General features: G+C 48.1%; 4 protein-coding genes and 2 long non-coding RNA genes across 10 annotated transcripts; 3 read left to right on the top strand and 3 right to left on the bottom strand.

Annotated features, from left to right (window-relative positions):
• Nucleotides 1–23,114: 23,114 nt before the first annotated feature.
• LOC142087856 (uncharacterized) lies at nt 23,115–33,124 on the bottom strand. The gene is made up of 4 exons (XR_012675644.1): nt 32,613–33,124; nt 30,695–30,813; nt 29,600–29,713; nt 23,115–23,200 (listed from the first exon to the last, which is right to left on the bottom strand). It is a non-coding gene; the product is annotated as an uncharacterized LOC142087856 (long non-coding RNA).
• Nucleotides 33,125–64,557: 31,433 nt separating this feature from the next.
• On the top strand, nt 64,558–71,122 carry LOC142087853 (endothelin receptor type B-like). Its single transcript, XM_075162568.1, has 7 exons — nt 64,558–65,022; nt 66,751–66,863; nt 67,356–67,560; nt 68,264–68,413; nt 69,188–69,321; nt 69,969–70,077; nt 70,973–71,122. The coding sequence occupies exons 1-7, from the start codon at nt 64,573–64,575 to the stop codon at nt 71,120–71,122; spliced, it is 1,311 nt and encodes a 436-aa protein (XP_075018669.1). The 5' UTR covers nt 64,558–64,572.
• Nucleotides 65,331–85,635, bottom strand: LOC142087852 (DNA-directed RNA polymerases I and III subunit RPAC2-like). 2 transcript variants are annotated; one of them, XR_012675642.1, is made up of 9 exons: nt 85,530–85,635; nt 80,494–80,591; nt 78,741–78,817; nt 77,599–77,681; nt 73,790–74,305; nt 72,720–73,692; nt 72,098–72,292; nt 71,249–71,341; nt 65,331–69,461 (listed from the first exon to the last, which is right to left on the bottom strand). XR_012675642.1 is itself a non-coding variant. In XM_075162567.1 (5 exons), exons 1-5 carry the CDS (start codon nt 85,566–85,568, stop codon nt 77,202–77,204), a joined length of 345 nt encoding a protein of 114 aa, XP_075018668.1. In that variant the 5' UTR covers nt 85,569–85,635; the 3' UTR covers nt 77,059–77,201. The 2 variants fall into 2 exon arrangements, 1 of the variants encoding a protein (XP_075018668.1); XM_075162567.1 differs by lacking the exons at nt 65,331–69,461; nt 71,249–71,341; nt 72,098–72,292; nt 72,720–73,692; nt 73,790–74,305 and adding an exon at nt 77,059–77,249.
• Nucleotides 85,636–85,649: 14 nt separating this feature from the next.
• On the top strand, nt 85,650–106,362 carry VAMP7 (vesicle associated membrane protein 7). Of its 3 annotated transcripts, none has more exons than XM_075162564.1 (8): nt 85,650–85,743; nt 92,980–93,138; nt 96,376–96,433; nt 97,059–97,196; nt 102,060–102,150; nt 102,783–102,850; nt 105,295–105,387; nt 106,081–106,362. In XM_075162564.1, the coding sequence occupies exons 2-8, from the start codon at nt 92,993–92,995 to the stop codon at nt 106,147–106,149; spliced, it is 663 nt and encodes a 220-aa protein (XP_075018665.1). In that variant the 5' UTR covers nt 85,650–85,743; nt 92,980–92,992; the 3' UTR covers nt 106,150–106,362. The 3 variants fall into 3 exon arrangements, with proteins under 3 accessions (XP_075018665.1, XP_075018666.1, XP_075018667.1); XM_075162565.1 differs by having other exon boundaries at nt 85,662–85,743; nt 92,965–93,138; XM_075162566.1 differs by lacking the exon at nt 85,650–85,743 and adding an exon at nt 92,150–92,702.
• A 2,034-nt stretch (nt 106,363–108,396) lies between these two features.
• On the top strand, nt 108,397–114,507 carry LOC142087855 (uncharacterized). Its single transcript, XR_012675643.1, has 3 exons — nt 108,397–109,444; nt 110,157–114,286; nt 114,379–114,507. It is a non-coding gene; the product is annotated as an uncharacterized LOC142087855 (long non-coding RNA).
• On the bottom strand, nt 110,429–136,498 carry LOC142087848 (SLAIN motif-containing protein-like). Of its 2 annotated transcripts, XM_075162556.1 has the most exons (9): nt 136,383–136,496; nt 132,889–133,616; nt 123,371–123,507; nt 120,570–120,719; nt 116,427–116,567; nt 114,146–114,463; nt 113,801–113,938; nt 113,349–113,667; nt 110,429–111,574 (listed from the first exon to the last, which is right to left on the bottom strand). In XM_075162556.1, the coding sequence occupies exons 2-9, from the start codon at nt 133,596–133,598 to the stop codon at nt 111,508–111,510; spliced, it is 1,980 nt and encodes a 659-aa protein (XP_075018657.1). In that variant the 5' UTR covers nt 133,599–133,616; nt 136,383–136,496; the 3' UTR covers nt 110,429–111,507. The 2 variants fall into 2 exon arrangements, with proteins under 2 accessions (XP_075018657.1, XP_075018658.1); XM_075162557.1 differs by lacking the exon at nt 120,570–120,719 and having other exon boundaries at nt 136,383–136,498.
• Between the last annotated feature and the right edge of the window lie 4,313 nt (nt 136,499–140,811).

Here is a 140,811-nt window from a genome sequence, read left to right as displayed (position 1 = left end):
GAGGCATGGGAGGCAAAGAGAGGAGGGGATGGAGAAATCAGGGGGAGGCAGGCAGAATAAACCCATTTATTTCCAAACAACCCCAGATAAGACTGACTGAGGTTCAGAGCAGCTCTGGGCTCAGCTGGCATCACAACATCACTGGAGATGTTTTAAAAGTCACTTTCCATGTACTATAAAATATACATATAGTGCAGCTCCCCCACCTTACTTGGCACCACTTTACAACCTGTACAACAACTCCTGCTTCTCCTCCAACCTCTGCCTCGCTTCCCGGTGGGATTTCTTTATTTGCAGGTTTGGAAGCAGGTCCCATCACCTGGGCAGCCCAAGCATCAGTCAGCGCCTGTGCTAAAAGGTGAGCAGAGTGGTGACAACCTCCAGAACCGGTACAGGCTAAGAGAGGTTTTTATAAGCCCCCCCACCGGGACTTGTCAGAAGAGCTCGACACTTGTCCGTTCATCTGCAGAGACAGCTGTCCGTCTGCAGCAGGCTGGCGTCTCAACGGAGGGCTGCATCCCGCTGGTGTCTCTCAGTCTGTCCTATGCGGGTGGGCAGAAGAAGACTGATTCAGTAAAAAGGCCCATGTGGGTGACCACGATTTATTCTAACACGTGCTTTAATTTATAAACCATCCCACTGGTTTTCTGATACCCGTGCGTGACAAGGAGCAACCAACCTCTGAGTCAGATCCGCCTCTGCAACCACCAGCGCAGCGTTTGCTGCAGGTTGCACAGATCGACGCTGCATTTATATGCTTTGTTCACTACTAATTGCTACTTAGTGAAGAATTTAATGAGACAGTGTCATCCACTTGTGTTAAAATCACCAAAGTGTGAGGAAGGCTGCTTAGTGGCAGGTATATGTATATGTGTGTGGGGCTGAGTCGGAGTATTTGCACTTGTAGCTGAGGAAAGCCTCTGTGCACGTATGTGCATACAGGTTCGTGGTCCTCTATCCATGTGTGCTGGTGCATTGAGGGGGTGTGTGTTTGTGTGAAGATGGTTGTGTGCGTGTGTTTGTGCCTTTGAGTGCTGCTTCCCAAGCCACGGCGAGACAGGGACATGACCAGTTTCAGCTGTGCGCTGTATTTTTGTGTGTGTGCAAGTGCTGGGCTTCTGCATTGGGGAATATGTGCGTGTGTCTGTTGTGGGTATTTATGCGCGTGCAAGAGATGCGATGTACAAGGAGGCTGGTGTTTCTCACAGGGGCTGCCTCTCATTTGCTATATTACAGCTTTATCCATGAGCTCCCGGCATGGAAACCTTGCTATGACTCCAGAATGTACCAGGGAAAAAACCCCACCGACAACAATGCGTGTTTAGGATCCATTTACCAGGGGGATTTTTTTCCCCCCTTCTCTTAATCCCTCTTGAGCTGAGCGAACGTGAGCAAAAGAATAAAAAAACACACACAAAAAAGAAAGGGCGAGAGCGAGGGAGAAAGAGGATTTCCTTCAAATCTGCTCTTTCTGCCCATGATGGAGTCTCATTCCCATAATCATTTTGACAGGTGTGCAATGGTTGAAAAGTTGGGGGGTACAAGGGCGAGGCGGGGAGGGGGAGCGCCAGAAACCCGCTTTCTTGGCGCGGGCGCCCAGTGCGCCCAGCGCGCTGATTAGACATGACAAGCACACCTGCCGTCTCCGCGGCCCCGCAATTAAAGCCTCTTTGAGGTCCCAGGAAGTGACCGCATTAGAAAAGCCCCTCGCAGCCAGCTCCTTAGCATATTTCCAGTGTCATTAGCAAAGCGGCAAAGGCAAGGCACATCGGCGGAGGGCTCTGACATGACCCGTGCTCCCTTCCCACTCGGGGAGGGGATGCAAAGTGACTTTTAAAGAGGAGACTCTTTTTTTTTTTTTTTCCTTTTTTTTTTTTCCCCTTTAAATTTTATTTCCAAGCCCCTCTCACCGCTCCCTCCCTCCTGCTCTTGGAAATGTTCCATCTTCTCTGGGGTCGGCAGGGGGAAGGGAGCCAGAATTCATTAAAGACAGAAAAGGACTTTGCTAAAACTGGGCGGCTTCTGGGAGGAAAAACCAATTCTGGATTCCAGTGTGTATTCTCACTCTGCTCCCTGCTTTCTCTCCTTCCTCCTCTTTCTGCATCCTCTTCCTCTCCTCCATTGCCTTCCTGCCCCCCTTTCCTCTCCCACATTCTGCTCTTGCCGTTCCCCGCCCCGGGGTGGCCCTTGCCTGGCTGGTTGTGGCCACTGTGAGTGGTGGGGACCAGATGGTGCACAGCATGGAGACCCTGGTAGGAGCCGGCTCACCCTTGCAACACCGCATGAGGCCAGTGTCACGGGCATCCACACCAGCATCCATCCATCCACCCGCCCTCCAAGGGCAGCCCAGTCTTGCAGTTCCTCTCCAAGAAGGGAGAGGAAGGGCCAGGGCCAGACCTCCAAGAAGGTCCCCAGGGCCGGAAGCCCTTCCCCTCTGACACGGGAGAAGGGCAGGACTTTTCCTGAATATCCCATGGGTTCACATCACTGCGCAGGTCTGAAGGAGGTTTGTGAGCTTGTTGTGCCCCCAAGCCCTATTTCCACGTGAGCTGGGAGGTCCCCAGAAGGAGTTTGCCATCGGTCCTCAATGTTGATGAGACCTCTGGGGGGAGGAGGCTGCATCCCTTGAAATTCCTCAGTCTTCATCATAAGTGAAGTCCTAAACCCATCTCCGTTCTTACTCCATTCGCCCTCTCTCCTGGCACCTCCCAAGCTTGCTCTAGAGACAGGAATTCCTCGCTGGCCTTCAGACACAGCACTTTCTGCCATGCTGTGGAAGATCCTTAGGAGAAGATGCTTTCCCTTCCCTCCACAAGCCCTCTTCACTGCCCCCATCAGCCTCTGGCCTCGCTGAACACTTCCCTAAAGCAGCGCTGGCTGCAGCATCCCTCGCTTGTGTAGGCACCTGGACCTTCTCGTTGGCCAAGAAAGACCCCGATCCACCATGACCTTGCCACACTCATACTAACCCCTCTACCACTGCAGGCTGGGGCCATGCATCAGCAGCACCGGAGCTGCGAGAGCATCATATCACCCTGCAGCGCGCAGTGGGCAGGTGAGTGTGACTATTAAGTGTAACAATCCCGACAATAATAAATAATGCACACGGAGCTTTCCTGCGAAAGCATTCAGGGTCGTTAGACTCAGCTAAGAAGCCCAGGCCTTGACAGCAGAACAAAAGGGTCCCTCAGGGACCGTTGCCGATTCCTTCATGAACAGAGGGGATTAGCAAAGCCATTTTAGCAAGGTACTGATAGGTCCTTCAGCTCCGGAGTATCGGAGCACTGCGGAGACTTTAATGGATTCATGCGCGCAGGACTGCAGAGGTGGGGTAGGGGCTGCCTCCGTTTTGCACAGGCAAAATTAAATAACTTCAAGAACAGAGCCCCAGGGCCATCTCCTGGCGTGACTCAGGGCCAAAGCAGCAGCTGGTACCACTCTACCCAAGGACACGTCTTCAGCGGGTGGTACTCGCTGTGGAGCAGCATCCAAGCCAGCCCCACCTCGGCGGTCCCTAGCCTCTGGTGATTAACATCAACCCAGACGTGCCTCCTGGCAATCTCGGTGGCACCTGAGCAGGAAGACAGGGCTGCACAGTGCTGTGGCATGTCCCCAGTGCCACCAACTGCTCAGCCTGAATTAAGCACAAGGGTGTCTGGGGGGAGTTACTTTGGCAAGTGATGTGCCTGGCCCTGCCTATCATCCCCTTTGGGGCACTGCCCTGCTTCCAAATGGCACTAGTTGTCCTTCTGGGCCCGTTCCCCTCCAAGAGTGAAGGAAGACTCAGAGCAAACTGGTCCACTGGTGGGTGGGAATGAGGGGCGAGGACACTCCCTGGCCCTTGTCTGCTCTGGGGATCATAACAGGGAAGAATCAGAAAAATGGATTTGTTGAAAAGCTTCAAGTTCAAATATTCTTCCCAATTTTTTCTCAATTCCTTCCAAGTCTCTTTGAGAAATTTCAAAAATAAAATACTTCAAGCACCTCCCTTGAGGCTTTCCCTTTGCGTCATCATGGCATTGAGGACAGCAAGCACTGGCTCCAAGCCTAACAGACCCAAACTGTGCTGAGTGAAAGAAGGAGAGGAGGGAGAGCAATAGTGTGGAAAGAAACACAGCCATGAAAACCTAAAATAACGGCACCAGATGGCTGTCCCACAGTCCTGTACATCAAACCCTTTGTATCCACTTTGGGTGCAAAGGTCTGGATTACGTCCTTTATAATGCTCGTGACAACATCCATAGTATGACAACCCCACCAGCCAGCTAGTAAACCTCCTAATCCTCCATCCTTCATGGTCTCTGACTTACAGGCTGCCTGGGGAAAGTCTTCTAGGAAGGAACGGATGGGTGTTTTACAGGTACAGGGACAGGACAAGAGAGGAAGGTCCTCCTCAGAATAGATATAACTCTGCAAACACCCTATGTGATGATAGGCAATTTCTGAGAGCTTCCCCCCACCCACAGTGTGTGGATTTCAGCCTTACAACGGTATCTGATTCCCAAACCAGGCTCCTCTGAGAGCAAGTGTGAGTGGAGGCCAGCACAGCAGGTCCCCCAGGGTGGCTTCAGCTTATCTACCTCCAACGGTTAATAGTGAGGGGTCTAAATCTAAGCTGGCCAGATCCCTTCTTATCCAGGGAGAAACAGCTCCAGGGACCTTCCCAGGGAACCCCCTCAGGACGTCCCTGCAGCGACTGCTCTCTCCTTAGGTGATGCAAAAAAAGACGCAGGTTCAGTTGCTCACACACCTTTAGAGGAGAGGAGGCAAATCCCACCCTCCAGGTCCGCAGACACCCCTGGTGTATGGCCACCTCTTGTCACCAAGCTTCTGCAAGAACGCTCCCTCAGGAGCATCCCTCACGCCCGTGCGGGAGGGGGTGCAGGGGTGCTCATCGAGCAGTGCCTGCCGCGGTGCAGCCCAGCGCAAGCGGTGATGCTCCACGCTGCTGCCGTGCCTGCAGAGCACGAGGCTGGGGCAGCAGATGTGTCTGTCCTTTGCCTCCTGCTGAGTGCGGGTGGCAGAAGCGAAGGGGACAGAAAGCTGAATGGGAGTGGGAGGGGGAGCATGAGACGAGCAGAGAGTAAGGAGGAGGAACGGGAAAGAAGGAGGTGAAGGGAACAAGAGGAGGTAGAGGAGGGGCAAATACTGCAGGAGGAGTGAAGCAGAGCCTGAGGATGAGCCCTGAACCCGCTTCGTCACTCCAGGTCCCCCCAGGGGACAGGTATCCAGTCTGCGGAGCAGGCGAGTGCTGTTCCAAAGTAATGGTTAAATCAATGTGTTTACGGATGATGACACTAGAGTGACACACAGTGGAGAAGCCTCATGAAAAAATAAACAGGTAATAATCACACTGCGATGTGCACACTCCACTTCTCATTATTGCAGAAAAAAAGCCCACCAGGGTTCAACCCTTCAGGAGATTAACCATTGCCTCCCTGGATGGGACCCTGCCCAGGGGGTACCTGCTCTCGGGGGGGTCCCCAGCTCCTGCCTCCCCATCACAGCGCAGAGGGGTGCAGCAGCGCTGGCAGGCGGTGAGATCTCACTTAGCACAAGTTGAGGGATGTGACTTACGGGAAAGTGCAGGGAAGAGGCGCTCACAGCCTGGATAAGGGGGAGAAAGGCGCCAGCTCCAGAAGGGGAAGGCAGCTCCAGTAGGAGCTTGCTGGCCGCACACAAGAGGAGCTTGCACCGCTATTTCTGCACAAACCAGCTGCTGCTGTGGGCTGACCTCCACATCTCCCCCGAAGCCCATTTCTGTACCCATAGCTTCCCATGCACACGCGGGCAGGCCCTGGGGACCTGCTCCCACACAGCTCAGTGCAAGTACAGACCCTCTGAGCCAACTTCTCTCCTCAGATCCTCGCCTCTGCCTTCCTGCCACAGCTGCCCCCAAGGTCACCGGGGTCCTCTGGCCAAGTGAAACAGAAGGGGATCAACCTTTTAGATGTGTTATTTAATACACTCATTTGCAGACAATTTGAGGAGAAACATTTAATGAGCAAATGGTGAATAACACCACTTGGCTGAGTCAGCACGAGCAGTGACTCCTCTGCGAGACCCTGGAGGCAGCTGGGGAGAGCTGGTGGGTCACGCAGGGCTCTGCGAGACCTCCAACACCAGCGACAGGCTCTCTCCATAAAGCGATGGTCAATCCAGACCACCTCCTCACCCAGACCTGCCAGACCACGGCCGTCTCTGTGGCCGTGGAGAGAAGCGGGAGTGTTGACTTGAGGTTGTGAATTGATCACCCATAGCAAACAGCTTGACCTGTTGGACCGTGCTGCCTTTTGTTGGCAGTAATGGGCACCCAGAGCCTCTGGGTGTCTGGGTGACTTGTTGCTCACTTGAAGGAAGAAGATGGTCCATCCACAGCCCTCACTGCTTCTGTCATAACCCCAGTGGGGAAATTACAGCAACAAATATGTCCTATGCTCTTCTAAAATGGATTCACAGGCAAAAGGTTGCTGCCGCTGCCCTGGGCTGCTGATTCATTCAAACTTTGATTGATGTATAGAGAAAAGGTGGGAAGGGAGTACCTGTACCTGTGTGTGCCTCGGTGTCCTTCACATGCCCCTTCACTGGGGCGTGCTGGCAGAAGAGAGTGGCTTTGATTCCCTCACGGTTCACATCTCCACAACAAGAGACAGGAAAGCCCCTACAAGTAGCAAGTAAGCGTTTAATGAGTTCTGGGGAAGACTCCACCTTTCCTAAATCTGTTCCGAGAGCAGCCAAACTCTTCTTTGCTGTGCACTTTCCTTGCCTACCCTTTCTGTGTTTAAGTGACTACTTATGATATATGCCCCCCGCATGGGAGTATCTTCCATTAGTGTCAGTAGGAGGTAGGTAAAGTTGTTCCAAGTACAGGAAAAGCCCTAGAGGGATCTATGAAGTGAATTTGATACTGGAAAAAGTATTCCTGGGCAGACTGAACTAATCTCTTTCCTCTCTTGCAACAGGAAAGTTTGAAAGGAACCTCCCCTCCTTATAGGAGCAAGAGATCTCCTTCATCCCTTCCTGCTGCACATCTCCTAATCTACTTTCTAGCACCTCCATACCTCCACTGCCAGATATGTTTAGGAGTGGAAAATTGCACAGAGATGATGGAAGCTGGTGTTGCATCAGCCCTAACCTGAGCCGGAGGAGAAGCCAGCATCCAGTAGCCAGGAGAGCAATTTGCTATGACTGTGCTCCAGACTGGCCCACCACCGTTCAGAGGTGAGGTCTCTGAAAACAGCTCAACACCCTGCTGGGTTGGGAATGGCAACCCAGAAGTTATCAGAGCGGAGGAGAGGACAGAATACATGTCCATGTCACTGGGCATGTCAAAGAGCTGGCTGCAGAATTGAGGTCTATAAATCCATTTCTGGTGCGGCCAGAAGGAGCAGGAAATCACCATCACCTACTTTACAGTACACAAACAAGGGACACTTGATAAAATTATTATCAGATAGTTTAAGAAAAACAGCTGTTTTCATGCAAGCATGGAACTCGCTGCTGCAGGACCCTGGGGAGGCTAGAAGCATAAATGAGTTCAAAGATGTGGTTGGTGTTGGAGAGAAGCGGTATCACAGGGCAGAGATTGTCCATCCACTGCTCAGTCTTCCCAACATGACCACTTCATTTTTGAGTGCACGTATCCGTGAAGATGCTGGCTGTGACGGTGTTGCACCAAGGGCAATAGCCAGCTTACTCAGGGTCGCAGTTCACCCTCTGCACACTGACAAAGTGGGTATGGAGACAGGACTGGGAGGGACACCCAGCTTGGTTCAGCCTTGCTCAGCTGCAAGCAGTCATGTAACCGGTCCTGCAACCACCAGGAAAGACCACAGAGCACATCTCCACACCCACAGCAAACCCCACCTATTCTGCAGGCTTCCCGACACTGTCCCGCCCTCCAACAAGCTTAAAACTTGCATAAAATAGTTCATGTCCCCAAATCCGTGTGTTCCAGGAGGAGAGCAAGGGAAACTGAGAGCATCACAGTTACCCTGGGGCGAGACAGAAGCTGATGTTTCTTACACTGTCCCCCCACCTCCCTGCCTGCTGTGATTTCAGGATATGAGATCTTTACTGTGCCAGGGAACATTTAGATCTTAAATGTTTAGAGGAAAACACGGAATAGCCACCCAGAAGTCAAGCTATATGGTGAGAAAGGGAAAAATCCTTCCTGTCCTTAAAAAAGATCAACAGGAACTCTGAAACACGGTGTTAATTAAATGGGATGTGAAAAGGCAGCAGTCTCCCTCCCCTTAATATCCCCACGGTGCTCTTGCCTCCTTCCTTACCCGTTATTACAAGCTTTACTGCAAGGGGCTGGAGCAGAAGAGGGAGCTCCCATCCCTCCCTCCTCCATCTCCTGCCTTGGCAGGGCAGGAGCTCGGTGGGGTGGCTGGGGGAGAGGGGCAGGAGGCAGAGGGTGACAGCAGCAAGGTGACACAGGACTGAGAGGGGGAAGGGGCTTTCTCTGAGGCGCTTGGTCTGTCCAGGCATTTGTACTTCAGTCTTTGGAGAAAGAGCAGTGAGGACTCCAAGGTGGTGGGTGCTGCCTCTCAAGTGCTGTCTCCAGAGGGCCTTCAAGCACCAGATGTGTCCCCTGTCCACATAGTAGCTTTTCAAACAGGCATGTTGAGCTAGGGGAGGGCATCACACCAGCCTCAGGAGAGCCTGTCTCCTGTACAACCCATAAGGAAGGTCTGGGCAGCATGGACAGGGGCAGCGAACCATCACCTCCATTGCCTGCAGTTCCCTCTTTGCCTCCACCCAGAGAAAGCCCTGCCGTGGATGTGAGCAAGGGCAGAAATGGGCTCTGCAATTCACCCAAGCATCCCCCAGTGTCATCATCTCTGGGTGGCACTTGAGGCTGAAGGATGCCACCTCGTCCCCTGCCTGCAGCTGGGAAGCCACGTGCCCGTCTCCTTCCACTAATCTCATTTTTGAATCTGTTGGCTCTGGAACAGCTTCAAAGTGTCAGCGCTGGCCGTCTCCCGGGGAGAAGGAGCGTTTTGTAAAATGTTAGCCGTGTCCCTATTCATTACGAAGCCGTGAAAGGCCCGCAGCACAGAACAATCGCTTCGCTGCTGCGTGATGGGAACTCGGGAAGCTTCTCGGCTTGGGCGGCCGAGACAGGCAGCTTGGCCTGATCCAAGGGGCATGCAGCCCCTTCCCTCCAGCATGCACAGTGTTCTGGGCACTGCTCCCCAGCCCCTCGGCGCCTGTGGGGTGGTTCTCAGCATGGAAGGATGGATGGAGAAAGCAGCTGAGCCGCCTCTCCTCCGGCCGGCAGTGTGCGGGTGGTGAGGGAAAGGAGGGGGAACAGAGGAGGAGGTTAAACTACAGCTCCTTGTCAATAACCAATATTAGATGCAGTATAAGTTTGCTGTGCAAACTGGCAGCCCCTGCACCTAAGAAGTTCAAATGCCATCATGGTGTGCGAGGGCTTGGGATGCACCCATAGGTCCATGCAAAGGCCACACTTAAATTTCCACTTGCCAGCAAAAAAGTATATGCAGAAGCGTGCCCTCTGCTTGCTGGGCTCTGCGCTCTGCCCACGCCCCCGACAAGCACACGAGCAGGTTGGCTTCATGCAAATTCCCAAGACAGGCACGTTTTGTCCCAAATCATTGGTAGTTTCCGCTGACAGGCAGCAGAGCTGGCTGTAGTTCTCAACTGCAATAGAAAAGCATTTTGCATGAGGAATTTGGATCTTGCCCTAAATCTGCTCGGAAGAAGGCCCGGATCCGAGCACGGGGTTGCACTCCCATATGGGTGCAGTCTAGGCTGCACGGTGCCCTTGAGGACACAGACCATTGCCCACTTCCGATCTTACTGAGGGTTGATCTCGTTGCCTGAGGTTCCCTCTGCTCACTGCATGGGATCCCTTGACTCCAGCCCCACACTTAGATATGGCGGGGGAGCCCAGAAGCCAACGGAGGGGCCTATGAACCACTGAAAAGCAACTGAATTCCAACCAGAGCCTGCCCTGAAGCATCTGTGTAAGCTCCTTTTGGGAAGGATTTTGTTAATGCAGGGGGGATTACACCAACAGCTCTCTTCTGCAGCACTACTTTGTTTGGGATGTTGGACAAGCAAATCAATCAGCCTCAATCCAGCCCTGAGGAGCGGATAAATGTTTCTTGCCTTTATTGTGAAGACTGGGAAACTGAGGCACATAGGGATTTAAGTGGCTTTAAAAGAAAGAAAGAGAAAAAAAGAAGATAATCACAGAGCAGGTCAGCCACAGCGAGAGGGACTGAATGCAAACCTCCTGGGTGCCAGCCACCAGCTCGAGTGACTTTCGTCTGCCGGACGAGGCTCCCCGTTTCTGGCAGAGCTGCAGAGCGCTGCTCGACCGTGGGCTGAGCACAGGGTCCGGCTCTGCATCTCCTTGCGAGATGGGCTGAGTCACGGGCAGGCGGGCAGAGGGCTCCTGGGCAAGGACACACGGATGGGCAAGACGGACAGAGAGGAGAGCTAAACTCCAGTTCTGCCCAGGCGGGAAGGGGAAGGCGGGGGGAAGAAGACAAGGTTTTGTTGAGACAGTGGCTGGACCCCCAGGACCGAGAGCTCATCCATATTTCAAACACCAGTTAGACAAACAAAACAAGAACCAGAGAGGCAAGCAAGGAGCCCGTTTGTCATATCAAAAGGGGTTTCAGTGGTACCTTCCTTGCCCTCCTGTCCCCTTGAAGTTTGTAGCTGGGGGGGAGAAGGGACAGCTCCCTCTCCAGCCGAGTGGCTCCCTGCCATAGCTGGAGACGGCCTGTGTGTAATTAACCTCCAAGCCAATCCCCCAGTGGTGGCTGCCAGGCAGATCAAAGAACTCACACATCTTTGTCTGAAACCGGCAGCCAAGGGGAGCTGGGAGGAAAGCAGAGTAGGGGTGGGAGAGAGAGCGAGAGCGCGCGCGTGTGTGCTCCTAATTGATAAAAAGGGAAGAGCGTCTTCCTCCGAGAGATCTCAAGCCCCATCAAAATGCAGGAGAAGAAGAAGAAGGGGAAAGAAAAAAAGATTTCCTTTCCCTTACAGGAGCATGCCAAAATCCAGCTGCTTTCAACAGAAGAGGTGGTCACTGCCATGGGGGCCAGGTCAGCCCCCAGCCAGGGCTGGAAGGAGAGGGCATCACTGGTGGTGGGACTGCTACTGCTCGGCGGGCGCGAGAGCCAGGGTGCTGGCTTCCAGCTTGGCCCAGGCTGGGGAGGGTGGAGAGGCTATTCGAGGTTTGCTGTGGGGATCCTTTGCAAGGCGAGGATCTGCAGGAGCGCTCAAAAGGATGAGGTCAGCCATCTGCCTCGTCTTCGCTTGCAGCACCAGTAAAAAGAAGGGTGAAAACCAGCAGAGTTTACACATAACCTTGGGTGTTCTGGCATGGGGCTTGGGCAATTCATTTACCACCTAACTGCATGTTTTGGAGAGTGGCCCAGGCAGATGACTTGGCCACCGATGAGCTCCTGATTGGAGCTGAAACTACTGGTCTTGACAGAAGGAATCGCCAGATGTGACAGATGCCAGTGTCAGAAGATGACAGAAGAAAAACAACGTTGTGAAGGATAGCTGGATTTTACAGGTGGTTACAGGGGATTGACGTGACAATAGTTGGACTTCACAGATAACTGGAGGGGAGTATTAGGGGACCTTCTGGGTCTGACTTAGGACAGTAACCCAAACGTCTTGTTCTGACCACAGCACAGATGTCTAAGCTGCTTCTGCAGTCAGGGTGACCGGGAGGGAGCAGGTTGCCTTCCCCTGCTGGCAGAAAACCTGATGGGGCAGACTGAGCATCCTGGTGTCACCAGGCATCTTCCCTATCATTTCTAACACTGAGACTGCAGGCCAGAGGTCTTTCCTAGAGTCTCAGAGCCTCACACAGCTTCACCCATCCAACAAATTAGGTATCTGAGTCTAAGCATCCCTTTGCAACCTGTGGAGAGGGACAGCGGTGCTGCCCAAAGCTGATTCACTCACCCTGAATTTGAAGTGTGAGACAGATGGAAAAAAACACCTGCCAAAGGGACTGTTACTTTTCCGTCAATTGCAACCAAACCCTGGGCTTCCCAGGAATTGGAAGATACATCAGACTTTTCTGCACCACATCGGGTTGCTCCTGAACTGAGTCCAAAAGTTTGTGTTTGTCTGAAGCACAATTTTAATAAATAGCATATTCCTTGATCCACAGGATTCAGTGAGGTTGCTCTTTTCTTGACAAAATGCCAATGGCTACGCCCACAGCAGTGTGTAGAGATGTAGAGATGAAAATGCAGAAATCTCCATATGGCACCTCCTCAAGGGGAGGGCAGTTCTGTAGCCATGAGCATCCTTGAATAGTGCATATATTTACCCCAATAACTACTCACATTGTTATTTACACTTTGTTATTTTGCTATATGCAAAGTCTCACTTGGGAATAAAGTAACCTGATTTGGTTAATTTTTAAGTCGTATTTTTAAAAATGCACTAAATAAAAGGGTTGAAGCAAAAATTTCAATTATTTACTGTAATGCAAATTGGGGTGAGCACCACCCCAGCATCAACCTGTTTCAGGCAAGTGAAAGTCAGTTCATGAAGAAGGAGAGGCCAGATTTATCATTTTGGTCGGCTGCAGATTCCAGGACAGAAGTCTCATTGCAGAAGCCTCCCATTTTGCTTTGTTTTGCTTTTAACTCAAGAAGACACAAGTCAGAAGAGAACCTCGCTGGTGTTCAGGCAGTGTAGTATTTAGATTGTCAACACGGGCATAAGTGACTGAGAAGGGAGGAAGCGGGAGTTGTTTGTAGATATTGTGCTCTGGAAATATGCAAAGAACCTTCAAAGGGACTGCGTGACCTGATAAAAGAGCATATTAAAACTGGGCAACGTGTCAGGTTACGTGCACAATGTGTTAATCAGAAGCCTTCCACTCCTGGACTGCCACAGCCAATACTGAAGAAGGGGACGCCAACACACTTTAAAACAAAAGCAACAGTCTGAAGATTATGCAGCCTTCACCACTTGGATCCGAGAAGAAATAGAGCTTGAAACCAAAAGATGCTGCTTACAGAAATACACAAACGAGTCCTCAGCACATCCCTGCGCATGCACAGGGTTATGGGACACAGCTCAGGTACCGTGTCCCTTCCTCCAGCGCTTGGCTTTTCAGCTGGAGAAATCCACAGGTCCATTCTGCATCTTGCGGAGAGCAAAAATGCCACCGATGAAACCGCAACACGCATGGGAGATACGTGGTTTGATGGCACCCAGGAGCACGGTATTTCACAAGATCCAAACTCCCCACTTGATCTAGAAGAAAAGGCATTTCCCAGCTCAATGCTCTCCAAGGCATGGCAGCTGGGCTTGGGTGTAGTGCAGCCATCTGGTGTGATAGCCATGTCCCAGCCCAGAGAAAACCAGAAAACTAAATCCATTTCTTGGTAAAAAGAAAAGTTGTATTGCTCGTAGTTTTAGGATAGAAATAATTGGGGTAATAGAAGCAAAAAGAGGTTCCTTGGGGTTTTTATGACTCCCCAAGCGAAATCGCCATGAGAAGTCCCCATCAGGGGCTGGCTCAGTACAAGAATAATCAGATTACAAGGAGGAAAAGGCAGCCCAAGTCATGAGGTCTCAAAAAAATTGCATCTGTGCCCAGGAACATAGCGACTCCCCAAACCTATCATGTCTCAGATGGAAAGCTGAGGTTGCCCTGTGCTGATCGGGGGAGAAGAGCTGCCTTCAAAGCTCTGGGCACCACGGGATGCTTGGCTTTGCCCCCCCAGAGCTGTCCTCATTGTGCCCTGTGCCCCAGGGTGCACCCAGGAAACGCCTTGCTCAGACCATGGACCGAGATGAAGCTCATGGGTGGGACAAGGCATTCGGGATCCAGAGCCCGGTGTTCAGCCACATTTCCAGCATCTGCAGGAGCCACCAAAGGAAATGAGATGGATAATAGACATAATCAGTGGGAACTGCTTTTAGCCGTAAGATTTCCACAGGCCGTGCTTTTGCCTTCAAAAAATCTTTTTTGACCTACTCAGGTTTGGGTTAAGCTAATACTCTTGTTCCTTCGAGTCCAGAGCAGCTAATGAGGCTGTGTTCTTGCTGCTTTATTTTTCTCCGGTGTTCATCCTGCTGGTATTTCAGCCCCTATTCAGTTATATTGCAATAATCTATACCGTAAGGCTTTCCTAACCCTGAGATTCCCCCAGGCAGATTTTGTAGAGTATCCATTTAAAACGATATTAATGAAACAACTTTTACTTAATTAAAGCCAATTATTGACTAACCCATCTGCTCAGCAACGCTCACTTGCTGACCGGTATAAAATGATTGGATTTCCCATCTTACCACCTGACTCTGAGCAAGGATTTCAGATATTAGCCAGCTTTCTGAAAATCAGTGTGCTGTTAAATGGTAAACAGCCAGGCTTGTGGCGAGCCAGTAGCTCGTGGCTGTTTGGATGAATTTTTACTGGGTACTTCAGTGGCGGTACTGGGGTCAGGTAAGGGCAGGTTTTTGCAGATCCTAGAATTTAGGGCTGTAGTTTTTCTACTTTATGGTAAATTTGCAGTAACTTCATTATGAAGCTTCCTAATGAACTTCAATAGTGCTGATTTTTGGTCTGAAGACATGTCCATGGAGGACAAGAAGACCAGGAGCAAGCAGTCTGCAGGTTATTGTAGCAGGTAAGAGGTTAGGGTTTGGTTTTTGTTGGTTTGTTTGTTTCTTTGCATTTTCCAGAAATAATTTTTATGCCCTGAACTAGCAAATTCCAGGGGTTCCTTCCCATTTGCACCATGGAGTTATTTTGGCTCTTCATTTCATCTCATTTCTTCCCATGAACAAGACTCAAACTACCCAAACGTCACGTTCTATGATTCTGTGACATTTCTCGGGCTAGATTCACAAGACGCCCCTTCCCAACCAGCCTGAGCGTCACCTCCCTCGCCTAGCCTGAGGGCTCAGCACCCATCCACGCAGCCGTGTCTCACATCCCATCCCTGCCGGCTTCCAGCGCGGCTGTCAGATAAAAGAGGACCCTTGCTCCCACCATTTTGTAACGGCACCCTAAATCCTGTCATGAATCCAGCCCTTTGTTTCCCCAGCTCATGCCTGCGAAGAGATGAAAGGTGCTCCAAGAAAACAAGTTACTCCGCAAGCAGAGGAACTAATGAAGCCCAATTCCCCGCAGGTTTGCCTCTTGTAGTTGGATTCTCTGATGTCTGGAGCGGTGTGAACTCAGACTAGAAGATGTCCCACACCCAGGGCTTTCCGAGCGTCTTTCTTCTCCCAGGTGGATTCTCCAGTGTCTCATTAAGGTTGAACACATGCTGCAGGCTTGCCCTCTCTCAGGCTGGTAGTAGGGTTCTGGTGTTACATCCGATTGCTTTATTTCATCGAATCTTTTTAGACCACATTTATCAACCACAGCTAGGTGTGGTTAAAGCTGGCCAATGAGTTCAAGTGTCACTGGGTGGAAAGACAGGTGGTGGATGCACACACAAAACTGTGTGATCGCATACAATTTTTTTCTCTGGAAAACAGATTAAAAGTAAGTGTTCTATTTATAGGTGCCACAAACTTGCAAATGATTCCTGTTTCAGGCTGGCCCAAAACCAAATGGACACAAATTTTCAGCTCAGTCCATGAATATAAGACTTCCTGATCATGAACAAGCTCAAAGCGTGCTCACTCCCTCCCTCCAGCCCCACCAGGGATTGCAGCTCAAGCAGGACATAAAGAGAACAGTACCCAGAGCCCCACCTCAGCACCAGCAAGTGCAAGCGCATGTGGTAAAACACAAACATGGACTCAGGAGAGCAGAACAGATGAAGATGGTGGAGCAAAGACGTGCATGTGTCAGGGCGTTTGCACAAACCAGCTTGCGTGCACCCGGCAGATCAAAGCTGATATTCATCCAAACCCCTTCTGCCGCGGATACTGCAAAGTCAGCATGGGTCGGTCTAGCCAGGTTCACGGTGCGCAGAGACATCACTTGTTGCAGTCTCATGAGAAACCAATGCTGAATTGCAAAGCTGACTGAATCTTCTGGTGAGAAAATAAAAGTGCACACAGCTTTCAGTGGCAGTCTCCGTTGTAGTGGAGGGCTGTCTCTGTTGCTGGAGCTGAGTAACGGGGCTGATGTGTACGGTGTGCGCAGATCAGGAGAGAGCTCACTGTCACAGGCAGCGGTGGTGGGGTGTAGCCCTTCCACTGGGGAGGAAGGAATCAGTATCAAAATCAATAGCTCTTCTTCTCAGGGAGGAGAATTATCTAAGCAGGAGAAGTGGTTCCCTTGCAGCTGGTTGATTTTGGTAATCCATTATTAATGCTTGAGTTACAGGCCTGGCACTCTCAAAGGTCAGGTTGGTATAAGAGCACATCAATTGTTTCCAAACATTTCACCTGCAGCACCTTTGCCGTGGCCAGGGGAGTTAACATGGCAATTCTCGTTAGCCTTTGCCTGCGGTTTCTCTCTATCAAGGTCTCCAAGAAGCCTACTTCAATATGCCATGATAAAGTCTTGATACAAAGGCAAATATTAAGACACACCTCATCCCTTTGGGGCTGCATTTCATCTCTGACAGAGAGGAGAACCTGCTGAGCAGAATTTTGTCTTCCTTGCCACACAGAGGTGTTGGTTACTGAAGAGTCTCGAAGGGAACCAATGGCATTATAGACAGGAAACCTGAATGAAAAAACCAAGGATGCAATTAAAAGGAAGGATGCTGAATTTGGATGAGGTCGTGGTTTAGTTTGGGAGTTGTGATACTGTTTAGATCCAGGCTTAACAGTCTTGACATCTAGTACTCATGTGGCTTTGAAGCAGACGGGTGAAGCTATCTTACAACATTTACTCCCGTAAGATTTCCACCACTTTGAATGTTTATCTCCCAAGAACATCTCAAATTTTCTGAGAATAGCTGTATCGCAGCATGGAATAGCTCTGAGCCAAAATCCCAAACCCAGATCCAACTTCAGACGTGAGCCTGCAGCTCAAACCTATCTTTACTATTGGCTAGCCCCAAAGAGCCTGAGCTCTAAGAAAGGTTATCTGAAGTTTAGTTGAGAAAGAGATGATAGGACCTCAAAGAAGCTCTTGACTAATAAATAAATAAATGAAATCAGTCAATAGTCTAAGGAACTCTGTAGAGTCAAGCCTGAAGCCTCAATGGGATACTAGAGAAGTTCCTTCACTATGTTTTATGGTAGTAAAAATTTGCCCTAAGCTGTAAGACTCAGGAGAGGACAGAAAACATTTGCTTTTGTACCCACCATCACAACAAAATGTTCTCCTCCAGTCAGGCACCTTCTCCTTGGTGGGCACAGGGCAAGGCTCGCTTTAGTACTCAAGCTACATGCAAGAGAATTGCTTCGCCTGGGAAGGACACAAAAGAGAAGGTGATGACGTCTTCAAGGCGAGCAAGCGGTCCTCTGAGCCACCAGATAAATGAAGACTGCTCTCCAATGGATTTGCATTGTGTGACTGGAGTCTCCAATACCTAATTAACTAGAAGGAAGGCATTTGGGGTATTCGCAGTCCCTGCTGGGTAGATATTCAGGTCTCTCAGGAGGGCTGGGCACAGACTGTAGTCCCTTCCTCAGTAAGTTAGTTCATGAGACCTTTTTCTCTATATGGTGCTAGTTTCCATGAAACCTGTAGGAACACAGTATTGCGAGATCTGCATACTTCTGCCAAATCTGTAAATTTGGCATGTAATAACTTATTATGGTGGGGCAGACAGATGTGCTTGCACACACAGGGATGGCATCATGACACAGGCAACGTTCTCACAAAACTAGGATGAAAACTAGCACACTTCCTGCAGGAACGTTTGCAAAGATGTAAATTGCTCACTCCAAAGCACAGTTACAAAGCACGTATTTCTGTGGCTAGCCTTCAACTCAGTCAGGGTGCGTGCATATTTCTCTGGCAGGAGGACCTTCTCAGGGCATGAGGTTGAGTTCTTCATCCTGTTCCAGCTGAAAAGGGCAATGTGAAGGCCATGTCCTGGTGGAGAATTGCAGATCAAGTGGGGTTTAGCCAATTTATTTCAGAAGGGCACAGGCTGGCATCTGAGAGCCCCCTTGCACACCCCTGAAGATGCAGGAAGGTAGGGCTAAGGACAGCAGAGATGCAATAAAGGCTTGTAGCACTGCAGAGCTTCAGGACTTATTCCATCTATAGGTCAGACTGAAACTCTCTCCTGGCTTAAACTGCACCTGCCCACACCTCCTCCACAAATGTTTGCATTGTGTTTCCATCTCACTCCCTCCTTAGCCAAGGAAGGCAAAGTCTGTGCAGTACAGTGTCTTATGTTGGTATCATCAAGCTGGACATTAAGTAAAGGACAAATCAGCCAGCACTGAACTAGATTGGGCGCAGATGGTGGGCAAGGTCACCTGTGGGAGATGCTGAAGAACAGGCAAGACAGACTTTTAGCTGGATATGGTTTAGGCTTGATCCACCTTCATAACAAAGGACAAACTTTCCGAGGTCTCCATCCAGCATCATTTACCAGAATTTTATTGAGTCACTAAGTTCTCCCTCTGCAAAAGCTGTGGACAAATTCCATCTCCACCACTGTTTCACGCTTTATGCTGAAACCCTTTCCTTCACAAGTGCCTTTGCTTCAGGAAATGCTGAGTGGACTCTGCCTATGGAATCCATGTGGGATGGGGAGACAATGTGAACAGACACCAACAAAGCCTGCCTTTTCCATGGAGAAATAGAGAACATAGCTGAGAGCAAATCCCAGCAAACTATACGAGCAAGGGGGCCTGTCTCCCTTTTACCAGAGGAGCTGGTCACTTTACCAATAGCTATGCTCAGAAATATGCTTTTATCAATAGCTGAATATACTCACGCTAGCATTTAAATGACTCACATTAGTGTCTCTGTTGCCCCTGTACCATGTCATGAGGTCACCTATTGCACATGTTAATGACCCCTAGGGTGAGAGAGTGGTTTCTGGTGTCTAGCCCACGCTCCTCTTTATTCAGTCCCTGTGCATGCCCTAGGTTTTCGCCCTTGTCACTTATTTTATTCTGAATCCAAACACTGCCACACAATGCACTTGACCTTTGCCCTGGAGAGAACACACTTGGGATGAAAGAAGAATTCACTCTTTATTCCTTTCTAATTCTAGTTGTTCCTATACCACCACGGACAAATCCCCACTTACACAATAGAAATCAAGTCGTCTGTTCTCGCTAGTTCTGGGACTTTCGACAGGGGTTCCTCCTCCTGCCACAGACGGTCCAGCTTTTGCCCGTGTCCGGTTTTCACATTCTACATCTGTCCCGATTAACCCTTGTCACGACACGGCAGAAGCTGCAGAAGGGACAGGATGGGTTTTCTGCCCCTGCCACCCTGGCCGTATACGACAAGAATCTGGCAGAGGCAGGCAGCCAACCTGTGCTGCATGCGTGGCACATTTCACAGCCCAGCACATGACTCCGTGCATTTTTGGGGGTTTCCTGGGACTGTTCATCTGCCGAGAATGTGTGGCCAGTGGAGGGTGAGCTCTGGGCTGCAAACATGGTGTGAGGGACATCCCGCTTTCAAAATAGGCGCCCATCTGCACAAGGCATCCATCTAGCCAAACTGTGTGGAGACCTAAGGAGAAATGGCAGGTCCAGACTCTGCCAGCAAATGGCCATCCCATCCCATTTCCTCACCAGCCCTGAATCCTCCTGCTTTAAATTATACACCTAACTGAGGAGCCACGTTGCCTGAGGTTTCCTTTCTCGTTGGAAGTTGATTCTGTCCCTCTAAGATACGAAAAAAGGTGCTCCCATTTTTCGGAGTTTCTAGCAGGATCTCCAGGGCATCCTTCACGCTCTTGTTTGGGTCACATGCTGAAATGCAGACTGGAAAAAGGCAGTCATTTCACTGAAGCCAGCAGAGCTCCTCCAGGGTGATGCTGACCTGAGAGTGAAGGCAATGGGCTAGATGCTGCTGCTTAATTAATTAGCTTAAACACCTGAAAACCGGTCCAGGAACTGAAGCCAAGCAGAATGTTTCAAGTTGTTTTTTCAATGGAGATGGGTTCCAAACATTTGAAATATAGAGCGAGATGTGGGGGGAAAGAAAAGAGATTTTCCTCACACCCTTGTTTAGTTTTCATCAGCTTTTAAAAGTGCACAGAAACCTTCAGGTCTCCTTACTAGTGGGACCCTCCCTCCCTGATTTCATGGACAGAGCTGGATTAGACCAGCTTTCCGCAACACACCTTGCTTTCCAACTAGCAGTAATTTGTATGGAGTCCACACACTGATCCCATGAGAGACTCGTATTTACTCACTGTGTGCATCTTTGAAACCCACGGTGGGACACGAGCCTGCTCTCAGAAATCCCAGCTGTACAGATGCAGAAGGCTGAGGTCAGGCTTGGCTCATCTTTCCAAGTCCCCGGTTTACCTTCAGACATTCGTCTGCTCTAGGTCATTTTTGTATTAGTGATTCCAGTGGGTAACTGTGGACTTCACGTCTTCTTGTTACCTATTTGTGTTGATTTACCGCCTTGAAGTTGCATAAGTGGACTAAAACCTATCTGTACCAAGAGCGTCGCAAATCCTGGGTGCAGAGATGACTCCTAGATCAAAGGGCATCTACCTAAATGCATAACAAAAGGTGGCAGATGGAAGGAAACTGATTTGGAAAAAGCTCAACCCATGGAGACCGTAGTCAGTTTGGCGAGCACAGTAACAGCACAACCACTGTCACAGCTCCTGAGAAGGTGTCCAAGCAAAGAAGAGTTTGCAAGAGGACAAGGAGGGAGCTACAGAAAAGTTTATAGAGAGCTCCTCCGGTCCGCTGGGACTCACCTATCTCCACATCAGATGGAGGCATGGGTGGGAACGTCCCAAATATCAGCCCAGACCTTGGGCCATTCCACCTGCACCAAGCCAGCTGATGAAGAGACTCGTGCACTCCCTGACTGTTTAGCTGTCCATCATCTACATGGGACACCCCAAGGGAGACTCAGCTGGAGCCAAAACACTTAACCCCCTGAAAGACCAGTCCCTGTTTTCCCAGAGAACAGCCTTCTTCGGCTACAAGCATTTATTCATCCTTTCTTTTTCTTTTTTTTTTACTTCCTGTTGTGTTAACAGAGCATCTAATGTGACTAAATAGGACAACCTGCTCTCCCATCCCCATGAAAAATAAATGATGTGCTTTCTCTCGACTACCTTCCCCCCATTCTTGGCACTTTTCCCACCAGACAACTCTTGGACCTCTCCTCCCCTGGGCAGACCTCATGGAGGGGCCTGGGAACCTCCCCCAACCACACCACGGCGGTGGTGGCCGTTGGCTTGAGCCAGCGAAGCGCGGTGGAGGCAGGAGTTTGGGGGAGTCAGAGGAGGGTGGGAAGAAGGACAAAGGGGGTGTGTGTGTATGTGGGGGTGGAATCTATGTGCAGAAAGCAGCCAAGTGGCAGCTTACCCTGTTAAATATTAATAATCTCTGCTTCTGCAATTTCGGCAATGCGTCTAGGCCCACCACTGCTGAATATTTCATTAACACCACTCACTTCCAACTGCACTTCTCCCACTTTTCTTTCTCCCATAGACCCCTCTCCCATCCCTGCCCCCACTCCTTCCCCTACCATTGCCAGGGCCAGCCATGGCCATGACGTCCATCCTCTAACCCCACGTCCTTAACTCCCCAGTGGTGAGCACCAGCCCAGCCCTGCTCCGTCCACAGTCCACTCACCGTGGTGTCTGTGCGGGGAGCGAGCGGCAAGGCCGTTCGGGGGAAAGAAGATCATCAACTCCACTGGGAGAAAAATATAAGTGCGCATCAACAAGTCCCGTGCTAAATAATACATGAGGCAGGTTAGGGCAGAAATGCTGACTCTGGGCTGGGAGCTTTTTAAACCACATAGTCTATGTTTCTTCATCACTGGCTTGTTCTGTGTGAGTACTTTGGGAGTGCAATCAAACGTGCGAGGGTGAGCTTTGTTGGGCCTGAGCAATTTTCACCTCAAGCTCCTAATTGCAGCTTCCCCCTGCCTGCTTCTAGCCACCGATGGAGAAGAGCCCACGCGGCGTGCAGCGCGTTGGGTGGCTGCAACCAGCCAGGGCAGCGGCAGGAACTGGGGCTAGAGAAGGACCGTGCAGGAGATATGGGGGGCCAATCAAAGCAAGACAATGTGCTGGTGCGCTAATCCGGACTTGATGGCTCAGTGTGCAAGTTCACCCCTCTGTTCTCCCCAGACATAGGTGCCTCTTATTAACACCAGCTGCGAATCTCTGCCTCTCCCTGCTCCAAGCCCTTCTTTTCCATCCATTCTTTCCTTCTGTTCCACTCTTTCGCTTTTCTCCATTCTCAAGCCTTACTTTTTTATCCTGTCTATCATTATATTACTTTTAAAACTTAAACCAAATCAGTGATTAGAAAGTTCAGGTTGACCTTTGAACATTTCACTTCTGAACAATTACCTCCTCACTAAATTCAGGTTTAAATGTTTGTATGATCCCAATGTGATTATGAGGAGGTGGGGGAAAAAAAAACCAAGTTAATCTTGTCTATCTTGTCTATGGGTCCAGACTGTCTCTCCCCATGGCACATGCCGGCGCCTAACTCGCTGGTGGAGATTTCTTATGCTGATAGGGAGATCTGCAATAGGTATGGACTCACAGCCTCTTGCTCCAAGAGGAGATGGCCATGGTGGGATAGAATCATAGAATAGTTTGGGTTAGAAGGGACCTTTAAAGGTCATCTAGTCCAACCCCCCGGCAATGAGCAGGGACATCTTCAACTAGATCAGGTTGCTCAGAGCCCCGTCCAACCAGGATACCTCTGTCCTCGCTGAAACATCTGGATGCGAAGCATTTAAGTCTGAGCTGGTCCTCTCTCCTTCCCTGTCACCCTGGGATGTCTAGCTCGGATTTGGACGTCTTATTTTCAGATATCTCATGAGAGGTGAGATAAACCTCCCCAGGATCATTAGCCCGGGTGAAAAGAGCAAAAAGGAGCCGACAATTATTATATCTGAGGTAAGTGAAAGGCTCTCTGCCTGCCATTGCTTCTATGCGGTCTAAAATCAGGTGGAAACAAAGCTAAGTTAGCCACCGTGTTATGTGTGTTGACGTCATCGCTGATGTTATATGACAGAGTTAACTACTCACTTGGAGAAAGACACTTAGGCATTGGCTGGCGTCAGTTGTTCCTCTTCCAGCTACAGAAAGTGCAAATCCCAGGCAGGTTTTAATGGTGTTATCTGTCAAGAACAAAAAACCAAGATTTTGATCAATAGCTGAGCGAATGCCTCAAGCCAATGGTATGTTTGTTGCAAGAGAGGGTTTTCTATGCAAATCTCTTTGGGGGATCAAGATATTCCTTTTGTGTAATGTATTAAATAAAATGCGCACTAGAGAAGTCACTTGAAAATATTGAATGCGATAACTTCATCTGATTAACGTAGCATGCTTTCTTTCCCCCTTTTTATTAAAAATTCACAAGGCTTCCCATCCCTTATCTCAATTAAGCAACTTGTTTGTCAGGATTATTTGTTACGCATTTTCATAAACATTTGATGAATTATATGCAAACATCTCACTAATGTATTAACAAGACTGAGGTTTTAATTACACAACACTCAAGGAAGCGGGCTTAAGGCTCCTCCAGTGAAGTTAATTGTGCTTCCTTGTGTCTGTGCATTGCAACGGGAATTTTCCTCTGGGGGAAATCACATTACAGCCTGCAGTGGCAACACACCCGCCTAGCCTCTGCTAGCACCAGCGGGCCGAGCATCATTGAATTCAACCACTTCAAGAGCTTCGCTAGCCTTTGCTAAAAGGATGCAACTTCAGCTCAAACGTTGGTAGCGAGGAGTCGGGAGTTGGTACGGTTTTACATCTGTTCTTATTCATTATTTGTCACATGGAGATGACATTTTCAAGGGACTTCCAATACAACAGGAGAAGGGTTGTGCTTGGTTCATCCCCTTGAACTTCTCAGTTTGTGAGACAAGGAAAGTTTCAGACCATCTGCTGTCCTGGTCTGCTACGTAGTCAGTGTAGAGATTGAGGCACAACACCAAAGGTCGTTACCTTCTGCAGATGGTCAGACTTCAGCCCTAAGTCCTCCCCCTTGACTATCCGGGGAGCTGGAATATTCAGGTTGTGAGTTAGGATAACTGACAACCTGAATTGAGCTACTGTTGTGGGAGTGTTTCACAGGCAAGTCTAGCTGGCAGCTTGGGTGAAGTTCACAGCCAGGCAGGCAAGGAAAAAGTGGCTGCCCAGGTCTGACCTGCCAAGAAGTGAACAAGAGAAGCCAGGTTGTGGGACAACAGGTTGACCATTGCATCACAGTTACGTATCTTGGAGTATCCAGATCTGGTGCTGATGCTATATTGTTCCTTTCTTTGCCCCTCCGAACACCGAGATTGATTTAAGCACTGTGAATGGAAACCTGGACCTGTTCAAGTTAGCTGCTGCTTTAAAACTATGTTGAGCTCAACTGCTTTGAGCCCACTCTAACCCTGATTTTCTTCATTTTTTTGAGACTTGATGACTAGCATCTTCCACAGCTCCCCAGCGAGAGACACCCATTGTGCAGCTGTCCAGTTTACATCCATTCCGCCAAGAAGTAAAATATTGTCATCTCCAGGGTTTCTTCTATCCTACATCCGCCACCAGAATTAGGTCAATCTGCAGTTCCTGAGATGGGTCTAAGAGCTGTTCCCACCCCTGAGTTCATGGAACGTTAGAGGCATGCTGACTCCATCCTCTCCCTCAGTCCCCACTGCCTGATACAGCATCTGCTCCATGTTACTGGACAAGGAGAGGCTGAACAGTGGACTGTCCTCCTGTTACCACTGCAGCTTCATCCATCCATGGTCTTTCACACGGCAGGTCAGGGCTTGCACCAACACTTGTAAACAGCTGGATTTTCTCGTGATCTTTCTTCTGAGGCGGGATTTGTCCCTTCCTCCTGGCATAGAGAAGCAAAGTATAGGGACATCTGCATGGAGAACCTACGTTGCTGTACAACCACGGAGTCCCAGATCCCCGTAAGTCCCTCACTCCTTGGTGTTGAAAGCATCGTGGAGGTGTCCGGAGCAGTAACTCACCAGTTTTCAGATCCCAGCTCTTCAGCACAGACAAAGAGCATTTGGTTCAAGCCAAAGCGCTGTCAGAGGTTAAGGAACCCCCAGTTATTGCTCCAAACTTCGATCAGTCTGGGACAGAGTAGAAAGCCAGGCTTTTGGTCACAGTTAGTCTTCGGAAGGTTTAACAGACCTTGTGTCACGGAGCGATCACCGTGTCACCTGCTATCATAGACATCAAGCTCTTATTTTACGTTTTCCCTTATAGATGGTAACTTGAGCAAGGAGGAAGAAGGGGAGGATGCTTGGAAGGAAGGGAAGCCACGGAGCAACCCAGTTCTGAGCAATGACCGGAGGATTTCCCCTTTAGCTCCCGTCTTAGTCAAACTCTTCTTTCCTTAGCCCAGCCTTAAGAGAAACTCCTGCACAAACCTTTCCCTGCTTTGTGTCACCTCCTTTCTGTGTTTGGACAGCACTTCTTGCTTCGATGGATGTCTCTAAATAGCTCATCACTGCCTACGCTGCAGCTATTCATTACGGGTTTCGATATCTACTCAGCTCTCTGCTGGGATCTGGGCTCCTAGAAAACCTCCGCACTGAAGTTTTCCTTCTAAAAAAGCCCAAGTCAAAACTGAAACATTTTTGCAAAGTCATTTGATTTTTATTTCCACTGGGTTTAGAATATTTCACTTCCTAAAAATACTTCAGAAATCCCTGAAAGTCCACTCGGAAATTAAATATTAACTGTCGCCTAATACTTGTGTCAGCATTATTTGTTCAATACAATTTCTTTATGTTTCTGTTGGAGCGGTGCATACCTCATTACTTGTTAGTACTAATGACATGTCATGACATATTAGGATATGATAGGATGGCCAACTATATTATTTCTTCTATTTTTAACATTGTTTTAAAGCTTCTGATTTTATTTTCTGTTCTTTTCATTTTGCAAATTGGAGCATTTGCAGTGTTTGATATCCTTATTTTAGCCAGGCAAAAATTTCAGACATTTTTTCTAAATTCAGCTGCTACCCTAATTAGTAGTGAGACCTTATCTCTTTCTCTCTTTCAGAAGTATTAAAACATCAAACTGTTTCATTAGGCCAGTGAATGTTACTGCCTTTGATTAATAAAATAAAGGGAGCATGTAATGCTAATTAGAGTATTAGCCATTCATTATTGTGTCGTTTATTTTGTGACACATAACCAATAACGAGTCTTACAGGGCTTGTTCTAGACATCACTCATTTCTCCTGCAGATTTGTCACAATAGCACACGCATTCCATTCAATTACCACATTGAACCGAAGGAGCAAAATTTTACTGGCGCTTTAGACAAAATTGAAAAGAAATAAATTGTTTCAAGACTCGTATTCCGTGGACAAGGAATTTCGCTTTCTGAGCACAGCAAAGCCAAGTTTCAAAATGCCTGCATTTCCCTGCAAAAGGATATTGAGTTTTAACCGCGCCGGTGGTGATGCCACCAGTTTTGCCATCATAAAGATGCTGTCGAAAGTCCCCATCCCTCCGATGGCTGGGATCGCGAGATGGAGGGGGGCAAAATCGGTCCCTCCGTCTCCCTCGCCCCTTCCCGCTCCCTCCGCCACCCGGGCTCGTCGCTCCCTGCCGAGGGCGACAGCTTCCGTCTGGGCGCGAGCTGTATTTTTCTTTCCCACTCCCAAAGTATATCTGTGGTAGCCAGTGAATACAAATCAAGGCAGTAGCGTTAATATTCTCATTACATTTAAATCTAATGGGCTTTTTTAATATTCAGAATCAAAGGCACTTCACCACCAGTAGATTTTTTTTATACTTTTTTTTTTTAAAAAGGAGCCCTGCATCTCATTCCACTCCTCCTCTTTTTTTTTTTCTTAATTTTTTTTTTTTTTTTTAATTTTAAGCCAGGCTAAACCACCAGGGAAGGGCCGTGCCTATAAACAGATGCCACTCACAGAGGGTCTGGGAGGCCTTCACATCATTAGATGATGGTGAACTTTGAACTTGTGATTCGGAGGCTGTGTTTGTGGGAGAGGAGGAGGAGGCGGCAGCAGCAGGGATGAGGCCGGGGTGGAGGGTGGGGGGAGCTTGACGGGGCCTCTCTGGTGAATTGCTGGCCTACCCAGCACAGGAACGCTCAGGACTTCAAATCGGCTCCAGTCACTTTGAAGCTCCTCTCTCTTAATCTCTCTCTCTTTCTCTCCCTCTCTCCCCGTCTTTTTCCCCCCCTTGCATCTATGAATCATTCATGCCTTTTTTTTTTCCCCTCAGAGATTCCTTTAGGAAAAAAAAAAAAAAGAAAAAGAAGAAAAAAAAGGGAGGAAAAAAAAAATATACGCACACGCTCACACAAAGCCCTGCCTGTGTTTATGTTCTTATTGCTCTGTGTAGCTTATTATCACCAATGTTGAACAAATTACTTACATGATGTTTGCAATGTGCTGCCATCCCTCAGAGCGATGCTCGTGATGGGGCTGACTATTTTGTTTTAAATGTTAATGTACAGTGGGGCACCATCCTCAATGTAAACACACGGTGAATAGTATTTACATGGTGCACGGAAGAGAGCCTGGCCCCAGCACCGGAGCTGCCAAATGCCAGGATGAATTTGCGCAGGCCTTTGCCAAAGCCAAGGAGCCGGAGACTAGTGCATACACAGCGACCGCAGTCGGGTGGGAGAAGTGCTTTTTGCTTTATCTAGTACATAGGTGCCTGCGGGAAGGGTTTGACAGCCTTTGGGAAAGTACGGGAGTCTCAGTGCAAGCACCCAAGTGATGCAATGCCTAGTCCTGGAAATTGGATACTTTGACTTTCAGAACATACCTGTGCTTCCAAGCCAACCCAGGAAGGGGTTGCTCTCACGTTCGTGGTTGCACCCACGTTCACCCTTGGCCTTTGCTGAAGAGAATGGTTGAACCTGCCTTGCCCGTGGGAGCAGCCCCTGGCCTGGGCCACCCCAGATGCTGCTTAGATCTCATCTGGGGGAGCACCAGCATGCACGAGGCAAAACCAGGCCAGCAAGCTGACACGTGAGCAGCCTGACTTTGGGTACAAAGTGGAACAAGTGAGAATTCACCATGTCTTCACCAGGACAAGGGTCCACAAGCCCATCCCATGGGAATTGCTTCCCTCTGATAGCCGAGAGGAGCCCAGGGCTGGCTCCTGCACTGAGGCTGGTGTCAAGCAGAAAGGGACATGAGAATCAGCAAAGGCCATTTGCGGAGGGATGTTCACTGGGAGGGATGGAACCCCCACGGCTCCCACGTGAGGAAGAGCGGTCGGTAGATGGGATCAGGGGGATCCATCACCTCTGAGTAGGTGAGCAGTGGTGTTACTATAGCAGCGGGGGAGCCTTAAGGAACCAGCATCGATTTTCAGAAGGTTCCCTTGGGTCTTGACCACTCCAGCATCTGTGGATTTTATCTGCCACCTCTTGTGGTTGCAACCAACCTGTTTGTAGCAAATGGCGCTAACGCTCCCACCACAGCAAGCCTGAGCTTGGGCGTTCACAGAGCTGCAGCAGAAGCAGACCTGCTCAGCAGCGGCTGCTCACCGCCCTGAGGAATATGAACATATCGGATCTACTGGAAATAGCTTGCTTTCAGAAACCCCACCGCCTGAAGTCATCAAACTGAACGCAACTGCTCATCACCACCCTACAAGACTTGTTCAAACCCCCATATGTTGTTCACATCTCCCACACTCCCCTTCTCTGGGAAGTAGGGGCTTCACTGCATTTGGAAGGACATTCAATGAGGATACCCAGCTTTTCTTAGCTCCTGGAAGGCCTAAGTAGATTGATGTGGGATTAATGCCATTGGACAGGGATTTTAAAATGCAGGGGGCTTTGTACAACACTTGTTTCCCCTCGACACATGGACTTGGCAGCAATTAGGTCCTGATGCACTTAAGCATCCAGCTAACTTCAAGATTTCAGCCTCTGAAGCTCAGGAGGCTTTGTAGATGTATTTCTACTGATGCAATGCGTTGTGCATCCCCTATGTCTTTATTCTGTCTTTATATTTTTTTTTTTGTACATATAACCTAAAGAAGTTTAGGGCAATAAGTGTTATCAGGAAAAATGCGAGAGGCCATCCACCTCACCTTCCAGGTGTGCGTGCATAATTTTTCTCCACCTCTCTGGCTGATTTAAACCCTGAATCCCAAGTACAAGGTCCAGGCTCACCAGCCAACACAGCCCGGAGAAGCCGACACGGGGACGTAAGGGGGTGATTCATCTGGCAGCAGGTTTAATTAAACCAAAGGCAGTGCTCTCCCACACCACAAGCACGCCGGCTGGGGAACTCTGTCACGCGATGGGAAGAAGTCACGAGCAGAGAGAGGACGCGCACTTTTGGGGCAGAGACCTGTAGTGTCCCAAGCAAACCTGCTGGCACGGGACTCCCTAACTCCCTGTTGCTGGAAGCTAGAAAAACATCAGGATTGCCTCTAAATACACACTTTTCTTTTACTCTTCTCTACATAGCCGTGACCCATAGCAGGCATGGGGAGACATATACGGGGATGCACACGCCGGGGACACAGCAGGAAAGGGGACAGGCTACTTACTCTGCCTGGGGACGGGCAAGGAGAGCTTAGCTGAGCAGATGTTGGTTGGCTTCTGGACCAGGGAATAGCTCCTGTCCTGTGCAGGTGAGGCTTTGCGAAGAGACAAGGAGGCTCCTGGAGACACAGGACAGAGTCATTTTAAGTAAACTCTGAGCCTGCACTAGCTATTGGCATGTCCCCGGTCTCCCCAGTGCTGCCAGCAGCAACCTGCCTGCTGTCCCCAGCCTGTAATGCAGCATCCAGAGCTTTCCTCTGATGCCTTTCCTCTTCTCCAGCACCTTCTCAGTAGGGTGGCTGCAGGGCTGCCGGTGGTCAGCCTTCAGCTCTATGACCCCTCCGCGCTGCTGCGGTAGAGCCTGGGGCCAGGAACCCCTCTCCCCCTCTCTCCAAGGCGGAGGTACCACCTCCCAGCCTGCCAGTCCTCGGGAGAGGGCTCGAGCATCCTGTACAAATGCCCAGGGTGCAATCCTAGCTGGGAGCCCCTCGGCAGGGCTCGCAGCGGGAGAAGATGCTACACCTACATCTCACCATGTAATTCCCCAACCGAGCTGGACAGACCGCTGGGAGCAACAGCCCTCCCGCAGCCTGCAGAGCATCACTCGAGTGCTTTTAATCACAGCTTCTGAAGAGAAAGCCCTGCTCTCCCCGTGCTTGCAGGGGCGGCAGCTACCCCCAGCCCCAGCCATCTGCTCTGACCGCTGGGCATGGCGAAGGAGGGAGGGACGGCCGGACGCCTCCCGCCGAGCCGCGTTGGGCAGAGCCGGCTGCGAGTCCCCGGCAGAGCAGAGGGCACCAGCTGCAGAGCCGGCTCCAGCCGCAGACGTGCTTTAGAACCGAGGGGGTAGGGAGAACAAAAGTGCTGTTTGTCCTCGCCCCAAAAATCAATAGAAAAGGGTTTTTCCCAAGAGCCTTGAAGGAGAGGTATTCAGGTGCTGGGCCTGAATACCAGTGCCTTCAACATTAGGGAGTTATTACCTTCCCCAGCCCCTTGCCCTCCCACCCACTTTAACCTAGAAGGAAAATTTGGGACAAGGGTATCTTGGTTCCTGTTTGAGCTGGCACTAGATTAAGAAAAACTAATTTTCTTAGACCTACCTCTTTACATGAGAGCCAGGCACATACCTCCACGGCATGCCTTTTCGGGAGAAAATGTGGTACTCTGGGCGGATGCATGCTGCGTGAATCGCCCCCGCACCCTGGGAGAGAAAACTGGACTGGGGGAGAGAATACACAAGCGTTAAACACCAGACTTCGGGGGAGGCTCCTAAAACTTCCCCGTTCTCTGCACAGAGTTGATAAATACAGGCACAGCACGTGGAAAAGCATCAGATCTTCCCAGGCTATTGATTTTTGACTTTCATTCCCCCGGTGGTCACCCAACTCGTTAGCTTCGGATCAGGCAGCCTAATCTGACCTGATTCTTAGATCTTAGGCTGAGCAGTCTGAACAAAAGTCGCCTGCCCAGCCCTAAAGCACTGTCTAATGGGCCACCCGCACACCTCCGGGGACCGGAGCGTTGCTGGGAGCTCGTTAGGGTATGGGTACCTGAGGGTTTCCCGGGCTGGGGAACAGGTTCCCCCCATGCATTTGCAGCAAGGCACGAGTTTGGGTCAAGGTTAAAAACAGGCTTTAGAAATGAAGATTCCAGTTCAAGTGCAGAAGGGCCTCTGCACGCATATACTCGTTTCCAGAAGCCGAAGGCTGGTGCCGAACCCTGCTAACACCCAGCATCGTGGGGGGGACCCGGGATCTGGGACCCAGCTGGAAAGAGGAGCATGAGCAATCAGCAGGAGGCTTGTTTCCTGCCACAAACCTGCAGCGTTCAGTTGCACTTATTTTTAGGTAGAACCAGACCAGACTGGTAGATTTTTTTGGCAATTTGATCAAAAAAAAGAGAAGGAAATAAGCTGGAAGGAGCTTTGGTGTATGAAAGCAGAACAGCATTGGTTTAGACCAAGCCTAAGTTCTGCATCCCAGTTCGCTGAACTTTCGGGCAAGTAACATTCAGACCACCTGCCCTTTTTCCAGGCAATTCATTTCTACCCTTTGTGCCTCAGTTTCCCTACCCACCAAACAGAGATTGCCCCCAGGGGGGCTCCTTTTGCTTTAAGATCTTGAGAAACACTCTGTGAGGCTCTTACTGCAAGTTTTCATCAGCAAGCCATGCTCTTTGCCTGGCTCTGGGCCACCAAGTCTGTCCTGCACAGGCTCATGGACAGCACTGTGGTCTCCAGCCTTGCTCACCCCTTTGCCTTGTTGATAGCTGCTGCAGGGGCGTTTACCAGCCGGCAGCTGCTGCCAGCAAGATTGCCTGAAAATTTGGACCAGGGCTGGAAAAATGGCTTTATTGCTTAAAGTGTGCCAGAAGCAGAGAGCTGGGGGAGGCAGCAAGAGGGAAGGGCAGAGAAAGGAGGAGAGGGAAGGGCAGTCTGCTGTGGCCCAGGCAATCACGTCCCACCAAGACATTAGGGCCAGAGGGCAGAGGATCCCCCGTCCTACTTGGGCCAGACCTTTTGCCCTCAGCTGCGCTGAGCATCAGCCATCCCTGGAGAAGCCTCTTGGCACACCCATCTCAGCCCACCCCTGGCCCCCTCCCTGGGGCACGCTCTGATCCTGCATGGACATGAGGAAGGTTTTCCCTGAGTCCTGGGTTTTAAGTCTGCGTCTGTGTAACCGATGCAGGTGAGCCGGAACACTTCTGGATCATGAGAAACCTTTGTCCTCTCCCTCTATCCAGGGCTCTCTCCTTCCCTTCCCCACTAGCTTTCAATTATTTAATTTCCCCTCCCCCCCCAGCATCTGAAAGCCAAGCATCTTAAATACAAATCACCTCCAAATCATTACGTGCAGGACCTTTCGGCCCTCTTCAGAGCAATGGGCCATGAGTAATGAGCTCTGCTGAGAGTTTGCTGGATTTCACATACAACAGATGTAAAAGATGGGGCTGGAGAAGGGGGAGGAAAGGGGGAAGGAAGCCAGATCCGGCAGAGGAGATGAAATATTTGCCACTCACCTTTTCCTTCATCTGCAGCAGGCAGAGGAGGTTCAGGGTCCTCCTGCACTTCTGCGATCTGGCTACTGAGCTGGGATCAGGCAGACAAACAGGCAGGGTGCAGCTTGAAATTTAAGCCCTGAGCCCTCCAGGTCCTCAAGCATCCTTCCAGGGGTGGGGGTCCCACCCTGGACCTTGCCCCCAGCATACCATGAGCAAGCCCTCGTCTCCCAGGAGTTGTCCTCCCCTTCCTGCTGCTGCAGCAGGAGATGTTGAGGCAAAGGGTGTGGGGTTGTCCAAGATGCCAGGACCTGGGCTTGGGTCCAGCTCCCCTTGCTCTTTCCAGGTGATGCCCAGGGTGACAGAGCCTGCACAGAAACCTCGCTGCTGAGACACTGGAGACAGGGAGGAGAAATGGCCACAGGCCAGGCTGGCTCCAGTCAAAGCTCAATGCAGAGATGGACAATCCCTGAGCTCACCCAAATCGGTCAACTCCGTCCCTTGAAGGGACTCTCACAGACAGACCTGATGGCTTGGTGCCTCTCACATGTCTCCATCCCCAGTTCCTTTGGTGCAGAGCCAGGTATTTTGGGTGAAAAAAACCTGGTGGAAGAGACTCACAACATACCATCCTGCCCTCCCAGGCTGCATCTACGCCTCCCTTGTCATGCACTTTGCAGGTGGGCATTAATCCATGCAGCATGCATGCTACCACCCACAGCACCCCACAAACCTGGGGGGCAGGACGCCACATGGCTCAGGGTCCCCAAGACCAAAAGAGGTTTTGCACCCAGATCTAGGATGCTAGAGGCTCAGCTCCTGAAGATACCAAATGTGCACAGGGTGGTTTCACCTCCATGCACCAGCCTCCAGCTGCCAGGAGAGAGCAGCGTCCAGGACAGCCAACATGGACCTCCCTGCCATGAAAGCAGCTGCCTCTGCACCGTGCCCCTCAGCTCCTGGGGGCTCTCAGGACACCAGCAGCACCAGGCGGGGACCTGCTCTCCCCGTGGAGGAGGAGGAGGAGGAGTGCAGCTCTGCTGCCACCCCAGCCCCTCCGCTGCCCCTTTTAGCATCCACACCCAGAGCACACGGTTTGCTCCCTCCAAGGAGGGCCCTCCTGGCCCCTGCCGCCAGCAACCATGGCTTTCCTCCTGCTCCAGCAGCACAGAGCACCGGCAAGCTCCCACGCATAGAGCAAAACACCCTCCACCCTCTCAAGCAAGACCCCAGCCCCTGGCGCTGGCAGAGCCAGAGCTGGCCAGGGCTCACCCTCCCCTTCCTGCCTGGGGAAAGTTGGGGATGAGGGGAGGAGAAAACGAGAGCAAACCCTTTCACCGCAGACTTCAAAGTCATCGTCAGCAGGAGCCTTCGGAACAGTTTAAGTACAAAATGAATTGTTTTAATATTTAATCAGTCTATAATAGGCCCAGGGATCCCAGTGGAGACGGTTTGCAGTTGAAAAGATGTCCAAACTGAGTATCCCCCCTCCAGAAAGGACAATGGTCCTGCAGGAGCCCCTGCCCCCGAGACACATGTAAAGACAATCTCCTCTCTACCGGCTCCCCTTGATGCGGCACAGCACCTGGGACCGGCTCCCACCCACTCACCTGACGTCTGCTGTGGGCTTTGAGAGCCATAACCATAAATCCTCATCCTGGAGGATAATGATTTAATTCTCTGATGAGCTCAGAATAAATTCCAGCCCGCTCCCCTCCCACCCCGTAACACCCTTCCAGCAAAGTTGGACCCCCTTAGCCCGCCACACTCCCTCTTCTCAGAGGGTTTGTGAGTGCCCCCAACCATTCAAAGGGCAGAATCCCAAATGCTGGCATTACAGAGGCTGGGAAGAAGCCCTTTGCCCTTCTGTGAATTGGGGTTCTTGGATGTGCAGGGAATATAAGCCGGATTTGGCTCAGCTCAGCCTTTCACCTCCTGGATCAAGCTGCGGTCACTGCTGGGCTGTTACTGCAGCAAGTCCAGATCACACAAGCGGGGCTCAGCTCTGGTCCTGCTGCGTGGCCCCCAGCAGCCTCGCCTGAAGAGAGGGATGCCAAGGGACAGGCAACACTGGAAAGGTCCTTTCACCACCTGCAAGAGCATCCAGACTGCGTACTGGTCCCCCTCTCCCTTGCTGGAGTTAGAGCAACACCTTCTGGCCCCAGAGATCAGGGCTCACTGCACGGGATTGCCTTATCGCATGCAAGCCTTTTGGTAGTCCAGGAAGAGAGCATTACTGCTCCGTTTTGCAGGTCGGGAGCTAGAGGCATGGAGCCCCAAAGCAACCTCCCCGAGGCCCTTAGGCAGATCTGCGCCCCAGTCCCAAGCACACCTCGGAGATGTGCAGAGGAGTCCCCAGGGCATGAGGGACACAGGCTGCTTCTGCCACTTCAGCTGCCCCCTCTTCCCTTGGGGAAAGGGAAAAGCTTCTGTACCCACCAGGAGGCAGAAGTGATTCGCTCAGTGCCAAGTCCCTGACCCACCATCACACTCACAGATAGAGGCTCCTTCATTCCTGTCAGCACTTGAGCGCGATCCTAAAGCAGCATCCTCCCGGTAGTGGGATTCAGCCACACGCTCCAGCAAACTGAAGGTCTCGCTCCTAATTTCCTGGAAACCTCTCATTTAAATTGTCTCAGCTTGGAAAACTGAGAGTAAGAGTAAGTAATTACAGAGTAATTCTAAATATTCAGATACTTGAGAAGCATGTTGTTAAAATCTAGCATATTGAAACAAACGTTGATTAGAAACATTTCAACTTTTGTTGCAAACACAATCCAAAACGATGATATTTGAAAAGGAGGGCCTGTATAATTCCATAGATTTTACTGAAGCTGACATTCTCTCCTTTGTTGTACTCATTTGATAAATATAAAAATGATGTAAATGTGTCATATGACTTGTGTGAAATGCCAACTGATTATAGTTTATTTAAAAAAAAGTATACTTCTATGTGTAATAAAACAGAATAGATGGGGCACAGAAATCAGCCGCTGTGCAGCAGCTCTCAACATACAGCTCCAAATGCAGCAAGCTCTGCTTTTGGTAGGGGCCGCTAGATATTCACGTAAAAGCCGCTAGCGGGCTGAGGATGCGATTGAGCAACACGGTACCCGGACTAAAGCAGAGCTCTGCTCATTGCTAGAAATACAACTGCTTGGGTCTTGCAAGGACTTTGACGGTGAGAAACATGTCCCACCTACAGCAGGGTTAAGGGCTGCGCGCTGACGTCTGGCAGGGAAGTGCGGGAAAGGGTGCTGTCTTCATCCCAAGCAACTTTCAGCAGCGCATCTGCAAATGCATCCATCTCCAGCAGGATCTTCGGCTCCGTCCCTGCAGCCCTGCTGCCCAGTTGCTCAAGGCCATAGGGGGTTGCCACCGTCTCCAGCTCCCAGCAAGCCCATATAGGTGCACGGATGGGAGGAGGAAAGGAGCCTGCACTGTGACAGCTGATGGCTTCACTGCTTCTTACCTTGGCATAGGGGCAGGTTATCCCCTGCACCAGGAGCTGGGATCCCTGCAGGCACTGCCAGACAGCATAGGCAGGAGATCAGAGCAGCCACAGTGTGAGCAGCAGCAACTGGAGGGACCAGAGATGCCGATGCGGCTCCAGAGCCTGTTGCAGAGGTGACTCGCCCCCAGAAGGACAGTGCAGCACAGGCATGCCCAAGCTGCAGCAGAAAGAAACAATTCCTGCATTTTCACAGCTTTCACAAGAGGGACATCCTCACCCCGAAAAAGACCTTCTCCAGGATGGGGTCCCCCCACACCATTTGCTACTTTTTGGGGGAATCCCCGGAGTTACCCCACTGTGGGGCAGCCTGGCTTGGCCCAACCATTCAGGAGGCTGTTATGAGAAGGATCCTGGGAAAAATAAATAAGCCTAAAACCATTATCAATCAGGGTTATGCTTCCATTAGTCGCCCAGAGAATCCTCTGCCCAGAAGCAGCCTTTGCCTCACAGGGTTCAAGTTACTGCAGTAGAGCTCTCAGTAACCTGCTGGATGCAATAAATAACTCTGTGGGCCCTGCTGGTAGATCTGGGACCATTAAACATGCTGAGTTATTTTTACAGTGTTTCTTATAGGAAGGAGGAGGGGGGAAAAAAAAATAATCTAAACTCTCCTCTACCGGCAGAAGTGGAGTGGAGCAAGGTCTTTAATCACTTTCCTACCAGCACCATCTTCTGGCCAACACCAGCCCCTTGCCCTGCGGCTGGAGTGCAGGCAGCAGCCCAGGACCCTGCCAGATGCAGGCAGCTGGAGGCTCAGGCTGGAAGAGTTGTGTTGGCTGCCGGTGCTTTGGCAGCACATAGGATTGCAGACCTTCTCCCTCTGGGCTGGGGACCTGGGCATGGTCCCAGCCATCAGCACTGGTGCAAAGCAGGGCGTCCCACCATCGTTACTGCAAGCTACCGTTTGGGTTTGTAACTCAGCGGTCCAGTCGCTCCACCCTGGTAATTCTGAAGGGATTCCTGATGAAGTCAGCCGGGGTGCCCAGAAGAGATGCCCAGAAGAGATGCTCACCTCCACATGCTTGGCCAAGGAAGGTTTCCTCACCAGCGGGAGCTGAACACCGGAGCCAGGGGCAGCCCCGGCTGCAGGGACAGCCCACGGGGAGAGCGTTGCCATCCCACGGGGACCCGCTCTGCCTCTGACCCACAATGCCGCTCCCGTTGTTTGCAAACATGGCTTTCAGACCAGACAGCCCAGACTCCTGGCCCTGCAAGGTGGCTCTGCAACATCCCTAACCCTTCCCTAGACAGCCCTTCAGTCCAGAGATGGATGCTTTTATCTCGCTATCACTCCTGTTAAGGGAACAGGCTATGCCTGAGACCCATTTGGGTCCAACAGGGAGCAGTTCCTTCCCTCCTGCTGGGTGAGAGCTGCTCTTCTCCTCTCTTGGATGATTTCAGGGTGCAGCAGCCCCAGGAAAGCCCCCACATGGCCACTGAACCAGTCCCCAGGAGATGGCAGCAGCCAGCGAGAGAGCCACCCCAGCTGGAGATCATCCCTGCTCGGGGCCAGGAGACCAACCGAGAGCTGTGGGAAGACCCTGCACCCCCATCCCTGGAGCTGCGCAGCCTCTGGGAACCCTTGAGCCGAGTGTTTTGTGTTGTAGCAATTCAGAGGCCAGTGCAGCAGCTGGAAAACTCCAAAGCTGAGAGCTCAGCAGCATCATCACACAACGAACACACGAGGCTGGAGCAAGGACTTTCTCAACATCCAAAAACCTGTCCCAAAAAGCACGATTGTGCCAGGCCTCACTTCTCCCCTGCCCAGGGCAGTCAGCTGTCTCCAGTCAGGATTTCCTTCCACACGGACAGATGGGCCATTTACCAAGTCCTTGTACTTCGATATCCTGACACCACGTTTGAGGTCCACTACGCCTTTCTTAGGGTGGAAAAATAAGCATTTCATTCTGAGCTAAAATTCTCACTGGATTTTCAAACCTGGCCCTGTTAGTGTTGGACTGGAGTCTTCAGCTTTTTCCTTGGTTGGAAACACCACTGAATAAAAAGCCTGCAAATGCTGACTGTCTTCCTAGCAATGGTATGTTAATGTTCATGCCCATTTCCATCTCTTGGCAGCTCCATACAGTAGGAGGAATGATACCTTCAGGTTTTATAACTCTTGGACGTTTCCCAGGAGGTATAAGGGGTTTTTTAGAGCAGTCCTCATCATTGGGGCCAGAGGGAAAGCCCAGGAGATCTGTCCATCTGCCACAGCTCTTCCTGCTGAGGAAGGAGACCCCTGTGAAGCCGGTGCTGCTACCTGCACACCATCAGCCAGAGCCCAGGTGATGGGTGCCTCTGGAAAAGGCTGTTTCTTCCCAGTCTTTCTTGGACTCATTTGGGATAGTTTAAGGGAGCAGGAGATGAACTTCGCCAGCTGTGAGGTGGTCAAACACCGATGTGTACCAAAAGCTTTTTCTAAAGCCTTCAGGTTTAATCAAGTTGCCAACCAAACCACATTTTTGCCTTAGTTTTTGCCTTCCAGCCTCCTAACTTGGGAAAAATCACTGTGTTCTGTCTCAAGCCAAACCGATTTTCCCCTGAAGTCCACCCATTTCCTCCTTGCTTTCAGTAAGCTCTTACATCTCCCACTGTCCTGGAGAGCTGCAGGGTCAAACATTACAGTAGCTCTGAAGCAGCAACCTACCCTTCCACCCGCACACAGGGCTGCAAGCACCATGGATTTGCTGTATCGCAGCATCGCTGCCCTCCAGCCCTCTCCAGCCACAAGGGTGGCCATGGTCTGATCAAGAAGGCAGGTGGTCATTAGCATCTGTGATTAACTGTGCAATTAGCAGCTGGGTTTTTTCCCCCCATCAGCCCTGCCCCTCAGGGATGCCAAAAAGGTAGCTCCATTGGGGAAGGGCTCGCTGCTCAGATACTTTTGTGTTCCTGGGACATTGCTCAACAGTTGACAGTAAGATCTTGCCTCAGCAGACAAGAGGGCAGAGCACTGGAGGGGTGAATTCACCCACCGCTGGAGGTGGCTCTTCTCTTTGAGGAGCACTAAAGGCTGGAGATGGGCTGCCACCACACAGACTCCACAGAAGGGCAGCACTCTCCACCACAGAGGGACCTTGGTCTGAAGGGCCAGTTATAAGACCAGGACAGAAAGGACACTGACAACACCGGTGCTAAGATATGGAGCTAAGTGAGCTCTGCCCACTCAAACATGTCTCCATATGCTTGGGGTCTCACATGTGACAACTGTGGGCAGGAGGGCAAGAGCCAAGGAAGAGGCTGGTGGCAAAAACGAAGCTGCCTGACCTCATTTTTCCTCCCGAGAAGTCCCACGGTGATGAGCTGTTTCCTCACCAGATGGTCACACCCCAGATCCCTTTGCTTTAAGCCCTGGTGCCACCACAAGTCGAAAGCAGACAAGCATCACTTGAGGGCACCAGGAAGGCAACCAGCCCCTTCCTGAGCAAGCCCTAGAGCCAGGGCTTCAAGGGAACCCCAACAGGCCAAGTCCAGCCCATTTTCCCCAACCAAGGCACTGCAGTGGTCACCAGCAAGTGAGACTGCACTGTTGCTGCCCCAATACGTCATGGGGCAAGGACACCCCCTCTCCACTTCCTCCTCTCCGGTCACCACTGCCCTGGGAAAAGCCAAGAAGCACCCAGCGATCTTTTTTTGGGCTCAGGAACACAAAGTCAAGTCTCCTTTCCCTCCTACATAATTTTTCCCTTCAGGAAGTCAATTGCTGGCAAGACCAAAAATAACTACCTGAGTGAGGTGATGACCAAAGCAGTCAAGTCAGGGCCAAAACAAGCAGCAAAGGTCTCAAAATAGCTCCGGCAGCGTCCCGCTTCCTGAGGGGGAGAGAAGGGCTCCTCACACAGCCATCACTCCAGTTCCCACCACGGCAATCACAGAGCAGCTCTTTCAGCTTCATGGGAAAGGGAGAGGAGGAGTCTTCCCACGTGCTCTGCTTTGGCTTAGCGCTTGGTACTCCTGGCACGGCAGCTGGTCCCTCAGGGGCCTCATCAGTCACTGCACACCCTCCAGACCTACTGTCCTTCGGTGTGAGACTGGGTCTAGGAGGCACCATCTTCAGCCCTGTGTCCTGGCCTCACTGTCCTACCAAGGACATAGGTACAAGGGGGTCTTTGCCAGCTCCTTGGTGGCCCCTCAGCAGAGGTGCCCAAGGTGGTGCAGCTGTCCAGATGACACCAGGCAACAGCAGCAGCCAGTCTCAGCTTCTCACCATCCCCACACAGGGGACACCATGCCTGAACCAAGCAGCTCTGTCACTTTGAAGCAGCAGCCACTGGCAGGTGTAGAAGACTCCAGACTGCCTCATCCACAGAGAGGACCTAAAGACCCCCTCATTCCTCGTCCCGGCTGCCACAAGTGCTGGCAAAGTTTATAGACACATACAATAACAGGCTGGTGCCAGGGACTTTCTTCCCAGCCCTGAGAAGTGGCATGGCCTGATCTGTACAGCTGGACCATCTCCACAGCAAGGTCCATATCTAAGCTGCATGTTGAGACCTTCCTGGACCCCCACCAGCTCACAAAGCACACCTGGAAATTATTTGGATGCTGCTACTTGACCCAGGCTGAAACCACACCAAGGACCATTTCATCAAAGTAACAGGCCAAACAGTTGACTTCTAGCACCCAGGAATACTCATCAGCACCACGATTTGGTAGTATAGACACAGCCGAAGTCGGCAGTTCTGGAGCATAGAAAAGACCATGGATTCATCCCAGCATCTGAAGCATCTCTAAATTCTGAGAGGTCCGACAGCAAAGGGAGTTTGCACCCAAAAGTTTCAGTTTAGCTTTGTTTTGCCTAGAAACACAACCGCTGCAGTCCACCAGTTTGTTCATGGCAGGGGACAGGGCTGGAGCTGGCTTTTCTCTTTGGAGACTCTGGCCCCCTGCTCTGGTTTTGGTACAAAACCTGCAACGTTTCTTTCCGCACAGCCCTCTTCGGTCATGCCTGGTCCGGGTTTGGAGTCCGAGGATGAAATGAATGATGTGATTCATCTCACCTGAGGCAGACTCCAGGGCACAGGGAATGAATTCCAGTCAGGACTCAGATGTCTCCCCGTGATGAAAGTACAAGAAAAATTCTCACCGCCTAATAGAAGGGAAAAAAATGGGCACATGTTGCATATGAAACCCTGGGGATGGTGATTGTTCAGCACATTTGGGATGGCCTCTACACTCACCTCCCTGAAAGACAAAGCCAGATGGCTGCTAGGAACTCCTGCAGCCTCCTTGCTTGGCTAACACACGCTGGTTTCGTAGGACAGACAAGCAGCTTTGGACTCGTACATAGGCTGTGGTTAGTCTTTGCAGACCAGCTTTGAGAGGAGCCAGAGCCAAAGGATTTCAGCCCAGCATGGTGCCCACCAATAAGTCCTTACCAGCAGCCTCCAACCATCAGGTGGACATGGTCCTCCATCCCCTCAAGGGCAGTCATGGTAGGGAGCCCTCCAGTGAACCATCAGCTGCAAAGCTGAGGACAGGAGGACTCCACCATTTCCAGAGGATGTCCAGGCATAAAGGGCCACACCGAGAACAGAGCAGTTTCTTGTACCACAGCAGGGCTGTCACACCCCACCACAGCACCTGACACAGACCTGCACTCCCCGTGTAGCACCCCCTGATGCTACGGTATCACAGCCGTAAGTTGGAGATACAAGCATGAGGGGAAAGGCCAAGCACCCACAGCTGACTGGACACGAAAGACAGCTAAGCCCTGTCAGGACACCAAAAAAGCATCAGCAGAAACCATGCTGTCCCACACACTCCTGCCAGCGTCCTCTCCTGCCACCAGAGTACATGGGAAGGAAGCAGGGGGTATGTGGGGCGGGGACCCCACTAGCTCACGTTCAGTGCAGCGTGCCAGGACCCCTTTGTTGCCGTTGCCACCACCCCTCCACCCCAAGCAGTTGGCCCTGGGAGTCATTTTCTCATTGTTCGGTAGCAACAACATCAATAGTTTCCAGGAAGGGAGAGAGAGGAAAGGCACAAGGAGCTGTTGCACCACCTTTCAGCTGCACCCCCTGCGTGGGCTCTGTCCCAGTCCAACACACACGAACATACCATACAGACACGGGGACTTACAGCAGCCCGGGTCAGTCTGTGCCAATGACCCCATATCTCTCCATACAGACAGGCCGGATATGAGCAAACGGCGGCTTGGAAAGAAGTTAAACTCTGGGCAAATGTTCTGGAGAATAAATTCCAAAAAGTCCTTTCTTCTCTGCAGTTCATTGACACATCAAAAGAAGAGGCTCATGTACTGCAAATAAAGCTGAGATAAGCCTTGCAGACCATTGCACTTTCAAGGAGGGCTTGGGGTGGACATTATCTCACTTGAGTTCTGGCTTCTGCATTTTTCTCCCATCACATGGCCCGCTGAGATGTTTCTGCTCCTGCTTTTTCTCTCTCCACTGCCCATATTTTACCCCACAGTTTCCATGGTTGCCCAGCTGCTCCTAGAAGGAGAGCTAATGTGAACCAAGGTGTTCAACCGTCCTGCTGGAGACCATGGTCACAGTGCCATGTGCTCTCTGTCCATAGTTAGCACTCACTGACTTGTCCCAAGCCAGGATGCCATGAGAAAACCCTATAACTCCTGCAACAAAAGCCAAAAAGACACTGACTGGTCTCATATTTGGTGGCTCAGCTTTCTCACAGGCGACATAACCTTCACCCCTCAGAGGCAGGGCCAGACCCCACCGAGCAACGGCAGCTCCCAACAGCTCTGTTGGACGTGTGGGTCTCTGCACCTTGCCCACCATTTGCAATGCCCACACAGTCTGCGCTTGGCTCTCGTCACCTTGACTGTCGTCACCTTGACTGTCATGGGAAAACAGATACCAGCGATCTTTCTGACTGCAATGTGACTCCCGTGGAAGTCACCCCGCGGAACAACCGCCTCCCGCTGAAGCTGGTCCCACACAGCGGGAACAGCAGGAGGTTGTATTGATGCCCCATGAATTTCTGATTACAGATTAATTACAGAGCTGATTACAGATTGGATGATATTTGCGGGCACAGCTAACATCATGCTGGTGTCTGAGGAACCGACTGACAGTGATTCGTTTCATGGGGCGTCCGAGTTAGATAAATTACACCCCAAACAGTTGTGGCTATAGGTTTGATCCCCAAGGGCGTGAGCTGGACAACCTGAAAATCTGATGCTTGCAAACCCAGCACCCAGCCGGCCTCCTTGACTTCACCTGCCAGCACCATTTGATGTAAGAAGGGAAACTAAAGTTGATCCAGCAAAAGCAATGGGTAACACTTTTTGCTCCATTAACTGGGACAACTGGCAGCTGCCTGTTACCTTACAAGATGATCCCAGGCATCTGCAGTGGTAGCTGCTACCAGCGCCGGCGGAGAGGGCCATTGCGAGGAAGAGCAGACACTGCCCGCGCTCCTTCCCCCGTGGCTGGGGGGCAGCTCTCCAGGTCGCTGCCCTCCCTAGCCCACCTCTGACCCTCATCCAACCCTTACCTCTGGCATGAGCATCCTTACCATGGCAGACCGCAGTTTTGCCCGTTCCAGTGGCAGCCTGGTGCCAGCTCTCTCCCTAGGAGCCACACCGCTCCCACCTCGGCACTGGGGATGACGGGCAAACAGACTGCCCTGCAGCCAACACCGCTAGCTGCCACGAAGGCATCCCACCACAGAGAGACACCAAACCACCGCCCTCCTCTGTTTAATGGGAATCATCTGGAAACCATGCGGGGATTTGAGCCTGGCAATGCTGGAGATGTCTCCTTTAGCCCTGTGGGCTGCTGGCAGAAGGGGTTCCTGGGCAGGGAGGTTCTTTTTTAGATTCTCTGTGTTTCAGGGCAGAAGGTTAATTAGGTAGCAGGGTAATGAGGAGTCATTAAATCTGCCTGCATCATGCTGTTAGCATAACAAGGGCAGACCAAGAAGGTTAAAGCTGGGATTCTTGTTTTCCCATTGCCTTCAATTAACCTTTCCATGTTTTTGCAACACTCTGGGCCCCAGAGATAGGTTCTGGGTGCCTCTCAGAGGCTGTTAATTAGCAGAACACAGAAACAAACTTTTCTTTTGAGTAACTAGCATGATCATTTTGGCTTTCAGCTCAAAATAAACAGGCAGGACCCAGCTTACCCTTTGAGCAATGCCACTGTCCCATCGAAGTTTAGGAGGGTGAATTAGGCTCCTGGGGTTTATTTCAAATTGTTATTCCACTCTTGCTTTCATCTCCTCAAGTGGAAAGCGCTGGGGGCTCATCTCAGCCCTCCACCAGTGAGATCCCTTTGCTCTGCATCCTGCAGCACTGCATGCACCAGGCAGAGCTAAGGCAGCGACCCCTAAAACTGCAGGGTAGGTGGGTTGCTGGGAGGAGGGTGGTCCCACCACCTTGTTCTACACACCTGAAGGTGTTGGTCAATCAGCCTTCAAGAGGCTGTGGGGTGTCCACAGGGCAATTCAGTGCCAGTAGATTCAGAGCCCCCATTACTTAGCAAGCAGGGCTAGGATCTTAACTTAGTTACCTAAACTAGGTGATGTCAACGACAACTATATCTGTGGGATGTACATGAATGGCAGGAACATCCCTGGGAGTCACGATGTGAAAGCTCTGACTAATCCACCACCTGGGGAGGATTACTCAGTCAGTATTGACACCACCTCCACGACTGGGACGATGTGTTAGGCATACCAAACTGCACAGGATGGGGAACAAGCAGCTGGCTGCAGGATTCCGTTCCTCAATGTCGACTTTTGCCTAATCTTATGCAGAGAGCATCTCCCTCAGATCTTCAAAGACTTCATCCTGCCTCCATTGACTGGAGGCAGGCTCTTACTCTGCGGGGGGAGATCTGCTCCAGGAGAGATTAACTACTTGCCCAAGTTTGGCAGGCTGCACCCTGCCACAGGAGAAACTTTGAATGAAAAGGCTGTGAAGCATTTGGATGCACCTTCTGCATGCCAGGACATCTTCAGCACAGTGGGTTTAAGAACAAGACAGACGATTGTGGGAGGAGGCAAGGTGATGGACTAGATCCTTTCTGGGATTCCCTGTTGCAGAAGATTTCTTACATGTGAGGAAGAGCAGGTGAGGAAGACCAGAGAAGACTTATGGTGATTTACAGTGAAGGAGATAGAAAGGGGTCTGGGAAGGTCCAGGTACTTTTCTTACTGTGATAAAGCTCCCGGCTCAGTGTAGGAAGTGGTGTTTTCTCCTATAGCTTTTTATCATAGCACTAAGACACCTTTCTTCCACTTGACTTTCACTTCGTCTGCTCTCTGTTGGTGCTCTTTCCTTCCCCCATCTTTGATCTATTTACAGATGAGTGGTGAGACTCTCGAGGCATCCCGGCTCTCTGAACCAGGTCCTTCCTTCCAGAGGCTGTCAGAGCACACAGGGCTGTCTCCCCTGCTAGCAAAGAGAGTATTTTCAGGGTCCATGGTGCATTCATTGGTGGAGAGACATCTCAGCATAAAGGGACCTCCCATAATCTTATGTTAAGCAGCTAAACAGAGGGCATCAACTACTGCCCATACGCTGCTTTCCTATCTTGAATCCCAAAGGAGATCTGTGGGTAACAAGTGAGAAGAGTCCACAAGAAAAGCCTTCTCCTCATCACTCCATAGCAGGGAAGAACCACATGGCACGGCTCCTGTGTGCAGGAGCCCACAAAGCTCCCCAGAAAACATTTTAAAAGCCTAAGATGGGACCTTGGGAGCATTTTTAACATGAAGCCCTCCAAAAAACAAAGATTTCCTTTCCTTCTCTAACTCTCCTGCTCGTGGCAGTTAATGGAGCTGAGAGAGGCTTCCTGAGACAGGATGTCCCCACACACACTGTCCTTAAGTCCACCATCAGGATGGATTGGCCATGGTGGGGCCCCACACTGGGGTAGCAGTCTCCAGTCACATGCGCTGCTTGTGACCCAGCAGCTCTCCTGGGACGTGCAGCCCTCCACAGAGGGCCAGTGTCTCCTCCACACAGAGACGCTATTGAGAAGCCTCACATGAAATCAGTCAGTCCTAACACGCGTGACTGGGTTTTGTCTCCAGGCCATCCTTGATTTACAAGGCAACTCCTTTTTTCATCATTTTTTTTTCTTTCCCCAATAGTATTATTCCAGCTCCTCTCCGGCAGGATGAAAACCTTCTCTGAGCCCCTCCGTACGCCCATGTCACTTGACTCACCCTAGACTCTGGGGGCGAGTTTCACGTTGCCTCTCCCAGCACATCCCCTCCAGCATGAAGCTAGCAAGGACAAGTTGGCCACTCTGGTTGGAACAGGCACTCAAACATAATGAGTGGGACATTTAGGATGGCTACCAGGGTCACCAAAGGGACTTGGACGTTAGTGGCATTAAGTTCAGGAATGGAACTGAGGACTGCTATCTGCTGTTGGCATGAAGATGACCTTGGGGCATTCAAATGGGATGTTTACTTCTGTGGATGAATGGATTTCTAACTGACAGCTAATTTATAAAGCCAGCTTTGTGCACGTGCACTAAATGCTTTTTCCACCTCTTCTTTCAGGATTACCTTGCAGCAGCAAGGCAATTACTAATAGGGATGAGAAGGTTTGTGCCAACTCTCTTCTTTCTCAAACCGTTTTGGGGACACTAATTTCAAGTACCCCGTGCCTGGCCCAGAGAAGACTCTCACACACTATGGTGTGGAGCTGCCTACCTGTAAGACTCTCACCATCAGCTAGAGACATCCCGGTGGCATGATTCAGCCAGAGGTGTGATCCCCTCACAAGGCTCCTAATGCCTTTTCCATCCCTGATCTAATCGCCACTCTGGGGTGGCTCCATACCTGGCAGAGCAATAAAACTCAGCTGGTATCATACAAAGCCTCCTGCATATCACTGCCAGAGGTGCACCACACTGCGGACCTCTTAATAAAAGGGTCAGATCCTCTTTTGGCAGTGGGGACTTCCAGGGGCAGAGATTTCTCAATTGTCTTTGATGGCACTCATGAACCTGTTTTTCTTCTAGCAGGGTCCTTTCAAAGGTTCCAGCACATTCTGGAACAGGCCAGTTGCAAGTTAGCCACCATCCACATTAAATTCTGGTTATTCATGGCTCACCCCTGAGCTGGCTACCAAGCTGTTGAAAGTTATCCGTTATCAGCAAAGCCCAAAGTGAAGAAGGCTTACAGTTCCTGTATCTTTGGCTTTTACTCACTTTCCCCAGGGGTAACCAGAGCTCAGACTATAGGAAGAAAGTGTCCTGTACCAGATGTTAGCGGAGGTGATGCACACTTCTGTTTTCCCCTGCCTTCTCTTATTCCCAATACATTTTTCCGCTGGCTTTGAGGCATTTTTGCACTTTACCCTTTCTGACTTTATCGCTGGTAAACAGCCAACTAACACTGTCTGCAAACTGCAGCCAGGGGGGTGGTACGGGAATGCGGGGAATCACATCAGACTTGCTCCCCATAATTTTAAAGAGACTAAATTACATATTGTTTACCCAATCCATCTCCCACTGTCTTTCCTCGTTCCCATTTCCTGGAAAGGTCACCAGCACTTGAAGATGATGAAGCCTGCATTGGTGGCTCTTCAGGAAGAGGCCATTAATCTTTATATAATTATCTGCAGTTATTTCGGGAGCAATAACCCATTTGTCCAAACTTTTCTCAGAAGCTTGTTAAGCAGAGTCAGGGAATGGAAGGTAGGGGAGACTGGGAAATAGTCTAGAGAAGTTACCACCGAGCTTCTGGGTACTGTGGCTGGCGCTGCTCCTCTGCCGGCATTGCCCTGCCAAAGCCAACGAGGATTTGCACCAGCTGATCAGCCAGTCTCCAATTTCCATGCTGGCAAGATCGCAGGGGGATCTGGTGATCTCCCCAGATTCTTTGTGGGCTTTACATGAAGTGGCTGGATCTATGCCTGCACTGACAGCGTTAGGATTTACTTTAATTTAACTGACTTTTAATACCCCAGGAAGATTGTTCCTGAAGTCAAAATATTCACATCTTCCAGCTCTCAATCTGAACTACTTAAATGAAACAGATCCCCCAAAATACATGACGATAATAAACAGCATTCAGATATTAAACGAAAACCCAAATCCATTTTCATTTTCTATCAAATCAATAAAGTTACCACATAAATACTTAAAGGCTTATTTAAAGGCTTTAGCAGTTACACAGGGCAGGAGAGTTTGCTCAGCTTTATGAAGCCCTATGATATCGTCAGTTTTAAAGCCAACAATATTTAGAATTCAGTCAAAGAGCTGGTAAAGGGAAATGAATATAATATTTTCATCTCAGCTCTGCTGCCAGACATAGTAGCCTACCTTTAATTAGGCTTGTTAGCTAATAGCATCAGTGCTTCCAATGGAGGGTCGTATGAGATCTTCCCAAAACAGCTTGGGGAAAACACACCTGGTGACATATAAAATCCAGATGAAAGAATGCTGGCAAAAATAACATTTCTGTGTTAATGTACTAAACTTCACTCTCTTCCCTGTGCTTCCAAGTAAGATGTTCGCAATAAGGCAGCCAGGGCAATCTGGCAGGTGTAATTTGGCAGGACCCTCTGTGCTCACCGGCAAAACATCATTCTGTTGTTTCCTTGAGTAAGACACACGGAGCTACAGAAATGCCTCTGAATCCTGACTAATGCAAGTCATTGAGGCAGCACAGGTATTTAGTCTGAGTCTTCTGAGGTTATACAGGCACACAGGAAAAAAATTAATCCTCTAGTATACGTTACCATGTAATATCAGTTCATACATACACAGTCAGCACCATCTCCTGTTTGTCCCACACCGTGAAGCCACGTGCAGGTCCCACAGCACACCTGGCTAGCCTGGAAGAGCTCAGGAGCTGAAGCTCAAATGCTGCCTGTGCCACACTCGCATTTCCAAACTGTCCACCAGATCAGCTATGGACCGATCTATGAACAGCTAAGGGAACCGCAGTTCCACCTCTGTCCAGGAGAGCGGGGACCTCCTTGATCCGGGAGCCGTGGCAGAGCCCTGGGTGAAGAGGGGTGTTCCTCAGACGGTGCAGCACCAGCACTTTGAGGGGATACTCAGCTAAAGTCACCTCCCATTTTGACAGCAGCAATCCTACCCTTGTGGTCCTAAAGGGTGGGACTGCACCTGCAGATTGGTACTGCTTCACCAGGAGGACCCAAAATGCTCCTTTCCATCCATTTACAGCCACTTTTTTTTAAAAAAACCTACTTAAGATGTGCTAAGTCATCTGGCAGATTATTTCACTGGTCTCTTCAGCCCTACTCATGGCAAGGTCAAACCCAACAAGGGAGTAAACTTTGGGGGGCCCCCAGAGAAGATGCTGCCATGGGCTACTTTCTGAACCATTAAAACAGACCAGCCTTATGGAGGGATTTTATCCTGAAACAATCACACCCAAAATGAGCTGGAAGTTTCCCTCCACTTCCCCAGGGAGGAGAAGACCTACCCCTGCTATTTATTTTTATTGTTAGGAAACAACTATCATCATTATAGTCTGGATTTTTTTTCTGTCTTGTGCTGTTGGTTGTTGGTTGCCATCCATTGCCTAACTGAGCCTGGCACAGGCCAAAGCTGGCCTGGAGAATAGGTTTGCACAGCAGTCCCCATTCAGTTGCAGGGCTTCATTATCTGACAAGACCTGAGGATCTCCTGTTACGGGATGCCAGGGGAAATACTCTCTCCTTTGATATTGTGAGTTTTGTCTGTTCTCCAAATGGCTCAGCAAGCCATTTTAGTTGTGTTCCTCATTTTGTAAGCCCATCAAAACCACAATGACAACTCATCCAGCTGAAGAACAAGCGTCCTGAGCCCTGCTTGTTCCCTGTCTGCTATGCACACTGGGCAAAAAAGCCACTTTCCTGAGTCAGAGCAAAGACCCAGACCTCAGTCCCCCAGCTCTGCCCACCAGGCTGTTTCAAACAGGCCTTTCTCATCCTCTTGCTAGCACATTTCCTCTTCATGTAGATAACTAAATACTACGTCAAGCAGAGAGCCAGGCTCACCGCAGGAAGATGCGAGTTCAAACCCCTGGCCCAAGTTTGGCAGAGGACTTCAAGTTGGGTGCTCTGCCTTCCAGAGGAGTCCTGCATGCACAAGGCTACTGCGTTTGCTCTCCCTGCAGACCACAAATCCCAATGGGGACAAGAGGAGCATTGTCACCAGACCTGGAACACTTCCATAGAGGGTTCCAATTTTGGTAAAAACCAAGGGGCGGGGCGGGGGGGGGGTGGGGGGGTGGGATCGGAAAACCCAAGTTAACCCAAATTTTCAAAAGACTCTAACAGAAAATCCCTAGTAGATGCACTCCAGAGAGGACACTGTTCCCACATGATTTCCTATCCAGCGCTTTACTACATCCCTCCCTACAGAGCTGCAAGACAACACTGCAGGCTGGATATTTCTCAGCCCCTTGCATCTCACTGACAATGCCAAGTTGCCTTGAACACCAGTCTAATGCCTGGTAGATGCTTCCCCTCTGTCTCTGGAGAATCCTTAGGATTTGTGGGGTTTCTGGAGAAACAAGTCCTCTTTCTGTCAAGGTCAGGATCAACATCCTCCCATCACACCAGTTTCAGCAACATCTTTGGAGTACAGAGATGTCCACCGTTTCTGGGACTTCCTTAACGGTTCCCTCCACCCATGAGGAGTACAGTTATCCTGAACTCTGATGGCTTGCAATCACGGCCTTCTTCTAAGGCATCTGAAGACGACAAGAAGCTTCTACTCATTGCAAGCCCCAATTTATCAAACGTCAAGCAGAAAGTCATATACACACATGCAACCTCAGACTTGACACTAGGACATGATGGACAATCTTCAAAGAGAAGAAGCTGGCAAGCATTCCTTTCTACTTGCGACTACTGTCATGAAGCTTCCCATGCCTCAGAAGTCAGAGCTGCAAATGCCCTGTTGTCCCCAGCCCGCTTGACTTCGGGTGGCCCCAGCTGATAAGAAAGTTACGAGTAAAAAAAACATCAAGTGCAGGGTCAGCGTGGGCTCGTGGGAACAGCCGTGATCTGGCTTTGCACCGCAGAGATGCTTTCTGAAACATCCCCTCCTCCAACGGGAAGGAAGAGTCCCAGCACCCCACGGGTTTTAAACAAGCTTATTCCTCCACTCTCACATCCCGGCCAGTGGGAAGGGATGTGGCTGCAAACAAACGCATTCACACAGGCAGATGCAAGTAACTCAAATAATTACTATTTTCTAGCCCTTTGCAAAGGAGGACATCAGCAGAGTTTGGTGGGATCCAGCCTGGAGGTTTTGTGGTGTGGGGTCCACACAAGGTTACCTGTAGTTCCCCTTGGGCTGGCTGAGGTCAGGGGTGGGGACCATTGACAAAAGTATGGGGGAAGTGGGGCTTTTCATCCCACTGCTTCAAAGCTTTCCCAAGCCAATGGAGCATCTCTTCAGACTACCCATAGGAAAGGAAATGAGTAGAGGGCAGGGTAGGTGTCACCACCACCATTTGCTCTCTTTACTGTCCATTGCTACACTGGTTGTGCCAGGGGTTAAAACTGGGGGATATCAGCCTGGAGAGGGTAAAGGATATGACAAAGTTCAGAGATCAGCAGCACCAGAGAGCTTGACAAGAATGAAAACATTTGCTGCAGAAAAGCACCCCTGGAAAGACGCCAGAGCTGTGCTCCAGGACTCCAGACCTCTCTGGCAGAAGAGGCAGGGTAAAGTGAATGTGGGCAGCAAGATTTAAGGAGTACGACTAGAAGTGCAGGCACAACCTTTTTTTTTTTTTAAAATAATTACAGTGAAGATGTCCATTTAGGAGTCAGTTTCTGAGCTTTTAATGTCAGCATTCCTAGTGCCCCAGAACTAAACCCAAACCTTCCTGAAGGATCACTAAACAAAAATACACTGAGCATTTAAGTCAAATGAGAACAGGTCTCCCAAAAGCAGGAGGATTTGCCCATTTGCAACCCTAGAGAAGGGTTCCCAAAGGATTTGGTCATGCAGTCTCCTCTCCGGAATGTTTTACCTGCTGGACTGTCTCCGAGTTTTCCTATTCAGGTCCCGGAGGACAGCCACCGTACCTGACATCTGCGTGAACATCCTCTCGTTCCAGGCATCCCTGCTCCGCTGTCTGTTGCTTCCGACAGCACGCTCCCTGCATGGGGGGTAATGCAGGCTCACACCCAGGGAGATACGGGGGGGGGAAAAAGCAGGTACAGCCCCCCAGCTAATTAGCAGGATTAATTACAGTCAGGCTCAAAGCGATGTTGAGTGAATTATATTGCTTCCCATGGGCATGATAACTTTTCATCACGTTGTGTGTCAGATCAGAGCACAGGAACAGATGAGCCAAGGCCAGAGGCAGAGAGGGAGGGCAGGGTCTGCGAGAGGGCATGTGCAGGCACTGCAGCAGGGCAGGAGGGCAAAGGAAACAGGAGAGGAGACGTGGTGTGAAGGAGCTGGAACAGGCAACGAGGTGGTCACAGCGGCAAACTCCCATTCCTGCCTCAAGGTGAGCTCAGGAGGCCAACTTGGATGTAGCTTCTCCCTCTAGAGAGAGGTTCCCCCCACCCACAAAGCCCTCCTCCACATCCCTGCTCCTGGAGGTGCACCTCTACCACAGGGCACCATCCCATCATCAGGGCACCACAAAGACCAGCAGCTCCCTCAAGGACAGGCAGCCAAGGGATACCCCAGCCAGCAAGGCAGAGCCTCACCAGCCAGGGCCTGTCCCACAGTACCTGAGCAAGGCGAGCAGAGCAGGGCTGGAGAAGGCAGCCAGGTTCAACCAAGACTTGAAATCATTGGGTAAGCTCATGGTGACAAGGCACATTTTGAGGTCAAGTCAGCCCGTGGGTCAGGGTATGGCTCAACAGAGCCCACCGCTAAGCAGGGGCATAGCTAGGACTGAGCTGGAGACTCGGACTCCTATAGCTGAACTGAAATGGGCTCCGGGGCCCATGGGGGGGGTGAGGTCTCAGGTGAGGCTGCTCAGGGCCATTAAGACCAATTAGTGCCCTAAGGGTCCTGACAGCCCCTCCAGCTCAGGCCTGAACACATTTCAGGGTAAACAGCTGCGTTCATTTTGCAGGAGGGTGAATGAGTGTGTGTGTCCATGTGTTAGGGGGTGTAGGATGAACCTCTCAAATGGTTCTTCCAGCTATTCCTCTGCTGTGTGACCATACCTGTATGTTCTGATTCCTCTCGTACAATCACACACAAAAAACAGAGCACAACAGACTCTGTGGGACAGTTCCAAAGTAATTTATCTGCAGGTTAAATCCAATGATTCAGGCTTGAAGCAGAAGCGATTGTTTTTGTTTATCAGTGCTTTAAGGACTGCTGTTCCAGTGGCTTTGACTAGAAAGCCATCAACATGTTCCCACAGTTGGCAAAGCTATGAGGGATGGATGCCCTAATCTGTGCCTCTCTCCAGACCGCAAAGATATGCTGATCACACCAGTACGCTGATTTCTTGCTGTGACACAACATCATGGGACTTGGCTTTACTTTGGTGTTGCAGCTTTAAAAAGTTAAAAGTTAGCTCCCAGGCAAAGCCATGCACTGGGATGACTTACTCCAAGATGAGCAGGAGGGCTGCAAATCAAAGGCCAGGAACAAACTCCATTTTAGCTCAGAGCTCTGGAGAACTACTTCCTATAACATTCTCGAACTGGGAATGCTGGACCTAAAGTTACTGGTCAAAGACAGTCCCAGAGTGCACAAACAGCCCAAAACTTGGTTGCCATTCACTTCATCTTGGGCTGACCTCTTCCATCATAGTAGCACTCTTTTGGTTACACTCATTGACAAGATCTTTGCTATGATCTAAGAAATTAATTCTTCTTAGGTTTTACCTATTAGCCCTCTCTCTTGTGATATTCGAGTATCGTATGGACAGGAATAGGTTAGGTGGGGATAGGAAAGAGCAGAAGGCTGTTGAGGTCGATGGCCACTAGGTGATCCAAAGCCTATGCTAAGAGGAACAAAGGGATGTAAGAGGATGCGCACTGGACAGATCAAAGACATGAACCAGGTACTCAAGATACCTACACTCAGTGCAAAACTGATTTTTCCACACCTTAGCTTCTTGCATAGAAAATAAATTGTAGAAGCCATTAAAGTTTAGCTGCAGAAGTAAGTTTTCAGAGCGCATCCTTCCAGCAGCTCATTAAGTTAAAAGCAAAAGCTATGGGCTATTTCTTGTGATATGATAAGGCTGTGGTATTTCATTTCAACACAGATCTGCCTGTCTTCTCAACAAATATGATCGAAGCATTAGCAGGAGACACTGACAGACGGATGATGGTCTTTAGCAGGATCTCATCCAGATGTTCTCTCAAGGACTTGAGAGTATGTCTGATTTCCAAATGAAATCTTAGCTCCAGGCTGCAGATCAATCGACCTGGCTTAAAGGTAGCGTGAAGACAAAGTATCTGTCTCCTTCTCATCTAATATATCAACGAGGAGTCGGTGTTTTTCTGAGCTATGGCTCCTCTGAGTTTGCCATGCACGGGACTAGCCGATCTTGCCAAGCCACCTTCTGTGCTGCTTGCATGGGAATCAGTTGAGCACAAATGGCAGCAGAAAGCCAAATTAATTATACTTGACATGTCATCTTTAAAATGTAAGGGCAGTCTGTGCAAAACGGATCCCATGAAGCTGTTGCTTGCCTGCACGATGCTGCATTGCTGGTTGCTGCTGGATTGTACCGTGGCTTAATTCAGAAGTAGTTTCTTCATTCTGGTAATTTAAGTGACCCTTAACTTCAACCTTGAAACTGAACTGTTTCAAGGATGCTAGTTGACTGTACAAGGAGATTGCTGTTTTTCTGGGGGTCTCCAAAGGGGGCTGGAGCTGTTCTTTGTCTCCAGCAGAACAGAAAGGCCCATTCATCCCTCTGTCACATGCAGAAACATGACTGTCCCAGAATAGGGCTGCAGCATACCTCCCCAGTGGGGTCAGGAGGAGAGGTGCCATGCGGACTCGTGTGCTCTGGGAAGAGAGCCAAGGAAAAGCTGCAGCCCTCCAGAGAGGCCAAAGGGTTAAAGGAGGCATCAACCGAGATGCCGTGACTTCTGCCCTAGGCGGAGATGAGCTATTTGAGGTGCACATTTCCCGATCTGTCTGGGGAGCCTAAGTGTGCAGAGGGGCAGACTCACTTAGGGAACGGTGGGAGGTCACCTCCTGATGCCCTTCAAAGACACCAGCCGGTAATGAACTTGTTTGCTCCCACGCTGGCCCAGACCGAAGGCCCAGACGCAGTGTCACAGACATCCACCAGTGTATAGAAACGCACGGAGAGATGGGAGGGTGACAGATCCCTATGACGGACTCTCCAATTTGGGGTGCTTAATAGATGAAAAGAGAAGAGTCTGAATGGAGGTTTTGTTCTCCACTCTTCTGAGTGAGGAGTCGTCTCCGATAAACAAGGATATGCAGCAAATAAAGACATAACTTTTCTATGGATTATCCACAGCTCTGATGCATCAAATCTTCAAGGAATCATGGAGAAATTTAGTGGAGAAACACAGATAATTTGCTTTCACACAAAGAAGGAAGAAAGTTCCCAAACTACCAATATAGATTATCTCTACCCTATTTACAAATCTTTGACCACTGGTCAAATTCTCATTGCCATCTTTGGCCAAATCTCAAGATGAGAGGGAGTCTCATCCATTCTTGTGTCTGGATCCACTCAGAAAAAAGGCTGTAACAGGGTATACATATAACAGTATTTTATTGTGAACTTATGTTCTCCCATAAGTAGCAGAGATCCTGCACAAGTTCACTCATGGTCCCCATGAAAAGGGCTGAAAAAGGGTAGCCACAAGTTTGAAGGTGTTGGAGTCAATTATAAACCAAGGCAAATGTAGCATTTCTTCTATCATATTGCCTGGCAAATGCCAACAATAACGCTAGAAAATTTTCCCTGCCGAGAGTTGTCTCAACTGTCACGGTCTGATCTTCATTACCTCTTGAAATGAGAAGTCCTTTATTAATTTCAAGATCGGTTCCTCATTGATTTAGTTCTACTTATGCTTCAGCACTAAGTTATTTTGTTCTTTTATCAGTTGCTAAAGGAGACTTGATCAATCACTTTTGTCTTCTCACTTTACCTAGTTTAAAGACTAAGATCCATATCAAGACCAGGACAAAGTTTCTCAGAGTCACAGAAGAGATTTACTTGCACATTCCACATTAATGAGGCTTTTTTTGTCTGTGCCTCCAAGGTATCTTTGAAAAATTTCATCTTACAGGTTGGATAGGATCCCCACCTTTTGCTGTGAGGTGGTTTGTTGAGGTTGCAGTCAAGTCAGGAGTCCTCCTCGGTGTTTGGCGCAGCACGGATAGACGGAGCTGATTTGAGAACTCTCTGCAGGAAGAGTTTAGGAATTAGCGTTGATTTTATGAACTCTCTGAATCTTGACATCTAACCCCCTAATCCTTCTGCTGACAAGGCGGGAAGCAGCCACCACACATGGACATTATCGCAGCCTGGCTGGATCTTCTCCCTGGAGAACAACAAACTTGTCCCATCAATAATGTGACAAACCAAACCTGGGTTCTTACTGGTTTCTGCTCCTACATGCTCCCATCACAGGAGTGTTTGCCAGGGTTATTTCTGGGCAGACAGGCAGATACCCCTGCGCTGACCAACCAGCCAGGGCAGGCAGTGGCTGAGCTCTGCTTGCCCTCCTGTTACTGGTGATACTGGTTTGGGTTTGCTGTGCTGGTGGAAATACAATGGAAAACATGTTATCTCAGAGATGTTTGTCATTTTGAAATATTTGAACAAAACCGAGATTAAACTCACTGGGAAGAAAGAAGGATGAATGAAAGACGGCACGATCACATAAATCTCATTTCTTTAAAGAACAGACCAGAAATAACTATCATAACCTCAGTCTGATCACTTGTAGTCTGGGAATTGCCAAGGTTTGAAAGCTTGGAATTACCCCAGATGTTGGTCAAAGAAACCAGATGCTACTCCAGGATCTTAGGAAGTCACAAACCCCCCCAGGACAAAGGACGCTTGGGCAGCGTTGGGAGAAGAAGGGCACAGCCTCCTGACAGAGGGGCTCTTTTTTAGCTGAGGGAGCAGCTGAGAAAGAAATTTATAGCCATGAGACACAGAAAAGCCCATGATTTTGGAGGCAAGAGAGTAAAGTCTGAAGAGATCTCAAAACCAAAGGAAAATCAGCAGGAGAAATGTGTCTGGATTAAGAGTTAATCTATCCATCTCTTGTGTTACCTTAAGAAAAGAGTAGTCATAAGTTCTTGCAAAATCCTCACTAACAGCTTCAACTATTTTGTGTCATCAGAGTACTAAACGGTCAAAGATCTATAAAAATATATTTTAAGATATAGCAACTGAAGACCAACAGGGCTGAAAACAGCTGGAGTCCACCCTACCGTTTCCAACAGCGAGCAGCAGATATATCTGTGCTCCAAACACAGCAAACAGGTCCCGTAACGACCCTGTGTGGGCGCCTGCTCAACTCAGAAGCCAACAAGGATCACAGTAAGACACACTGGGGTCTAAACTCAGCAGCCTGGTGATTGTCCAGGAGGAAAAATATTACCTGGGGCTGCAAGGGGGTCTGCAAACCCAGGATGGATATGGGCCTCTCCTGAGTTACACTGCCCGATGCGCTGCTTCCCGGCGTGAATGCAGAGCTTGCAGCGAAGCACAGAAGTTGTCTTTCCATGGAAGCTGGTTCATCCATAAGTTTGTGAATATCTCTCCCCGTGTGCAGCTACGCAGCCAGCCCCAATCTCCCCCAGCCTCAGGGTGATGGCTTTTGCCATCGTTTCATGATGACCATCAGGTCATTCATTTGCCTCTGTGTTTTGATGAATCAAAATTATTTGTCAGTTTTTTATTTGTTGTTGTCACGTCACACAAGCTTAAGTGGTCTGTAGTCGGTCAGACCAAATGAGCACGTAGCACAGAAGTCTGTCTCCAGAAGTGGATCGCAGCAGATTTGCTGCAAAAATCCTTCTACGGGATAATCAAGGACATAGAAGTACCTTTGCATGACTTAGTTGGGTTTTGAACTTAGTAAGTTATTATAAAAAAATATATATTTTTTTAACAACTGACTGCATATGCTCCAAAGTTTAAAACTTTCAATTAAGGGGTAAGAAAAAAGATGACTAGAGTAGAAAGAAACAAACATTTTATCTGACATTTCCAATGCCAGGCATACTTAATTGGCAATTACCTTTTGGAGACTGGTAATCAAAAACATAGTAAGAAAAGAGATTAGACAAGATCATGGCTTGAAGATAAGACAATACACAAATAACATGATACAACTGAGAAAAGGTCAGAGATGGACAACAAGGGCGAGCAAGGCTGTGAGATGGCTTCCTACGTTATTCCTCCCCAGGGGCAGGACTTGGCACTTCTCTCTGTTGAACTTCATGAGGTTCCTGTCAGCCCATTTCTCCAGCCTGTTCAGGTCCCTCTGGATGGCAGCACAACTCTCCAGTGTGTCAGAGAAACGGGGTCTCGTTCCACTTGAGATGCCTTTAATTTGGGAAGGAGTCTAAACCTATTCTTTCTGTCCTTCTTTCGGGGCTAAAAGGGCAAAGGGATACCTGCATCAAAGTGAAGTTGCCTTGACTTAGTATAGTTGCACCATGCCAACAGGTTTCTGAGCCATCAAGGACCTCAGAGCAAGGTGATTTGCCATTTTTTTAAATAAACAGCCTGCCACACACCAAATAAATCTCCCATTCCTGAGAACAGCCGGGTTCACAGCATGGTGAGGAGAGAAACTTTCCTCTCCAAGCAGATGAGCCAAGGATGTTGGAGGGGTTTTGTCCATAGAGGAAGAGACAGGCTGTGCAGCAGCAGAAATTGTCCACAGCTTCACATGGTTTGGAGAAAGACAGGAGGAGCCTCATGAAGGCACTGCTTGTCATCTTCTGTTCAAAGGCAGGTGGAGAGCAGAGGGGAGTCTCTGACCCAGGACCATGTCCAGAGACCGGACTGGATGCGTGGCTGATGGGGGAGCTGGTGTGACCCTACGGCAGCACCGGCTGCGTAGGCATGAAGTGCTCTGCCCTGCACCTTGAGCAATCGGATGCTGCTTTTCAGGCAGTTCAGGATGCAGAGAAACCACAGCAAAATAAAAACAGAGCTGGCATGTGAAAAGGCACCAGTGCAACTTCTTGTAGATGGGAGCATGGTCTGAAACCTGTTCGCAGCCTGCTTCACCTAGACCAGGGCTCAGGGAGACTGCCTGAGAAAAGTGAGGCTTGTCCTTCCCCAGAAGTATAAGGACTTCTTATACCCTGTCCTCTCTGCTAGAAGGGAAACCACAGGTCCCCCCTGCCTTGCTTGCAGTACTCATCTTGCTCCTGAACATTTCCTCAAAAGCTCGAGGTGGAGCAGCTGGCTTTGATGTCTCTTTTCCCCAAAGGTGGTGGGGGCTGCAGCTTCCTTCACCAAAGCACAGCCACGGGGCTCCTCCGAGCCCGCCACTACAACATGCCGAGCAGGCACGCTGCTCTGCGGTCAGCAGCCTTCCCCCAGCGCCCTCCCTCCCCCTCGAGCTTTATTTGTTTATTATTTTCATCTCCTCCACAGAGCTGTCCTGCGTTTCTCCTGCTTCACCCTCCTCCTACATCCCTGTCCCGCGCTTCGCCCATTGGTTGCAGGGGCTGCGCTCGGGGGGAGCCCTGCGATTTTCTATATAACCAAGCACTCCATTCAGAGAGACCTCAGCAAGTCACGAGAGGGAAGAAACATTCCCCTGAGCACGAGCCCACACACAAAAGCAAACTCCAGGATCTACAACGCTGCAGTTCTCCCAGGGCCTGCAGGACATGCCCAGCTGCCCGTGCAGTGGGAAGGAGCCGTGAGAGGGAAAGAAACTGATCCCAGGAGCATCCAAAGTTCGTGGTTACGAGGAAGGTAACTTAACTCCAATGAAAAGCTCTGCTGTTCCATGCACTAATTTGCAAACAAAATGATTTCCTGCTTCGGGGTGAGTTTTTGCACGTTTTTCAGATCCCCCCACCGGCCCCCACTCTGGGGGAGGCGTTGAAGGGACCACGGTGCCTGAGCAAGGTCTAACAGGCGGGCAGGGAGAGTGTGCACAAGAAAAAATCCAGCTCACCTCTGGGGGGAAGGTCCCTCTGCTTGTGGACCAGGTTGGGTTCAGGTCAGGGAAGCAGCTGGGGATGTGGCGTTATCATCTGGCTTTCTCTCCCCTTTCCCCCCACCCATGGCATTTTTACTGCAAGAGATGCTTATCCGCAGAAAAGGTCTGCTTTGCGTTTGGCAGCGTTAGTCTGGCAGTCCTGCTGCAGGCAGGGCCGCAGGCAGCGCACCGCGGTGGGAGAGGCTGGCTTGCGACGGGGACTCCACCGGGGATGTGGTCGCCTCTCCTGGGCTCCCAGGCTAAAGGAGTCCTGAGCCCCCCAGCCCGCACGTGGCACCTTTGAGACAGGAGCAGGCTGTGCAGGGTTGTGGCAATGGTTTTCAGTCTCGTCTCCGCTCTGGGAATCGTTCTCTGATGTCCACGTCATGACTCCGGTCGTTTCAGCTGCTATTTGGACTCAGCACAGCGCAGAGGGCACTTCCACTTTCATGCGTCCAAGCTATTCGCTAACAGCAGAGCCCCAGCTGGGCAGGTGGGGTGGGGATGGCCCCTTCAGGCACCAAGTCGCTTCCCCAGATGATCAGCAACACGAATAAAGCTCAGAGGATTTGGGGTCAAGCAATGCTGGCTTTGGCTTCACATCTGCTGGGCGCTGAACAAACTTCTTGATGCTCCCATGCCTCAGTTTCCCCCACAAGTGGGAAAGTGTTGTGCTTTCAAGCACTCTGAGATGTGAGAGGCACCATGGAGGGCAAGAAGTAAATGGGCTGCTGAACAGGAGAAAACAATGCTTCTTTTTTACTAAACTGCTGGATTTTAAGGCAAGACGAGGGAGAAGTGTTTTTTCCCTTCAGTGCTCTGCAGCTGCGGTGTGGAGGGGACGGGCAGGACCCAGTGAGCTGTGTCCTGTGATACTAACTCACATGAGCTCTTCTGCCAAATACCCAGGGGCTGAACAGCCACACCGGGCTCTGTAGTCCTGCATCGGGGAGAGCAGACAGCAGCAGCCCGCTGCTGCAGAGGGCACGGGACACAACTTTCCAGGGGTGCTCTGGTACCCCTCTGTCAGCTGCTGACTCGAGGAGCCACCGTCTTTCTCCAAGCCCCCAGACAGCCCTGAGTGGCAGACATTTGTCTGTGCCATCCAAAGCTGCTCCCTGTGAGCTGCCCAGACCCTCAAGGATCCCAGCAGGAATTCTGAGACGGGTCTGCCCTCTCCTACAAGCCACAATCCTGTGGGCATAGTGGGGAGGAGAGGAGGGCATTGGTCAGGGCACCCACCCACGAGACAGCTGCGCCCGGTGTAGCCTGGGGCAGGACGGAGAGCTGAGGACCCTAGCAAGTCCCTGCACCAAGTCAGAGCAGGGATTTGTGCCCAGGTATCCAAGGAGTCAGGTTTGTGGTCCTTCAGGTTATTTATCCATTCTCTCCCTTCCTTTCTTTTCCCCCTTCCCAACATAGCTGGGTGCCCAGCACCGGAGCAGGAGTCAGAGCTGAGAATAACATCAAAACAGGTCAGAGTGAAGTCCACCCTGGCCAGGTGTCTCCAGGTGGAGCAGGATGCTTAGGTAAATATCCAGAAGAAGGTGGTGTCAGAGAAGCTTCTCTGGTCATAAAGTCCCAGATTTGCAATTAGCTGATTAGGGATGTGCTGAGACCAGGGAGGGTACCAGGACTTTCGTAGCCACCAAGGACCAAGATTGTCCCAGCGAGCAGGTGGGAACATTCCTCTCCACTCTCTGACTGGTGACAACTTTATGAGTCCTCCTTTGACCAATGCATCTCCAAAGGGTCTTTTGAAGAAGGAAGCTCCTCCTTGTCTAGGCCACTTAATAACCAGCTATTCTGGTGCGTAGCTAGTCCCTTCTCGTAGTATTTTACACTGGTTATCCAAGGTGACAAGCTGGCATCCCACCATCCCCGCCTTAGGAAATTAGCTCTGCCCATGCAGGAGGGACAATATGGGCTGAGGGCTTCCCCAGTTTTCAGATCACATACACCTGCGGGTATCCCTCAGTGATGGGATACCGACGTACCTCAGAGCAGGGCAATTCCAAGCCAGATATGGGTTCTTTCCCAACATCATATGGAGACTCTTCTCTAAATGCTTTGCAAGTCACGGAAAACTGCTCATTTTTTCAGTCAGAGGCAGGCAGTTAACTTCATAGTGCCTGTTCTGGCTCACACCCATGCGGCTTATCTGCAAGATAAGTTTGCAGAGCTGTTTGAGTCTGCACAGATAAAAGGCACAGAGAACACACAAGACTGCTAAGCACCAGGCATGAATATTCTAGCAGATAGAAGCATGCTTATAGTGAGCTGAAAAGTGACGGGATCTTTAACTTTCCTGTGGTGAAACCGTATCTAAGGTGCTGCTATTAGGATTCAAACTAGAAAAGAAACTTCTTTAAAACGAGGTTGTTTTAACAGAACTGAAAACTTAACTCTCTAGTTCATGAGGTCTAAACTGTGATTGAAGGCATTTGGTTATTTTATTGCCTATATTTGACACGTAACTGGAAATAAATTTTAGGTTTCCTCCTAACACTGCTTGTTTACTAAGGACCTGACCGAAGGACATAAGAGGGTCAGGAAGGACTAAGCCTGCTTTAGATTATCTGGCGAGAGCAGTAGGGTGAAACTGAGAAAAGGGTAGGTCTGGTCAGGCTGGTTTGTTGGGAAAGAGTCCAACTTCGTGCTGATTATGCTTGGAGTCTTCCAAACAAGCAGAAAGGCACAGGCATTTCTACAAAGCCTGGCCTGAGCCCATGACACATGAGGAATGCACAGCTGTATCTAGAGAAGCTGTGGTTGTACCTGGCGGGACCTGTGGTTGGCTTGGCCATGCCTTCCCAGAGTGGGAACAGCATGCTCCCACCATATATGCATTGCTGGTCCTGGGGTCTCCCTGGTCCTGGGCAGGGGGAACTGTGTTACAACCCCAGAGTGCCCTGGCTGAATGGTCCTGGGGAGCAGACCCCTGGGCTCAGATCCCAACTCTGCCTAGTGGAGTTGGGGTGAAGATTGAAGCCCCATCCCTAATCCCAGGCAGGCACCCCGATCCCTGCCTAACTGGCTCCCCTGGAGCAGAGCACATCCCAGGGAAGCCCGAAACGGCTCCTGTTTCTAGTCTGGGCACAGCAATTTTTCCTCCCTTCAAAGCTGTGAACTTTCATAGTTTGAGAAACGTGTTCTTCACCCACGCTAACCAGGAGACCCAAGATCTGTCCCTGCCTGTGGCACAGACAGCGCTGGGGCAGGGTGCTGACACCTTCCACTCCCTCTCTGGGCTCACTTCCCACTGGTGGCCGTACCTGGATCATCCAGAAGCCCTTTTCACAAATTCACATCATGCCAGGACAGTGCTACAGCCATCCTCAGCTTTCTCAAGTGGTTGTGAAGCAGCAGCTTGGCTGAAAGCATTGTCTGAGATTTGCAACGCAGAACCCACCCTGATGATATTTATTAGTAGTGCTGCAGCCTTGGTGAGCTTGAGAGACCTTTTACTGTGCTCAGCAGTCAAAACTGCAAACAGCAGGGAGATTTATATCCCCGAGTATTGAGTTGAATGGGCACAGTGGGTTTGGAAAGGAAGTGGTTCAATTAACGACAATAAGGATGGGGAAGGAGGGGCTCTTCTACTCGCACATAAATTGGAAAAAGATGTCAGGTATCAATACAGCATTTCTGGAAAAACCCTTGTAGTATTTTCCCATCAGCACAGCAAGACTGTGCTGAGTCTTTTCGCTGTGCCCTGAAAAATGCGTACGGCAGCCGACGGGATCTGCTGAAGAGTGGAATGTTAGTGCAGCTCCAGTTTTCCCATGCCACGAACTGGAAGAAAAGCTCCACTGGTTCTGTGGACCCCGAGATGGGGTTGGCAGAATCGCCCAGATGTGCAGGCATCAAGCGGGCAGGTGCCCCAAAACTGCTGCTTCAAACACTCAGGAACTACATGAGAAGTGTGGGGTGGGCATAAACGTCTGTGCTGGGCAGAAAAGTCAGATTTGCTGGGCGAGCACTACCAACCTCAGAAGGTGCAACAGCTGATTCAACACCTATTTGAGAAGAGGCAGGTGCCCTCATTTGCTGAAATACTGAGTAAGAGGCATAAGAGAATGGCTTGTTTTCCTTTTAGTTTGTGTTTCTGAACAGGCATGTTTAATTTTAGCGGCAAAGACTCCCACCCACAGGAGTCAGCTGCTTTGACCAGATGGGATCTAATCTGGCATTATTTCTGATCACTGTGGTGATGGACTTTCTCCAGCAATTCCTTTCATTCAGTCTCATCTTGTTCCTCCTTCCTCTGCTAACCGAGTTCTCTCCTTTGTCCCTTTCCCCATCTGCAGATCTGACCAAGACCCAAGTAAGGACACCCCACGAGCACTGCGAGGACTTCTGCACCCAGCTTTGCCCTTCGGTCCTCAATGGCGAGAATCTCTGCTCCCACCACTCTAGTGATTTTCCTGACTTGCCTCTTCTCTGGGGCACACGGCCAGACCCCAAGGGCTTTCCCGGCGAGCACCGTCCCCTTTGAGGTGCTTAGCCAGGAGCAGGCTTACAGTCTGGTCCAGCCAAGCCTGTTCCAGGACGCCAAGCTGTCGAACCACTCGGAGAGCCTCCCCAGGAGCACCAGCTCTGAGCCACCCCTGCTGCCCCTGTGCGGGAAGCCTGCAGATATCAGACACATCTTCAAGTACATCAACACCATCGTGTCCTGCACCATCTTCATAGTAGGGATCATTGGGAACTCCACGCTCCTGAGGATCATTTACAAGAACAAGTGCATGAGGAACGGGCCAAATGTCCTCATCGCTAGCTTGGCGCTCGGAGACCTCCTCTACATCCTCATTGCTCTGCCCATCAACGTGTATAAGGTAGGCTCCAGCGCTGCGGCAGCCTGGCGATTGCAGGGATGGTGTCTGCTCCCACCTGCCTCCGTGCCCTGGGGAATATCTATCCTCTGCTCTTTATTGCAGGCTCCATTTTTGCAAGGGAGAGGGGGAGGGTGTTTCTGCTTTCGAAACGATAAGAAAAACATAAACAAAGAGCTCAATACATTCTTGGGAAAGCAGAGGTGTTCTCAGCTACAGCTGTGTTATGCACACACACACACAAGCACACAACCTTCCAGATCTTTTAAATCTCATCTCAAATCGCAAGAAAGGAATCACTTGCAGTCTCCTGACATTACAACCCAATGTTTATTTCAGCTGAGCAAAAATTACTGTTCTTGTGCACTGGGGACACTTCTCCCAGCACAGTTCAGTTAATCAGCCTCAAGCAAATACCTTTTTTATTCTAGCTAAACGTGAAGGCTCAGCCAGGAACAGGGAAGAGGGCCGTATCATAAAACAGGGGCTTCTTTCAGAGACGCTGCCCCCTAAACTAGAGAGAAGAGGCACAACAAATAACCAGGGGAACCTGAGCCCTGCACGACGCACTGCGACCGAGAGGGCCAGGCAGATGCAGGCAGTAAACCCGAGACCCCCGATAAGAGCAGAAGGTGTGTTATGACATGTGAGATGTGCCTGGGCTATTGCAGCTCTTTCTCGCCCACTGCTTGAGGCAGGTTTTGGCGGGCTGGAGCCAGAGGTTTCTATGAAGGGTTGGGAGGGATGCCATGGGGTGAAGGACTTGGAGCTCAGCCAGGTTTGTTTGTCAAAGGGAAGCTTTAGCCTGAAAAGTGTACCCCCCCAGGAGAGGTCCTGGATCGAGCAGGCTGGGTGGCAGGGGGAGAAGGCAGAGAAATTCGAAGCAGGAAGAAGATGCGTATAATTTGACAGTGAGAACAACCAGATGTGGCTGGCAGAGGTTCTCAAATCACTGTGAACAGATACACTTTAAGGGAAAATGGATTGAAAACTATAAAGTACTTTTAGCTCAAAACAAACAGGTTCTCCATGAGCCAGACAATCCCTGCTGTAACAAGAATACGGATCCATGCAGAGGGTTTCACTCGTGCAAGAAAACAGAGTAGCTTGGGGCCAGCAGCACTGACCCAGGGGAAGGTTCCCCCCTCCACCCACGGGGTACAGCCCTTCTCCGTTTTCACCCAGGATTCCAGCCTGGATTTCTCCTACCTTCAGGGCATCTTGTCCCCATTGATACCCTCTGCTTGCCCCAGCTGAGCTTGGGGCCACAGTGTATGTGTTCTGTAAGGAATCTAAGTGTGGTTGAGGGTCAGAGTATGATAAGGGCTTAAGACTACATGGCTTTGAAAGCCACCTGAAAGAAGATGTCCTTGATGGATTTTGGCTGTTTCAGAGAATGACACCCATTTTCCCTCTGAAAGCGACCCAAAGCCCATTGTGGTGTTTAGGAATCAGATCCATTCAAAACCACCCAGGGTCAGGAGTCAGGACCTGGTCAGGACCATCCTTTCATCAACTCACCTCACAACAAGCCCTTTGGGAAACGAATGGTTCCCAGTACAACACAAAATACCGGAGAGCACACACCGCGTAACCCCAGCGGAGGTAACCTCAGAGTGCCTTCAGCTGCTCTTTGTGGGCTTCTCACACCTTGTGGGTAACCACCCGCTATTTTGGGAAGCTGGACACGCCTTCCCGAAGCAGCCCGTTAACCCTGAGGTTCTTCCCCAGCTCTTGGCAAAGGACTGGCCCTTCGGCGTGCAGGTGTGCAAGCTGGTCCCCTTCATCCAGAAGGCCTCAGTGGGCATCACGGTCCTCAGCCTTTGTGCTCTCAGCATCGACAGGTAAGAAACAACTTCTTCAGCTGCACTGCCCAGCCTGACCCATATTTGACTATCGCATGTCCCTTCATTGTCACCAAAAGGCAGCCTGAAGGGCAGCTTGGTCTCAGGCTAAATTCAGAGATGGGGACAGGGTGCTGCCACGTAGAGTTGAAATCCAACAGGAACTGACTCTGGTGACAGAGTTTAAATCCTGCTGGCAAAGGTTGAGGGGAAGATCATGATGTGCTGGAACAACTGCTGGGATGGTGGGGAAGGGTGGTACCTCCCCAGTGGCAAGCAGACATTGGCCAAGGACAGCCACCATCACGTTCATCCATTGAGCCTATTTCTGATCTTTCCCATTCCACTGAAGTGGAAGGTTCAGGGGTGGAGGAGCAAGGCGTAAGGGAAAGGGCTTTGGGGACAACTCTAATCTGCACCTTCTCGGCCCCTTCCTGACGGCTGCTTTGCTCACTCCAATCTGCTCCTGTTGCATTCCCACGCGTTGGGCAGGTACCGAGCAGTGGCGTCCTGGAGTCGGATCCAGGGGATAGGAATCCCCATGTGGAAGGCAGTGGAGGTGATGCTGATCTGGGCAGTGGCCATCGTGCTTGCAGTCCCCGAAGCTATAGCCTTTGACATGGTGGAGCTTAGCTACTGGGAACGACACCTGTGGGTGTGCATGCTCGCCTCCGAACAGAAATCCAGCTTCATGATGGTATGTACTGTGCCCCATCTCAGCTGCAGTGCGAGGGAGAGGGAGGTAGAGGCAACCAGCGCATCCTCCCTCCTTGATTAGAGGATCAGATGCTTCTGGAGATGGCTTCTTCTAGCCGTCGGGGTGAACACAGGGAGAGCAGTATCAGACAAAGCACAGAAGACCCCGCATTGTAGTGACATGGGGCAGACTTGCTTTGAATGTGGGGCCAGAAAACAGGCAGCTGGTCCTTAAGCTGTGTTGTGTCTTCACCATCCACATCAGAAGGTCATGACACATCTCGGGAAGCTTCAGAACCTGCTACACTGTCCTAGAAGGCCAAAGAGCGTCTCCACAACTGGTCTGCATGGGTAACCTTTATCACAGGGTCAGCTAAGGGTGAGCAAAGGAATGAAGACCCTTACAAAGCATCAGAACTTATCCCACCACGTCTGCCAAATAAGCTCCTTGCAACCGTTTCTTGCACAAGAGTGCTAGACTGGCCTGGCGGCCAGATGTACAAACCGGGCTTTACTTCTGTAGGTTAAGCGTGCACCAGCCTTGGGGAAGATAACCCCACGTGCACTTAGCACAGGAGCGTTTACACTTCCACACATCCGAAGTGTCTGATAGAGGCCAGCATCGGTGTCAGGGACCGGGTCAGTTCATGTCCCAGTTACCCCCACTTCTCCCAGTTTCCAGTTGTTCTTTCTTTTGCATGCAGTTCTACCGTGATGTGAAGGACTGGTGGCTTTTCGGCTTCTATTTCTGCCTCCCCTTGGTATGCACTGGCATCTTCTACACCCTCATGTCATGTGAGATGTTGAGCAAGAGAAATGGCATGAGAATTGCTCTGAATGACCACATGAAACGGGTAAGAAAACCAGGAAGGCAGAAACTCTGATATTTCCCAAACAGGAGGGAGTGCTGTCGAAGGGGAGGACACGCACCAGTCCCTGTAAAGGACACGCATGAGCTGACATAGCCTCACAGTGGTCAACGCATATTGGCACATGGATGCAGAAGCATGGATTAAACGAGGGAGATGGGCCTTCAGCTCTGCAATCTCCAATCTCAGGGACAACCCAAACCACCAGCCTTATGGCCATGGACCAGCTTGATTTTCAATTTCTTATGGTCATTTATGTCTGGCCGTGCTGTGCCAGCCCAGATCACACCGAACTGGACCAAACGGTGAATGTGCCATATTACAGACAAGGGGTGCAGGGAAAGGAATCGTTTACTGTCCCCTCCCACGCTTTGCAGAATGATCCCTTGAGACAGACCAGCTGGTTGTCACAATAATATAGTGTGAAGGGTGGATGGATGAGGCCCCCGTGTCCCAGGGGGTATCACCCCAGCAAAGTCACCAGGAGCAATGGTGGGAAGGGGCGTGAAGGAGTCTGTCCGTATTGTGCTGCTGTACCCTTCCCCCTTCTGCAGCCTGGATCTCAGAGCCCTCCTCATGATGCCGGAGTTGGGACCTGCAGGTTGTGCTTTGGACTCAAAAGGGGTGCCCGGCCGCCATCAGATTACAGAAATTACTTGAAGGGCCCTCGCTCAGCATGGGAAGATGGTGCTTTGCTCCATCTGCTCTCCAATGCTCAGCCAGACCATCCCTTCTCTCCTGCCCACCTTCTCTTCGCAGCGCCGGGAGGTGGCCAAGACTGTGTTCTGTCTCGTGGTGATCTTTGCGCTCTGCTGGCTGCCGCTCCACCTCAGCCGCATCCTCAAAAAGACCATCTATGACCAGACGGACCCCAACAGATGTGAACTGCTCAGGTAGGGCCATCAGCAGGAGGGCACCGTGCTGGGAGCCCCTGCAGGCACGGGCAGAGGCTCTGCTGGGCTCATCGCAGGCTGGTGGAGTTGCCTTCCAAACACCTTGTTTCAATAGCTCCTTTCTAGATGGCATTGCTCTCCTGATAGGCACAGAGAAAGGGTGTGGGGACCATAAGAACAGAAGAAATTAAATTTTGAAATGTCTCTATAAAGCTATGGGTTAAAGAGGTCTCCTGGGCAGAGGAACATTCCCTGCAGGGTTAAAGGGACTGCATCACGTCCGAGGGCTGCGCACACTTTCTGCCACTTGGTAGGTGCCTGTCTTCCCCTCTCCTCTTTACCCACCACGCCAAAATCCAGTTCAGGCCAGACTCTGCTACTGTGCTTGAGTTTGAGAACATGAAAGTCACCAGGGAAATCAGATCTCATGCTTTTGGTTTCCTCAGGAAATGCTCCTTGCAAGACAAAGTGTTGGGCAATTGCCCAACTGCAGGAGGGACCGATAACTCTATGTTATCAGCTACTGGCCCTCCGTGGAAGCAGGTTCCTGGGCCAAGCAGTTTGCAGGCAGTTTGGAAACCCTCCCTCAGTTCTCCGCTCAGTGAGTTTCCAACACGTCCACCCTTTTCTCTCCCCTCCCACCTCAGTTTTCTCCTAGTGATGGATTACTTCGGGATCAACATGGCCTCCCTCAACTCCTGCATCAACCCTGTGGCTCTCTACTTTGTCAGCCGGAAATTCAAGAACTGCTTCCAGGTAGGGTTGACCCTTCCAGAGCTCCTGGCGATGGTGACCGTTCCCAGACACCGCTCCCAGGGGCACAAGCTCCCACGGACCAGGCATGGTGCAGCCAGAGGCACCCCCGTTGCAGTGGACTTCTGCGCTTACGAGATGAGGGGGAAGGTGGAGAGTGGTTTGGCAAACAAACCCAGCAAGCAGCACCAGAGACAGGTCTGGACCTCGCAGCTCCTGGCTCCCAGCCGAATGCCCCATCAGGGACACACTGGGGCTGCCAGCAGCCCGTAGGATTCCCCTATTTGCTCATATACTGATTTCTCCTCCCAAATTTCCCCCCTGCTAGGTGCCTCTCTTCCCAGCTTCAAGTACACTAGAGCTCGCTGTGGGGAGGTTTTTGCCAGTGCAGGACCTCAGACAAGCCAAAACAGATCGTTCTGGATCAGAAGCATCCCCACAAACCATTAGACCAGGGACTGGGGCTGCTTTAAACTTTGAGCCCAAGTTATTCAGAGATAATTTTCAGGAGCTGTGGAGCCTTGAGAAAGAAAGGGGATGGGATGGGATGGGATGGGATGGGAAGGGATGGGATGCGAAGGGAATCACCTCCCAGCTGCTGTGGCAAAAAGAAGAGCTGAGCCGAGCAAAGCATTACTCATATTTTCTGTCCCCCAAGGACAAGAAAACACAACTGCAAAAGGTACCCAAGATTTTGGTATCTTCATTTCCAATCCACACCAGCCCCCTCTTGGAAAGCCTGTTCCCAGCAGATCTGCAGGACAGCAAGGCTCAGAAGTGCAGGCTGCGATTCCCAGCCTGGCACTGCGCAGGTTGACCTGCCAACATCAGTGAGGGAACGTTTCCTGCTCTTCTACCCTCGCTTGTAACCTCTCTCCACCCTCTTGTCTCCTCGCAGTCCTGCCTGTGCTGCTGGTGCCAGAGACCGGCTCTGAGCATCACGCCGACGGACGAGAAGGGCTCTGTTGGGAAGTGGAAAGCCAACGGGCAGGAGCTTGGGCTGGACCGGAGCAGCTCCCGCTTGAGTAACAAGTACAGCTCTTCCTAAAGCCGTGCCACCCGCGGGGCCGAGAGGAGAAGGCGCTGTGCCGAGACGGCAGGACCCCTCCATTTCTCTCGCACAGCCGTTTCCAGGCTGGGCCTGAATCGGTTTTGCCTTCGTGTCGTAACCCACCTGGAAGGAGCTGCAGCACCTCACGGACCCCTGGGACTAGCTCCAAACACAGCCTCTGAAACACGCCGATCCGTCCTCTGGTCCGAGTCACCTCTGGAGGAGGGGGAAGGGGATTCAGATCCTTGTAGGATTTTTCATTTCCTTGCAGGAAAACCAAGTGACTTACAGCCATTTGTCTCGGGTGGAAACGTAGGGTGGGGAGATGTGTATGAAAAGGGAAGGAAGGCTGAGATGTGGTCACTTTGAGATGGATGTGGGATGAGGAGGAGAGGGAGAGGACCATGAGTGACAATTTCCAGCTGAAAAAGCTAAAGAAAAGCTTTGATAACATCCCTTATCATCTCCCTTTGTTGCTGGGATAGTTTGTCCCTGGGCAGAGAGCCAGGATAAGATGCAGGCACCATGTATGTCTGGTAGACCATCAATGGCCTGAAATCTCCTCCTGTTCGTGGTAGGGAGAGATGGGCAGTAACTTGGCTTCACTGTGTGACCAACCTGACCTGGGGAGCCCTAAAAGCCCCCCTCCTCTTTACCTTTTCCTGGGGAATCTGCCCCAGGCTCCCCACCCAGGGATGACATTCACCCCGCCTGTGTATGGCACAAGAAAGCGATTGTACGCGACCGTGCGGCGTAGGGGACCACGTACCGCTGGCAGAAGCTAGCGGCAGCACCCAGCCAAACCATCTGCTCCAGCTTCCCCCTCCCCAGGGACAGGCGAGCTCCCGGCCAGCCAGGCACCGTTGCTGGCCCAAGGGGCTATCCTTCCAGGGAAGAGTTTGTAAGCCCAGGAAAGGGAAGGCAGAGATGGCTCAAATCCAGATGAGGCTGGGACCAGGGAACAGCCCTCACCTTTCCAACCCCCTGCGTAACCTGGAAGCAGCTAATTCTCTGCCTGACGTAGGATGCAAGGGAGAGGATGATCCAGGAGACGTGCCCTTCCAGAAAAGCACCCAGCCTTGATCCGCTGTCTTCGGCAGCTGGAAAGTCCACAGCCTCCTTCAGCCGCTGGCTCCTGGGAGGGGGATCGCCTGCAAGACCGCAGCTCTGAAGGGAAAAAAGGGGGGCCCTGCATTTCGATGCCTGTAGTTCGTCTTCCCCGGGCCAAGAAGGCTGAGCTCCAACGGGGCAGTGGGGCCGCACCCCGATGTGTCTTGGCCACAGCACCATGACACCAAGGTTCATGCCATTTGTAAGGGGGACAGAGATGCTCGTCCTCATGGTCAAGCTAAGGTGGAAAAGGCAATGGGGAAGGTCCGATCTCAGCTGAAAGAGCCGCTGGAACTAACCAAAACATGGCAAAGAGCTTTCACAAATTTACTATTTAAAATAATTAATCCCCGAGTGCTTTTCCAGCATGTTTTTCTAAAAAAACTCATGCTTGCATTCTTGCCAAAATTTTAAAAAACCTATGAGAAAGTTTTAGTTACCAAATTTTTTATGATTTTTCTGTTGTTTTTTTCTTCTCTCTTACCTCTCTCTCTTTCTTTCTCCTTTTCCCTTTTCATCTTGTCATGGAAAAAAACGGAGAGAGGAAAAAGGAAGAAGAGAAAAGACCCGCAAATAAAGCAAAACATTTTCCAGGTGTTGGAGTTTTTTTAGCTTAGCTTTCACTGAAGTGAAATGTTTTACAAACAAATCACATTTCTGAAAAGACAAACAGGTTTCAACGAAAACAGAAAGACTGAGGAATATCTAGACAGCACGTTTGCTATAAACTTACCTACCCACTAGAGTAGATTTGTCTGTATCAATTTTGCAGCGCTGCTGCATTTTGTTGGTGGACAAATGAAGTCAACGGAGAAAACTGATAAAGACTGAAATGTTCCAGTGCAGACATCTCAGTAGAAGGATATTTTTAAATGACTGTGCTTATAAAAAAAATCTGAATTCTATGTATTTCTGTATTTGTCCACATTTACAGGCAAATGGATTCTGTGACTTCAAATCAACACCTCGTACCACTCCAAGGACGTAGCGGTGGGTAAGCCAGAGGCACACCAAGCCTAATGCAATGTCTCACTCAAATTCTGCCCTACCCCAAATTGTGGCAAATTCAGCTCCAGATGGCCCAGCTCCTTGGCGCTCTCCTGCCAGGATGAGGGTGGCCCTCTCCTACGCACCAGGGCCTGCCCTGCCGGGTTGCAAGCGGCCGCTATGGAGTGATTTGCTTCAGGTTAACATCTCCACCATTGCATCTCTGTTGGTACTCCCTAAAATTCATGCGCTCACCCGAGCTCTGGGTCTAGCGTGCTCCGGAGGTGCCAGGGCAGCTGCGCAGTGCTGGTGGCTGGAAGGGAAAGGACAGATGGGATGCGCTGACCCTTCCATCTGCTGCCACGTGCATCACCAGGAGTTTTCCACTAATTACAAACCTCTCATCACTTCAAACAAAGGTCTGCTCATTGGGCCACGCAATGGGGAGGCTCATGGAGGTGTCAGATCACCTGCTAGGCAAAGAAGTCCCGTAACAGGCAGTATTTAGGACGCTAGCAGGTAAGGGGGATGCTCTGACCCTACGGCTACAGTTTCCCTCCCACTCACCTGAAGTGGCTGGTGCTTTGGTCACAGGTTGAGCCAACTTCTTTCTCCCTTGGGGTCCTCAATGCATTGCACAGGCCTGGAGCGCAGCCCTGACTCGTGGGGACCCCACCAGGGAGTCACATAGGTGAGAAACACTGCGTAAGCAGGGGACTTGCTTGCTGGGGGCTGGTTTGGGTCAGTGCTGTTATAGCCTGGACAACCTGGAGACGGCTGACAACTCTAGTGAGCAGAGGATGCTGTGGGTCAGATCTGGAGATCTGTCAGGTCAAGCTGGTAAGTCTGGGTCACAGTAGGTAATTCAAGGCCAACAGATGCACTGAGCAGGGCCAGCTTCAGCCCCAAATCAGCGCTGGAGACAAGCTGAGGATGAGCATGCACACATGCAAGGAACGTGGCTTCCTCTGTCCTGTCCACCTCTGCCCTCCTGGCATGTACATTGCCCCTCTGCTAGCCCAGGTGCCAGTTTTCAGGTGGTTTGTTCCAACGTGACCCTGAAACGCCAGCCACAGGGCTGCCCTTAATGAGAAAGAAATAATGCCAAATGAACCGGAGTTGCCAGAAGACAGGATCCCTTGAGCAGAGAGTCAGGAGAAGCAGCTTTCTTTCGAAGCGAGATCGTTCCAGACCCAGGAGGGACGTGGACACCAGCTCATTGTACCAGGACACAGGGGAGGGAGATACTGTTCTCTAGAGGACTGAAATACTTTGGGGACACAGGAGCCAGCTAAAATGCACTCAGTACCTCAGAGAAGCAGGAGAGAACATCAAGCTCTGCATGTCCTCCTGGTAGGGAAGTCACAAGTGCCAAAAAGGTGAAGTAGCAAAGAAAGAAAGAAGCTTAGGAGTTTAAAGCTATAGACCCGTCCCTGGCTGTCGCCACCCTCCTTGCTGCAAAATAAAGTTGGTCCCAACTGGTAAAAGTCAGCCTTCTCATGTTAAAACAAGAGCAAAGCAAGCAGTCATGCAGTTTAGTGCCTGCCCGCAGCTGAGCCAGGGTTGCTCTGTCTTTTACTTGCACAGTGCATGGGAACTGGCATATTTAAATTCATTTCAGTGAAGATTGAAGCATTTTGACAATTTCCTAGTAGCGACCTTTGGTGATGCCATAAGGAGCAGCATCCCAAACATGGAAGAGCCATGATCCTCTCATAAGGACAGGCCAGGACCTGCTAATATTCACAAGACAGATACCAATTACAGGCACACAGGGGAATCCTTTTACCTTACTTAACCTCCTAGGCCCCAAGTGGCTAACGTCTCTTTTTATGCTCCAAGAGCAGATTTAATCATATCTGCATTAGCAGCTACACTCAGATCAACATTTCAGCCTTAAACGGTTCAAAACCAGTCTCAGATCTGCACATTATTAATATTGCAACAAACAGACTGACATGAATTCATCCCAGCTCTGGACACTGCTATCACTTGCTGCATGTCTGTTTAACAGTGACTTCATCCTCCTTTGGTATAGCTTTCTCCTTGTATTTTCCTCCCAGATGTCTCCTATTAAAACCAACGTCATGAAGTTTGACCAAGTGTGAGAGAAGAGGGAGAAGAGAGCTGAGATACCAGCTAGAAACTGTACCCTTTTAAAGCTCTTACATTGTGTTGGCATCCAAATGGCCCTTTCCCAGCCCTAGGAGGTCTCCCTTAGGCTACAACCAAGGCCAGGACCAGCAAGTTTCAGCTCAGAGGGAAAGTAATGAACATCAGAAAAGAAGGAATGCATGCACAGTCTCGTTTTAGCTGCTCATGGAAGTGCAAATGCAAAGACAGCTCCTTGCTGCCAGCTCCTATTGCCCATTCACAGGGAAGAGCTGTACAGTTATGGGCATGCTCATCCTTCCCTTGCTTCCTCAGGCAGAGGATGTCCAGGAACAGGGTGGTCCTTGCAGCCCAGCTCAGGGAACACGTAGCTGGCCCACAGCATCCCCTGGATGTTGTTTCAAGACCTGATAAATATTCTCCATGACACCTGGGCTGAGATTCAGCTCAGGTGCACGAGTCAGCTCCTGCCTTATTCACCCCTTCATGCTCTCCCCCCTGCCCTGGGGAAACCGCTTTCCTGCTTTTTTATGTCTCCCTCTTGCGTGGGCTGGGGAATTCTTCAACCAGAAAGTCCCCAGGCCTGTGCTTGCTCCTACACAGCGGGGTGAAACACTCACCAGCCCCTCTTCCCCACGCGCCCCTGCTGTGCCGCAAGCCCTACGTGAAAGCATGCTTTAACCACCCACAGGTTTCAGCATGAAGAAACCAGGCCAGACAGGATTAGCCAAAAGCAAAGCCACAGCAGCTGCCCACTACAGATGTGGGACCGTGTTGGCATGGGCAGGATGAATCCATTGCAGCAAACTGAGAGGCGAAGGAGCCGTAGGGCTCAGCTGGCTTCTTGGCCGAACGCCTGCGAACACAAACCTACCGGCAGCCTGTCAGAGAGACCAAGTCTGTCAATTTGTATTTGAAAGAAGGATTTTATAGAGAAAACCTGACATTTTACATCCTCCCTCTTATTCCTCTGTATGTTAATAAAACATGCTGGTGTTTGAAAGGAAAATCTCTGGGTGTTTCTTATTAAGCAGCAGGGGGTCTGCATAGTCTGCTAAATACTTAATCGAGTGTCAGCAGGTTCCTTTGGTAACTGCAGACCTCCACTGAAGAGACAAGCGGCGTCCCCCCTGTGCAGAGCAAACCGGAGAGGTTCACAATCCTACGCCCAGCACGGAGCAGAGAAACCCCGGCAATTTCATGCCACATTACACTCAACAAAAGGCTTTCACTTGGCTAGCTGCCAGCACATCCGACCAAGGCCAGGGTTTCGGTGCTGTACCCTTTAAACCTGCTCATGAGGAGTGGTCTGGGCTTGCCTTTGTCTGCATTCTTCAGGGGGTTAAAAAAGGCAAGCGGTTTTTTACTCATCTCACCCCCCAAATGAGCAGAGTATCATTTTACAGTGATCTGTTTAAAAAGGAAGGCTGGCCCTATCTGTTGAAGACAACTGCACTGGTGCCAGTAACAGAAAGATGTAAATTGGGAGAGGGTGCTGCCTCTCTAAAAGCTTGATTTTACACAGCACTGGAACCCTTTGCTCCCTGGGGACTCTGGGGCAGACTACTTCCGTGCACCAGACTATCTGCAAACTCTGTGATCTGAAGATGCTGGGCAGGAAACAGCAACGACACTTGGAGAGGGAAGAAATAAGATGCAAGAGTGAAGGACCTGCCTTCTAGCTGTCATTTTCCATACCCGTGTTGAGCTGAAGGCAGTGTCACTTCTGCGGCATCAAACTTCATAAACTTTATTATTAGAGAAAATACAGGTTTGCATCAAAGTGGTCATAAAAAAACCAACCAAACAAAAACCCTTGACACAGGGAATTCAACACACAGACGTTGCACACATCCATCCCCAAATGCTACTGCATCTCTTCCTCCCTCTGGGCCCTGTATTCCTTCATGCTCCTCTGCAAACAAGAGCAAAGGACAAATGTTAACAACATATATCGGAGTGACTCATATACCGCAGTGCCACCACCCTGGTCTGTGCTGTGACTTCTCTGTCGAGTGCTAGGAAAGGCTGAGGGACCTGAGAAGCTCGGACAGAGCTCCAGGTACTTTCAGAAGTGACTGAGCTTTACAGTCACACCAAGGGAAAAGAAGCCAGGCCATGCCACCGGTCAGGCAGAGATTGTCTGAAAAAACTACCAAGTTTTTCATGTCAAAAGTGCCTACAACACAGATCTCAGCCCATTCCTCTCCCCTCTGAGACCAAGAAATAGAAAAGGTCCCTGCGCTCTTCAGGAATAGTCTCACCTCGAAGGTGTTGAGCACGTGTTGGCAAACACCCATCAGGTCGTTCAGCCCTTTGCGGAATGGCTCAACAGCAGGAAGGGCCCCTTCAGGAAAGAAGATGCGTTAGTGAAATGGGAGGTGGCTTCCAAAGGGGTTGGTAGCCCTCTCCCTCGCCGCTCTGAGGCAGCGTGGCTGTTACCACCATGCCCAAGGGCAGTCCCTTGGGAGAGGCTCTTACAGCAAGTATGTGCCCCCACAGTTCCCTCCTCCCAGCCCACCATCAGCAGCCTGAGAGCTGAGCTCAGTGCGGTGGTCCAGGCTGTGGCGCAGGAACCCCGCAGTTAGTCCCACGGGGAAGGGGTTCCCTTGGCAAGGGGAACAGCCTGAGCACTAATCATTTTTAGGAAATTAAAGAGTCAGCAAGCACAAAGTAGATGTTTGCTTCCAGGAAGTGGCTTCTACATATCTGGTGCTCAAGGGAACAGCCCCATGAGAAAGGAATGAAATAACACCGGCAGCACACAAGGCTGCGGAGCTTGCAGGGCCTGGATGGAGGGCAGGGGACTGAGCTGAAGGGGCTGGTGTGCTGGGAGAAGTGAGTGACTGCAAGAGACTCAGAGTTATCAGGGAACAGTCCTCTTTGAGAGGCAAGTCAAAGGACAGCAGACTGATGAGGCTTTTCAAAAGAGCTTCGGGTCACAGCCTGATGACCAAAGCCACAAGACAGCTGAGAAGGAGAAGCAGAAACAAATTATCTCATGGCAGCTATACAGGTCAGCACACTTTGGCTTTGCTTTCCAATCCCCCTGCTGATTTAGGGGCAGATGGAGCACCCGCCACCTGTGACAGTGAGTAGCAAATCTACTCTACCCCAGCACTACAGTTCGGTGCCTGCTGCCAGCCAGCCCAGATACCCGGGACCAGGCAGGGCTGAGAGCTCCTCGGGCCTCAGCTGGCTCAGACCTACAGATGAGAATCAGAAGAGGTGTAGCATGATGGCTCAGAGCAGCCCCTCCAGCTGAGCAACAGGGCACAGCAGTTGCAGAGAAGAGGGAGAAAAGTGCGTTTCTTCATTTAAATGACTTATGGTGGAAACCTGACGTGAGCAGGGGGAATTACACAAAAAAGGGCCCCGGCCACAAAGGAAATGCGCACCCCCATACCTCTGGTCTGGATCCGGAAGTTGATCTTGCTTTCAGAGGGGTGCGTGATGCAGTAGCCACAGAACTCCACGTCAGGGCTGCAGCAGAGGAGAAGAGAGCAGTGAAACCCGGGCCAATCCACAGCAAATCTCAGGAAAGGCAGAGGCTCAGGCCACCCCAGACCTGCTGGGGCTCAGGATGTTTCTAAAATGACTGAGGGTCTTATGGCAGGGATATGCTGAAGGGAAACTACCTGTGTAACCTTATTCATACGCCCCCATCTGTCTCTGAGCTGCAGCTGGGGAAAGACATGGCTGGCACGATCGTAGGCACCATCCTGGCATCACCAGCGGTCCACTGGCAGGCCCGCAGAGTTCAAAGAGGGGATCCTGGATGCTTGGAAACCTCACTGCACACAAACCTGTTGCAGTTCTGTTGGGCAAAAAGAGGCTGACGGGTCTAGGGCACTGCAAGGTTTTACCGAGATGGTTTGCAGGCTGCATGGCATCTGCCTTCATAAGCTGAGGTGGTTGGTAGAACGTTTGTGTGCGCCCAGAACAGCCCTCTGCAAGAAACCTGCTGTTTTTCTTGTCATGGTGATTTATCAGAGGAATTCACGTGACTTTTGCAATGCAACTGTCATTTGAGATGATGCACTGAACTTCCTGCTGTAATTCTTCTGAGGCTTACCAGTAGATCTTCACAAACCCTCAGTGCTGCCCAGTTCAATAAAATCAGGCAACCAGGGTGAACCTATTTGTATATTTTGATGGGGGCAGCAGGATAATTAATTCCCAGCATCAATTCCTGCATCTCCATGCAAGCATGAAAGATGATCAATTTGCTTAATACTGACTGTTCCTACCCTCTTTTCTGGCAGCGCTTGTCCCAGAAGGAGACATAGATACCGCCTGACCACATGTACTTACATGGAGTTGTGCACCTTTTTACCCAGGGCCAAATAAGAGATTCAGAAGTCTTTCACATGTCAGACATTAAATTTCCTCCATACCTAACCATCGAGGAGCAGCGAGGGCTGATTGTTCCCTAAGAGATGGGGAGCTGGGAGCCATGAATAGTAAGACAGCCGGCAGGGCAGAGGCCTCACTAGCTAGCCCTGTCCCACAGCACCCAAGCGAGGGAGTAGGGCGGGTGCAAAGGTGGTAGCCAGGGTCAGCCAAGGGTCCAGATCATCAGGCAGGTTTGTGGGGATGAGGCAGGTCCGAGGTCAGGCCAGGAAGTCAATCTGCAGGTCAGCGTCATGTCAGGTGAGAGTAATGAGGGTCAGACACTACCCAGTGATTACCAAGCAGGTGTACAGTGATGAGGAAGGGCTGATGTCAGGTCAGGAAGTCAGTTGTGGGTCAGCATCCAGGTGAGCAGAGTCCACAGCCCAGTACAGGCTGAGCTGGAGACCCATACTCCTACAGCATAGCTCAGGAGGGACTGAAAGCTTAAATGGGGCTCCTGGGCCCACAGGCAGGGCGTGGGAGGAGGCCCCAGGTGTGGCTGGTCAGGCCCATTAAGGCCTATTAGTGCTCTCAGGGTCCTGACACTAACAGCACAAGGAAAAAGTTAATCCTGTGAAGAGAGGTGGTAGATCAGGAGTCTTTGGCACCATGTCTGATATAAAGACTCTAAACAGGCATGCACAGAGGTAGTTTCTGATCATTTGCCTTGTTCCAGCAACAACCGAGATGCAGATCAGTAAGAAGGCCAGACAGGAGACAGAGGTACCTTCAGCGATGCCAGGCACCACAGAGGCTCCACTTACTTCTTCATGACCATGTATCGCAGGGAGTTGCCGAGTGTGTGGTCCTCATCATGCAACACAAATGTGACGCAGTTTCCATCTGTCCCATCCGCCTGGACCTGCCACAAATGGGGAAAGAAGAGATGCTGTAAGGCTCTCTGAGGTAATGAGCACCAGCCCCAGGGTGAAGAATGAACTATTGTGCTCTGCTTCACCAGAGTAACTGGGAGGGCTTGTGAGTCCGGCTGGGCCATCTCTGTGGCTTGCGTCTTGGGTGCTGCAGTGTGACCAAGAGCATCTTGCAGCAGAGGGAAAGTTGCAAAAGTACAGACCTCAGAGAAACCTCTCCCCAGTTATCAAAGTGCCTGTGCATCCTTCCTCTTCACAGGAGAGAAGAGGAGCCCAAAGAAAGCCACGGCTTCGGGACCCATGGTGGAAAGAAGCTGGGAGTGACTGTTCAGGTTGGTGTGATCCCAGGTCTCACCGCCAGCCCGAGGCTAGACAGGAATGAGAGGACAGTCAAAAAATCCCCAGGGAGGAATGCTGCCTGTCAGCAGAGAAATCTTATCCCAGCTCGAAAACAAAAGGAGCTGTAAGCCCAAATTCACACGCTTAGGATGAGCCTGGGGAGCCCACCAGCGAGCCTCAGGCTGCTGAGCCCCACGTGTAATGAACCCCGCAACGCCAGCAGCCAGCCCCTAATCCTCCTGCTGCTTTTGGCTCAAGCACCCGAAAAGAACTTTACCAGCTAATGCTTCCTGAGAAGACTGGTTTGGGATCCCCTCCAAAACCAACAAGTCACCTAACTAATCGCCTAGCTGTCTGAGGGCTGCTGAGCCTCTGACCTTTCCCCAGGCTCAGTGTAGCCACCGTGGAGCCTGACATGCCCAGACAGCCCCCAACCGCTTCCTCTCTCGGCAGCTGAAAGAGGTTTCAAGGTTAAGTGCGGAGCCGGGCTAAGACAAGCGCTGATCTCTTCGCATCCTGCCCGCGGCCAAACCCTCAACCGCTCCAGGGCTTTTATAACCCCTCACATTCCCCCTCAGCAGTCCCGTTCCTCCTTCTGCAGGTACAGCCGCCACGGGGAATTGACTCAGCAGTTCAGAAGGAAAACAGACTGATTTCTGCGGAGGAAGAGATTGCCCAGACCTGCAGCACAATTCAAGGGCTGGCTCCCTGCGCACCAGCTATCGCAGAAGGTAGGTGCGATGCAGCAACATCACCTCAACAGGGATGTTGGACTGATAGGGTCTCCCTCACCTCCCAGCATCTCGCAATCCACAACCAAAGTGGTAGGTCTTGCTGAGTGATTAAAATAAGGCAGTAAGTAGCGAAACACCTTCCCTTGGTGGAAGGACAAAGCGTAAGTGACTTGCCACAGGTCACTCGGGCAGCCAGTGGCATGGGTGAAACACCCTGCCTGCTCTCCTGCTTGCTAGACCCAGCACCCTCTTCCCAAACCTAGGTGCTGGCCTCAGCCTCTCCTACTGCGAGGCCTGGCAAGGAAGTATTTATTGAAATTATTAGCACCAATCATACTCAATAGCTCTTTTTTTCCGACGACTACAGGCTCAAACAAGAGCAGACTAACTCAGGAGGCACCTGCATGCCAGGACAGGTCACCTGGCCCCCAGTTTGCTCCCTGCATCCACTCACAGAGTCAGAAGTGTGCCAAAATCCCAAGTCCCCCCGTCACGAGACAGGTACAGCGCTGTTCTTTGGGACAGTGACACTCTTGCGATTTGGTCACACGACGGGAGTTACACCTTAGCTCAGGTGTAGCTCCGCACACACGGGGCAAAGAGATGCTTTTCCAGACAGAGAGCAAATATTTACAGCTGAGTGTCGTGGTTTAACCTGGCAGCAGCCAAATACCACGCAGCCGCTCACTCACTCCCCCCACCCCCAGCGGGACGGGGAGAGAATCGGAAGGGTAAGAGTGAGAAAAACTCGTGGGTTGAGATAAAGACAGTTTAATAGGTAAAGCAAAAGCCGCGCACACAAGCAAAGTAAAACAAGGAATTCATTCACCACTTCCCATCGGCAGGCAGGTGTTCAGCCATCTCCAGGAAAGCAGGGCTCCATCACGCGTAACGGTTACTTGGGAAGACACACGCCATCGCTCCGAACGCCCCCCCTCCTTCTTCTTCACCCAGCCTTATATGCTGAGCATGACGTCATATGGTATGGAATAGCCCATTGGCCAGCTGGGCCAGCTGTCCCATCCACGCTCCCTCCCAGCCCCCTGCACATCTGGCAGGGCATGGGAAGATGAAAAGTCCTTGACTAGCGTAAACATTACCTAGCAACAACCAAAACATCAGTGTGTCATCAACATTATTCTCACACTACATCCAAAACACAGCACTATACCAGTTAATAGGAAGAAAATCAACTCCATCCCAGCCCAAACCAGGACACTGAGTTACAAATGTTGCATAAAAATTATTTGAAAAATAGGATAACTGGGAGTTTAACACACAGTGCTGGGAGTTGCAGTGACCTCAGACTCCTTCCCAGAGCTGAAGGAACGTGTGGGCGTAGGAAGGAAGGGACAGACGCATCTCTGGCATGGTGGCTGGGCCAGCTTGTGGAGCTGCAGCGAGTGCCTCAGAACCCAATGAATTTAAGCTGTCCCTGCCTCCTTAGCGCAGCCTAAGTAGCCAGTGCACTGATCTGGCAGATGAAAGCCAGAGCACGGCTCTTTCCTGCAGCTGTAAGGAACACGTGCTGAACCTGTGTGCTTCATAGAGACTCAATTTCTCTTTCCTCTTTTCTGTGGAGAGTCCTCGGGTACAATTCTGGATCTCAGCAGGACCATAAGCTTTGCTGCTTCTCATTAAGCCATTGGCCCACCCACTCAGGTATCTCGCCTCTGGCACAGACACCGTCTGATGCCTCTGAGGAAAACCGACACACTCCCCTGAAGGGGATTCCTGCCTGGTCCCTGCAGCAATCGGGTCTGTGCCCTGAGGCAGAAGGCTGAGATTTCTCAGGGTGTTTCTGAGGCTCATCTCAGAGGTGTCCAGGTATCAAACTATTCATCACAAGAAAACTTGTTCTATGAGCCAACTTGTAAAAAAAAAAAAAAAGTCCTGATGCCCTGGAGTAAGGAATTCTGTCTGTCTGGAGTTTTTCTTCTTTGGCTACATACTGATTTGCTAGGATCTTTACCAAATTGTCCTCGTTCTTGTATTATGGTAGAGGCAGAAGGAAAAGATGAGATCTCGAGGCAGCTTTAGGATTGATCAAACTCCCTTGAGCCCTTCAGAGACAACAGAGAGGGAAAAGCCTGCATGTCCCCCAAGATGATCTGGGGTACACCCTCCCAGCAAGGTCAGGACACAGCCCCTGCGACCCGGCCACCCACACATCAGACACCCTCCTCCCCTACGGGCTACGCAAGCCTAAGAGCTGCAATCTCACATCATCCAGAAGCTCTCCTGCTTAGAGGGGCTGTGATTTATGATGATGAATTATTTAATGTTGTATTTGGTGCCTAGGTAGAGCTGCGGCGGATACATTAGCACAGTGCTGAGATAGATGGGATCAGCTAGACATGAAGTGGGTGGGGAACAGCCCTACAACTCGCTTGTTCCGATGCTCACTGCAGTTTATGCATAACTTGCCTTTTATGTCAGAATATACAGTCCTTTGCTGGTCTTCATGAGCCGGTATCGCTCTCTAATGTCCTCCTGTTTTCCGTATTCCTCACAGAATATTTCCTCCTCACAGAGGAATCTGCTGGTTTGTTGCCAAGGGCCTCTCTAGCCACTGCAGCTCTTCAAAGATCAATTTCATTCATCACATCGGACTTGCAGGATTAGGATTGGGCTTCCTGGTGCAATTGTGACTTCCAGCCTGTGGCCTGCACAACTGGGGAGAAGAATATGGCTCTACAGAGCCTGAAAACGGTAACCAGCAGAAGCCAGACTATTGCTGAGGGACTCTAGGGTCTGTTGTGCCATTAGGAAAAGTTTAGGGAATATGGAAAACTGTTGTATTAAGCCTTCCCCAAAGGCAGCTTTTAAAACCAGGCAACTTACAGAGCCCACTTGTTTCTCCTGTATGGCTGTCCTGGCGCTCAGCTCCCCCCGTTTTCCACTGACAGACAGACAGACAGACTGGCGCAGGGAGCACCGATGGTCCTGCGTCAGCTCTCCCTCTCATCGTGTCTCGGTGGAGCTGCCCCCTGGGAGCCCGCAACCCTGCCAGCGTGAAGAGCAGTGCCACCTAGTGCCTTCTGCGGCGGGCACTGGGGTGGAAACACGGTCCGTAACCCTGCCGCAGGGCTCGGCAACCTGAAACGGGCATCTGAGAGGAGACGAGGCACGCTGCCTATGGCTAACAGGCGAAGCCACCCAAAGCCTGACGTTATGCAGTGCTGAGCAATTCACCTTTAAAAAGCAAGGCTTGTTTTAGAAAACGATAGTCCTAACTAGTTTTGAAACGGGTTAGTCCCGACCTCTAGCCGCTTCTGTTCCCTACAGCGCAACCTCAAGCACCTAAACGTTCCAGAAGTCCAACGAAAAGGCACATTCCTGCCTGTCCCTCCTATTTCAGGAAACACTGCGGGCTTTCCTCAGCTTCTTTCTCCCTCTGCTGCTCGCAGACACGGTCGCAGAGCAGCCGCTCCGTGCCGGGTAAAGCCACGGGGCTTTAGGGGTTGGGAAGGGCCGGGCAGTGCCGCGGGGCTCAGGGGTGACAGCCGAGGGGGGTTTAGGCTGGGGTATGAGGCTGTAAGGCCGGCGGGCCGCACCACAGGGCCACTTTGCAAAGGGATCTTTGCTGCTTCCCGCTGCCGGGACGAAGCACCCGCCCGGGGATGCGACCTGCGGAGGCGGCTTCCCCTTGGATCTACCCTCACTGTCACGATTTATCCCGACACCAACGCCGCAACGCCCCACCACCGTGCTGAGGGGGCCCCGCCGCTGAGCCAGGCCCGGGAAGCGCCGGGGAGGCCCCGGCTGCCGCTGCCAGGACAGAGCAGCGCCCGCCGGCCGAGCAGGGCCCACCCCTGCCCCGTCCCCCTCAGCCGGGCGGCCGCACGCGCTCACCGTCTCCAGCGCGGCCTTCCTCTCGCCCTCCTCCGCCATGGCCGCCGGACTACAGCTCCCGGCAGGCACCGCGCGGCGGGGACCACAGCTCCCAGCGGCCCGCGCGGCGCTGCCCCCGCCGGAAGCGCGTCGCGGCGGCCCGGTGCCGGCGGCCGGTTAACGAGCGTGGCGGGCGGCGGCGCCCTGCGAGCGCTCCCTCCTGCCGCGGCAGCCGGTGAGCGGCGGCGGGGCTGCGGGCCGGGCTCTGCGGGGAGGCCGGGCCCCTCGGGAGAGCCGCCGGTTGCCCTCAAGCGAGCGGGCTCTGTCTCCGGTTCCCCCGGGGCGGCAGGCCGCGGCGGGGCCGGGACTGACTGACTGACTGGGTCGGCGGGCGGTGGGGCTGGGCCCGCAAGGCCGGAAGCCGGTGCGGTGGGGGGAGCCGGGCACCGGCGGTGCCTCCCTGCAGGCGGAGGAGGCTGGCTGGGCGGCCCCGGCCGCGGGGGTGGGCCGCTTCTCGGGACGGGCCGCTGCCGCCGGCGGTCAGAGGCCTCGTTCGGTATCGGGGGAGGCACAGAGTGCCGGCCTCGGTGCGGCGGCGTGGGGTTGGGCTTTGGGAACTGGGGGGGCGGGTTGTGGAGGACATGGCGGGGAACGCGGTTCACCCCGGAGCTGCTGGTGTCACTCGGCGCAAAGGCTTGCGTGGATTTTAAAGACTGGGTAGCGATAAGTAACTGCAGTTGGGCTTGCGGGGGGGTACTAGGATGCTTCAGGGTGTACGTTACCTCTCTAGAGAGCTGCTTATCCGATAGCTGTCATATTCTCTTTCTTTACCCCTCTTCTGAAACATGTTATGCTGCCTTCTAGAAAAGGTGATGGGCCCGGAAGAGAAACCAGATTAATCTTATCTAGCGATTTGTTTCCGTAATGATGAAGCGGAGGTACCTGAAGTAAGCTATGCAGGCAGAGAGGAAGCTAAACTTCTGTTAAGTTGGTGCATGAATGTCATGCGTCTCAGGCTTAAAACGAACAAATAAGCTACAGGGCTTAATGTTGGAATATCCTTTAAAGAAATAATAACTTGAAGATGCCAAGGAAGGGTTAAAGTGAAGTCTAGGCTACTTTCTGCTGAAGTCACCATACTTCAACGATCTTCTTATTGCAGTCAGGCAGTTTGCAACTTGCAGGGTTGCAACACCTACACTTGTTTCATGTTTAAAGCCAGTTCTAATGTGATGCCCCTTGCTTTCTCTAAAGAGGATTTCTGGAAATAGAAGCAGTAATGTCCTCCATCACTTGTTGGCACTGAGGCTGTGAATCTTCTGGTCAAGAAGAAGAACTGATGAGTCCCCCTTGGCTGGCAAGGGCAGTACTGCTGATAGAGGATGGGCGCAGTTTTCTGGGTTCACTTCTTGCCCCAGCTGTCTTAACTGCCATCTGATAGTTTATTCTAGATCTTCAGTGAAGTCAGAGCAACAAACAAGTTGTTTTGTGTCTCACTTGAAAATAATAAATCATCCCCACTGAAGTTTTAAACATCACGTTGAAGACTGAACCTGTGTTTCTGACGTTCTTTAAGATGCTGCAGGTTTTTCTGTGCCCTTCTGTCAAATGCCATGAGAGACCTTGTAGACAGCAGCACGCTGCGTCTTGCAATGAGTAAATAGTCATTGCAATACAAATGCAATACTCGACTCACCTTTGTGCTTCATCTCTGTTAGCCGCCAAATGCTTCTGGCACTGCTTAAGGAGTTCTTTGGATCTGTGGTGTTTTCTGGGTGGCTGAGGAATGCAGCCTTTTTCCCCTTTCCCTCCTGATTTGGAGCCTTTCCATGCAAGGCCTACCTGGTGAGTTTTTCTTTTAGGAAGGTTTGGTCTTGGCTACTTCCAGCCATCCAATATTGTAAATTTAGATAGAAAACAGTTGTGATCTGTAGGTTATACAAAGGGGTTGATTTTAATTGACTTAATTCCCGACTCTCTTGTAACTTCTGAGGAGAGATGTTCTCTAGCAGTTTAATAGATTTGTATTACTAACAAAAGTCATACGTGAGTTTTACAGGGCTGCATGAGATGCTGCTTATAGAGAGAAATATGCTCCTCGTTAATCTGTTTTGCTTCATTTAAGCCATTCTGCTCAAGGCTGGGGCAGGTGTCATTGCAGAGTACATGGCTATTGTCTCCTAAGTAAGGCTGAGGACTGTGAATTCAGTGAGTTGATTTCCTTGCTGTCGCAGGACTGTGGGATCCTACAGTGTCAGCGAGCGTCACCTTACTTGTGGTACTATTGAACTCTCACCTCACTATGTGAGTTCTGCAGATATCCAGTATTAAAAGAAGTTGTCTAAACCACTTTATAATCCTCAGTTTGAACCTGGAGTTTTTCTGTTCTGGGTATTAAGGTGTCTCCTTGCTTGCGTGGGCTTTGTAGTTCCGAGGTTGGTTGCTCACTGCGTTGCAGGCTGCTGATCTTTTGCAGTGTGTGTAGCAGGGGGAGGGTTTGTGGATGTTTGTTCTTTTACAACTGCTCTTTTGTATTGGTCCTGTTCGTTGAGTGACTGCAATGTGAAGAGATTGGTTTCTTGATACTTGACAATCACCTGATTGCTCAAGAGGCTTAGTCGTGTTTGTTTATTCCTGGCTGTGACCTGGTGTTGTACCATGCACCGACACAGTTCTGGTTCAGTTGCTGGACTGGCCAAAACATTGCAGACGACTGTATCTTGGTGGATCTGAAGGGACGTGACTGTATAATAAATTCCTCTTGGTTTAGTTAGTATTGTTGCAGATCAGTGTGCTGTTGTAACTGTTCACAAATTCTTTGACTTTGCTGCTCAGCAGTTCCTCGTTGTTAGGAAAACTGGGGTTGGTAGCACCTGAAGAGGTCAGGTGTTGAGCGAGTAGAAAACAGAATAAAGTGCCATTTGTGTAGTTTGCATCTTCTGGCTAAATTAGTCAAAGCTAAGGTATAGGATAGGGGATGAGGCTAAGCTTGTAGAGAATCACTTGTGAAGGACTGGACAGTTGAATTTTTTTTTTTTTTTTTTTTTTTGCCACAAGCACTGCTTTTTTGCTGGGAAAATGTTTGTAGCCTTGTCAGACAGGAGTAAGCTGCTGTCTCTTTAATCAGGAGAAATGAGGAACAGTTGCAAGGCAGGTAATCATTTCTTTTTACAATATCAGAATCAGCTGTGTGGCTGCCCTCGTCTCTGGTGTGATAAGCATTTAACTTGAGTTATCTGAGGTTTAGTTTTGTTTGTCTATAAACATCTTGGGTCTGTGTTTTTGCTTGGCTTCTTTTCGGCTTCAGCTGCTTCAGGTGGAGGTAGTGGCTCCTGCAGGAAGGTTCCAAGGAGTTAACTCATTCCTTTATGTTTTAGCTCTGAGTAATCCCCACTTCTGCTCAATGCCATGTCCAAATACTCCTATCTTAAATGATGTTGTGAGCACCAGGCTAAAGCTTTTGGTCTTTTCAGGTCTGTGGAGGGGGGACTTGTGATTAGTAACTTACTCAGCTTGTGTTTAACTAGAGGTAGGTGAGTCTTGACTTAGAACTCTAGGGTCCCACTTTGTGACCCTCAGACTTCCAAGTCTGTAGCACTGTGCTTTGAAGAGCCAAGAGCAGCTTTTTAAGGCCAGAGGCAGCAATATATCACTGGAATCTGTGACTACTTTTCCTGCTCTAATGCAATCAACATGTGGTTGATGCAGCAATTTAAGGCTGGCTTAAAAAACAAACAAAAAAAAAACCCAAAAAAAACCAAACAAGCTCTGCTAGGTTGTCCACATAAGTCTTGTGTGGCAGGATATCAGAGCACTGCCAAACAGTTTGTGTGTATGCGGGTTGACCAGTCCATGGGCTCTTCTAGATACAGCTTTCTGGAAGGAAGTTTAGATTTTCTGTAGTGGGGCAGTTCTAAAACACTCTTAGCAAGACGTGAGCTGGCAGGCTGGTTCAGTGATGCGGGAAGGAAAACATGGTCGGGCTTCTAAGAGGCTTTGCAAATGACTTGGCTTTCTGCTTGTCATGTGATGTTCTTGGTAGTTCAAGTGTTCCAAGAGATGATAGGATGCCTTGGAAGTGTGTTTTTAAACTGCTTTAAGGCATTTGCTCTAAACTGGGAGCGCTGGGACTTCAGGTGCCTTTGTATAACTCTTAATTGTTCCTGTACGAGAAAAGCAGTGTGGTGAGCAAGAGCAGCCCTAAAGCTCAAGTACTGTGAGAGTCATAACCTCGACTGGGGCTGGGCCAGGGATCTGACTTGGCGAGCCACCTGCTTTGCTGCTTGAAGATATTACTTGCTCTTCATAGTGTTTGGAAAAAAAAATCTGAACTTCTGTGGAGTAAGCGATTCTCAGTGTTATGAATGGTTGTACTGAGTCAGACCGAAGGTGGGTCTGGCTCTGTGGTGACTGGTGGGATGTCTAGGGAAGAGTGGAATAATAGAAGAAACTCATGATAAACTCTTAGGCTCCAGTGATTGGCTGCTTGGGTGGTATTTGTTTAATAGTGATTCTTTTCCTCCATAAACTTGTCAATTACTTTCTGAACTCATGCGAACTTTTTTCCTCCATGATAACACGTGGGAACGAGCTTCCGAGGATGCATTGTGTGAAGAACTACTTCCTTCTGCTGGAACCTGTTCTTGAACTTTCTTTTCATTTTTGTATTATAGATAGTGAGTAATCATGACTTTCTTTGCTTTACATTCTTTCTCCTTAGGTGTCTTTGTGCTGAGGAGTTTCCTTAGAACATGTGTAAGGAATAAAACTGTTACCCTTGCTTTTCCGTATTCTGTAACTTCCACAATCATCCTCAGGTGGACATTGACATTGCTTAATTGACCATAATAAGCACCACCTGTCCTTATGTTTAAAGATCATCTCCTCTTAGATACAAAAGAACTTATTTTTTTTTCTCTAATGCTGACAGGCTTGATGTTAGAGGGCAGTTGTGAGCCTGCAAGCCAGCATACCTGTGACTGTGGGAGGAAACAAAACCAGACCTAGCTGTTTGTCACCTCTTTGTACCGACATTTTTAAGTGAGCTGGAGCTTGCTTGCTTCAGTCTGGAAGGGAGGGGGACAAGGCAAGGGAACAGCTGTTGGCAAACCCCAATTCCTTCACCAGTAGTGGAAGGGCATCTGCTAGTGTGGGCAATCTTCACCTTCCTTCTTCGGAACAGATTTTGAGCAAGCGTGTCAGCTGGATGTAAATCCTGTTGTTAAAATCCCTGAGCCATGTCCGGATGAGGTTGGCATCTAGGTGGGAGTGGTGGGTGGGAAACAAGCCGTGTGTGAATACTAGGGCATGGTGGGTGAGGACAAGGGAAGCTGTCATCTCAAAAAGAGCAACAGGTAAACGCAACAGGTTGCTTTTTTTCTGAAAGCAGGTCTTGCTCTGGGGCAGGGTAGACAAGAAGCAAGCTGTACAAAGAGCACAAGGGCCTTTCCCCGTGCCCTTGGTAGAAGCGAAGGGGTACATACGTGGGTCGGAGCAGTGCCAGCTTTAGGCCAGGAGGAAGTGAAAGCAGCAAATCTGTTTGGGGGAGCTGCTGCTGAGTGCTCTGGTGCTTCTTTGCCCCTTCAGTTATCGATGCCCTTCTGTTGTGTTACTAGTCAGCAAGAGCAGAGGAGAACAGCTTATTTGGGAACTTGCGTCTGCATGGTGTGAGGCTTTGTCTGTGGTTCTCCCTTCCCCTTTGCTGACACTATGCTCTCAGGTTTTCTAGAGTGCGCTTGGCTGGGTCCTCTGCTCCGAAGCAGTGTCCTTTGAGACCTCTTACTGTCCTGCTTTGCTTGCTCTGGCCCCGTGTCAAACTCATCCTTTGCCTTCTGTTCCCTTCGGCAGTGCTGGCTCTGAATACCTCAGTGCTCCCAGGTGGTTGTAGCTCAGTTGTGGAGTCTACTCTCTGAATAAATCCATGAGTTGAATCTTTTTCCTCTCCAATGATGAGCTTTTAAACCTGTGGGAGGCTTGGGAGAGTACCTGATTGTTGCTGGCCAAGCCTGAATCTGTCAAGCTCAGACTGACAAAGCGAGCCCCGATGCGGTGGGGTAGTGATTATATCTCACCTTCACTGGCCTTGTTAAAGCTCTGCATTCCTCCGCCACCTCTTCCACTGTTGCCGATCATCTGTGCATCAGTTCACATGAAAGCATAAGCCCTTCAGGGCAGATCTGTCTGCACAGTGCTCGGTAGGACCGACCCCTGATACGGAAGAGATCGATAGGTCTTCAGTCAGTGCCAGAGGGGTGGAAAGTCTGGCTGGGCATAGCCTATGTTCAGTCTTTCTGCCTGTGGTCTTCGGATCCTGAAGCTAAACCACTGCTTCTCTGCTGTTGTACCTATTTCTAGAGTGGTCTCCAAGCTACTTGGTTGCGTTGAAATAGGTGTGTGATCTTTCCAGCCAGAATGCAGACGTTTCTAGACACAAAACAAGGCAGGCAATATGAGGGCAGTCAAGTGCAAAGTGAAAAATAAGATTTTTGTTTTTTTCAGGGTCAAAAGTCTTCCTAAGTCTTTCCTAAGCAGAAAAGAAGCTTATGGATGTACCGGATCAGCCGAGCAGATGTCACAGCTGTGGTCTGACGTGTGGTTTCACATGTTAAATCTTGGGTCTGTCAGTAGATTAATGTGATGATACTTGAGCCGATTAAGTGTATCCCTTTATATGACAGCGGGTGTGTTTTTCCAACTCTGGAGACTTCACAGAAGTCTGGCCCTCAAACACTTGCACGCTGTAACCTGTCCAGTTTGATAAGCATGCAAGAACATCGGCTTGTAGAAACGGTGTGTTGTTGAGGATAATCAGTTTGCAAATGTGCTGTCTTGCTTTGAGAAGTGCAGATTATGTGCTTTTACAGAAGTCTTCGGGAGAACATACACTTAGCGAGTGTCTCGAGACCATTAAAAGGGGATGTGAATGGTGTGACTCTAAGCAAGTGGCAGTTTTTCTACTTCAGTTTGATAGCAATCAAAGCCAAGGCCTCACCCCTAAACAGTCATGTGTGGGGATGGTGGGCTTGGTCTGTATAATGAGCTGCTCTTAACATAGCTGCAAGACAGTTACTTCCTTTCTGAACTGGAGCTTACTGGCCGCAGGCAGGTTTTTTCAGCAACAAGCAAGAAGAAACTTAAGGGTCAGTTGAAGAGCAAAAAAATGTACTAATAGGTAGAAATCTAGGTGGAAACAAGGTACACAAAATTCATTATGGCATCGCTAACTGTAGGACACCATGCAGTTGCAATAAGAAAAACCTTCTTCTAGAGGTTATTGTAGTCTTGGTGTCGTTCTGAAAGAACCTAAAAGGGGAAATGAGAGAAGCTTTCTGATAATGGTATCCTGTCGAAGTATTGAACAAGCTTATGCCTCCCTCCCATTATGTTGAGAGCTGAGAGAATACCGTTAAGATGATGATGCTTTCTCTGCCAAAGAACGCGAGTCTAATTCTTGTAGTGTTTTTATTTCCAGGTAGTGTGAAGTCATGGCTATCCTGTTCGCTGTTGTGGCGAGGGGCACAACCATCCTTGCCAAACATGCCTGGTGCGGAGGAAACTTCCTGGAGGTGACAGAGCAGATCCTGGCGAAAATACCGTCTGAAAACAACAAACTGACCTATTCACATGGGAAGTGAGTCATGCTTTTCTTCTGGGTATGGGAGGAGAGACTAGTGAACATGCACGAGGATAGGAATAAATGGAGTGTAGCCAAACTCGTATTTGGATGTGTTAGTATGCTGATTGAATGTGCAGTCAGCTACTTTTTTTTTCCCCAGAACTTTGCAGCATAACCAGGATTTTAATTTAGCGTAAGCAGTAAGTACCAAGGCAGTTGATATGAAATAAAGTTTTCTATTTTCATACAACTCCAAAGTTGGAGGGTGCACAGCTGTGGATATCGAACTGTTGGAGTATTTGATATTTGGCTTGTGGAGTCTTTTGCTGGCTTTTCTGAGGCTTGAACATGGCTTTAGGTAAAAATGTCACCCTTCTCAGATCACTTGTGGATCCTGGTTGCTTTAAGTCCTGCTGGCAGATGTTGTAGAGTCATCCTGAGCTACCACAAATCCAGTCTGTGGGACAGAAGGATTTTTCCCAGGCTTGTACAGATCTCTGAACAGCCCTCGGTCATTGTTGATAGAATGGAGGGATTAGATGTTACATCGCCTGAGACTACGCTGACTTATTGCACATGTAAAGTAGGTAAGTCAATGTGCTGGTGTGCAAATTAAAGAAAGAACTGTGGAGAAAGCAAATTTAGAAGTGTTGGACCCCACTTCAGCTCTGTTTTTGGAATTGGCAGTGTGGCTGGATTCTCAATATTGCCCAAGCTGTGGTGTTAAAGCTGTTTTGGCTGCCTAAGGATTCAGGAGATAAGAATTGGGGTAGTCTTCCTGCATCCTTCCCTGGCTTGGGAGCACTAAAAGTCCCTGGGGGAGAGCTTTCTGAGGAAGCTGCCTGCCCTGTCATCTACAGGACTCTGGATGCTGACTCTTTTTTTTTTTTTTTTCTACTGTAATTTTAAGGGTACAGTTATTTTCTTTTGTTTTAACTTTGCCTTGAGTGCTGTTGAACCAACTACAAAGTTGAGTTTTAGAAGTGCCGTAGTGCATTTTTATAGATGAAAACTTGAATTGTGGTGGAGATTGGTTTGCTCTTTGCTGGGGAGCACTGAGAGATAGGTGACTAATGCATCTACACTTGCAAAGCATGCTGCAAAGTGTACAATATTTTGCTCATTACTGACTGTTTCCTTAATGGGGATTTAACCAGTGTGCCAGAAGATCACTGCAGTTTGTGGTTGTTCTGCTTTGCATTGTGCTATTAAAACATACAGGTGCCATTCTGCAGCTCTGGGCACTGAGCTTAGCATCAGAGCGTCTCCTCTGCTGAAGTTAGTCTCTTCTGACAAGACTTATATTGGCTTTTTTTCTATGTTTTGGACAACCACCTCTTTGGTCAGAATCTGCCAACCCTGCCTTCCCTCTAGGAGAGGGGAAGGAAGAGTTCCTAGCCATCTGTTTGGGGGGATTGAATATTTTTACACACACATGCTTGGAGCTGGCAACTTCTTCCTGCTGTCAAAAAGCAAGGTTTTTGGTTTGTAGAGATATAGAATAGTCTTTTTTTTTCCTTGACCACGATAATGGACAGACCATGAAAGCTGTGAAGCTGAGTGAGCACAAGGAGTTGTTGTTCTTCCTGTCTGTAGGGTTTCAGGGATCCTTCTGCCTTGCCAGGGTCCCAGCCTGTAGGCTAGAAAATTGCCCTGTTATCTGTCTGTCTAGGATCATTTCTCCTCTTCTGAAACAGGAAAAAAGCTTGTTTCTTTTAAGTTTGTTTGAACTTCTTAAACTCATTTAATGAGTTATTTTTGTTTTTAAGAACTTCTATGTCTTTTATATAATCTCCAAGGAAAACCAGCCCTCTAGCATCTGGAGTTCTTGGGGTTATTCTGTCTCTGCTGTTTAAGATTCTTCTATAAGTCACTGGAGAGCTTACAAGGTAGTACCAGACAAGCTTTACCTCTCTCCTTCCAGGAAAAAGGGGCAATAGTTGCGGATATGCAGGGATTTCCCCTCCCCCCCCCCCGCCCCCCCCCCATGAGAACAGACCTTCAGGGCAGTAAACTATACTTCTAGCCCACCCCTAAAGCTTATTTCAGTGTCATCTTATTTATATAATACAAAACCTGAATTTGAAAGCTACTGAGCTGTGCTTGTATTGCTGTACAAGGCAACTGCTGCGCAGCACGTGCATTAACTTGCTTTTATTTTGGAGTTTGTAAGAGGGTCCGCATGCTTCCTGGGGAAACTTTTGGGAATACACAAATGTCAAAGTGAAAGGATACATAGTTTTTCATTAGGAAAAAAAAGTATTCGTGTGGCTTTTTTGCAACTCTATTCCTATTCTGTCCTGCCATACTCATCAGAAGCATACATCACCTACTGGAGTGTGAAATGGTGGTGTAATAAAAAAGCAACAGCTACAGCCAGTGAGTTGAACTAGAATGCTCTGATCAGTTCTGGTTTGGGTTTAGTTGTGTGTGAACTAAGGGGTTTTTTTTAATAGTGGGCCTAAAATAAGAGCTTGGTTTAATTTTGATAGGAATATATTGCTCTGAACTGGCTTGCATTGTTTTTCAGGATACTGAGGGTTGCATTTAACTAACATCTGTGTTCGCTCAGCACCACTGAAGGCGTCTTCACATGAATAGTTAACCTAGCCACATGATTCAAGCCTGTTTAGCCTGATTATTGTTTTATCTAATTCATTTTCTGCTGTGGTTGCTTTTGTCTCTTTGCCTTTGCAATGAAAAGCAAAGGCAGCGCGACCCAGTGGTCATACAAACAAGGCTAAAGAAGCAAGTTACTGTACCAGCGAGGTTCACTAAAGTATTATCTTTCTGGTCACTCCAATTAACTGCGGCTCTTGTCACACGTGAACTAGTGCATGAATGCTTGTATGTACATTGATTAGGATTAGACATAAATCTTACCCCTGGGTATCCTGTCAAGGTTTTGTTTTTACAAATAAGTAGCTGGAAGAACGTGGAACTGAACTTGTTTGGCAACTAGATGTCCCACAAAGTTATTGCTAAGCATGGAGCGCTGTGAAGTATGTGAGGCCAGTGATTCTTTAACATGTCGGTTTCTAATTCGGTGTAGGTTATAGGAATGGAGACACTTACCTCAACAAAGATGGCTGGGATATGTTGGCATCTGTGTGATTTCCTGTAGAGTAACTGGAATTTGCTCTTCTATTTCTCCAGCCCTTGAAGGCCCTGCAGGCAGTAGTGTCTTCTAGAAGATTAGTCCTGTGGCAGCTCCAAATGACCTTTTTTTTTTTTTTTTTTTGTTCTCTGCAGTTATCTGTTTCATTACATCTGCCAAGACAGGATTATATACCTCTGCATCACAGATGATGTAAGTATTTTGGTTACAGCTATGGCACAGACAGGCTCTTCGCAGCTTTTGGCTTTTTTTGTATCTGTATGCCAAAGAAAATCAATAGCGGGTGCTAATCTGAGGTGCCTTTTTTTCCCATTGGAGCTACTGCTTGTGTTCTCGTTCACCTCAGTTACAGCTGTGAAGTCTAAGCCAGGAGCTCAAAATAGTCACATGAATAGTTAGTGAATAGTTAGTTTTGAGGTTAAGTTCTTGGTTTTGCCTAGTTTCTCTCTTAATGGCCGCAGTGCGGTAGAATCTAGATGTGGATGCTAGCCTTTGTCAGTGAAATATGCCTAATACTCCTCAATTCTGGACATGTTGAAGGAAAGACTTCTCCCTCACTGGAAAAAGGTACCAGGCACAGAATTAGAAGTACGGATACCCCAGTAAGGTCTGCTGCCAACCAGTGTCCAGGAAGCTGAGACTGAAATCTGGCTGCTATTCAAACCCCAGGATAACCAGTCAAATCCCATAGCGTTACGCGCAGCACGCCTGTTAGAACTGATAATTACAGTTTCTCTACAACTGGCTACGTGCCCCGTACACTTCATTATTCCTGAACTGACACAGCTCCGGACGTGGTCTGCTCTCTTCCTTCCAGGACTTTGAACGATCCAGAGCCTTCAACTTCCTGAATGAAATCAAGAAGAGGTTTCAGACCACATACGGCTCAAGAGCACAGACAGCCCTTCCCTATGCAATGAACAGCGAGTTCTCGAGTGTCTTGGCTGCACAGCTGGTGAGATCTGTTGCTAAATGGGATTTCCCTAACAAGCCAAATTTCTCCCCAGCAATTCTCCCTGTATTTTCTCCCTTGGAAGTGAAGCGGCGTGCTGAGTCTGGGTAAAAGCTAGGGGAGTTGGCTGTTCTCCCCATGCTTACCCTGCAGCTGGGCTGCTTCACTACTTCGGTGGTAAAAGTGGGTTGGTAATAGTGATGCATTAACTGTTTGTACCAGGTAGCTGCACTGGAGATTAGACCTTAATGGTAACACTTGAAATGTCAAACCTAGTTCCAGTTGCCCATCCAGTGCAAGCTAACATCACTGTCACTACGAGCAAGACAAACGCATGTTACTCTGTTTCTGTTAAACTAAACTTCAGAACTTGAGTACCTAGTAATCCCTAGCTGCCTCTCACTTCTCTTTCTTGCTTCTTGGTAATTTCAGTGGCACACTGCTGGAGTGTGACAGGGTACTTGCTTATGGTACTGTGTCCTTTTCAGGAGGAAATAAGACTGGGCTTGGATTACAGTCGAGTGCTGTATACAGAACCATGGTAGACTCTCCAGCTAGCTTGCACAGAGGCTCCAAGGATTTCCATTCCCAAGATAGGTAGGAGGTTAAAGAGCAGGATAAATGACTTGTGAAAGGTTCCGCATTCTCTGAGCTGAGACTTGCCTTGGACCCTTCTAACCTCAAAATTAAAAGTGTGAGGGTATTACAAAAGTGAGGGGAATATCTATTTCACCCTCAACTTGCACTTTTCAGCTGAGGCTGTAGTGGTGTTTAGGACGATGCTGGATTCCAGGTCTAGGGACTGTAGGCGCTGTAGTCTTTGCAAGATGAGTCGCTCCACTGGTATGATCGCGGTCTGGAAGGAAGATGAAGCCCATGTCTGGGGGTCTATGCAGGCACTGAACAACAGCATGTGAAGGGCCTCGGTACGGTGCAGTGCTGCAAGCTCAGCTGCAGTGGGGAAAGCTGCTGTCGCGGAGCTGCCTGCAGAATAAGGTATCTTCTTGCCCCCTGCTCTAGTGGGTACCTGACAGTGGCACAGCTTGGTGTCCCGGCAGGGTTGTGGTGGCACCCCGCTCCGGCGGTGTGAGGAGGGAGCAGCTTTCCCACTGGCAACGGAGCACGTTGCTTTCCGTTGCTGGAACTGGACGCACCACTGTTCTGATGTGCTGTCTGCCCTGTTGACAGCTCAACTAAAGCTGGGTTCTGAATGGTGGTGTTGGGGCACATACAGAACACTGTCAATCTCCTTTTTAAGAAACTTCCAGGTTTCAGAAGACTCTATTCTAGCTACTCTGGGTCTGTTCTTGGACTCCTGAAGGGAAAGGTTAGGCTGGAATCTGCTTCCCTCTTGAAGTGCAGAGGAGTTATGTGCTTATTTTGCTGACCACAGGAATCTGATGCAATCTTGATGCTACCATCCCATTTTCACAAAAGTGCTTTGCTTTTGTGTATTGTTTTGGAGGTGTGGCAAAGCCCACAGCTGCCAGATGGGAGAGATTTGAAATAGTCGTATTGGTTTATGTATTTTATTCACAGCAGTATATGGGTATAGCTTCTGAAGTATTTAAGTGCACAGCATAGTGCAGCCCTCTATAGAATGAGATGCAATTCGCAGAGCACTTTTTCTTAATGCAGTGTTGACTTGATGTGTAACCTGGGTCTGCATACAACACCCTGCCCTGCTCCAGTGGGGTTTTTTTGTGGGGGAGAAGAGGAGAAAAAGCAGAGCTCTAGGTGTGGGATTGGGCTGCTTTTAAAATATGAGCTGTTAATGTAGTAGGAATGTTGCAGTTTGCGCTTCTCCCTGTTGTTTGGTCTGCAGCGGTATACTTCCAGCACCTGCAGAGAAAACAGGCCTGGGGAAAGCACAGGCCTGTTGCTAGATGTAATGTCAAATTAAATGAATGAAGTTAGATGGAAAATAGAGAAGGAATCAATAACTGCCCTGTGACTCATATGATCAATAGCCTTATTAGTGCACAAAACCTCAGGCTATACGGTCTGCAAGGAAAGTGTTTTGAATCTTCTGTTGAAGACTCTTAAGAGTCCTTAATTGACTACAAACAACTTCATAACCTGAGCAATGTTGGGTTAGGGTTTTTTTTTTTTTTGAGACCTCCCTTGAATTAAAGATAAGATGTCCTTGGAGTATTGGCTTTCAGAGCTTTTGCATGATCTGTATCTGGGACAACTGGTGCTGTACACGCAGTGTAGGAGGTTCTCAATTTGCTCTGCTGTGGCTGGTGAGCATGTTAGTGCTGCTGTTGTCCTCCGTGAAGGGTTGGCTTTTTTCCTGCTGATCTACTGGAAGTGCCAGGTCTGGTGATGTTACAGGTGCAGGAGGAGAGGTCCTTTGCTGGTGACCCAGGAGCATAGCTCTTGGCTGTAAGTGTAGAAACTGGGCAAGCTTTGTAACGCTCTCCAGCAGTCATAGTTACATGTTGAGGTGCAGGGTGAAGCCCGGGCTCTGAGGTGGGTGACGGTTAAGTGAGGATTTGTACTTGCACTGTTGCTGCCTGAGGTTTGTATTGGAGTTTGTGAAAGGAGCCGTTTGTCTTGGTGCCCTCGGTGACTAGCGGAGGTGACTTGGAGCATGTGGAGTTGCACATAGTTCATTGCAGAAACTGTTCTTTGGCTTATGCAGCAGATAGAAAGCAATGAATAATGATGCCAGTGTGGCTCCAGAAGGGCCCGATGCATTGTGCATAATAAATGAGATTAACTTCCTATGTGTGATAGGACTGAGTTTTTCTTCTCCACCAGGCTTTGATATATGGAGACTGAAACTGTATGAAGTGATGACTCATCAGATTGTAAGCTGTTCATGGCGGGAATAAGCTCAATGAATTGCCTTATCGGAAGAGCCAGGCAGTCTTCAGAGCCATGGTGTTGATATTCCTCTAAAAATCCCAGCCTTTCCATTTCTCTAAAGCACAAGAGAGCTGCCTACCTTAGCCTTTGCATATTGATAGAAATCCAGGCATCAACTAATAGAAGTTAAGTGATGACAGAAAGCTCTTCCCTCGCACGGCTCTAAAACCTGCTGAAATGAGAGCCCTACCGATCAAACATTACGTGTAGTGCAAGAGCAGGACTGTTATCTAGGTGATTCCTGTAACTTAAGGAGTTTAACTAGTGTGAGGCTGAGGGTGGAGGAGGAGATCACGCTACAACTCGAGTGTAGCACACAGGTAACACTGAAAAGGGAGGCAACACTTCCAGTAAAACCAGTGACCAGCTTTGGTAGCATGCCAGTTCTGCACCTTCTCCTAAAAAACTAACCTCTGAGGAGAAGGTTCAAAGGAGCTGTTGCATTCGGCGCTATAACCATTAATTACGAGCTGAGTGTGTGCATGCTGTTAGAGACTCTTGTTTCCTGCATTGTCAGAAATGGATGCAAATCGAACACTTATTCAGAAGAAAATGTGGGTTTAAGTAGCCACAGGGGTGGTCATGAAGTAGAGCAATTGTGATCTAGTCCTGCCCTCTGCTGTCAGTCTCCTTAGATGGTCTCTTATTACAGTAGAGATGCTTTGTAGAGGTCTTCAGGTGTGAGTGCGATGGCTACAAGTTTAGAGGAAAAGAACAGTTTATCTGTGAGTTTTGCTGTAGAGACCTGTTTCCTGGGGTGAAGGTGACTTAAAGGGAGTGGGATAATAGGAGCTGTGGCTAGCAATGCTTGACTGCGAAGGACCTGTGATGAGAGCACTGACTTAAAATCAGTCCAGGAATAGCAGAACTTAGTTATCCAATGACTTCCCTCAGTTTCCCTCCTTTGGTTCTGCAAACACTGTGAGACTCCTTTTAACCTGGGGGTGTTGGTTCGCGCTTCTCTCGCCTGCCAGCCTGAACCATGCAGTCACCAAAGGTTCGCTTGTGATCCCAAAACCTGAAAAACAGTCTCTGAGTGAAGCCCCTGTCACTTCTGAAGGGAAGAGGATTAAGGGGGAGGGATGACAGGAATGTGCACAGGTTAGCAACACGTCATGCGTTCTGCCTTGCTTCGGTGAGGCCACAGAACGGAGTGTGCTCCCGCAGGTCTCTGACAAGCTGGCAGGTGAGCTTACCCCAGTGGCGTGCTCCGTGCCTGTATGGAGCATCCGGGGCATGCTTTTTCCACTTGTAACACAGAGGGATTCAGTACCACCAGCTGATACCGTGCCAGACTGTAGCTAGGAGGTGCGTGTGAAATCCTCCTGGGTGGGTCTAGCACGCAGCAGGCTGGCTCCTGGCTGCCTCTATCCTCTCTACAGGAAGAGCAGTTGGGCAACTCAGACTGGCCATCTTCAGCATCTCCTGTGGTGCTTCCAGTTCACAGGCCCTCCTCTTCTTTGCTGGAACTCCCTCTGGTGCTCGCCTGCAGAGCTGGCTGCGTGCTGTCTTGCTTGTGAAATTGCAGGGCTCTCTTGACATGTTCTAGAGATAAGTAGAGAAAGTCATGGAAGTGTGTTGCCTTCATCAGTGGTTCAGAAATGATGTGTGGGAGTCGGACTACTAGTGGGCTACTAGCCCAGGCATTCAGTGAACCGTATCTCACAGATTCTTGTCTTAACTTTCCTTCCTTGCTGCCAATTGCTTAGACTTTCAAAGGGGGCTGTTATTTCTGGGCACTCTGGAACTTGCAGGCACCTGGCTGCCTTGCAGCTTCTGCAGTGCAGGAGCAGATGGGCATGTGTGATCTGTAAGTGGCTGAGAAAGTCAGATTTTGGTCTGCTACCCACTCATAAATGTCTCGGGCAATTTGAAAACTCTCATTTATGTCTGTGCTGTTCTGTAGCGACCAGGAGTTTCCTTTTTTTGTCTTAAGGAACTGAAGTGCAACGTTGAGGGTCCCTGCTTTCACTGACTCTTCATTTGTTACAGAAATACCACTCGGAGAGCAAGGGCACTGACCAGGTGGCAGAGACGCAAGCTCAAATCGATGAACTTAAAGGAATCATGGTTCGAAACATAGGTATCTGCCTTCCCTCAGTGCCACGCATGCGGAGTTGCTCTGGGCCAGAATGGCAGTCCCGCAGGGAGCGTTATGGAGAGTGAAGCTGGTGGTGGGGTGGCCTCTCTTGACAGAATGAACTGATGAAGAAGGAGCTCCGAGTTTGCGAGCTGTCACTTGCGTTGAGCTTGGCTGAGGGTGGCACGTGGGTGTGAGGAGCGCTGTTTGAGATGAACTTGCACAGCTTGTGACGGGGTGAAGCATGCTCTGGATTTGGTCTGTTCACTGTGGCTTTCAGCTGCTGTGAGGAAAGCGCTCCTCGGTGGCTTGCTTTTTTCTGTGTATGTGTGTGTCAGACTCTGGTTTGGGTTTTGACAAGTCTGACCACTTAAAACAGAGGGTTAGATCTGGAACTGACCAAAATTGAGTCAGGTCAGTCCCAAAATGTAGCCTGTGTGATGTGAGACTGTTCCTTAAGTACTGTTGCCTGGCAATCTCTGAAAGGCTGAGAACTACTTGATGTCTAATAAGCCAAGAGCTCCTGGCTTGCAGTTGGGCTTGGGTATTGGAAGCAGCTTTGGGATTCTACCAAAAGATTTGGATTTTTGCCTGGGATTCTACCTACAGATTTGGATTTTTGTCTCTTTCTCCAGACCTTGTGGCACAAAGAGGAGAGAAGCTGGAGTTGCTGATCGATAAAACAGAGAATCTTGTGGATTCGGTAAGTCTGGGGAAGAACTTATAGATGGGGAAATAGTGTTACTGCATCAGTTGTGCTCGTCAGGGAGCAGTGGAGGTAAAGACCAGCATCTAGAGCCGCTTCTAAACAGACACTGAAGCATCTAGATCTACAGATAATCCTTCCCTGTGTCGGACACAAGTCCTGTCGTAATTCCCCCCCTCCTTATAGCTGTTTCACAAGCTGCATCCCAGCCTTGCAGCTCCCTTAAGAGAATGAAGGTATCCCCTGCATCTCTCTTCTGTATCCTGCCAGTACTGGCGGGATTTGTGGGTGACTGCTAAATGCTAGGCTGCAGTGCTGAGCAAATGCTCTGCTCCCAGGGACCAGCTGCCTGCTGCCCCCTCCTGTTAATGAACCGTCTTCAGCGCGCTCCTGTTTGCTGCAACCAATGCACAGGCTAACACGCTGCCAGCACAAGCAGCGGTGTTTCTTGTCCTCACCTCTTGTGCCCAAGGTGGGGAAAACCCCCTCTTTATCTGGAGCAATAGGAAGGCTAAAGATCATAATTAAAACTTCTCTTGCAGCCTGGTCTGAAGTCAGCTTGATGCAGATAAACTGGAAATGTATTAATCTGTAGAGTTGTTCTAGTATACCGACAGGGAAAGTGTAGCCGATTTTAAAAAAAATAAAAGCCTGATTTGTGCCACCTAAATAGTCTATAAAAGACTCTGGAACTTCATGGAGTGTTTCTAAGTGAGAAAAGACTGAAAAAACCCCAAATTTGTGTAATTATAAAGCATTATGTTATCTAGTAAAGTGTCGTACACTCTGGAAGCTTTTTTGTCTTTCCTCTGGGAAACCCTAGACCTGGCGCAGCACCCTCCTCTGCAGAGCCCTGGCTCGCTGCCCACCTCCTTTAGCCCCTGACCCTCAGAAGGCAATCCTCAGCCCAGCGGAGTGCCAGTACGGGGCTTGTGGAGATCCAAGCATCTCTAAGCTGGCAAAGTCTTCATGCTTCAGAGAGGTAGTAGAGATGCCTGGAGCTTACCCAGTAGGGAGCACTGTCCTCCAGCTATCAGGTGTTTAAACCTCACCACTTCCTCAGGTGGTGGCAAGAAGTAGTCTAACCTCAGGTAATGCTCTAGAGAAATGGACTGGAATGCCTTCAGCAATTAGGCTGAATTCGTGTACGAGCTCTCCCAGGGCGTGTTGGTTCTTGGAAACCACGCAGAAAATGAAGGAATGGGATGTGCCTCTATTGTGAATGTCTTACAGCCCAGTGGTGAGTGTCCTGGGAGACCCAGGGCTGAAGTTCTCAAACTTTAGAGTAATGGACTGTGTTTTATCACTCCTGTATGAGCCTTGACCACCAGAATATTGTACGTAAACCAAACGTGTTAGAACCCTCCTAGCAACAGTGGCAAGGGCCCCCTCTTGGGAGGGAGGTCTGAAGAAGCCGGTGGTCAGAGCAGCCCTGTCCTCTGGAGAACTAGCCTGGGCTGAGGTGAGGTGTGCTGGTACCCAGCAGCCTGCTTCCGCACGTAGAAACTGCACGGCCGAGCAAGAGAAGCGCTCCCAAAGTTCAGATGGTGCTGAGCAGGGGCATCGGCTTTAAGTCAAAATTCCAGTTCATAGGGATGCAGTCCTCCTGGTGTAGCCTCATCTGAAAGAGTTGGGGGGTGGTTTGTGGGGAAAACCTGAAAATAACCAGCAGAGTGAGCTGCTGAGTTGGCTTGTTCTGGGTGCTGCAGCCTTTCCCTGGGCAGGCGTATCCTTGCATGAGCTGTTCAGGGAAAGCTTGTGAAAGTAGTTGTGCTAATCCAGCCCGGTGGGTGTTTGAGGTCAGCTGGGGACCAAAACCTGTTTTGAGTGGGTGGAATTGCAGGATACAGAGAGGAGACTTGGAACAGGGCAACCACAAGCTTTCCATAAAATGCAGCAAGCCCAAACGCTGGAGGAAAGTTCTAGCGTTAAAGGGCTTGTCTATCCCCTGTGGAACTGCTGTCAAGAGTGGCAATATGGGTTGTCTCATTTTAGCAGGTGTATTTACAGTAATAAAGTTGCGTGTAATATGTTGGTGATTAGATCAGTAGGTCCATAAATATTTTGGAGCACTTCAATTCCCAAAAGGTTGGAAGTCAAATCAGAACCCAGACTAATCCCTGTGGGCAGCCTACAGACCTAGTGATGTTCTGTGTTTAATTCTCCCAAGATGAGCGTGGGAAGGCACAACCCCGAGCTGGTTCTGGACCTTTACACTTGATCTTGCCCCGAAGTAGTGTGGGAGAGTTTTCTCTTGATGCCTGTTCAGTTTTGTATTGGTGTAACTGCAGGAGTTAAATGTCTCTGGAGGAGGTAACTGCAGTGGTTTGGGTTGTTAGGGAGGTGGTAGCTGGAAAAAGCCTCTTCATCTAGCTGCTTGGGATGCAGCTGCCTTTGCAGCAGGTTCAGGAATTAATTAGTTGTTTTACTTTCTCTTGTAGTCAGTCACTTTCAAAACTACCAGCAGGAACCTTGCTAGAGCCATGTGTATGAAGAACCTCAAGCTTACCATCGTCATCATCATTGTATCAATTGTAAGTATGGAGCACAATAACCTTTAGCTCTTAAGTCAGGCTTAACTGCTGGAAAATGCCAACAGCGTATTACTGTCTTTAGACCCGCATGTACTCAGCTCTGTGCCTGGAAGGCTCTTAGCTGTAAAACAAGTGTTTTGATGGTCTTGTGTGAGGTGAGGAGAGAAGAGCATCGTGCCAGGCAGCTTTTCTTGTCAAGGCAATAGGAAAAGCTTTCCAGACAATGCGGTCTAGCTTCTAAGTGCCTGCCGTAGGCAGCTGCCTTGCCAGCCCCGTTAGAAGCTAAGGTATTGAGTTCATGGCTACTCTACCTGTAAGAGCTTTTTAGGCCTAGTCCTGTTGGTACCTTGTTACTTAACTTTAAAGTAGCTTTTTTCCATGTGGCAGCGCACCTTCAGCCTGTAATCAATGCAAACAGTGCTAACGTGGGGATGCTGACGAGTAATTGCAGGTTAGATGTGTGAAGTGCTTTGTCACCCCTGAACCCTCGTTCGCGTTGTGCTGGAGGACAGTTCTCAACACCCCGTTGCTGCAAGGGTGTGGAGGAAGAGGCGCTGGCACAAAGTCCAAGTTATTTAGGGCTTTGATAACCTGGGGTTTCCAAGCTTGTGTTTTGATTGCCAGGCCGGGTCAGCAGTTGACGGAATGATGGAAGTGTGACTCCCTGCTGAAGCGGCTGTTTTCTTTCTCCAGGTTATCATCTATATCATTCTGTCGGCTGCCTGTGGTGGGCTTGCATGGCCGAGCTGTGTGCAGAAGTAACTGGAGGCAGCGGGTGCTGGTCACTTGGAGATGAGAATCACAGGAGTGTGAAGAAGCAACCTATAGAATAACTCTTAATCTTTCACTACTGACACCTTCTCATTCTTCCATCCCTCCAGGACTTTGGCCTTTTTTGCCTTATCACCCCAAACAGGCCCAGTTGGTCACTGCTTCGGTGCAGCTGTAACCTCAAGAATGGGCTGTTTTAAATTACTTGAAGGGATTTTTTTGTTTCTTTCTCTGTCCCAAGGACACCCTTCTCGGCTGGGCGGGCGGCGCGTCCAGCTCTGGAGGGTTACGTGCATGCTCGCCCGTGTGTCCTGTAGCTTTGCACTTCCCTGTGAGCGCGCGGGTGGAGGACAGCACTGCTCGCAGCTGTCCTGCCCGTGAGGGCGGTGGCGGGCCATGGCTCAGGGTGGGCAGGACAAGGTGGGTGTATGTCTGAATTTCCACTTTTAACAAGTACTGGAGATCCAGGTGCCTCTCCCTGCACATCTGGGCTGATGCGGTTCTGTAGTGTTTCAACTCGTAGAGGTTGCAAGCGTGATATTGGTAGTGACAACGAGAATGGCTTCGGGTTAGGGCTTTGTGCACTAAGATGTAGGTGCTGCTTCTGTATGAAATCTCCCTTTTCCTGGAGGTCCTTCTGGAGGCGGTAGGAGAGGGTGTTGGGTCACCTCAGCATTTTGGAATGGCTGCCTCTTCATCCTCCCTTCTTCCTCATCTCTCCTCCTCCTTAATTTGTGGCTAAATCAATACAGTAAAGGAGATGGTTGCACATAGTTAAGGTTGCAGTAATGTATCTGCTTTCTCACATGTTATTTCTCCTGTTCTTCTTTTGAGGGTGGACTAAAATGAATACTAATGTTATCACTTGCTAAGGTGAAATTGGGGGCCAATCTATTGATCTGGCTTGATAAGGTGTCAGGTATCTGCTGCTTGTGCTTCCACTCTGAAGGTGTGTGCTGAAAACTGAGGACAGAGAAAGGAGGGACAGAAGGTTGGAGTTGACGGATGGTCACTTCCTCCGTGGTCTGAAGAAGAACGGCTCTTCCAGAGGATGTAGTAACGTGCTCCTCCAAAAAGAAAAACAAAACAACCCCCAACCCAAGGCTAATAACCAAATGTAGGATGAGGTGTGCTGACGATGTGCTGCTGTCAGAGGGCAGGGGCTGCTTTGCCTCCTGTTGGGAGCTGTGAACGCTGTATTTCTGCCAGTCCTGGCTGGCTGGAGCCAAAGCTGTTGCTGCCTGGGGTGAGGGGTGTAGGGACTTCTGTCTTGTATCTTACGGGCTCATTTCCAAGAGAAGAAATAGAAAGAACTGAAATCTCGTAACAGCATCAGATGGTCTACAAAGGAAGCTGCATCTTTTTGGCCCAGGGAAGTGGCTTCTAACAGTGGGGGGACGCTGTTGGGAAGGGGAGGCTTAATTTGGGACGGAACTCGAGCACTCGGTCGGTGCCGCGGGTTCCCTGCGCCCTGCAACACGGGCTTGCCACAGGCAGGGCAGTGACGTGAAACTGCTGCGCCTTCACGTGCTTTTCTTGGTGTGTTACACGGACCTTGGAGCTTCCCAGCAGGTGCCGGATAAAGAGTTCTCCTATAAACTTGTATCTTATTTGGATTTGTCTTCTACTAGGCTGAAATTTAACTAAGGGTAATCAGATCTTGATATCCAGAACGTGTCAGTGGTTCTGATCAGCGCTGCGGTCGCTGGCATCTGTTTCTATTTGTGCTAATCGAATGTAAAGCTTAGAGAAAGATTTCCTTCCTCTTGCCTCCTACTCTTACAGCCACCCACAGTTCAGTGTACGATTGTGCATGTTTTAGGGATTGTTGATGTTACCGTGTTCATTTCTATGATTTGTTGTCTTATGTACAAATACTTTTTAAAGAAAATACTTCCTTTCCTTTTAAAGGATGCACTGAGGCATTAGTGTAAAAACAAAGTTAACTTGATTTAAATAAAATTACTGTACAGAAAGCAGAGTTCTTTAGTTCTGTGAAAGGTGCAGGGTCACCCCCTGTCCAACGCTGCAGCGCCAGGCTCGTCGCCCCGCAGGGCAGCTTGCAGAAATGGTGAGTAGATGTCCTGCTGTGAAGCAGTTTCTGTGTAAAACCTCTCGCTTTAGAAGGATTTTGACCGAGTTTTGATGCAAGTGCTGGAGCCTGTCACGGCTTGATGGGGCTTATTTCTGGAGGTGGAGGGAAGCTGCTTCTCCCCCCATTGTGAACTGGGAGCTGAGGGACACGGGGGACAAGGTGCCCACAGAGCGCTTGTGGAGGAGTGATGACACGGGCAGTGGAGTGGTGTTACTACTTGGAAGCTAAATGAAAGTCTGCATGAAAACTTTTTTTAAGGCAATTTTCAGTGATACAAAACCCCCGTCTTGAGGGAAGTCCCTAGTAATGGATGCCTTTCCTCTTCTCTAGGCGTAGCTGGGAAGAACTTTTCTAGAAGAGCCTATCATACAGACCGATTTACTGCTCGCTGCCTTGCCTCGCCTCCCATCTACCGCAGGAACATTAAATGCTGATGCAGTATTAGGTTTTGGAAGCAGGCTCATGCATCAGTATGAGGGAATTGGATTTCCTCTTAAACTTGCAGAAACTGCTTGAGTTCAGTCGATTGTTATCTTGGTTTGAGGCAAAACTGCATTCTAATGGTATCTGCTAGGGCTCAGGATGATACAGAATACAAAAGTCTGAAAGATCACCTGGTATGAGAACGGCTTAGAAAAATGAAAGGATAAAACTTAAATTAACATCTCATTAGTGTGGTAGTGCTTAATGTTCCTGATCTACGGCCCAGAAGCAGACGGGGGTAGCCATCTTCAAGTGCTTGTCCGTCTCAGATTTGTATTTGAAGTGCCCATGAATTCAGGCAGAAGCTAACCTCAGAAGGCCCTGGTCCACCTTTCTGCTTGCTTCTCTTTTTAGCCTCTGGTCTGTCTGGAAGTGCGTAGCCAAATCCATACATCTGCAGTTCTTCATAGAAACAATATGACGTCCTGATAAGCTTTAACTGGAATATAACCTTAAACTATTTAAATATTTTACTTTTGCCAGAAAGTTTTTGTTCTTTACCTAGTTCTAAGTATCTGTTATGTATCCATTAAATAGTAGCAGCTGTCTCAACTTAGGAGGCTGCAGAGAAATGCACTGCCTGGAAGATGCAGGCGTGCTCTTACCTTTGGAACGTAGACCACAGCGAAGACACAAGGAGAACACTCAAACAACAGAGAAGTCGCATGGAAGCGTTGCTGGTCTTTCATCTTCCCCTGCGCCGGGAAGGTAAATAAGTTCAACGTGACCAGGTTCCAGCTTTTCCACCAGGCAGAAGTGTTGGGAAAGAACCTTCTCCATAAAGGAAAAGCCTTAGCAGGACAGTGCTGTAAAGCTTTATCGGGGGTAGCGAGAAGCCTATTTGTGTCAAACAGTCATCTCTGACACGGTCATGGGTGGGAGGGAGGCGTCTGTGTTCTGACAATGAGCAATAGCTCCAGCTCAGTCGCATCTGCCGCCTTCACTGTAACAGCGCTCGTAACAAAACCTTCCTTTTTGCCCCTTCAACAAGGTGGAACGGGTGCTGAGACTTACAAGGCTGCTTGTAGTAGAAGAGGGTTATTTCAGCTTCAGGAAAATAGTGGTGTACAGCTATATCTTAAGTTCATAGTAAAACGTTGGTATTCATTAGAATGAGCAAATGGGACGTGAGAAAGAAACCCTTGCTGCTTTTCAGTTACCAGCTTCCAGACGCCTCTCTCCAGAGGTGAGGAACCCAACCTCCCACTGTGACCGCTGCTGCCGCGGGAGGGGCCGGGGAGAGTCAGCTCCTCCCCTGGTCCTCTGCTAGCGCGGGCTACAGGAACAGTCTGAAACAGCATCCTGATACCAACTGTCTCTTCCTTTTTTTTTATTTTCTAAAGCAAACAATGCAAAAAGTGATCTCTGCTGTCGAGCTTCCTATTTGCAAGTGTTGTTTCCTATATTTTGTTCTGCTTAGGCCACTTGTGGATGTTGTCCTAGAAGAGACATGATCCGAGTGCTGTGAATTAAGTTTTCCTTTGCTAACACCCACCTCATTCTTGTAAAATCCAAGGCGATTAAAGGTAAATACCAACCCTTCCATCATAAGAGACTTCCTCTGGAGGCCTGTTTACCTGCGCGGAGAAGGGCAGAAGCAGACTTCTGTACAGCTGGGCCTGTCAAGAAAAGCCTCATTCCTAGCACAAAAAAACCACTCAACAGTCAGGCTCACTGTTTGAATAAAGCAGATCTATTTCAGCACCATAACATTTTATTAAACTACACTATCAAAATCACATTGGTGGCAGGGAGAACATTGCTATCAGTGCATATTTTCTGTACTAAGACTGTATTCATAGCATCCAGCACTTGCTGAGGAAAAGGACACCGAAGCAGAATCCTTCATAGCCAAAGAGACAGTAGAAAACTTCTACAAAAATCAGGGCAGTTAGGCAGTTAGCTGAAAGAGATCAAAGGGGAACGCTTCAAGTCAAATCAGCCAGGGAGGGTTATTTTTAAAAAGTTTACTTTTAACTGGTAACTTCCTCATCTCAGAGATGAAGATGCTGATAAACAGCAGTTTTTAAATAGCATCCCCGGTCCCTGCAGCTGCCTGTTCACAAACCCACACAAATATTGTGTACTGCTCCTTCACTGGTGAACTGTGATGCACACACCTGAATACAACAGCTTGAAGTGTACTACAGTTATAAAAACCTGCTTCATCGTCTAGAACGAACAATAAAAAGTAGCAGAAATACATTCTATACAGAAGTAAAAAAAAAAAACCCAAACAGTTGAGTTTCAGACAAATATTAGAGTACGTCAGGTTGAATTTAAAAAGTCTTACTCCTAACACCTACATCGCTATTTCTAGTCTCCCCGCACCACTGCTGTGCCACACACCATAGCAGCAGCTCAGAGCTGCTTCCTGGCACAAACCGGACAACCAGACACCTTTTTAAGCACGCATCCTCAGGAGCCGGTCACCTAAGAAGTCTCTTGTGACAAGCCTTCCGGAGGGCTGCACGTAGAGGTTGGTAGGAAATAAGGCTGTTTTCAGTCTTCATGTGAAGACTCGTATTTCAGTAAGGTTTTGAACAGTGGGAAGGCAGTAAAGCAGTTGTCTGTTCCACCACTGAGAGGTCAGGCTCTTGGCAGAACAGCAGAAGGCGAGGACAGTTTGCGTTCAAGAGGAGAGGAACTATATACATCGGTCTGCAACGTGATGGGTCTCTTGAGTTTCGTTTTCAAAGAACGTTCTTGCGCCCAGCCAGCTGGGGTCTCCTTCGCAGAGGTGTTGGGCAGCGCGTCAGCGTTTTGGGTTGTCAGTAACACCCATCCTTCCAGGAATCGTCCTCGGTGGCCTGAGTGGTCTGTGCTGACTGAAGAAACCTGGTTTGAGAGACAAAAAAAGAGGTCGCCAACAGCTGCGAGAAGCGAAGACCCCAGTAATCTGTTGATGTACACAGGAACGCTTGTTTGAGGTTTTTCGTTTACACTGGGCTGCTGCAACATCTGTCCTTTGACAATGTCAACATCTGGCTGCCTTCAGTAAACCGCTGCGGTCACACACGTGCACGGCATGCACATCCCACGCACCAGGAGGCCAGCAGGACGGACACGGCAGCAGAAATTAAGTGACCATTACTGGGTACTTAAACAGTGACATTTATCCTGCTCTGCAAAGTTATTAACACTGTTGTGGGTTTTTCCCATGACTGAGTGCAAGAGAAGTATTTTTTCCTGCAAATATGACTAAACACATGAAAAATAATCAGGTTGTATGTAGAGTACTACTACGAATTAAAAGTTTAAAAATTCCCTTTTTGGGTATTTTTTTTTTTAAAGTAGATACAGTTCAATTTATTGAAGGCTACAACGGGACATTAAAAATCAACAAGTACTCATTGCTTATTAGTCTGCTACTGAATCAACTTAACTTCCCTCAATCATAAAAGTTTACACTACAATTGTACTGCAAGTAGCTGTAAAAAAAATGGCTTTTGGCAATTTGGGAGTGGATTTACCACACCCAGAAGCACAGCAGATGCCTTAGGACAATGGGGTAAGAACATGCTTTGCTAAAATGGCATGAAGCAGTCTGTGCATGTAGTTGCTTGAGAGGCCTTATTCTTTGAAGAAGATTGAATACGTTCTAACTAAACAGCTCTTGCTTTAGACTATCTACAAAATTCAGATATCCACTGTCTAAATATTTAGGAAAGCTAATCATAAAAACTAAAAGCTAGAAATAAATGTAAAAAAAAAAAAAGCCCCAAAATCCATTGCATATTTCTGGATTAAGATGTGGCCCCTAAATCAGTTCAGACTTGTGCAACAAGAACAAAAATTGTAAGTTTTTGGAAACCACTATATATGCTCTGCTTTCACCCTGTTGTATGAAGTTACTATAATGATATAGAATCATGTCTAAGACAAGCCTTGTTAATTTGTCCTACTTTTCAAACCCTTCTAAAAACTCATTAGGCCTTGGACAATGCCCACGTAGAGTCCTAAGGAAGGAAAAAACCCAAACCACCAAACTTATTTTACCAGTAGCAAAGTTACAGAGGCACCAAAGTAGGTCATTGGGGAGGATTATTACATTAACAGTAAAGAGAGTTTATTAGTCCTTTGGAAGAGATTTTACCCTTCCCAAAAACAGATGTAGGCACCAAATAAATATGTGCCATAATGTTCATTTCTTATAGAAATAAGTTTGAGCCTACGCCTCTTCATTTTCCTGGATAATTAGCTTTGTTTTAAAAAAGCATGTTTTTTTAAACAATATAATACCAAAATATTGAATGGTTTGGTCACAGATTACATGGTAAAAAGGGGTATCTCACCCAGAAGCTGATGAGTCCCAGGCCTGTCAGTTCACACAGACATTCCCAGAATTTCATTTTGGCGCTATTTAACCCTTTGCTTCTTGAGAGGGGCAAAGTACTTAACATCCACGATTCTTCCAGCTAAGTACTACCCTTTCTTTACGGGCTCCCCAACCACAACCCTACACCTAAAGTGAATCAGAAGCTCTGACCCAACTCTATACCCGTGTCACGCTTTAAAATCCGAGGTGAACATCAGTTTATAAAAAAGTGTTTCTAATCTGTGAAATAAAGGCAGACACTCAAGTCTGTGAGGCTTGAAGTTTCACACTTACCTCTTGGATGGTGGTGTTGGCTTGCTCTTGGGCACCGAGATTCCTCCAACAGACGTGCGTGCTTTAATGGGTGAATTTTTTGCCACAGTGACCATATTACTGCTTCTGGTAGTGCAACTGCTACTGGAAGAGCCTGTACTAAGCGAAGATGCCTGTGGTTTTCGAACTCCACTAACAGGACTTGTGTAAGTGCAGGCTTTTACTGGCTGCCTGGGCGTTAACAGAGAGTTTGAGCATGACCCCGCTTTCAGTGGTTGTCGCACTGTTAAGGGAGACTGCCCGGCACTGGAGGAATACCTGAGCTTACTGGGAGCCAGACCTAGAAATGGAATAACAAAAGGAAGAATTACCCAGCGACACCGGGCCTGTTAAGGGCCTCGGTTTAGTCAGGTCGGTTGAACAGACAAAAGGAAATCGGCTACAGCGGTGTGTACAGAAGACACTGCACTGACCTGCTGACCGTTGCTGCGTTCTTGGAATTCGACTGCTTGGCACCTGCAGATCTGACTCCAAGCTCCGACTGCTCCGCACAGACTCCAAGGCTCGAAGGCTGGTCCTGGCCAGGTTGGGCATGCTGTGGCGCATCTCCTCTGAAATCAAGAGCAAATTCTCTATTTGCTGCTTCTGGTAGCAGTGGAGATGTTTAACGGTTTAGACCATCTCTTGGAAAACAAATGCACTTAAAAGTAGACAAGCGCGTAACTAATTCTTAGCTCCCATTAGATAACAGCGCTTTTGAAACGTACATGTCAAAATTATTTTCATTGACTCGTATCAGAAGCTCACACCTAGCTCACCTTCGCTGTTTGCGTACTTGAGCCGGTCCTGCATCGGGCTTTGCACAGATCTCCTTGGGGGACGGATACGGGAAGTAGATGACCTGCCATAGTCTGCGCTGGAAGAAGGGGACTGACATCGGGGTGAACTGAGCGGAGATGGTGAGTATCTGTGAGCGCTACGGTATGACAGGGAACAATCATAATCATCCTCATCCTCAAGGCTGTATGTATCGAACTCTTGGTCACTGTAGGTTCCTCTTCGCAGAGAGTGAAGGGAGGCACTGGAACTGCGACGTGATACAGAAGCAGAGCTGGAGGCACAATCCTGACGGAGACCTGGAGTTAGAGGGCAACGTGGCTCAAAGTCATCATACTTTAAAATAGAAATTCCTTACCCAGCTGCAACACAAATTCAGAAGCAATGCTTTTATCAGCGATTCATTTCACCTTGGAAGGAGAGTCAAGTTAATAACTCTCTTTACTGAAGACACTCACAGCATATGGAATCTCTAAACTGGAACAGTGTCACCCATATCAGTACTGTTTAATTAGAGCAAAGAGTTAATATTCAAATTGACCTGAATTACTCCTTACGTCACATAGGCAAGCAGCTCTGATTGTGGACTATATATTGCCATGCAAGCTCTGTTAGGTTAACTAGGTATAGGAGTCTGATTTACAGTATAAATTTTTTAGTTCAATTAATTACGCACCCACCAGCGTTTCAACAGGTCGAAACAAAGATTTGAACTTCTGCCTCCAAGTGAAAAAACACCTGCTTTTTATTGATATCTGCAGTGCATCCGTCTGCTTTATTTACAGGTCCTCCCCCAACTTATGCCTTTATTTAAGTCTTCTTGCCTAACAAAATACAAGCAACTTCTTACCAAGAACTAATTTGGCAAACTGGTTGAAGGGACTTTTGAGAAAGGTGTCCGTTAAAGTCCTGAAAAACCCTCTTCTCAGTGCAGTCCCTTCATTGCAGGGATTGAAAAAATGCAAGTGTTCCCCACTCTTCTCCCTTCATAATGCAAATATGAAAAGCTTCCATCATTCTGAGGATGAAGCGCTTTTCATATTTCACTGAAAGCTTTGTAATGTGACAGGATCTCCATGACTTTTTTTTTTTAAGTGATCACAAAGCATAAGAAAATATTCAAGTTTAGAAAGAAAACGGCCGTTACTTGCTTTATTCACTTTAATACAACTTTTCCTCAGTTGTGCTCAGATGTAATAAAGTGATACAAGATCTTATGTCTCTTGCTTTTTTTGGTCTCATATTCCAATTCCTAGATCATAATATTTTTTAAATTTATAAAGGCACAGTACTAAAAGCAAGTAAATGTTCTCCAAAAGAAACAGAGAACTTCATTCTCTATTCCTGTATTAATGATTAATTTGCACAGAAAAACAGATCCAACCACTTTGTTCCACCTTGATCTTCAATTAGGACCTAATCCAAATCACACTGAAGTCAACCGACAGTTTACCAACGATTTAATGGAACTGGATCGGGCCCTGAAATCCCCACACGCTGGGACACAGACAGGTTTTATGCTTACGTTAAATTTGCAGAGCTGTCTCTGAGCACTTTACCAGAGCAAAACTTAAATTGTAATTCCAGCTCTTTCAGTTTTAGTATCCTTGAACTCTTGGTTTTACTCAACACAGCAGTGAAATACTACTTGCATCTTCTGTGAAATAAACAACTTGTAAAATTCAGTCCCCTAGACAGCTTCTAATATGATTTCAGGCTGCAGTTAGGCAGCCTGCTCAGAAAAACAAAAATTTACAAGCAAAAAATTTTGCTGGGGCATTTTTTCAGCTGGATCAGTTCCCCAAACCAATACACAGTGCAGTCACGCAGCTGCTTCTGTTTGCTCAAGTGAGGGGACAGCAACCAGATAGGCAATCCCGAGCTGCTGCTGTTTAAACTGCTGCTACTATGAAAGAGTTACTCATAAAACTTCACCTGTGCTTCAGAGACTATCTGGGATGGAATATTTGTGAGTATTAAAGGGCACTTACATATTTAACGAAGTGGGGTTTTGGATAATAGTTTCAAGACTATCCTCTGCTCTAAGAGGCGTAATCTTGAGAACGTTATACAACTGCGAAGTTAAGTGGCAGGCTGGGTCTGTAGATTTTTAAAGGAAGCCCCGGCAAATCACAAATATTTCAAATGATCTATTAAATTGTTTTTTTGTCAGGGAAAGGGGGAAGAGAAGAACAGTTGGAACCCATCTACATTCCTCTACAATTCTAAAACTGTAACACAAAGGAGATCGCTGTCACGTACTTTCTTCCTGAAGGCGTGCCATAACCTGGACATCGGTCAAGTCCTGCAGTTTATATCCCATAGAGATGGAGTCATCCGATGTACTCAGCTCACTGTCCACAGATGACTGAGAGCTCAGGGCAGAATGCATGCTCAAGTAACCTTAGGAGGGAAGAGGAAAGAGGAACATAAAAAGCATTCAGACATCCACATACAAAACAAGAATGAGCAGCAGAGTATTTATTCCAGTAATAAAATCAGTGCACTTGTGAAGTTGAGGTATGGTTGCTAGAAATAATTAAGAAGTTAGAAGTTACTTGAGAACACAATGCTCAGTATTTTGACCTGCAATTTTCAGGAGGCAGACTGCCTTTGTGCAGGGAAAAAACTGTGGACTTCTATCCAGAAGGTGGCAAAGGGATGCTTGGTAATTTTGAGCTTAGAAACATCCTTTAAAAGATCAGTATTATTTCTGCCTATTTTGAGAAAGGGGCAGCTACCAATCTAGGTATTAGGCAGCAGAGTTATACAAAGTGTTGCTAGGTGTTGGTGAGCATTCATAGGAGTAAAAGGATCCAAATGGCTTTCAGAGTACAGTACTTCAAAAATCAGTCATGCAATCTGCTTATGCAAAATGGAGTTTACACCAGATTGCCTCCTCCCCAATCATGAGGTTTATCCATTTTTTTCCTCTCATCATAAACCAAACTCTTACAGGGAAGGATATAGCTTGTTCATACAATAGGTCATAAAAAACAAACTGGAAAGATCTTTCCACCAGGGAAGTTTTTCCCTAAGTCAGGCATTAAGAAGCAGAACAAATAATTTTCCTTTTGAAGAATAAGAATAAAAACATCATCATAATCATCACCAAGTGCAAACTTTTACCTGTTAGTACTTGTTCTTAAGTCAAGCAAGTCAGCATTTTCCATGGCATAAGAGTACTGCTACTTGCTACTGAAACAGGAAGATGAGGACAAGCCATGTCACTCTGGGGTTACACTGGTCCTTCAAATGTGGGAGCTTGTAAGTAGCCCTAGGCACAGAAATGTGGTATCACATCTGCGGAAAACCAAAGGCAGATACTCCTCTCCCTGGATCTGGGATGACTGTTACTGCCGGAAGGCTAGGCATCACCTAGCAGTTCGCGTATCTCCATCTGCAGATGGCAGGCAGATGCAGGCAATGATAGGAGAATCTTGCTACCACTCCATCACCGTTAATTTTGGCTCGGGGTAGTATCTTTGAGAGACAGCACGCAATGGTGAGCGTACCTCCATCTTCTTTTCCAATTTTATAACTACCATATTGCTTTGTATTAAAAAAAAAACCCAAAAACAAAAAAAAACCAACCCACATTACTAGAAAAAGTTTTGGAATCACAGAAGGATTAGTGAATGTAAAACCTCTACATGGCAAACGTGCTTATCTATGCCACATGTTACAAAATACCGTAATATGCTCCTAGCATAACTAAACCTCGAACACAGACACATAGGACCATGTAACTTACAGAGCTATTTTAGGAGAGAGTACATCATTACCTTAAGTTAATTCCAAGACAAGGTTGCAATTCCATCAAAAAAAAAAATGAAAAAACACAATCTGACAGAAGATCAGATAAAGCTAGTAGATATGCAAAAGCCTAAGAGCACTTAACATCACTTTCAGCTAGAGTAGGCTTAAGAAATACAAATCCTGCTCAAGCAGAGATTCGAGAACATCACTTAAATAAAAAGCAACAAGTAGGCTGTAGCACACCAGCCGACAAATCAACAATGTAGTCAGCCTCCCAAAGCATCTATATGATGTCATTCACCACTGACTTTTACTTTAGTTCACGCAGTTTTGCCTGCTGTGTTCTAAGAAGTCTTGAAGGCAGTGTACCTACTGAATAATTCTAAACAACGATGCTAGAAACATTTTGTCTGCTCTCGGCAAAACATCTAAAAACCATTGCTGAGCAACCCTTTCAAACAATGGTTAATTCCAGTCAGGCAGGAAAAAGCAGCAGGTTCCCAACGTTATTTCTTCAACCAGTTTTGAAGAGTAGTAACTGATGACACAGAAAACACACGTTTGAAGTCCAGGTGTAAAACAAATTTCTTACATGGACCTTGAGCAAACTGCTTTGTACCAGTAAGCCTCAAATTCCTCATTTGACAAGGCATAAAGTTTTTCCAGTTTGAAGATGCTTACACATACAGTGATAGAAGTGTGACTACAGTGTAAGGAGAACGTCTGTGCATGCGTGTGTTACACAAATACAGGCTCCAAGTCAGGACCCTCCAGTATTAAGACTGCACTGCTGTATAACATAATCCTGTTTCTTTCCTCCTGGTGTCAGGAAAAAACACCGTAAGCAGTTGAAATAAAGCCAACATGAGAGTAGGGATTGCACCTGTAGGATGTAGTATAATGAATAAGCATAGGTTTCCTGCTGTAACTAACACCTCCTTTAATACTAAAAGCAGTATTTTTAATACAGCTGGATTTTGAATACAGCTTTTTAAAAAGCAAAGTTCCCACTTCAATTGCGTGTGTTTAGTTTGGTTGCTGCATCAAATTGCAGGTCTATTTAAAAACAGTCAAGGAGGGGAAGAAAAACATTCACATTCTTTCATCAGTAAAAACTGCTGTGGCTCAACATTACAAGATGAACTGATTATGGTTTTGATTACAGAAAGTTCAAAATAGACCACATCTGGATTTCGTAAAAGATTTTTTTGTTTAGTTTTTGAGGGAAGTTACTGTTAAACATTTTTCATTTGAACAGTAGGGAAGCTCCGTTTTTCTTAGAAATAAAATTAGATTCGAGTCAATCAAGTTGACAGTGAACTTTAAACTCATGTTAGCACTTACACAGGTCACAAGGGAAGAGCCACCAAACAGATGAAGTCCACTCTCGCCTATAATCCTACCCGGACAAAGCCTGTTCTATACTTGGCTTTTTATTTGGTACCCTTGACAAACTTCAGCAGATTTGCAGAGTGAATGAAGAAGTCTAGAAGTTGCACAGACACTTTGGTTTTACACATCAGTCTGTTTCTGTGTGAAAAGGTGGTCAGACATCTACATTGCCAACCAACCTCACATTAAAAACAAGAAATCGATTTAGATTTTTCCCTGCAGAATTCAGCTTGCAAAATCAGTCCTACATGCATCCTTTTGTTTGCAAAATAGAGATGTTAATTTCTATTTACAGCAGAAAACCAGCAGATCTCAAAAGCATACCTACAGCTGTGAAAATATTCATATGCAACCTTTTTTTTTCCCCTTAAAAACTTAACATCAAGTTTCAAGCCAGAAACTGTTAAACATGCTTTATGTTTTTAAACATGCAAATTAGGATATAGCAATTTCCACAAAATACAAACAAATCAAGGAAGACTCCTTTGATAATAAAGCCAAGAGGCAAAGCATTTGTACTAGGAAACTGAGCATGAACTGCATCAAGGATAAACAAAGCTCCTGAAAGAGCCTATATGGACTCTTTAGGCAGCGGCTTAAATGCAAAGGCAGACTTGAGGCCAACCCATTTACGAGAAGCTTCATTCTCTCACCTACAAATACAGGCTTTTAACAAGAATTTTGTCTAAGTTGCCTCTAAGGTAGGAAATCTTACTCGAAACACAGTTAAGTCTGATGGAAAGCTTTTGTTATTTTGTGTTTAGCTGCCCACTCAGCCAATTTAAAGGCTTATCCTGGAGACTACGCCTTTTATCTTAAAACACAAGGCTTCTTTCTGTTGCCTACATTAACCAGTATTTTCAAAAGAAACTTCACAAACTCTCAAGCCAGAAAACTGAATCCAAGCAACTGTATAAAGTTAACACCTACATATGATAACATTATTCTAGAGCAGTATTTTTTTTGCTTCAATAACTGTTTTCTATTTTAAGTCACTTAAAATTAGTACAATTTATAAATATATATAAGGAAAGTTATAAAAACAAAACCATGAAATAACTACAAGACATTTAGAATGCAAGGAGGTTTTCTCCCACATAATAGATGAAACCTGGGTCAGTAAGTGAGCAAATTAACAGGAGAAAACCCCATGGGTGGACTTGCATCTCTTGACAACTTTTCCCTGTGTCAATTAGTAATACTCCTTGCATTTTAAACACTACAGGTTTGCACTGCTCTACTGACATGCCATACCTGAGCTGCCACAGGTTAGTAGTGCTTTGTTAGTCGATTTGAGATGCCCGGGAGAGTTTAGTGCATTGCTACAGGAGCCTGTCTCTGTATTCAAATTATACGTGCTTGGTGATGCCAATGGACTGCAATACAGGTTTTTCCATCTACTGGCTAGAAGGAAAAATACAAAAAAGCCATAAAGGTTATCAAATTACTTTTAAAAACAAAGAGCATAAGATAAAAAAAAGGCATCAGATCAAACAAGATTAAATATGGTAACAGATGTACTTCAAATAAGACATCTTGATGGTGCCAGTTACAAGATGTAGGAAGCAAAGCAGCGCCTGTTCCCTTGCTCACTCTCCCCTTTAACTTGTTTTGTCACTTCTGAAGAATTCCAAGAATAACTACTGACAAACTTGGCTTTAAAGAAGCCATACATCTCTGAAAGTTTCAGTGCTGGCCTTCAAAGATGACTGTTTTCATAAATATCTGTCACTTCTACACCCCACCTTCATTTTAAAGAACTCCATTGAAATTTATGTTTACACATGTGTTATTTTGAATTTTTAATGATGGAATCAAAAGAGCATTAAACCACAAAAGCTATGCCTTTAGATTAAAAGGAGAGCAAATTAATATGAAAAGCAACCATTCTGAAATATTTATTCAGCACAGAGACTCGCATACGAGTTAGCAAAACAATCAAAATAAGCCAGGTAGCAAAACTTAGTGCATCCGTGCTTCCTGAAGTTGGAAATAAGCAGCTACAGCACTAAGGAAATGACACAGTCTATGACCTGTGTATATTCAAGGGGCTGCTGAATTGCCCACTGAACCCTTACCATTGAGAGAATAGTAGCTAAGAAAATAATGGAGGTTCACTATATAAATAAGTTTTCTTTTTATTTATTATCATCCCCACAAATATAAAGTCAGACTATTTTAGTTAAAAAGGAGTAACAGAGTACAAATAAAGTCTGATACATTTCAGACAGAAAGCAAAGAGTTAAACAAATGAATCTTCATTCAAATTCTTAAGTGCAGGTGGTTTATAAAAGTAAATGACATTTGTTCTCAAACTACATTCAGTTATCTCAAATCAGGAATTTCAAGGCTAAACTCAAAATAAGCCTGATTACAAGCAGTGCCAAAACACTGTTAGTATGTAAACTTAAAAAAAACCAAACCAAAACAAAAAAAAACCAAAATGAAACAGTGGCCTCTCAGACTTCAAATCACTGAGGTCAAATTACAGGTCAAACTGAAATCAAAATTATTGCCTTCACATAGAAGACAAAGCCAGCCAATACAAAACCCAGGCAGACAACAACTTTTGCACCAACTGGGGGTTGTATTTTCAGCAGTTAAGAACACCACTGAACTTCAAAAGATTAATTCTCTCAGAAACTTCACTTTTTCAAACACACAGCTTTTGTGTTTAGATGTTCATGAGTCAAACTAGACAGATGAAGTTGCATCACGTCCTGCTCTGCAATGCTTTTTAATGATAAGTTGTTAGAAGAAAATAATAAATAAATAAATAATGAAACTATTTAGCCTCCAGCTGCAGGGTAAATCACAGCTGCCTATACAGGAAAGCTATATGATATAGAAGGCTATACAATATAGAAAGGGATTACTTATTCACTTCAAACCCCTCAGTGTCTTGGTTATCAGCAACTCAGCCCAGGACTCGGACATTTTACATACAAAGCTGAAGTGCATTTGAAAAGTCAAAGGTAGGATATCCACCAGATGGATTCCAGGTGACGTACTACAGATAGGTAGAAATAGAATAACCTTCTCAGTTTTGTAATGACGTAAACTATGCATCTATTCTAACAGCTCTTATATCAGTGAGAGGCTAATACGGGATTGATCCTTCCGTGCTCTGACAAAGGAAAAGAAAACACACAAACCTACGCCCCAGAACACTGACTATGATGGTATGCGATTACTGAACAGAATGCTCCATAGGGTTTTCATTTCAGGCAGATTAAGTAAAGGATTTTCCCTCAGTGGTTAAGTAACACAGCTGAAAGCTACCATGAAGGGCTTTTAGGGGATGATAAAACTGGAAGAAAAACTAGGTTTCCAAGTGACACCATTTCTTCAAGTTACAGATTTTAATGTTTCATTATTGTAAGCCTTGAGCATCAGACAACTATTTTACCCAGGTAATAATACTAATGGTAAGATACGGTAAGAATAATCACCATTAGAAACACTCAACACCACTAGAACTTCTTATAGAAAAAAGCTGCAATAATAGTTTCAGATAGTTTCTCTCCCCAGTCCCCAGAAGCACATTTTTTCTTCTACACATTTTCACATTAAAGATGTTTAAGTATTAAAAAAAAAAAATCAAGAGCCTGAAAACACTAAAATATATTTTAGTGTTTAGGCTCTGAACATATTAAAAAAAACAGAAAGCAAGGTGGTCAATTTGGCAATTAATTTGAAATGCTTGTATTTGTGTCTTAAAAAATACGTAGAGGCAAAACATCACAGTTCAGTTTGTTTCGTCTATTACTTATAATCAGCATAGTTTTCTTAATGTTTACAGAATGATCTCTTACCTTCATCAGTTGAGGCATTACCAATGTAAACCAAAAGCAGGGAGGTTTTTATACAATAACAAACATGGCTGTACAAACATGCACCAAGAGCACCACATCTGAAGTGCTATCTCTGCAGATATTCTCCACTACAGCAACCGCAAACTTCATGTCTCCTTTGCTTTACTGTTTCTCAATAACGTAAAGTACACAAGTGGAAATAAAAGACACTTGAAGAAGCAATGCTTATAGTTTACGTACCTTGATCAAGTCTGTTTATAAGAGTTCGGCAGGCTGCTTCTGTCTCAGGACTGGGATTATCCAACACCTGTCGGCACCATTTTAAAGGCGAGTCCATTTTCTGATCTGTAGTAGGTTTTCTCGGGGACACATAGAGCCTTTGCAAGGATTGAAAGGAGATGGTAAAAAATGCTCATTAACTCAAAGTATACAGCCACCAAAGTAGCATTTACTAAAGTATACCTAACAGCAAGCAATAGAAAAGTTATCCAAATTAAAAACAGGGGAAAAAATTAAAGTTTAAATTGTATACTATGACTCAGAAACAAAATTTACTGTAACAACAATAAAATTCACTTAAAGATGGCTTCACAGAGAAAGTACGCAGCCGCTGCAAGCCAAGGTTCAAGCCTGGGCTGTTGGAATACTACTAAAAGTTAAGTCGTTAGTATACTCACAATCACCTGTCACCCCTGCCTCCTCCTCCACCTCCACCACCACCCCCCCGCACGCCCCCCCAGAAACCATCTCATGACAAAGACAGCAAGGGTGAGGAGGTGGTTCTACCTTGAGATTCAAGGTGATCTACTTTCAGAAGTCTGACTGTTGTATTTTTTGTTAAAAAACCCACGGCTCTGGATATTCCACCTGTATTGCACTGCAGGCAACAAGTTGTCTCCTATCTTCTAACAGCAGCCCTCCGAGGCACTGAATGAATAGTAAGAAGCCTACTCACAGATTTCAGGGATAAACCACTTAATTGGAAGATTTAGAAATTTTCAGACAGTTAGGAAGTATGACTGTATGCTACCTTTCCTTTTTTTATTGTAATGTAAGATAAGTTTTCCTAAAGCCTGTATTTTTGACAGTTCTAATACACCTAACATTGTTTTGCATATACAAACAGGATTAGCCTTACGTATAGACAGATTTAATCATCTTACAGTCTTGGATTACTTACAACTGATCTTGTGTAAAGTAGCACCTCAACCATATTTCGTAAGTAGAAAATTTCTCTCAAGAAAGGTCAAAGGGTATAGGAGCCAGATTGAAAAGCACCTCAAGAATTTTACTTACATATCCCACATTCACATTTTAAAGTCAAAAAATCCTAACAGAAAAAAAAGCTCCCTATATTTCAACATATAAATAGCAACACACTTAAAACTTCTGTGAGGGCAAAAAAAAAAATCAGTATTGCCTACATACAGAAGTTAAACAGTTTCTAATTCTTGCATGTCACTTAGAGAACACCACCCTCATGTAAAGGGCATTGAGTTCTCGATCAATCGGTAGCATGGGAAAGGCAGGAATAGAAACAAGAAGTGCCGTCATTAACAGAATCTGCTCACAGAGACAATAAATTTCCTGCATATAATAATACGTACCTTACTCTAACATTAGAGTTCCAGCTAAGGAATCTTAATACGCATGTGTTAATATAACATACTGTGCTATGTGTGCATTGCTACAAAAAGATATTTAATCTAGTATTCTGCTGAAGTCATTCAAAGGATCTTAAAAAGGATTCACAGGTAGGAAAGTAAGCTCTGTGATGACGAACTTAAAGACCTGCACCTGTGCAATTTCTGGAAGAGTCTGCGAGGTGGTTACCTCTGAACTCAAAAAAAGCAGAGAGTAGATTTCTGAAAGCAGAAACTTTTTTTGATCTTGTTAACACGGCCGTAACATTCTTCAACTTGAGTTTCAAACTACTGAATTTGTCCACAATGTAATTTCTTAGAATTAAGTGTACCCAGAAGAAGAAAACTTCCAGGTCTTTGAAGTCATCTAGCTATTGAATACCTTTCTAGAAGGGATATGCTTTAAGACTAAATTTGGGGGGATGAATATACAGCAACCTGATTGAGAAGTTTAGCTGCCATTTGCAGAGATGAAGTCTAGCTCTCGGGTCCATCTTTCTCAATAGGCTCTGAAGCACGTTCGCATGGCCTTCAGCAAGCACAGCTCCTACCTCTCTGCATCAAGAGAATCCACATGAACAGGCTTCATGGATCATAATCTCTTGTGAGAGCAAGAGAGTTCTTCCACACACAATCACACAACTGCTGTTTTTTCCACCGCCACCTTCCTCTCAAGCACCAGTCTGGTACTGCTTCACCTAGTGAGCCGCTCGAAGGTGACGAAGAACCCTCTTGGTCACAGCCACACTTGGTGATTTACGCTACTCCCAACAGCTGTCTTCACGCTGATATACACGTAATATTTCACCTTCATCAGTGCAAAATCCAGTATTTGAGCATAAAATGATCATGAAGATGGTTTTAAGATTTCAAGGAATGTCTACATGCGCTTCAATTGCCTCCTACTCTCTCTTCTAGCAATAACTTTTGACTCTCCTGCAGCAAGATACATCAAGTCTTTCTGCTCCAGTTACTCATTCTCACACAGACACTTCATATTCAATTCATAAAATACTCCTTTCCACAACAAAACTAATACAAGTCATCAGATATTTTAGCAATTATCCCATTAATTTCTGAAAACCCCTCTTGTTTAAAAAGATACAGAAACATACTATGGGACTCCCAGTTGTCAGGTGTCCTATCCACGAAATCAATGTTTGGCCAAGATAAAACAGACAAACAACTGGAATATTTAAAATATTGTACTGGCATCAAAATGTCCATCTAACCTATTACCCTGTTTCCCATCCTGCATCCAGGTAAGGATAAGTACAGAAACAATCAATCCAAAATCTGTACTGATGCAGAAAGCTGTCCCGGACTCCCACAATTTTGCAATTTGGGGCTATCGGACCGAGCATCCCTGTATGCAACAGCTCTCAAAAGAATATTTTTCAGTGAAGCCATCTAATCCCTTTTTTGAATTCATATCTGCTGTTAGCACCCACAGCACCCTACTGCAATGAGTCCCGCAATGCACTGACACATAGGGTGAAGAACCACCTCCATTCACTTGCTCTGAAAATGCCACCTGCTATTTACTCTTGACATGGTCTGGTTCTTGGGGAATAACATAGAGGTGGAAAGCAATTATTCTCTATTGCCTCTTGACATGCCACTCATGACTTTACAGATCCTAATAATATTCCTGCCCCTGGCCAGACCCATCTTTTTCAGGGAGTAGAGATTCAGTCTCTTCAGTCATGTCTCATACTAAGCTTCACACAAAACCATATGCAAATAAAAAAAATGCAAAAGCTAATTTGCTATTGACAAAATAAATGCTGAGAAACGCGAACACAAAGATTCCTGAATCTGCAACGTTATCTTTTATGACCCCACAAGCACATCTTGCTGTGCTTCTGCATGGGCAAATGAGCATTACAACCACTCAGATCCAATAAAACAGAGAAAGCAAAGTGCTCTCTCTCTGGATTTATTTTACAGTTCAGACCAAAAAAGCAGCAATAAAACCATCAAACAAAAAAGAGGCCAACAGCCTCCCTAGGGCAGGTCACGCTGTTCTTCACATATTTTAGGTTAAGGGAGAAAATCCTGCTCTACTTCAGGAAGCAGTTGTTCTACCCAGCTCCTTCCATGCTTCTTATCATGCTTCTACCCAGGACTGCATCAGCTGAAAATGGTAACACTTGTTTGATTGCTAGAACCGTTTCCACATGGACCAGAGCCACCTGCTTCCCAGGGTGTCGGAGTCTCCGTAGTCTGCCAGAGGACTCATTTTTCAGCTGACATGCCTACTGGCAAGAGATGGTCTCACTTACGATTTCATTAAACTCAACTAAGTAAGCACAACTCAATTTTTCAGAGCACTCACAGGCAACTTATAGAAAAGAGGAATTCTGTCTTGATTTCACAGCACCAGGTTTACTATTTTCCTTTTTAAGTAGCTTTGGGGAAGGGTTCAACATACTTAGCAAGCAAACTTCTCAAAATATGCTGGCATAGCTTATTCTTCTGGAGCACTGCACACCATCAGCTGATAAACTAGAAACACCAGCCCCACAAATAGAAGTGAGTATTTTTTCTGGACACAATAGTAAGAACAAAAGTCACCTTTTACTAGAGACTCCCCCCACCCAGTGTCATCCTCCGTTAGCCACCGCGGCACAACTGCTGCAGGAACAGAGGCCAGGTTAACACAGTATCACATTTCTAGCTGAACTAAAACAGGCTTTCTTCTGAAAGAGGTTGTTGTGATAAGTTAAACTCACTCTGCTCTGTTTAAAAATATGCAGAATTTTATTTCTGGTAGTTTTATCCTCTAAGGCTGTTTGATTTGTCAGGTTAACTTAATCCAATAAGCATTGGAAAAAATGTACTCAGGCATGCCATTAAGTATGCATACAACTACCAGTTTGGGAGTCAGCTGAAGTCTTTTGGGTTTAACAAACACCTGATTACTGAATAAGCTTTACCTTGCATTTTGTTCCTACAACTCAGCAGGTTGGGTGTGAAGCCTGTTCTGTTTAAATGGCAAAAGGTTATGCTTTGAATATTTTCTTTTGTCAAATTGCAAATGACAATTAAGAAGTAATTTAGATAGTTACAAGGCCTAATACAAAATTCAGAAAGTAAACGTTTGGGCATATATTCTCAATATGATGTATTGGGGTTTTGCTGCATAACTTATTAAATATGAATGAGATTTTCTGCAGCTTCTGTGAGGAAATCCTTAGATAAAGCATCTTTAGTTTCTGCTTACTAGCGTACGTGTTTCACTTTCCCATATAAAGTATTCTATGAAATGGACCTCTGGTAAGAGCCAAGTAGTTTTAGTTGTGCAGCAAGCACAACATGAGATTTTTCTTCCGTTAAGAACGTAGGCACTCAAAAGTAAATTTGTGGGATTCTTTGTACTTTATTCTGACATATTCCAATGTACTAAAAGCAGAGCATCTTCGAGAGATACTATTTTTCTTTTGGGGTCAATGTCACAGGAGGATTTATGGGAGTTAATGGCCACTATTGTTTGATTTTGAAAATACTGCTTTAAATAAAAACCCCCAAGAACTTTCTCAACTTGCACACTGCACTGAAAAAAAAGCATCTTCACAATTTAGTAACACACCAGATCAATTACAAGAGTGCAAGCCAGTATTGCCTGAGAATTTAAGATCCTAATCACGCAGAATATTTGTACTAGTAAATCTATAGATCATAGGAAGCAAATTCACACTGCAGAAAGCTCTGTAACTAGTACATTAGTAAATTAAAGTAAAATAAACCTCAGTTTTTAAGACACATGCTTGGTTTATTATACATCTTCCACAGCACTTAGCACTAGTAGCTACAGCAGTACCACAAATGGCAGACATTACATTGACTTTCAAACCTTTGTGTTATATATATCAATGCAAGGAGAAGGAGACCTGAGGCAGCTAAATATGTTTAGAACAATTTAGGTTTATAAGATACGCCTCCATAAAGTGCTGAGAAGGCAGCTAAATTCTTCTATAAAGCGTGTATTTCAAACAGATAACGCATTCACTTTCCTTTCCTTTGTATATCAGACTTCAGAGAGTTGATTTTCAGATTTATTACTGTGCTTATGCTGTTCTAATCTCCAATCTAAACACTACTGTTGAACAAAAATACCAACACCGACAATGTAGTGTTGTGAAAAGCAACAACGAAACAGTACTGTCCAGGTCTTGAAATGATAGAAACATAAAAGGAAAAAATGAGGAAAAAATGAGAAAAATCCTGTGGAAAACACTCCACACAAAAACATGGTAGTATTAGCCCAAGTAGAGGTTTGAGCCTTTATTCCCAGGAAACAGAAATTGGAAAGAGAGAAAAAAAACTATACTGCAAAACCCAGAAGAGGCACCACTTTTTCATGTCTATCTAGGGACTAATCCTGCTGAGCAAAATACCAAAAATCTGGTCACTAAGTCACAGAAGCTCTAAACATCGTATTAGCTTAATCTCATGACAACAGCCAATAGTCTGTAAGATGATCAAAAGGCACCTTGTGCGACAACTTAAGAGTCGTATTATACGTGCACTGCTCCAGGATGCTCAGCAGCTTCTGTAGCAATCTTGCTGCAGCAACATAAAAAGGCTTTCCCCCTCCGCTCCGGCAGTGCAACTGAGCAGATTACCATGCCACTTCATTTTACAGAAGGAACCGTGAGCCAATACCTCAAACATTTCAGTAAGAACTCAGTCATTTTAAACCTGCGCCATCAAAAGCAATTTAACCCAAAAGGTCTTATTTTGCACACAAGTGTCAGACAAGCAGGTAGATTTTTCCTTTCAGATTACTCTACTCTGGTGCTGGCAATTACCAGCAACAAAGAGTGCTGATCGTAATGCTATCCTAGAGCTGCACAGAAGGGTTTTGAAGGAGCTCATCTACCCAGATTGTGCACAGCGAGAGAGACATTACACAGAACATCGTAATGGCTACCTGCAGCTAGCACAAACCGGTAACACACTATTCAAACCAGCTAGACAATCAGGAAATGTTTTTGGTAAGTCACCTGTACATTATTTAATGCAACAGGGCTGACTGACCCATGCTTAAAAACACCTCTAGAAGGTTTTCACAAGATGACCAGTCTGAGAAACTAAAACCTTGCAAATTACTGTTTCTAAGTCACGTAGAGTCTTGTCGGCAAGGAAAGATCGCAGGCAAACTACTACATGGCCTGTGGAAACATACCAATTGATTATATAGAGAGCAGGGTGTTAAAGTTCTCCCCCAAAGTAGAGGCACAAGATGCCATATTTTTCATGAATCTATACTGGTATAATACCTGAATTCGGTGCAGAACCACATCCTCGTTTGGTGGAACTTCTCCAGAAAATTTGTTCCTATCTCTGATGGTACAACAACCTAACAGCGATGATATCCTGCAGCATGTCGAATTAAATGCGTTAAAACATTGATATAGAAGGCCACTGGACATGGGGCTGAGGCTGAAAACATACACTCCCAGGGAACTCCTAAACAGTAATTTATTTGAGCAAACCATGCTCCTTCTTCCTATAAAGACTACCTCTAGGGCACTCTACTTGCTGTGTTGAACTCCTGGATTCAAGCGGGAGACAACACAACACTAAGGTGAAGGCAGCACAACCTGTTTTCAGTTGAAAGACAGGCTTTTGGGAATGAAAACTGTGCAAGGCGTGGATGTAGTAGCAACACAGGGATTCACCTGAGCGACACGGATTCCTTCTCCTCCTCACCCCACAAAAAAACAGGACCACGTTAGGCTGAGTAGACCCATACATTCGTGTACACACCCATCATATTTTACATATTCTTCCAAAAGGAACTCAGCAATTTAAAAGAAATGTGAAGAAAAGGTTCTATTACATGGGTTTGCTTGACTGTTATGGTGTGTTTTGTTTTTTTTTGTGTTTTTTTGGTTTTTGTTTTGTTTTGTTTTTTAAAAAGCAGAAGTACATACATAAAAGCTTATCTGAAGCCCTGTGTTAAACCGCTGGCAGTTTTGCCACTGGGATCAAGATCTTAAGCAAGAGCAGTAGCAATACTGGGGAGACATGTACAAGGGCCTTTTTCCTTCCGTTATGGAGAAAACCTGAAGTTGTTCAAGGTGAGGCATGGACAGAGTTTGGTACTCATTCCGTCAAAGGAGATGGAGGCAAAAATAGTCTAATCCAGTAAAAAGGAGAAAGAGTATTGAAAAAGTTTAAGGGTTTTCACTTCTGCCATTTCCTTCTCTCTCTCTGTTTCATCCAATGACACATTAATAAGAACACTTTACAGTTCCAAGGGAGTTGGAATTTGAATTATTTCATCATAATTCCAAGTCAAAATTCTCTCTCCCAAGTCTTACCAGGAAAAATAACTGACAATTGGCAAAACACCAAACAAGTAGCATGCGAATGCCTAACAAAATGCTGAACACAAATCACTGCATGAAGAACAATAAACTAAACGCATAGCAAAACCACAAATTAATTCTTATATATGGGGAGTCTCTACTAAGAAGTCATGGGGCATAAGGACAATACCACAATAGAAATTACCCTAAAGTTTGGCCCTGTTCTTAAAACTAGAACGACATGAAGAACTAAAGCCTCCCTTCTTGAAAACTTCCTGCTCCCCACCCCCTATTTTAAACACTTTCATACTTTAAAAGAATGCAAAAAGAATTCTTAGTATTCTTTAAGGTATAAAGCATCATCCCCTCTACTAGATGATATTAAAGAAAAGGCCAGCAAACCAAAAGGACTGGGCTGTTAAAATTTATCATTTCAGCAGTAACAGGAAAAAACAAAGCCACTGTGAATTTCTCAGAAATTACCAAAAATCGTAAGTAAAAAGTACACATGATGTGTTCCAATATTAGCTACAGTTCTTTTCCTAATGTATAAGAGTAAAAAAAGGACTGCAAATATAACAATATAGTAAGCTATTTGCTTTGACTAACACACTGCTCGACACATTTAGATATTACTTCCACCCAGGCAGTACAAAATTCCCCCCAATCAAAAAGCTACCTTATTAAAGTTATTCCTAAATCCATATAGCATTAAGGGGGTTTTGTTGCTTTTTTTCTGAATGCCCAGGAAAAGAACGCGTAAGAAGAAAGTCAATTTTGAAGAACACTCCTAACTTTATACATTCCTTTCCAAAACTAACTAACACTGAAAATCAGTCTTCCCTCATTTGTCATCTCAAAAATGCTTTCCCCTGTTTTTAATATAACCTTTAATTTAGATTTGAGCTGACATCATTACGTTATTGAGCTCCATTCCATTAACAAACAAAAGTTTACCTTCATTTAAAACAGCTAATGAACTTGCAGAGTTTAAGATTTGTTTTGTATTCAGCAATCATTCTGCAATGCTATCTTTGCTGCCAGATTAATCTCTAGCTATGCAATTTTGGAACACAATTTGCAGATCCCTGAGGCTATCCTACAAAGTCTCAAAATTAAGAACTCTAGGTAAAATCCCAAGTCACAGCTATTGCAGGAGCTGGAATTAGCCTCGAACTTTAACTAGCTTTGGAAGGGCAAGAGAAATTAATCTGCTGATTTATAAAACAAGTCCTAAACAAGGCTGCTGGTAGAGAGTCCTACAAAGTGAGGGCAGTTGATCTGTTTTAGTTCATGCCTCTCAACAAAAGAAACAGGTTAACTGCAAAGAAACGGTATTCAGGAAGTGGAAATTATTTGTCTTCTTAGATACTAGCAGAAGCCACAAATTCCAGATGGTCTAAGGTCTCAGTTTGTGTTTTACAAAATTCTGATTTAAATACAGTATTTGACAGTTATGTACAAAGTTTAAAAACACCATTATTCATTCATCTGCATGCATTACACCTAAATAAACTAACAGGGAAAGGAGGGTTTTCTCTGCTTGCTACAGCAGCATCAGGAAGAGAGGGGAAAGAGAAGCCTTATAGTTAAATTGATTTTTAAAAAAAAATAACGCATAGTGGTCTTAAAAATAAGAACAGCCGATAATGAGAACTGCATTCTTGCTGCTAAAAATCAAAGCACTGTACAGAAATCACTTTATACCCTTAAAAGTTATTGCACACCTAAACACAGAAACTCCCAACCGCAGCAGTGTAAGTTCCATATATTACTACATTTTTGAAATACATACCAGCTATCTTCTTCTTCATTGCAATTTTCAAGTTCTAACACTTTCACTTCATCCAGATCTGTGTTATTCGAAAGATTTTCTAAGTCTCCACATTTTTCATTGGGATTTTGTTCATTTATTTTAACTGAGGAATCAACACCTGCAATGACCAAGTTTCCCATAAGCTCTGTGCTATTACTTGTATCCATATGTGAAGAACATCTAACGTTATTATCGGTCTTCACTTCCGCCTTACACATGTTGGAACACAATTCCTCAGTGGCACTCCTGCAACTATATTGCATTTGGGCATCTATGTCCTTTTTTAAGCAGTTGTTCTCTCCTTCCTCTTTTCTTATTTTGCTTAATTGGTTGTGCAGATCTGCCATTATTTGCAATTCTTGCTTCTCAGTTATCGCATTGATGCTATTATTAATTTCCATCCCATTAAGACCAGAGTCGTGGTTATCCACACCAGTACGGATCTCGCTTTGCATGTTTGTCCCAAGCATGCTCCTGCTACTCTTCGTTCTTGGGTGCTGATTCTCGATCTCCAGTCTCCGCACCAGCTCCCGCAGCTTTCGCACCTCCTCTAGCTCTGGGCCAACCTCCTCAGACGCCGGCTCCGTGTCAGGGCCCATGGCAGAGTTCTCCGTTGGGTCTCGTCCTAAGTCAGGCTCCAGAGCGTGATCCTGCTGTATGACCGGGGCATTTCCAGGCACTACCATCATCCAAAACGCACAGTTTCACTGCAAGACATGAAAAACGTATAAAAGCTCCACAGAAATGCACAATATTTTAAGCAAATTGGAATTAAATACCAAAAATTCTGACTTTTATAAGCACAAACTAATTACACTGGGGTACAAGGTGACTGAATTTAATCAAAATCTATTGAAAAAGAACAACTGAAATTAGTATGAAACATTCCAACAAATTACTCATTTTAAACAGCTAGGATGTGCAACTATTATGCTACAAATTAGACTGTAAAAAAGGAAGCTGATTTAATCATGCACAATAGTTTAGTTTCCATCTGTTTACAAACAAAATACATGGGAAAAGCACTGATTGAGCAAAGTCAGGAAACATAATTAGCAAGGTGCTGACGTCAAACAATGACAGTATTAAGAAAATGGTGAAAACATCCTTTGTTCATTAACAGGTTTATCCTGGAAAAGCAGAAAAAACTTGAAAACGTTTCTGTATCAACTTATACCAAAGACTAACGACAATGACTAACAACAGGAACTGCAGCTACTGTGGTACACAAAAATAAGCGTAACTAATGTCTTTACTGGCATATTCTCCTGTTACAACTGAAAAGAGAAAGGCAAGCTCTCTGATGCAAACAGAGTGAAAAACAGAAAGAAAAAAGTAGATAAATATATCACACCATAGATTACATATTCCAATAAGTTTCATAAAATGAAGCCATGTCTCTGCTTTTCCTGTTTTAAGCTCTACTATTCACCCTGTGGTTGTGTTGACCAAGGAGGAGTGTGCAGAGCACCATCACTCAGGCAGCTTTAAACTGCACAGGTATTCAGGCTTCCCAAAAGCCATAAAATAATGCTGGTGCATTTAACATACAGTTTTACAACACTTAAAGAATAATAAGCAAACACTGATTTTTCCCTACACTAGTGATTTACATGAGTTTTCAGTTTCAATGCGTGCATTCATTTCTGAATTGACTCTTTACTGAAAAGCCCCTAATACGAGATTGATGTTCCACAGAGCAAGTAAAATAGATTCCCCTAAAAAAAATTACAAATCTTTCCTATTTTGCAGAAGGAGGGCAAATAGATAAGACTGACAGATAGAAGAGACAGACGACACAGCCAATTCAAAGTTTAAAAGATTTGATGCAGGCATTACAACTGCATTTGAACCCTGATTTTTTGTGGCTGTAGGTGTTTTCCTCGCTCCCTTTGCCGTCCAAAAATTTCTCATGTTTTTAAGGCCTAACTGCCAGCAGGTAGAGGAAACCACGAAAATTAAATGTCACACAAATTACACGAAGGAAGCAAGGTTAAAAATACAGACACCCCCCATACACACCTTAGCATCTCCCTATTACTTAGTTACTTGTAACAGCAGTAGCCGAGCATATTTCCTAAAAAATATAGTTTTGGTTTTGTTTTGTTTTTTTACTTGATGAGGTTTTTTTATGTATTTGGTCCTCTCCATGCAAGATGAAAATTTTAGGCTTATGCTTGCATTAATAATGAACACGAACAGCACTTACGAAGAGCTCTAAGTGAACAGAGCTGACTGCAGCACACTTTAAACACAGCTTTCAAAATCATGCCTGTAAGAAGCACTGCTGAAGTCATTTTGACTTGGGGAAAAGAAATTTAATTTGTAGTTAGAAATTTAATCCGATTCCTACTCATAAGCCCACTTCGAAAATTGCCCCGCATGCATTCTCACTTCTACGAAACCGTCCGATCTCTCGACGAGTGACGAAACTAGCATGATTTCCAAAGACATTTCAAAGCTATTGCTCAGTGACTCGCCGAGGATGCACCAGCGGGGAGTTTAAGAGTTCTACTGTCAAAGCAAAACACAACGACCCAAGGAAGGGGGAAAGCAATGAGATCTGTCACCCGAAAAATCAGTTCCCCTCCAAGGCTGAGGAGCAGCAAAAAACTGCATTTTCATTCACAGGGGAGGGGAACAAACAGATTAAAACCGTTCAGCCTTTTCCCACGACCAGTAAGTCTAAAAACCACCCAAATAAAGCCGCGAAGGCATGGGAGGAAAAAAAATATAAATCTGCAAAACTTAATTTCATTGTATAATGGACTGGGAAAAAAAAAAACAAGAAAAAAAAAAACAGAAAAAAGAAGGAAGCCACATTTCAAGCCACTACTGTGTCAGAGACAATAATTTGGACTTTTTCAAAAAGACATCCGGGTTTTTAACGGCAGGTTAACGGGCTCTCCGCACCACAGCGGACCAGATGCAGTCGGGGGGGTGAATAAACGCCTCCTGCGTGCCCCCCACCCTCAGCCGCGGCTCCCAGGCCCTCCACCCGCCCGGCCACGAGCTGCCCCCCCGCCGCGGGCAGGCTGCGAACCGAGGCGGCCCTGCACCGTTCCCGGCCCCCGCTCCGGCGAGGAGGTTCCCCCACCCCGAGCACCCGCCGCCCGGCCGGGAGTCCCGGAGCGTGGACAGCTCCCGGTGCGCGGGCACGGACGGGCCCGGTCGCGCTGAGGGAGGAACCGAGAGGAGGAGGAGGGTCAGGGCGGGGAGAGGGTCGCAGCCGACACCGGGTGCTGTGAGGAGACCAGGGCCGCCGGGAGGCGGCTGCGGCCCGGGTGGAGGCGGGTGGGGGTGTCCTGCGTGAGGAGCGGCGCGGGGGGCGCCCGGGGTGTGAGGGCCCGGAGGGGCGAGGGCGCGACCCCCTCAGGGCGCTGCGGGGGGCTCGGGCGCGGTCAGCCCACGCCGAGCCGAGGGCTCCGGCCGCCCTCGGCCCCTCCCTCCCCTCCCTCCCCCTCTCACGGTACCTGCCGCGGCGGCCGACGGATGGCGGGTGGGTGGGCGCCCGCTCCGCCGCCTTTCTCCGGCGACGTCCGGAGCCTCGCTCGCAAACGGCGGGAGGGAGTCGCCGCCGCGCGCGCATTCGGGCCCCGCCCCCTCCCTCGCAACGCCGCCGCCTCGCGCGCGCGCGCGCTCCCGTTCGGAGCGGAGGGGGGGGGGTCTCTGCGCGTGCGCGCGGGGAGCTGAGGCGGCGGCGGGTCGCGGGGGGGCGAGCGCGGCCCCGGCCCTGTCACGGCCGGGCCCCGGCCTGCGCCGCTCCGGCACCGCGAGCGGGACTTCCAGCCATCCGGGCTGCGGCTCGCCTTCCCCGCGGCAAAGGGCCGAAGGCGCGGATGCCGTCCCTGAGCGGGCGCTTGCCCGCCGCCCCCCCCCGGCCTCTCCCCTCCTCCTGCCCGAACCGCCCGCGGGGCTTCGCGGCCGGGTCGGGAGCCCGGCCCGGCCCTGCGAGAGGCTGCCCGTGGGGCTGTGGTCTTTTGGTAGGGCGTAGTAAGGCGTTACTAGGGCTTGACTCCGGGGCGGAGCCCTGACTGGCAGGGGTGGGTGGGTGAGGGGGAGAAGGGGTCTCTGCTCGTGCGTGCGGTCCTGAAAAGAAATGCCAAAACAAAGGTTAGCGGGGACCTTCCAAACCGCGGTAAGCATAACCTCTCTTCAGGACATGGTTTCAGCAGGCGACAATAAAGACATCATCATTTTCACATCCTCTTCCAAAATGTGTGTGTTGGACCCAGACGCGCTCGCTTTTGGTAGGCGTTGGCTATCTTCTGGCAGTGATCGAGGACAAGTGCTGTAAGCAGAATCTACATGAGTCGGCCTGAACACCAGGTCTAACACCGACGCTCGTGAAAGTTGTTCAGGGAAGGTTCGGTCTGTGCAAAGGATGGCATCTCCAACAGCGCAGCGCTCTGCTGCGGGGACGGGCTTGCCTCCAGCCCTGCCCAGTCACCAGCGTCGCATCTTGTAGCTTTTATATACCTTTATGTGATTTCACGTGAAGTAACGCCGTCGAGGTTTGTCCCCACAAGCGGCAGGATCCCTAGTGAAATAAGATCTCTTCTGTGTCTGTGGAAAAGACGTGACCTCATCTGTCACGTAGGAGAAATCTGTGTGCAGATGACCCTTTCTCCACAAATACGTGGGGATACCAGGAAACAGGAAGATTTAAATCTTTAAATAAATAATTTCTTTTTTGCTCAGGAAGGCAGAGCAGGGAGGGGTAGGCCAGCAATTCTTCAAAGTTCAGGCCAAAACAAATGAAAGCATTTAGAGAAGCTGCAGGTTCCTTTTGGGCAATACACGTCTTTGTGGGGGTAAAAAATGCCATCGAACGCTTTGTGACGATGCTACACACAGGTGTCGGCAGGACGGCAGTGCTCCTCGGCCCGACCCTAGGAAATGAGAGCAGACGGGACGGGCAGGAGCTCCGACAGCAGCAGTCCAGGCCCCCGTCTGGACACGGGTGATTTTTCAGCTCGGGGCCCACTGGCACGCTTAGGATGGTGCGCTGTGGATCAAGGCTCCCTTTTCCCCAGGTAATTGCAGGTTTTTAGAGCAACTATCTTAAATTGTGTGGAGAATATCAGCTCACATATTTGCTGAGCCAGTTTGCTGAACCCGCCCCCTCCTCCGAGAATACCCTTTCTCCTTGGTACCGTTTCTTCTCTCTCCTTGCCACATCCTCCAAAGCGTTCAGTGACTTTACTGACGGGTCATGCCCGTAGGCCACTGAAAAGCAAGAAATGACACAGACCATCAGATCAAAGGGCACACAACAGGCGCGTGTTACACGGTGACGCAGGTGAGGAAGCTACACGTGAGCTAGGACTGTTTATTAGAGCTGTATATGGACTGTTTATTAGAGCTGTATACCAAGGTGAAACAATTGCTATAGGGAAATGCAGTGCTGAGGAGAGATGGTGCAAAACGTGTGATGGACAAATCCTGTTCCCCGTAAGGCCACGTACCCATCAGGAACTCTGGAATCGGTGAACACGGTCTTTCTGCAGATCATCTTCTCAAAGTGCATCTGTAGTTACAGGCCCATCTGTTTTGGTATTTTAAACAATCCCCCTTTGATCATGGCCTAACGAGACGTGTAACAGCTGCTGCACCAGTCATTCCCCACCACTGGTACAGGTACCAGTAAGGAACTGCTGGCCGTGGTTTTCAGAAATGAGCGATTTGGGGAGATGAGATGCTTTGTGACCCTCTTCTGTTCAGAAAGTAACGTCTCTTTAACATCTTGATAACTTAGAAATGTAGGCAGAACATCACACCTTTGTGACTACTGGGTTTTCAGGGGGTTGTGGGTCCCTTGGTTGTACCCCACACGCTCAAAATGGAGCTGCCCAATCCCATGTCGCAGACACAGCTTTAAGGTCTCAACCTGAAGCTTGCCAGTAGCAGAGTTGTTACTGCTTTCAATTGGAGTTCCCCTCATGGAGTTGCTTCTCAGGTCATGCCTATAGTTTGGTTAAATAACTGGTACAGTGGCCTAAAAAAAGCTAAGTAGCACTTGTGCTGTAAAACACTAACTTGCTAAACTTTTGCATGCATGCCAGCTTCCATCACGAAGCGCATAAAGAATTATCTAGCTAACGATAGTTGCAGCAGAGGTTTTGCCATCACCTGTTTCCATGTAAGAGCTACTACAGAACTGACTTGGGTGCTTTGCAGACATTCCTAATGCTTTCAAAGAAAAAACAGTAACTCTCTGGACACGTTCACAGCTGTACTTTTAAGGCACAGAGGCTGACTTTCAGGTTTTGGTATTCAGCTTTCTCAACCTCCCAGCATCTGAATTAAGGGCTAAAATTATGCAATTCTGACTTTTAGTAAGTACAGCATGTGATAGAAGTTCACTTTTGTGAGTGAGCATTTGTGATGTAAGTAATCTACAGCAATAACAGAGGCACTACGGCAAGCCTTGGCGAGGTGGGGGGAAATTCAGATTTCAGTCAGGCAGTGCTCCTTGTCAGGAGAGGCAATTGAGATACCTGTTCTCTGGCACATTTTGTATGGCCACGAGATGCCTACCGTCAGAGGCCAAGTTAAACTACCAGGTGAAAGAGCGCGTTATCTTCCCAAACAGACAGCAGACACACATGCTGCTGCAGCAATCCACTAGGGAGTAGGCAGGAAAGGGAAATTAAAGCTGACACACAATTAGAGTAAAGTGAGTCTGCAAGTGCTCCTGAAAGCCCATGGAAAGCAAATGGAAATCAGGCAGAAGCTATTTCTAGGCAGAAATTGGGAGTGAGAGAAGCAGAAATAGGCTTTTGCTAAGAACTAAATTCAAACCCTCCCAAGAATCCAAATTTAGTGTTTAACACTTCTCGTATCTGCTTGTTTTGTGCCAGCTTACACACACTAAGCTGCAGCCTGATTGCAGAAATGAAAGCGAAAAAAAATCAGAAAAGGTTTCTTGCAATTAGCTTAGATGTACCTAAGGCGCTCTGCCTGACTTCCAACACAGGGAGCACTCTGGAATCTTAATGAAGTTAAAGACAGGTGGAGGGGCTCAGCACCTTTGGAAAAATCAGCCCACTTATCTTTGTAGATGACACTGCCTTATCCTGTTAACATTGGCACTTGTCTTGTATGCAGCTGACAGCATAAACTAGCAGATGTTAAACTCGTTCGTTGTGATGAGGCAGTGAGAGGGAAAATAACTTGAGGAAAGGGGGGAGCAGGAATTCTATCTTAGCCAGTCAGGAACTGCTAGATATATTCTGATACGTGCTGCTGAGGACTTTCCACTGGCCGCCTTCTCCAGCTTTGCAAAACCCTGCAAGCAAATAAAGAGAAGGTGAACGCAGGAGCTGGGTACCACAAAAAACACTGCATTACAGAGGTCAGTGGAGCAGATGAACGTGCAGGAATGGGACGAAAAAGGCTAGCCAGTCACATTGCATTAAGAGGCAAACAAAGCAGCCACGTACGCAGTGAGGCAGGTGCCTCTTCCCCTCCTTCTCTCTATCATGAGGCAGAGGGAGGAAAGGAGGTCTCTTTTCATAATCCCAGTACAGTGGCAGGGTTTCTGGTTGCCACTGTGGTGACTCCTGCCCCATCCAGATAATCAGACAACACAAAACGATATCCAACCTACTTCCTTGTTGATCTGTTGACAGAGCATACAACTCTTTAGTTTTCCCAGTGGTTTTCATCTCAAAGGATCTTTACGTAAAGCAGTAACTGCACCCGCCACTCACATGCTGCCTCCTTGCTGGAGGAATGTTACGGCTGCAAACAGCACCCAGCCCCCTGCAGCGGGTTAGCCCAGGACGCAAGGAGGAACTCTTTAATTACCTTCAGAGAGGACTCTCAACCTCTAAGGGACATTTCTGTCATCACTCAGGCCAGCCCTCTGCTTGTCTCCCCCAGGTGAAGCTAACACAG

Source organism: Calonectris borealis, chromosome 13 (genome assembly GCF_964195595.1).
Source record: "Calonectris borealis chromosome 13, bCalBor7.hap1.2, whole genome shotgun sequence".
In the NCBI taxonomy this organism is placed as follows: domain Eukaryota; kingdom Metazoa; phylum Chordata; class Aves; order Procellariiformes; family Procellariidae; genus Calonectris; species Calonectris borealis.
This window is presented reverse-complemented; position numbering and strand designations above follow the sequence as displayed.

What these genes read in the sequence shown, in the direction of transcription:
- LOC142087853 (XM_075162568.1), top strand. Translation starts at nt 64,573, where the DNA reads ATGGCGAGAATCTCTGCTCCCACCACTCTAGTGATTTTCCTGACTTGC. An exon ending in TGAATGACCACATGAAACGG is followed by an intron (nt 68,414 to 69,187) that starts GTAAGAAAACCA and finishes TTCTCTTCGCAG; the next exon opens with CGCCGGGAGGTGGCCAAGAC. An exon ending in AACAGATGTGAACTGCTCAG is followed by an intron (nt 69,322 to 69,968) that starts GTAGGGCCATCA and finishes CTCCCACCTCAG; the next exon opens with TTTTCTCCTAGTGATGGATT.
- LOC142087852 (XM_075162567.1), bottom strand. Translation starts at nt 85,568, where the DNA reads ATGGCGGAGGAGGGCGAGAGGAAGGCCGCGCTGGAGACG. An exon ending in CTTCCGGATCCAGACCAGAG is followed by an intron (nt 77,682 to 78,740) that starts GTATGGGGGTGC and finishes TCTTTCCTGAAG; the next exon opens with GGGCCCTTCCTGCTGTTGAG. An exon ending in ACGTGCTCAACACCTTCGAG is followed by an intron (nt 77,250 to 77,598) that starts GTGAGACTATTC and finishes TCTTGTTTGCAG; the next exon opens with AGGAGCATGAAGGAATACAG.
- VAMP7 (XM_075162564.1), top strand. Translation starts at nt 92,993, where the DNA reads ATGGCTATCCTGTTCGCTGTTGTGGCGAGGGGCACAACCATCCTTGCC. An exon ending in AATCATGGTTCGAAACATAG is followed by an intron (nt 102,151 to 102,782) that starts GTATCTGCCTTC and finishes CTCTTTCTCCAG; the next exon opens with ACCTTGTGGCACAAAGAGGA. An exon ending in CAGAGAATCTTGTGGATTCG is followed by an intron (nt 102,851 to 105,294) that starts GTAAGTCTGGGG and finishes TTTCTCTTGTAG; the next exon opens with TCAGTCACTTTCAAAACTAC.
- LOC142087848 (XM_075162556.1), bottom strand. Translation starts at nt 133,598, where the DNA reads ATGATGGTAGTGCCTGGAAATGCCCCGGTCATACAGCAGGATCACGCT. An exon ending in AATGAAGAAGAAGATAGCTG is followed by an intron (nt 123,508 to 132,888) that starts GTATGTATTTCA and finishes ATCCTTGCAAAG; the next exon opens with GCTCTATGTGTCCCCGAGAA. An exon ending in CAAGTACGCAAACAGCGAAG is followed by an intron (nt 113,939 to 114,145) that starts GTGAGCTAGGTG and finishes TCTTGATTTCAG; the next exon opens with AGGAGATGCGCCACAGCATG.